Source organism: Equus asinus, chromosome 24 (assembly GCF_041296235.1).
Source record: "Equus asinus isolate D_3611 breed Donkey chromosome 24, EquAss-T2T_v2, whole genome shotgun sequence".
Classification (NCBI taxonomy): domain Eukaryota; kingdom Metazoa; phylum Chordata; class Mammalia; order Perissodactyla; family Equidae; genus Equus; species Equus asinus.
The window spans coordinates 17,487,301-17,631,479 of record NC_091813.1 but is presented as its reverse complement, the minus strand read 5'-3'; the positions used below and the strand labels follow the sequence as shown (position 1 = coordinate 17,631,479).

Sequence of the window (144,179 nt, the reverse complement as noted above, 5' to 3'; positions counted from 1 at the left end):
CTTTGGCTTTATTCTTTATAAAATGTATTATTATACAATTCTAGAAACAGTTTTCCTATTTTTGATTATTCTACTTTAAATTCAATTCATGTTAATTTATTAAGAGATGATTAGAAATTTCCTTGTACAATTAGATGAAAGGAAATATTTCATTTTAATTGTGCATTAGTGAAGTCAAGATAACATTTTAGACTTGAATTGTGATCCCCAAATTAACAATCAACCAAATAATTACAAGTCTACATTTTATTCATTCCCAAATTATTTCAGCCTAACAAGCTTTGGCTTAGGGGCTTAGCTTCAATTTTTTCTCGTTTCTGTACCAGTAATTTTCAAATGAAAAAGCATACTATATAGCAACATAAATTTATCTTAATATGCTCATAATATTCTTGGACATTTTAGAAACTTAATTGGAATAATAAAAGGAAACCTTAACTATGTAGCAATGAGATGAAATATAGTTGCACGTAATAGAAAGTCTTATGCTCAACAAGTGAAAAGGAAGTTAATAAGTCTCATTCATATTCTCTCTAACAACTATTCTACAATGTCAGTTAATTACCATAGACGTGGGTGGGTGTTCTGCCAAATTTCCCAGTGTACTTTGGCAGTGCCCATCCCATTCATTTCTTAGGTCTATTTGGAAAAGGAGTGCAAATTTTAGAATCTTCATTGAAATTTGACTCTTTGTTTTGATCTTTTTTTCACAGAGAAGATGTAAGAGTCCTGAGGGACTGTTAGATAACAAAGAGGTACAAGTAAATGGATTCTGATTGACTGGATAATACCATTTGTTCCAAACAGAAAAAAAAAGTGGATAAAATAGGAAAAATTAAAATACTGACATTTGTTCTTGCAAAATAGAAATGACATACATATTTAGTTTTCTTCAAGATGATGAAATGGTAACTGGAGCTGGAATAATTGATGTGATATGATGGGCTTCAGTTAGAAATGGGTACCTCTTTTACATTAATTAATTGGTTTTGAATGTAGAGGAATTGTGGGCCCTTATAAAAAAAAGTGAAACAAGACTTTGAAGTAGACATTTCTAAAGAGGTCCTTTTGATTTTCGTTTTTGTATTTTAGTGTTGACATATATATTAACAAAGGGATGTTGATGGAAAGGATAAATACATCTAATCCTTAGCAAATAATCATTTATACATTTTCAACATTTCCGGAAGAAGGAGGATTTACATTTTTTCTTCTTAATCTACTCCAATGCTTTGCACACTTCACAAACAGTCTATGGAACAACAGGCCAGGGCACATAACAAGCACTCGGTTCATCAAACAAGTTCTTATCAAGCCTCAATTGATCTAAACACACATTCCTTTATGAAGATGATTATGGCCAAAATATGCCAAATCTGTCAGAAAAATATCATACGTAATATTATCATGTAGCAAATAAATTCCTAAAAGAGGAAAATAAACAGTAGAGTGGGTGCTCAAGTGATGGCGATGTTGCTTTTACTCATATGTTCTCCTTTATTCCCTGTTAGGATGTTTATGTGCTGTTGTGTAGTGCATGCATGTCATCTGTTCTTGTTGTCAGGGCCCGGCAGCTGAAGTGACTAGAGGGTGCTACATTCTTGATTTCTGAAGAGATCAGTTGTCTATACACAGAGAAGCATTCTGTTCTGTGGGTACTTCCTATACTCTTAAATCATATAAACTCTCCTGAAAATACGTGCCGTATGTTACGTGAGAGATTAGAGGAAAGAGTATGAAGCCAGTGGAAATCTAGTATAATCACATTGCTTTAGCAGTTAAGGCCATGGTCTTTAATCAAACACACTGGACTGAAATTTGGTCTCTGCTATTTACTAGCTCCATGAACTTGGGCAAGTGAATAACATACTTTAAGCCTTGCTATCCTCATTTGTGAATCTTAGAGATGACAAAAACACTTATCTATTATGCATGTTTATGAAATAATGCATGCAAAACTCTTATCACAATGTGCAGCTTATTGTAAGCGTTCAATCTTCATGAGCTATTATTATTATGTGCCTCACTAACTTAGTACAATAGCAATTTTAATGTTTTATTAATGACCTCCAGATATTCTGCAAAATAAAATGGAAACACTTAAAGCACATTGTTCTTTATTATGAATTGAAGTGAACATAAGTGATAATATGTTCTCAAGACCATACAATGTTATCCATGGCTAATTTTGGAATAGTGTTTAAAGTGATCCAAAGTTCCAAAGTTCTGACATGACCCAAAATTCTTTTCACCAACAAGGATACTTAAATAGACTTGTTTTATTAAAGATATATTAATTAATGCAGTGTATACAGTTTGTTTTATGTGTTTTTAAGTGAAGTAAAATATCTCTCATTATAAGCCTGGTCTCCAATATCGGCAACAACTAGCACTATAGGAGAAAATATTAATGCATGGAGGAAAGTATTGTGACAATTCTGAAAATCTTTTAGAGAGGATACAATTTTAAGGGGTGATTCCGGGATGAAAAATATCCCTTGTCACTTATTCAAATAAGTGCTAAAAGGCAACCTGCACATACACACAAGCAAAGTGAGTTAACAATTTGAGAAATTTTAGCTGATGTCAATCAACAGAACCTAGGCAACAGAAATCCATCAGAGGCAGACTCCACGACTCCTTCCTCAGAAAAGGGGTAGGGTTGTTGTCTGTTTTCCAGGTAATTATTTTATTTTTCAAAATCACATTCCTTTTTCAGACGTATTTTTAGATTTTGTTTTGTCTTTTAAATTTTTCCCCTGGACATTCTAAGGATTTTCTTGCAAGGAGTACCAAGACTATGTTCTATACCAAGATGTACCTTATAAATTTAGCAATGCCTTACAAAATGTTTACTCTGTTCAAATGAGCAAATTCATTCCCATATGTGGTATTTTCCGTTATTTTTGGTCACCCTCTCATAGATACTGCAATACAGACATACTTAACTAAGAGATACAGACTTTGTAAATAAGAATTTTTGCAGAAACTTTATTTAGCTTATCATCTTTGCATTTGGCTCAGCTATATTTTCTGGTACTACTTGCTCTTCCTCTATGACATCCTTCTGGTATTATTTGCCATTCATATCAGGAGATTGTAAAATAAAATAATGGTTTATGTAAGATTTTCTTTAGTATTTAATGTGTTGCAAATACTGTGGCAGCCAACTGGGACCTAAAGCACAGCATGAATAAGACAGACTCATCCATTAGGGATCAATGATTTCATGGCACACTGGGGGAGACAGAGGGATAAAAAACTGAACAGAATTAGCATCATGAGGAATAGACTAAGATGATGGCAGATAGCTCCATGAGGACGCAGAAGTCTGTATTTACCTGTGATTAGTATTCCAGTCCCTAAACCCAGGAGGTAGTCTGGACTTGTAACAAGTTGTAGCCTCTGAGATGTCCATCAGAAGGCAACAGGCAGAATTCTAGGAGGGGGGAAATCGGTGTTCATAAGGTTTTGCCTTATTTCTGTTCCTAAATCTCTCAAGTTCTTTCCTTCCTTAGGTCTCCAGCTGTTACTATTGCCTCTACTAGAAATCATCTTTCATAAGGATTTCATCATGGCCAATTTTTCTTGCCATTCAGGTCTCACCTCAAATGTCACCTTTCCGATAGGCCTTCCCCAATCTCTTTTCAGTCACCCCCTTTATTTTCTTTACAGTGTTTCTCACTCAATCTTGATAATTTATTTGTTTTTGTATAGATCATCTTTTTGTCCACCCTCACTTGCTCCTCTCACTGTGATTCAAATGTTATGAGGATAAGGATCTTGCCTTATTCCCTGCCCTTATTTTTCCTGAGGGACAGTATTGAATGACTAGTAGTTGCTCAGTAACTGTGTGTCCAGTGGATGATGCACTAATGGCAAGAAGTGAATAAAAGCATTGGGTATCAAATTAGAAAAGTCTTTCATTCTTCACTGACTGAAAAGAGTGATGAGAAAGTGATTATAAAAAGAGAGACTTTCACTGAGGCTGACTAATGACGAACTGGAAGTACAGAATTTTTCCAAGTCTTCCTTTTGGGACTGTTAGAGTGTGGCGAGGGTCTGAACCTACAGGTAAGTGTTAAATGAATCTTAAAGGAACAGGAGCAGAAGAATGAAAAAAATTCACTATATTGTTTTACCCATCCCTTATAGAAAAGTAAAAATCTTTTGGCAAAAGCCTCACCAACATCTGAGTTAGTTGAAAATTATCTTCCCAAAAGTAGTGCACTCATAGTTGACCTATTAGAAGTAACTGTTTGTTTCAATTAACTGGCTCATTCCCTTTGATTTTGTACCTCACTAGCACAATGATAGTATTCTGTCACAAACATCATGTTTACTAGAACTAAAATCTGGAGAATAAGAGACAGGAACATAATCTCTTTATGGCCCTTCACACAGGTTAGTTTAAGGTCCTGGGTCCTCGCAGTGCCACCTGCTTTAAGACTGGTTTATTCTGGGGATAATGTCTGCTAGTGTGCTGCCAAAGAGGTATTAATAGCATTGATAGTACTGTTAATAGATTAACAGTAATCTAGTACTATAGATTAATAGTAGTCACACCACTGTAGGGTTTATTACAGTATTTCAAGATTTAATGCAAAAGGCTTTAGCTAAAAATCAAGTTTACATATAATTTAAAAAATTAAACTTCAATAAGCTAAGAATACAAACAAAATTTCTCATTCTGCTAAAAGGTAGAACCAAAAACTACACTAAGCTCCATATGTGGTGGTCAGAATAAAAATATTTTCACCAAAGGCAATAAGAATGAAACAAGGGTGCCTGTTGTTACTGCTACTGGTCAATGTTTCACTGGAAATTAACCACACAAAGAGAAATAAAAAAAAACTCTTGTAATTATTTGAAGCCACTATAATTGTCTACTTATAAAATTGAAGCAAATCAATTAAAAATTTAAACTTATAAGAGAATCTAGGAAGGTAGACAAATAAAGATCAACGTGTAAAATAAGTAGAACTTCTCTGCTTGAACATATGCCAGAATTTATACAAAAATAAAAAACATTTCATTTAGTACTGCAAGAAAACCAATAAAACACGTAGGAATAATCCTAAGAAGTGTTCCTTCACAAAGAAAACTATAAAAAGTGTCTGAGGGACACATACAAATCAATCAATTAATCCTCAATGAAGAGGCTTCATATTAAATGTCAATTTTATAAATTCAATGTCATTTCTATCAGGATCCAAGGAGGACATTTACAAAATTTGACTAATTTTAAAATCAATTTGGAAGTAAAAATTCCAAAATACTTTCAATATTTAGAGAAAAAAAACAGGAACAAGATATGGTGATCTGTATTACTGTATATTTAAACATACTTAAAAGCTATAGTAATTTTAAAAAATTGTATTGACACGTGAAGACAACTAGAGAAATATTACTTTAAATAATGTTTAGAAAGAGATATTTATATCTATAAAATTTATTTCCTTCTATAGGTAGCATTTTAAATTATGCTTATAAGATGGGTCATGGGAAATAAATGATTTAATAAATGATATTGTGAAATAGGTCATCATCTGGGGGAAAAAAAAATAAGTTAAATCACTACCTTGCTTCTCCCAAAAACATAATTCCAGATTATGGGTCAATGAATGATTTTAAAAAATAGTACTAGTATTACTTAACCAAGTAATGCTAGGCTAACCAGTATTAGCCTAGCTTAGCCTACCTTCCAGCCATAATCTGCCCTTTAGGCATTATTGTTGGAAGGTTGAGTTTCTTATCCACTTTCATTCAACAGTATCTATTTATTCAACAAATAGTACTTAAGTGCCAAGCAATTGTTTACTAGAAGTATCACAAATAGGCAAAATTCTTCTGTCTTGAGATCTACTCATTTTTCAAACTTCATCTAAAGCATCAAAGTTCTAATGCCACAAATCAGACATTGCTTTTCCTCCCTACTCTTGGCTTTCGTAAAACTTGGTATATTGCTCTATTATAGTAATTATTATATTAAATGTATTTGAAAATTATAGCTCTTTTCCCACTTTTAAGACATGAATTCTGCTTTTCTGAGCTTGATTTGTTTATCTTATTCATTCCCTGTACCTAGTACTGTGCTTCAGCGCTGCACTGTACAGTTTCTGACTTATACTTGATTTTGTCTTTGCTGGGATGAAGGCATAATAATCAACACCTTTTTCTTACTTGAGCTATTTTAAGACATTCCATAGGGCAAAGAGCATGGCCTTTTGATGTTCAATTTATATTGTATTTCTCAGTAGGAAAACAATTATGTTGTGCTTCAAATTTTCAATAACTATTAATAGTGTTGAATTTAAGATATTTCTTATAGCCCACAAATGGAAGAAGAGTGTGAGACTAGAATGTACCACAGGCGGTGGTGGAGGCTACAGGGCTAAGTGCAATAAGACTATTGTAAAGAACTGGCTAAGAAAGTGGAATTAGCGCCGCGTGACTCTAGCTGCAAAGAAAAGTCAAAAAGAAACTGAAGTGGGAATGGAATGGAGGGGGAAGGGACAACAAAATTGAATTCACGTATGCCTGATAAAATCGATGAGAGCTTCAGATTCATTATCTGATTTCATGACCTGAAGAGATAGGAAAGGCTAACAATGGTTGCAATAATGATGAAATAGCTGTTTAAAATATAAATCATCCTGAAATTTTCTGTGTTAACATGCTGGGTGTAAAATTACTACTTGATATTTGTGCTTTATAATGTTCTCTGTTAATTAAAAACCAATGTAAATCTACCGTAAGTGTATAATTCTAATACTTCAGATATTTCTAGGATAATGGGAAACATGGTGTGTGTTAGAAGGTGATATATTGCTTGAACAGAATTTGATGAAACAAATTAGCTCAGGCAATATTTATTACAACCCTTATATGGATGTACTTTTTTTAGAGAAAATTATTTTTATGTTACGTGTGTATTATTGTTTTAGTATAAATAATGCTGAACTAATACCATTTTCTGACACCAAAATTCTCTGAAATTGTTCTGTGTCTCTAAAAGCTCCTTCTCTGCAGACAGAAGAGACTATAGACATTCTACCAAAACCCACAAAACTATGGTGTTACTTTAGTTTCTGTTGGGCCTCTTTCCATTCTGTCTCACACAGTTCTGAATCCCCCCATATTAACATCATGCCTTTGGTTCTGCACAATTATTTCTCCTGGATTTCTGCTTGCAGCAGCAGCATCTTAGGATCGTGCTTTTGTTGACCTTATTTGTCTCTGTGTTGACCCAAGTAGCTCCATCTTGCTTCACACCCAGCTCAATCCCTCAGAATTCAAGCTCATTACTAGTATCTCAAGACTTTTGGGGAAGTGATTTTAGAAAAAGTGGTGATATGTGGCTTCTATAAGTATATTGTGTATTCACCATCTTTTAGATTAAAGGAATGTAGAGAATTATGGTCAACAGTGTAGGTTTTGGACCTAGACTGTCTATGTTCTCCCACTAACTAGCTATGGCAACTAAGCCTCCATCTTCCAAAGTTTCCTAATCTGTAAAGTGAACATAATAATAGTGCCCATCTGAAAATAATATGCACTCAATAAATATTATGTATTACTATGTGATGTGATGATGGCAATGTTAATGTCCTTGTCTACAAATTCCACTTTCTCTGTCAATTTTACATCAGTAACTATTGTTTGATATTTCTCTTGGATATGGGTAAAATTTTTCTACTTCTTCACTTATCCTAATAATTTTTTGTTGAATGTCAAGCTATAGTGAAATTTACATTGTTGTGTTCTGGATTTTGTTGTATTCCCTTAAATATTGCTAAGTATTTCTCTGGAGTGAAGTGAAATTATTTGTAACAATTTGATCCTTAGTATTTCTTTGGCTAGGTTCAGAGTACCCTTTAAACTAGGGCTGATTGAGACCCACTATTAAGACCGTACCCAACGTCCCATGTATTTTCAGGTCTTTATACTCTGATTTGTGGGAACACAAGTTATTCCTGATCCTGCATGGGCTCCAGGAGTTTTTTGACCTGTTGCTGTTTTGTAGTTTTTCGCTGGACTTGGGGAGTTTCTTCTCATTCATGTACAGATCAACTCTCAACCAAAAACTCCAGGGGACTCTTAAGATCTTCAGAGCTGTCTCTCTCTCTCTGGCAACTCCATCCTCTCTTGTTTTCTGTCCTGCAACTCTACTTACCTTTGTTCACCCAGATCTCTGATTTTGAATTCTTAACTTAGAGTGACTGTCAGACATTCTCTGGGTCCACTTCTATTTGTGATGTGCTGGAAATTTTCTCTAGCAGTAAGCTATTGCAATCATAAGGATTGGAGTTTGTATTTCTCTTCTCTAAGCATAACAGTTCTGTGCTTTCTGTGATCCAGTGTCTGAAAACATTATGTCATATATTTTATCCAGTTTACTGGTTACGGTAGAGTAAGAGGATAAATTCAGTCCTTGTTACTCTGGCATGGCTGAAAGCAAAATTTTCCTTCTGTTTTATTAACCATATGTCATAAGAACCCCAAATTTTGGGTATTCCTAACTGTGCTAAACTATAGTTATTTTTGTGCACAAAATAGAAAGTTGTGTTTTAAGAATGCTTACTCAGAAATTGAGAACTCAACGTAAGCTCATTAAACATTTTAAATTTCTTTTAATCTTATTTAACCTCATCTACTTTATGACCTTAGTGGTGGCAGTCTAATTAAATTTAATCCTTACCAGCATTCTTTTAGCCTGGCCTCTTATTCTATGAGAACCTTATACTACAGAAGGCTTTATATCTGAAAAACAAAAAATAAAACATCAACAATTCTTGACCAGCTGAGTTATTCTCCCTGAAATTCTTTTATATTCTGCTCTCTGTAAAACTTCCCAAAGCTATTCCAATCTAAATTCAGTTATTTTACTTCATACTTTTATTAAGGGTGAATTCCATGATTATTTGACATTTCTCTGCTATGTAAGCATGTCCTATACTGACTTGACAGATGTTCCCTCTAGAAAATTCTAATATAATATTTTATGTTGATGGCTCATGATTGAAAATAATCAAGAAATACCTTGTGTGGGACACACTACAACTTCTAAACACTTTGTTGTAAAAACCGCCTTTTTACCAATGACTCATTTTATTCGACTGGCTAAACTGATGGCTCTTACACAATCATGTTGCTCTGCTGCCTTTTTAAAATTTAATTATTTTTTAAGACTTTATTTTTTTAGAGAAGTTCTACTTTTACAAGAAAAATGAGAGGGAGGTACAGAGATTTCCTATATACCCCCAGCCCCAATCATGCATAGTTTCTCACATTATCAACATCATACACCAGAATGGTACATTTTTTTAACAAAGATGAACCTATATTGACACATCACGTCACTCAAAGTCCATAGTTCACCTTAGAATTCGCTTTTGGTGATATATATTTTATGGTTTGAACATGTGTATAATGATATAGATCCATCATTATAATATCATACAGCGTATTTTCACTGCCCTAAAAATCCTCTTTTCTCCACTTAGTCACCTGCCCCTCCCCCATCCTTGATAACCACTGATGTTTTTATTATCTCCGTAGTTTTGCCTTTTTCAGAATGTCATATAGTTAGAATCATACAGTATATAGCTTTTCCAGTCTAGCTTCTTTCATTTAGCAATATACATTTAAGAATCCTGTATGTCTTTTTCATTACTTGATAGCTCTTTTCTTTTTATTGCTGAATAATAGTTCGTTATCTACATGTACCACAGTTTATTTGTCCATTCACCTACTGAGGACATCTTGGTTGTTTCCAAGTTCTAGAAATTATGAATAAAGCTGCTATAACCTTGTACAGCTTTTGTTTGGATATAAGTTTTTAACTCCTTTGGTAAATCAAATATGGAGCATGATTGCTGGATTGTATGGTAAGAGAATGTTTAGTTTTGTAAGAAAGCACTAAACTGTCTTCCAAAGTGGCTGCACTATTTTTCATTCCCATCAGCAATGGATGAGACTTCCTATTGCTTCACATCCTTGCCAGCATCTGGGTTGTCAGTGTTCTGGAATTTGGCCATGCTAATAGATATGTGGTGGTATCTCATTGTGTTTAAATTTGCGTTTCTCTGATGACGTATACTGTGGAGCATCTTTTCATACGCTTATTTGTCATCTGTATATCTTTTTTATGAGGTGTCCATCAAGCTCTTCAGCCCACTTTTTAATCTTACTGTTTTTTGGTTGTTGAGTTTTAAGAATTCTTTGTATATTTTGGATAACAGTCCTGTATCAGATGTGCCTTTTGCAAATATTTTCTCCGAGTCAGCAGCTTGTCTTCTAATCCTATTGACATTGTCTTTCACAGAGCAGAAGTTTTTAACTTTAATGAAGCCTAGCTTATCAATTATTTCTTTTATAGATCATGCCTTTGGTGTTGTATCTAAAAAGGCATCACTGTATCCAAGGTCATCTAGATTTTTCTCCTGTGCTGTCTTCTAGGAGTTTTATAGTTTTGCATTTTACATTTAGGTCTGTCATTAATTTTGGGTTAATTTCTTGTGAAGAATCTAAGGTCTGTGTCTAGTTTCTTCTTTGTGTGTGTGTGTGGATGTCCAGTTGTCTTAGCACCATTTGTTAAAAATAACCTGTCCTGTCACCATTGAATTGCCTTTGTTCCTCTGTCAAAGATCAGTTGACTATATTTGTGTAGGCCTATTTCTGGACTCTCTGTTCTGCTCCATTCATCTGTTTGTCTACTTTTTGGCCAATACCATACTGCCTTGATTATTGTAGCTTTATAGTGAGTCCTGAAGTTGACTAGTGTCCATCTTTCAACTTTATTCTCCTTCAATATTGTGTTGGCTCTCTTGTGTAATTTGCCTTTCCATATAAACTTTAGAGTCCGTTTATTGATATCTATAAAATAATGTGCTATAATTTTGATTGAGATTGCATTGAATCTATAGAGCAAGTTATGCAGAACTGATATCTTGACATTATTGAGTTTTTCCACCTGTGAACATGGGACATCTCTGTCCATTTATTTAGTTCTTCTTTGATTTCATTTATCAGCATTTTGTAGTTTTCCTCATATAGAACTTGTAAGTATTTTGTTAGATTTATACCTAAGTATTTTAATTTTTGGATTGTTCATGTAAATTGCATTGTAGTTTAAATTCTAATTTCACTTGTTCATTGTTGGTATATAGGAAAGCAATTGGCTTTTGTATATTAACCTTGTATCTTGCAATCTTGCTATAATCACTGATTAGTTCCAGGAGTGTTTTCTTTTGAATTTTCTACGTTGACAATCATAGCCTCTGTTAACAAAGACAGTTTTATGTCTTCTCTCTCAATTTTATTTCCTTTTCTTGCCTTTTTTCATTATCAAGAATTTCCAATAGTATTAATTTGTGTCCTTTCTCTCTTTTGTTTTTTGAGGAAGATTAGCCCTGAGGTAACATCTGCCACCTATCCTTCTCTCGTTTGCTGAGGAAGACTGGCTCTGAGCCAATATCTGCACCCATCCTCCACCACTTTATATGTGGGACACCTGCCACAGCATGGCTTGACGAGTGGTGCATAGGTCCACACCCGGGATCCGAACTGGCAAACCCTGGGCCACTGAAGCGGAATGTGCCTACTTAACTGCTGCACCACCAGGCCGGCCCCTCCTTTCTCTTTTCTTCTTAGTTAGCCTGGCTACAGACTTATTGATTTTATTGATCTTGTCAAAGAACCAGCTTTAGGTTTCATGAATTTTCTCTATTGATTTCCTGTTTTCAATTTCATTGATTTCTGCTCTAATTCTTACTATTTCTTTTCTTCTGCTTACTGTGGATTTAATTTTCTCTTCTTTTTTTAGTTTCCTGAGGTGGAAATTTAGATTATTGATTTTAGGTGTTTTTTCTTTTCTAATATATGCATTCAATGCTATAAAGTTTTCCCTAATCACTGCATCCAACAAATTTTGATAAGTTGGGTTTTATTTTCATTTAGTTCAAAATATTTAGGGGCTGGCCTGGTGGCGCAGCGGTTAAGTTCACACATTCCACTTCAGTGGCCCGGGTTTGCCGGTTTGGATCCTGGGTGTGGACACACTGTGGCAGGCATACCACATATAAAGTAGAGGAAGATGGGCACAGATGTTAGCTCAGGGCCAATCTTCCTTAGCAAAAAGAGGAGGATTGGTGGCAGATGTTAGCTCAGGGCTAATCTTCCTCTAAAATTTAAAAAAACTGAGAAAAAATATTTAATAACTGTAGAGATTTCTTCTGTGACTCGTGCGTTATTTAGAAACCTGTTGTTTAATCTCCACATGTTTTGAGATTTTCCATTTAACTTTCTGTTATTGATTTGTAGTTTAATTTCACTGTGGTCTGAGAGCAGACGTTGTATGATTTCTATTGTTTTAAACTTGTTCGGGTGTACTTTATGACCTGGAATGTAGTCTATCATGGTAAATGTTCCACACGAGCTTGAAAGAACATGTATATTCTGCTGTTGTTGGATGAAGTAGTCTACAGATGTCACTTATATCCAGTTGATTGATTGCGTTGTTGAGTTCAACTACATTCTTACTGATTTTTTGCCTGCTGGATCTGTCCATTTCTGCTAGAAGGGTTAGTCTCCAAATATGATAGTGGATTTATCTATTTCTCCTTACATTTCCAATGGTTTTTGACCTATGTTGTTTGACATTGTGTTTTTAGGCATGTCCACATTAAGAATTGTTATGCCTTCTTGGAGAATTGACCCTTTTATCATTGTATAATGGTCTTCTTTCTCCCTCATAATTTTCCCTACTTTGAAGTCTACTCTGTCTGAAATTAATATAGCTAGCTACTCCTGATTTCTTTTGATTAGTGTTAGCATAGTAGGTTTTTTTCCATCCCCTTTCTATTAACCTATATGTCTTTATATTCAAAGTGAGTCTCTTGTAGACAACATATAGTTGGATCTTGTTCCTTGATCCACTCTGACAATATCTACTTTTTAATTGGTGCATTTAGACTATTGACATTCTAAATCATTATTGACATAGTTTGATTAATATCTACCATATTTGCTAGTATTTTCTATTTGTAAACCTTGTTATTTGTTCCTATTTTTGTCTTCCACTCTTTTGCCTTTGTAGTTTTAATTGAGCATTGTATGTAATTCCTTCTTCTCTTCTTTCTTAGCTTATCATTTATACTTCTTATTTTACCTTTGATAAGTGTTTTCTCTACAGTTTGTAATATACATTTATAAATAATCCAAGTCTACTTTCGAATATAACACTATATCACTTCATGGGTAGATACCTTTTAATAACCTTACAAAATAATCTTTAATCCTTCTTTCAGTCCCGTGTATCATTGCTGTAATTCATTTCACTTATATATAAGCATACATAAGCATATGTATCTGATACAAGTGACAGGAGGAAGAAAAAAATATATGCACATGTATGCTTATACATATGTATATATGTATGTATATAGTATATACATAAGCATACATAATTGAATACAGCATTGCTATTATTATTTTAAACAAACTGTTATCTACTAGATTAATTAAGAATAAGAAAAAAAGTCTTTATTTTACCTTCACTTATTCATTCTTTGGTGTTCTTCCTGTCTTTATGTAGATCCAAGCTTCTGACTTATATTATTTTCCTTCTTTCTAAGAACTTCTTTAACATTTCTTGAAAGGCAGTTCTACTGGCAATAAAGCTTCTATAGCCTTATAATTAAGTCTCAGTCTTTCAGTGAGCCTCATTTGTTTTCTCCTCCCTTGGGTGGGACAAGATGTCCAGAGTGAGCAGGAGTTGAGTATTTCCCTTCTTCCACATGGAAGGTTAGAACTGGCTGCAGTTGGCTAGTTCCCTTCCCCCAGGTCATTCTGGGTCTGATAATATCCCAGCAGGTTAGGCTCTGATAATTAGCTTTCCCTGAGGTTAGTCCTTAAGAACAGAGTCCTCTGGTATATTTCAAAATGGTTCCCGAATCCTGAAGGGATTTTTCCCTGATTTTTACTGTGGGATTTGATCGAGCACCTGGTGGTAAATCTCACAATATCGTGGGGCCCCCTATCACTGGGTTCCCTTGGAGGTTTTCACTCTCAGAGTTGTCCTCACTGAGCCTCAATCAGTTTGTCAATAACAGGTGAGGTTTTCTTATCCCGGCACTGGGTTCTGGGGCAGTTTCTGCTTTGAGTGTCTGCTCCAGTAAGCCTTTACTCTCTGTGTTCATCTGCCTGACTCTCCCATACTAGGGCCAGAAGTTTTCCCTGTGTCCTCCTCCTCTCTCATGTGGATCCAAAAAGACTTGTTGATTTTTCAGTCCTCACTATGATACATTTTAAGAGTACTATTCACAGTCATCATAGATATATCTCTGTGTTTGTTTACTATTTTGACATAGTATAGGTATAAAGGGATTTTTAGAGAACTTGGGCACATCATCATATTTCTTTTTTTAAAAAGGGAAATATATGACTTTTTAACATGCAAAGAAAATCTTGATTATTAAGATTGAAATCTATTTTAAAAGTATACTTTAAAATAAAAGAAATATTCTTGTTAACTACCCTGCAAAAAAAGTGTTAGCTATTGTTTTTACATTTATAGGAATTATAAAGACAGATACTTGATTTTATTTTCAGAATCCAAAAGAATATATATATATATATTTTTTATTAATGTTATGATAGATTACAACCTTGTGAGATTTCAGTTGTACATTTTTGTTAGTCATGTTGTGGGTACACCACTTCCCCCTTTGTGCCCTCCCTCCACCCCCCCTTTTCCCTGGTAACCACCGATCAGATCTCCTTATCAATATACTAACTTCCACCTATGAGTGGAGTCATATAGAGTTCGTCTTTCTCTGACTGGCTTATTTCGCTTAACATAATACCCTCGAGGTCCATCCACGTTGCTGTGAATGGGCCAATTTTGTCTTTTTTTATGGCTGAGTAGTATTCCATTGTGTATATATGCCACATCTTCTTTATCCAATCATCAGTTTCTGGGCATGTAGGTTGGTTCCACGTCTTGGCTATTGTAAATAATGCTGCAATGAACATAGGGGTGCAACAGACTCTTGAGATTTCTCATTTCAGGTTCTTAGGATAGATACCCAGTAATGGGATGGCTGGGTCATAGGGTATTTCTATTTTTAACTTTTTGAGAAATCTCCATACTGTTTTCCATAGTGGCTGTACCAGTTTGCATTCCCACCAACAGTGTATGAGGGTTCCTTTTCCTCCACAACCTCTCCAACATTTGTCGCTCTTGGTTTTGGATGTTTTTGCCAATCTAACGGGTGTAAGGTGATATCTTAGTGTAGTTTTGATTTGCATTTCCCTGATGATTAGCGATGATGAACATCTTTTCATGTGTCTATTGGCCATATTCATATCTTCTTTTGAGAAATGTCTGTTCACGTCCTCTGCCCATTTTTTGATCGGGTTGTTTGTTTTTTTGTTGTTAAGCAGTGTGAGTTCTTTGTATATTATGGAGATTAACCCTTTGTCGGATAAGTGGCTTGTAAATATTTTTTCCCAATTAGTGAGCTGTTTTTTTGTTTCAATCCTGTTTTCCCTTGCCTTGAAGAAACTCTTTAGTCTGATGAAGTCCCATTTGTTTATTCTTTCTATTGTTTCCCTCAACTGAGGAGTTATAGTGTCTGAAAAGATTCTTTTGAAACTGATGTCAAAGAGTGTACTGCCTATATTCTCTTCCAAAAGACTTATTGTCTCAGGCCTAATCTTTAGGTATTTGATCTATTTTGAGTTTATTTTAGTGTGTGGTGAAAAAGAATGGTCAATTTTCAATCTTTTGCATGTGGCTGTCCAGTTTTCCTGGCACCATTTGTTGAAGAGACTTTCTTTTCTCCATTGTAGGCCCTCAGCTCCTTTGTCGAAGATTAGCTGTCCACAGATGTGTGGTTTTATCTCTGGGCTTTCAATTCTGTTCCATTGATCTGTGGACCTGTTTTTGTACCAGTACCATGCTGTTTTGATCACTGTAGCTTTGTAGTATGTTTTGAAATCGGGGATTGTGATTCTGCCGGCTTTGTTTTTCTTGCTCAGGATTGCTTTAGCAATTCGCAGTCTTTTGTTGCCCCATATGAATTTTAGGATTGTTTGTTCAATTTCTGTGAAGAATGTTCTTGGGATTCTGATTGGGATAGCATTGAATCTGTAGATTGCTTTGGGTAGTATGGACATTTTAACTATGTTTATTCTTCCAATCCATGTGCATGGAATGTCTTTCCATTTCTTTATGTCATCGTCAATTTCTTTCAAGAAAGTCTTGTAGTTTTCATTGTATAGATCCTTCACTTCCTTGGTTAAGTTTATCCCAAGGTATTTTATTCTTTTCCTTGCGATTGTGAATGGGATTGAGTTCTTGAGTTCTTTTTCTGTTAGTTCATTGTTAGGGTATAGAAATGCTACTGATTTATGCACGTTAATTTTATACCCTGCTACTTTGCTGTAGTTGTTGATTATTTCTAATAGCTTTTCTATGGATTCTTTGGGGTTTTCTATATATAAGATCATGTCATCTGCAAACAGCGAGTGTTTTACTTCTTCGTTACCTATTTGGATTCCTTTTATTTCTTTTTCCTGCTGAATTTCTCTGGCTAGCACCTCCAGTACTATGTTGAATAGGAGTGGTGAAAGTGGGCACCCTTGTCTTGTTCCTGTCCTCAGAGGGATGGCTTTCAGTTTTTGTCCATTGAGTATGATGTTGGCTGTGGGTCTGTCATGTATGGCCTTTATTATGTTGAGGTACTTTCCTTCTATACCCATTTTATTGAGGGTTTTTATCATAAATGGGTGTTGGATCTTGTCGAATGCTTTCTCTGCATCTATTGAGATGATCATGTGGTTTTTGTTTTTCATTTTGTTGATGTAGTGTATCACGTTGATTGACTTGCGGATGTTGAACCATCCCTGTGTCCCTGGTACAAATCCCACTTGATCATGGTGTATAATCTTTTTGATGTATTGCTGTATTCGGTTTGCCAAAATTTTGTTGAGGATTTTTGCATCTATGTTCATCAGTGATATCGGCCTATAGTTCTCCTTCTTTGTGTTGTCCTTGTCAGGTTTGGGGATCAGAGTGATGTTGGCTTCATAGAATGTGTTAGGGAGTACTCCATCTTTCTCAATTTTCTGGAACAGTTTGAGAAGAATAGGTATTAAGTCTTCTTTGAATGTTTGGTAGAATTCTCCAGAGAAGCCGTCCGGTCCTGGACTCTTATTTTTGGGGATGTTTTTGGTTACCGTTTCTATTTCCTTACTTGTGATTTGCCTATTCAGATTCTCCATTTCTTCCTGATTCAGCTTGGGGAGATTGTAGGAGTCTAGGAATTTGTTCATTTCTTCCAGGTTGTTCAATTTGTTGGCATATAGTTTTTCATAGTATTCTCTTATGATCTCTCGTATTTCATTGGTCTCTGTTGTGATTTCTCCTCTCTCATTCCTAATTTTATTTATTTGCGATTTCTCTCTTCTTTTCTTGGTGAGTCTGGCTAAAGGTTTGTCAATTTTGTTAATTCTTTTGAAGAACCAACTCTTTGTTTCATTGATCCTTTCTATTGTCTTTTTTGTTTCAATATCGTTTATTTCTGCTCTTATTTTTATTATTTCCCTCCTTCTACTGACTCTGGGCTTTGTTTGTTCTTCTTTTTCTAGTTCTGTTAGGTGTCGTTTGAGGTTGCTTATGTGAGCTTTTTCTTGTTTAGTGAGGTGAGCCTGTATTGCGATGAATTTCCCTCTTAGGAATGCTTTTGCTGCATCCCAAATGATTTGGTATGTCATGTTCTCATTTTCATTTGTCTCCAGATAATATTTGATTTCTTCTTTAATTTCTTCAATGATCCATTGTTTGTTCAGAAGCGTGTTGTTTAGTCTCCACATTTTTGCACCTTTCTCTGCTTTTTTCTTGTAGTTGATTTCTAGTTTCATAGCATTATGATCAGAAAAGATGCTTGATATTATTTCAACTCTCTTGTATTTATTGATGTTTGCTTTGTTTCCCAAAATATGGTCAATCCTTGAGAATGTTCCATGTGCACTTGAGAAGAATGTGTAACCTGCTGTTTTTGGATGAAGTGTTCTATATATATCTATTAAGTCCATCTGGTCTAATTTTTCATTTAATTCTATTATTTCCTTGTTGATTTTCTGTCTGGATGTTCTGTCCATTGGTGTTAATGGTGTGTTGAGGTCCCCTACTATTATTGTATTGTTGTTGATGTCTTCTTTTAGTTCTATTAAGAGTTGCTTTGCAAATTTTGGTGCTCCTGTGTTGGGTGCGTATATATTTATAAGTGTTATGTCTTCTTGGTGGAGAGTCCCTTTTATCATTATATACTGTCCCTCTTTGTCTTTCTTTATCTGTTTTGCTTTGAAATCTACCTTGTCTGATATTAGTATAGCGACACCTGCTTTCTTTTGTTCATTATTAGGTTGGAGTATTGTTCTCCATCCCTTCACTCTGAGTCTGTGTTTGTCTTTGGGGCTGAGGTGTGTTTCCTGGAGGCAGCATATTGTTGGGTCTTGTTCTTTGATCCATCCTGCCACTCTGTGTCTTTTGATTGGGGAGTTCAATCCATTTACATTTAGAGTGATTATTGAGATGTGGGGGCCTACCGCTACCATTTTGTGTCTTGTTTTCCAGTTTTCTTCAATTTCCTTTGTTTCTCGTCCCATGGTTTAATCTGTTCTGATGAAGAGCTGCTACTCTCTGTTGTTGTCCTTCTACTTATCTCCTCTGCTCTTGGTTTTGTAGCCCTTTTCCTTTTTTGGATTTTTCAGGAATGAGGGTTTTCCTGAAGATTTCCTGAAGAGGAGGTTTTGTGGCAATGAACTCCCTTAATTTTTGTTTATCTGGGAAAGTTTTTATTTCTCCATCGTATTTGAAGGATATTTTCGCTGGGTAGAGAATTCTCGGCTGTAGATTTTTGTCCTTCAGATTTTTGAATATATCATTCCACTCTCTTCTAGCCTGTAAAGTTTCTGCTGAGAAATCTGCTGATAGCCTGATGGGGGTTCCTCTGTAGGTTAGTTTCTTTTGCCTGGCTGTCCTTAGTATTTTCTCCTTGTTGTTGACTTTTGCTACCTTCACTACTATATGCCGTGGAGTTGGTCTTCTTGCATTGATAAAGTTTGGAGATCTATTGGCTTCTGTCACCTGAAGATCCATCTCTCTCACCAGATTTGGGAAGTTCTCAGCCATTATTTCTTTGAATAGGCTTTCTGCCCCTTTCTCCTTCTCTTCTCCCTCTGGTATACCTATAATCCTTATGTTGCATCTCCTAATTGTGTCTGATAATTCTCAGAGAGTTTCTTCATTCCTTTTTAGTCTTACTTCTCTCTCCTCCTCTGCCTACAGCAATTCTATATTGCCATCTTCCAAATTGCTAATTCTTTCCTCCATATTATCGGCCCTACTGTTCAGTGCATCTAGATTTTTCTTAATCTCCTCTATTGTGTTCTTCATTTCCAATAATTCTGTTTGGTTCTTCTTTATCATATCAAACTCTTTTGTGACATTGCTCCTGAACTCGTTGAGTCGTCGGTCAGAATTCTCTCTTAACTCATTGAGTATTTTAATGATGGCTGTTTTGAAGTCATCATCATTTAGGTTATATATCTCATTTTCTTTGGGATTGTTTTCTGTGTATTTGTTATTTTCCTTCTGTTCTGGAGATTTAATGTATTTTTTCATATTGCTTGATGTTGTTGATTTGTGCCTCCGCATAGAGATAGAGTTTAGTTGCTCCTTTCACTTGTTTCTGCTGCTGCGGTGGGGGAGCAGCTGTTTATACTGCACCAACAAGGAACCCTATCCACAGTTGCTAACTGGGCCTGGGCCCCTCCTCGTAGTCACAGTGGTCCTTTGGATTCCCTCCTCTGCTGTGGGGGCCGTCACAGGGGGGCTTCAGGCTGCTGGTGCCTACTGTTGCAGCACACCTAGACATGCTCCCTCCTTGGCATCCGCAACGGTGTTATGGGCTTTTCCAGCGGCCAGGGGTAGGATCACTTATATTTGTCGCTCCGTCACTGTCGGCACCCACAAAATCTCACTTGTCCACTATGGGTCACAGGAGAGCTATTGGCATCTTCTACAGTCTGTGGTGAGTTCACCTAGCTATACTACTTTTGTCCCGGGGTCTTCCAGCCTTGTGGCTGCCGGATGGGTGCTTTCTACTAGTGCTGTGCAGAGGCTTTCCCTGAGGCTGCTGTGAGCCTGTAGGGTTTCCCCCTAGGCTATGGAGCTGGGTCACTGGAACTCCACCCAGCCCCAGTCCTGTTCCCCAGGAACTCGGGGAGCCCTTTGCCCTGTCTTGGGGGATAGCCGGAGATCCTGATTTCTGTGGTAGCTGGTCAGCTGCTGCCCTGCCTGATATTCTCCTCTCCGGGACCCTCCCGGTGTTGTGGATGCTGAGCGTGGCCCCTCCGCTAATAGCAGACAGAGAGTTTTGTCTGCTGCCAGGGCAGAACTCTGGAGCTTCCCCTCCAGGCTGCGGAGCCGGCCTCTGGAGCTTCACCCAGCCCCAGTCCTCTCTGAGATCTCCGGCAATCCCTAGCCCCACGGGGTGGGCAATGGCAGCTGGGGGTCACCCCGGCCTCTGGGGTTCTCTCCGGGACTTTCCCGGAGTTGTGAATGCTGGACATCACCCCTCTGCTAATGGCAGACAGAGAGTTTTGTCTGCGGCCCAGGCAGAACTCTGGAGCTTCAGCCAGCCCCAGTCCTCTCCAAGATCTCCGGCAATCCCTAGCCCCACGGGGCGGGCAATGGCAGCTGGGGGTCACCCCGGCCTCTGGGGTTCTCTCCGGGACTTTCCTGGAGTTGTGAATGCTGGGAATCACCCCTCCGCTAATGGCAGACAGAGAGTTTTGTCTGCTGCCCGGGCGGAACTCTGGAGCTTCCCCTCCGGGGTGCAGAGCCGGCCTCTGGAGCTTCACCCAGCCTCAGTCTGCTCCGAGATCTCTGGCAAACCTTAGCCCCACGGGGTGGGCAACGGCAGCTGGAGGTTACCTCGCCCTCTGGGATTCTCTCCGGGACTTTCCCGGAGTTATGGATGCTGGGAGTAGCCCCTCTGCTAATGGCAGACAGAGAGTTTTGTCTGCGGCCCAGGCAGAACTCTGGAGCTTCACCCAGCCCCAGTCCTCTCCGAGATCTCGGGCAATCCCTAGCCCCACCGTGCAGGCAGTGGCAGCCGGGGGACCTCCGTACCCTCAGCGATTCTCTCTGGGACCCTCCAGGCGCCGTGAACACTAGGCGGGATCTCCCCGCCAATGGCGGGGAGAGACTCTCCCCGCGGGCTCAGGTGTGTAACTCTAGAGTTTCCCTCTGCGTTTAGGAGTAATTGCGGGGGGTTTAGGTAGGGTTCTGGTCACCTGTTTCCACTGTCGCTCCTCTGTTGTGTGCTTGCTCCTGCCCTAGATGTGTGTTGATCTTCTGGGGGCGTCCGTTGGAAGAAAGCCGCTTGCGGGTACTAGGCTGTTTGGTCAGGGTTGGAGAGTTTTCACCTATTTCCACATCTTCCCGGAGGAAAGTCCGTCCGCCTTCCGATGTATAGTCGCATGGGTCTCTCAGACGTCCTGAGATGCTGTCTGGATATCCTTTGTTAAGCGATAAGTGTCCAAATAATTGTAGACTCGAAGGGGGAGAGACAAAGAGGACTACTCATGGCGCCATCTTGGATCAGCCTGAAAAGAATATATATTTTAAAAGAAAGAAAAAGAAAAATCCTGCCCCTACAGATGAGAAAACATATTGGCCATTTCAGTATTCTCTCAGCAATAGTGCTAGGTGATGAAAATGCCATGGCAGCCTCTTGGTGGTTCTTAAAGCTATTTGCAAGAGTTTCATTCTCATGCTACATGACAGAATCCATAATAGCAGTAACAGGCTGGATCAAGCTTCACAAAAATATTAGTGGGGTGATTTTCTGAAAGATTTAATGAGTGACTGAATCTTGCCACATCTATAATTTACATCCACTGTGGCTTTGCTGTACAGGTAGAACAAGCCTTGTAACTTCTGCTCCGAGGACCATTTGAATATCTATAGATGGATGTCTTGTGCAATTCACAATCTGTTGTGCAAATCATGAAGCTTGGAATATGTTTTAGAATAATTTTTTAAATTTCTTGTTGGAGCAAAGTTTTCTCTTACTAAAAGGCTGATGGTCTCACTGTTATACTAGAAAAAAAAAGTAAAAGCTTATACTCTATCATTCAAGAAACATTTATCAAGCAACATCCATGTGTTTGACATTGGGCTAAAGAATACGGATACCATAATTAGCAAGACAAACCCATTTCCTGCTCTAACAGAATATATTGCCTCATGTGTAATAACTATTAACCGTGAAAGGCATCCACAGTGGAATGGGGGAAGGGTGAAAGGGATAAAGGAGGACATGTGTACAGTGAGCGAGGGAAACTAGACTTTCAGTGGTGAACACGATGTAGTCTATACAGAAGTCGAAATATAATGATGTACACTTGAAATTTATATAATGTTATAAACCAGTGTGACCTCAATAAAAAAAAAGGCAATGTTAAAATGCTGTGTAAAAAATATAATGGGATGTAGGATTTGCTTAAAAAGCTAAGTACACTATTCAAAGTAATAATTCTATATTTTCCTGACAATATTCAGAAATGATTGTTCTTAGTCAAATGTAAGATTCAAAAAAAACATTGAACGTTCTACTGAAGAATAAACACACTGTTTCTTAACTGGGGATGTGCTTCAGAATCACCTGGGGATATTTTGGAAACATCTATGACTAGTCTCACTCCTAGAGATTCTTCTTCCGTAAACATCCCCAATTGTTAGTTTCCCAAGTGATTCTGATGCTCACTGCTGGCTGAGAACTGTTATGGTACTAAAAATCCTTGCTACTCCAGGCATCTAGCCTATATGCCTCACGAATAGCAATAATTTGATGCAAAATAAGACAAAGATAGACATGTAGTGATTAACTACATTAATCAGTAAGAAGAGAATAAGCAACACCCCATGCCCTATGTGAGAGATGCTTTTTGACTGGTCAGTGGTGCTTCTCAGTGTGAAACTAGAAGTGGTTGTTGATGCCTGAGATAAGTGGGCCGGTAGAACAAAGAGAAGGATATCTCCACTTTTTCCATGGATTTGGATAATTTGAGACAGGACTAAAGGATTTTCTTGGGCATTATGTGATTTCCGAAAGGTTAAGAGAAAGGCAGTAGGTGAGATTGACTGGTGTATTTGAATTGTTTCATTTTGTTTATGAAGATCCTAGGAAAGAAAAGAAAAAGTAGAGCGACTGCTAAGAATCAGTGACCCCATGAAAATTGCTAGGAAAAACCCTATCCCCAGGTAAGTTTTGCTAACCATCAAACCAGGAGAAGTAATAAGCTCTTATCAAGTGATTCCATCCAAATGAAAACCTTCTTGGGGTTTGTGCTTAATTCTTTTAAGTTAAGGAGAAGGAACAAAATATATTGACTGAACAATGCAATTTTATTAACTATACAGTTATTTATGCCTTTGTAAATTATGTTACAATAAAATGTTCCTGCAAAGTTACATATACTTTTGAATGTTATATTTAGTGACGTTGTTGCTTGGTAAAATAAAAAGCGTTTCCAAAGAGATTTGTCCCTGTGAATGTGCCAGTTTGATTTCTGTTGTCATTAGGAATGCAGATGGTGTGGGGTCTGAGAGCCCAAATCTTTGTTATTTCTGTTTTGACTAGAAATAATAAATGAAATTTAATTAGCATGCAAGAAAATATGTTTCATTCTGTAATACAAATGCATTATGTTTACTAGCTTAATTATATTATTACCAAGGAAACCATAAAGCTTTGTGTAGAAAAGCTATTCAGAGTGAACCAGTGAGTGAAACAAAGTAGAGAAAAGAGGATTTGGATTTAGACTGGAAGATTGTTTGGGTTCAATATGTGTATTTCTGAAAAATAATAACTTTTTCATTTAATTAGGTAAGTATAAACAGAAATGGTTGTAAACAATTGATCTCAATGTATTTATCTTATATCTTGTAGATCTGTCCACTCTTTATTGGTTCTTCTGTCTCTGTGCACTTTGTGGCACCTTTAGAGGAAAAAAAAACTTGAGTTGTCAGAGAACTCCTCTCTCTAACTCCTAGAAATTCTTACAAAAGAGGAACTCTTGCCCTTGCTGCTTTTCTATATTAAACTTCAATTAGCATGTTTCTTTTCATGTCAACTTGTGAAGGAGGAGGTGAATGAAAGTCCATCCTTGGAAGAATAGACAAAATGAGAATACAAGACTACCATTTAGGTTTAGGTCTGGAGAGTTGGTAAGAAAGTTGATAAAGAGAAGAAAATTCAAAACAATCAGTGGACAGTTTGGTGAAAGTTCAGAGAGGTTCTCTACAAAGAGGAAAAGAAAGAAAGAAAGACAAGCATTCCACATCTACAAACCACCACTTTCTCCACATATTGCCATTGGGATCCAGTTCAGTTTTTGGTCTAGCTCTGTGTGTTCCTCAGATAAAACTCAGGTCATTGATCCACAAATTGTGAGTCTGTCAGAGCTTTCTTCAGTATACGATGAGCTCTGTGGGAAATATACAACCTATTTCTATGAAGAAGCGTTTTATTCTTTTTGTCAAAGAACCATACATGATAATCAATTCTTCAGGTTAGTTTTGTAGAAAGAAATAAAATTTCCAGGAAGTTCTTTTTGAGTTTAAAATTCTAGGTCAAAGTTCTGTTTAAAAATTTCCATAGAAGCCCAAACACGTTTTTTAACTATTGAGAGGAGGGAAGGGTTGATTAGAAAATGAACCTTTTGATTACTCTAGTATTTTCTACTGATAATTCTATTTATATGTTTTATAGATAACCAATGGAATTTGGCAAGATTAGAACTTGTCATGGGGACTGTGAGGTCAAAACTACTTTCATAATAATAGTAAGATGTTATTTGTTTTTTTCACCATGTTGACATTTTACTGATGGTGCAGAAGCAATGGTGAGCAAAACTGCAGATGTCTAAGCCCAGAATCAAAGCAGTTGCATGAAACCACCAGTAGTCCATGTTTTTCTTTACTATCAAGCACCGGTATTTAAAAAATTAAAAATACATGAATAGTTTCACTCAAGAGTGTCCTTAATGGAACAGCAAAATTTATTAATTTAATTAAATCTCTTACCTTAAATATACCACTCTTTAATATTCTGTGTGACAAAATAGAAACTTGAGTAAAACACTTTTTTTTTAAATGGACCATTGACTTTTTTTTTCAGGTTGGCACCTGAACTATCTGTTGCCAATCTTATTTCTTTTTTTTCTTCTTCTCAAACTCCCCAGTACATAGTTGTATATCCTAGTTGTGAGTGCCTCTGGTTGTGCTATGTGGGATGCCGCCTCAGCATGGCCTGATGAGTGGTGCCATGTCTGCGCCCAGGATCCGAACTGGTGAAACCCTGGACTGCCAAAACCGAGCTCACGAACTTTACCACTGGGCCCTGCTGGCCCCCAAGTAAAACACTTCTGTTAGATACCAAAGTGGGATGGTAGTCTCAAAAAAAAAGCATTTGTCCAATTGTTTGACCTGTGTGCTGAAATAGCAGCTTTTTTTTTTCTTAATGTGATATCACTTTACTTAAAAAAATGACTTAGACAAACACACTTATACAGACTTGGGTATTAAACAAACATTTTATTGAATATAAACATGCGAGCCCATCATTTCCAGAAAAAAACTGACCTTTTGTTGGCAATGATAAAATTTGAGCTTTCAGGCATGAATTAGAATTTTGGAAAACTTCTATCAACTATCAAGAGCTTAACAGTTTCCCAATAAAGAATTTTCTGATATCTGTGGTAGTAACAACTAATGCGATTTTTGAAATTGTATAATGAAGCATGTCAACATTTGGGCAATCTGTTTAACTTAGTGAACCAATGCCTGACATTACAAAATCATGCATGGGTGAAATATCCATTTAAAGTGCAAGATGGACGAATGGATTTTATTGTAATAGAATATGTAATAGAGTATGAAAAGTTTATTTATATGGTTTCAGATTCTACACTGAAACTAATATTTAAGGAAAGTTATTTATCAAATTTTGGTGTAACATCACAGAAGAATATTCAAAGTTATTTGAAAAGCTTCTTAAAAACTCCTTCTTTTTGCAGCTACATATTTTTGTTGGGCTGCATTTTCTTATACATTTCAACCAACACAAGATATTGCAATAGATTGAATAAAGCAGATTTGAGAATCCAGCTATTTTCAATTAAGCCAGAAATTAAACAAATTTGCAAATATTTAAAACATCAGTTTTAAAAAATATTTTTGAAAATACATTTTTTTAACAAGACTATGGTATTTATGTTAATATACAAAGGCGTTTTGATATTTTGAAAATAATTCATAAATGAATATTTTTTAAATTTCTGATTTAATTTCTATTAAGTATCAATAGATATAACCCACATACACAAAAACTCTTTGCAGTCCTCAATAATTTTTAACAGTATTAAGAGCTTTTGAGACCTAAGTGTTTGAGAACCGTTGGGTTAGATTCCTCTGGTTCCTTATATCACTCTTGGGTCATCTCTCTTTACTTCTTATTGTATTATACTCTTTTGGGGAGAAAATTTCAAACCTACACAAAGATAGACATAATTGTATATTAAATTTTCGTATACTCCTACCTTGCTTCAACAATTGTGAACATTTTGTCTATCTTGTTCCACTTATTTCTTATTCTCATTAATATTTTATTTTGCTTAAGTGTTTTAAAAGCAAATCTTCAGATATCATAGCATTACTAGGAAATACTTCAATATGTACAAATAGCTGATAAAATATATACATACACACAAGTACATCCATTATATACATACACCCGTATGTAACCACTATGCCAATATCATACCCAGAAAAATTAATAATATTCCATTAATATTACCCAACATCTAGTCTATATTAAAATATCCCCAGTTGGTTCAGAAATATATGATTATAGATTATAGCGATTTTGTCAAATTTATTGTAGTTAAGGTCTTCTCATTGTTATGGGTTATGTCTCCTTTTTAACTCTAACTATGCTGCCTCCGCACCCCCACTGTTTTCATGCTATTGCTTTGTTGGAGAAATCAGTTTTCTTGTCCAATAGAATGTTTCAACTTCCACATGTGGCTAATTACTTCATTTGATGTTATTAATTTTTCCTCTAGTCCTCATAACCTGTTAGGTAGATATGGAGGTGTGATTAGATTCAGACACATTATTTTGCAAGAATACTTCCTAGATGGATGCTTTCAACTTCCCTTTGAAGTACCTCTCAAAGTACAAAGTGTGTTGTTCCATTTTTAATGAATGTTAAAGTTAATCAATGGGTACAGGTGGGGTCACCCTGATTTCTCCAGTTCTTCATTAACATTTCACTTAATGGCTTTAGAATCCACTTAAAAACTGTTTCTTAGATACATTATTTCACTTGTGGTGACTTTCTAATTCTTTCATACTTCCTGTATTTTTTAAAGCTAAATAAATTCTATAAAGAACAATTTTTCTTCATTTACTATTGGATACTTTGAAATGCAGTTCATTTGGGAATTACAGAATAAATGTTTGTCATTTTCCTGTACTTTTCAATTTTAAAGTGATGAGTTGATGTCCTAATAGCCAGCATTGTTGACCAATGAGGTTTTTCTCATCATTATAAATACAAAAACTTTATACGGAATGTGTGTTAATCAACTGTGGTGAATATTCTTTCTGATGACCAAATTGCTCCCAGCTCGCCTAGTGTGAGCCCCTCTAGGTTGTCTCCCAAGTTGTGAGTCATGACTCCACCAGCCATTTGAAAACGTCCTTTCTTCCTGGTAAAGTAAGATGTCTCAGGCTCGTCTTGTATGTTTCTTGCCCCAAATACAGAATAGGGACTTCTGCTGGGACAGCTGTTTTTTTCCATAGGAAACAGTATTAGAAACTATAATTTAAGTGAAATCCCACTTTATTTTTAATTTCTCATATTTATCTAAGCAAATTAAAATTAGTAATTAAAGATCTCCTAAGAAAATCCCACCATAAATTTTCCAGCCAAAATAAATACTGTTCACATATTTTGGTCCCTGGTGGGATTTGGAGAAAGGCATTTGGTTGTCTAATGTCCATTTTTCCATCATGAAATGTGATAACTAAGAATTGATCATAAGTTTGATTTATATAATGCTTTTCAGTCGCCTAACTTGAAGTAATTTTATTCTCTTACCATCACAAAAAAAACCCCAGAAATGATAAAGTATATTAAAAAATTGGTACCTAGATTTTATTGCAATATTAGTGATATGACCAGACTAACAGCTTCTTTTCCTTACAGATTCTTTCAGATTTAAATCTGTGAGGGCCTCAACAGTTCTATATAGGACAATTTGGAATTTTCTAAGTATCCAGGAGAACAAAGATGAATAATACAGGCCCTTGAAATTTCCAGATCTTGAACTCATATATTTAGTTTAGATTTTCCATCTGATCAAAGTACTTGGATAATGTATAAACTCCATTTCACTTTTGCTAAGGTATGGAAGATGAACACAGTTCAGTGCTTTACCATTTTGATACTTTTTTAAACTGACAATTTTAACCTTTCTTTCAAATTAAATATTACCCAGAACCCCAATATTGGCAAAGATATAAAAATGAAACGTGCCCCGCTGCTCTGTTTGAGGCAGAGATGGATGGGGGAGAAGGCTGAGAGTAAAGCCCTGAATGTAGTTTGAAAGCAATTGATTTATATCAGTGATTTTCAAAGTGTGCTGCCCAGACCCACAGCATCTGCAACACCTGGGAGCTTAGAAACTCAAATGCTCCAGGCTTATCCTGCACCCACTGAGTCAGAAACCCAGAGAGTGGAGGCACGCAGTTGATATTTTAACAAATCCCAATGCATGCTGAAGTTTGAGAACCACCGACATATAACACTTCACGTTTTTCAAAGTGCACTCCCCTATATCCTCTCCTGGTATCTTTCTAACACCCCTGGGGGCAGTTGCTAAGCCTGCTTTATAGTTGAGAAACCTGAGAGTCAGAGCAAAATTACAACCAACATTCTGGTCTTCTCATCTTTGTGCTGGGACACATTTTACCATATGTTGTGGCCACATGATAAGTTTCTCCTGTCATGCAAATTCTACATTGCAAATGCTGGGTTAAAGTGATGCTTGGCAATTATGTAGTGAGAGCAAGAAATGCCTTATTTGGGAAAGTTCCTTAATCTGAATGCAGAAGTGACATTTATCTTGTGGGGCTGCAGGACCATCATATGACATCAAAATCTGGGCTCTCTAGCTAGCGACGGCAGCATGCTGGGCACATGCATGAACATAACTACTCCCAGACTCCTTCTTTTTTTTTTCTAAGTAATCACCTATCAGGGAATTGGTCACAGTGTAAGATGCCTCTATTTTAAGTGACTTTCACTCTTGAGGTATCCTAGACTATAAGAAACACTTCAATTGCTCCTTGTAAGACTTGCAAGAGACTGAGTTTAAAGATAAGAGCATGGTTCTTCCTCCCAAGAGACAAAGTGTTGATTATTTGTTCAGGTCTCCTGAGCAGCTGGAGCAGCAGTGGCCAAAGCAGCTGGCCACAGTGTGAAAGGCATCACGTGCGGTGAGAGGGAGATTTGGTACCAAAGGAAATGAAAAAAATATTAGAACTGCCATTATCTGTACTTACAACAGCAATAGAAGTACTGCATGGCAGATAACAGCATTCAAAGTTCTTTTTTTTTTAATTTATCTTGCATGACATCTTCTGAACAAAACCAACGTGTAGACTACTGAGACTTGTTCTAATAACAAAATTGTTGCCTGAAATGAAATTCTTGACATACCAATCATTCTCTGTAGCCAAATCACTTTTTCATATAAAACATATTCGGAGAACACTTTAATGAATGTTTTGCACTTAGTCATCCATTTTATTTTCTTTGCTAAGAAATCCTTCAGTATCCACAAAAGAACGCAGCTCTCCTGGAAGGTGCATTTCCCAGTATGTTATTGCAAAAGCTCTTTCTAGGGAGTTAAGGAGAAAGAAACTGGCAACGATTGGGAACAAACATGACGTTTTCTCTGCAATTAAAAGCAGCCAATGAGAAATTTTGTGATTGCTGTTTTTGACACTGCAGCTGATGTTTCGAGTTAGAGTGTTCTAGGGGCACAACCTAATATCCGAGAAAGGCGAAATACCAACTTCGCTATTAATTGATGGAGATAGACCATGGCGGGTTAGGGCCACGGTCCTTGAGTTTGAGGTGACTGCTGGGAGGCACATTTTGAGGGAGAAGGTAGTGACTCTGGGCTTAGTCCACAGACATCAGTGTTGAAGGTGGGCTGCAATTTCCTTGAGTAAGGCACTCTCCTCACCTCATCCTGAACCTCATTAACCAACTAACAGAGGAACCTTTCATCCCATAATTAGAAGTAAAGTGTCACACGAGCTATCCTTGAGTCGAGTACACTGTCTTTACTTGTTGATTGCTAAGAGGAAGATCAACAGTGGCTTCTTTTCTGAGAGCAGGTTTGGAAACTGGGTGGAGGATGAGACTCCAAGGGCAGGAGCATCTGGGAAGTAGCCCATACCCACGAAAACATGGGCTCGGTGGGCACCGCAGAGCTCCGCATGCCCGGCATGATGCCTGAAGCAGCACTCTGTTGTCTGAACCAAGACACATGTGGAGGATACAGCCTGTGAAGAAGTGTCACTGAGAAAGGAAAAGGGAGGTCAAGGTGTCCCAAACAATCACTAATAGCGTCACAAGAGTTTGGATTTGGAACTGCTCTTTCATGTAGTGGTTGCTAGACAGCTGTTCCCCCTGGATTCTTAAAAGTAACTAGAAATATTGATAGAAAAGTTGTTGGATGCACTGAAGCAGTGCTTCTCAAATCATCTGTGGTAAAGGGTCAGCTTTGTTTGGTTTGGTTTGGTTTTGCATCCCATTGTGGGCCAATACTTTCATAAAATGTAATAAAAATGAATTAATAGAATAGGTAAAATGGAAAAAGATGATACACAAAATTCAAGGCCATTTTATTATTAGTTTCTGCAGCCTGAAATTACTCTATAAGCTTGCTGTAAGAGGGTCTGTAAGCATCCTCTCCATTTCTATGCTTCCCTGTTGCAGCCAGGTAACAACAGGTTCCCGGAGGGCACCAGTTGCAGACCACACGTTGAGCTGCTCTGCGCTGATGCATGCCTGAGGACCCTTTTATTTGAAGGAGGGAGTGGAACTCTCTGGGGATCGGCTATTCCAGCAGAGAACGGCAGAGCCAGGAGCGATTTGATGCATCGCAGCTCTGAGTGCCAACCCTGTTTTCTGAAATTCAGGTAGGAAGAATTAAAGAAGCAATCACCTTTCAACACAGCTACTTGTCATAAAATAATGTCCAATGAACTTCAGACAAAACTTGATTAGAAACAAAGGCAACTACCTTGCTCTTCTCTCTCTTCCTGTGCTCCGCCAAGGGCTGTGGCTGTGGATCAACTGAGGAGGAGTGCAGGTGAACCAAGACGTGTTTACCAGATACTTTACGTCCCTTCCCTTAGAACGCAGGTGCTACAAGTTCAAATGCATTGACTTTAATCAAACTTGCCAGGGGTTTTATAATGATAGATTTTTCAACCCATTTAAAACAGGTTTTTTTTGGTGAGCTGTATTGCTTTTATTTATTTGTATTTTGATCACTGTTTTAACTCACAATTATTTCCTTACCATGATGGTATGGATATAACTTATTGCTGATTTTAGATCTAGTTCCTGGAAGTGAAAACTTTGTTCATCAAATGCATTTTAGTATTTAAATTTTTTCTTACATAATTTTGTTATACTCAAGAATTTTGAAATATTGTACTTTTGTTTTATTTCAGGCCTACATACTTTGTAATTCCTTTCTGACTTCCACCTTAGGCTATGAATTATTTAAAACTGAATTTTTACCTTCCAAATATTAAATTTTAGCCAGATTTTGTTTTGAGTTCGAATTTCACTGAATTGTGGTCAGTCAACATAGACTTTATGATGTTGATTTTTAAAAAAATATTGTTGAGATTTCCTTGTGGTCTAAGAAATATATAGTATATATTTTATATCATACTGGTTTCTTTTTATTAATATGATATGTCTCTCTGAGTACCTAACTTTTTCTTTGAATTTTATTTTCCTAATGCAATTAACTTCTGTTAATATACAATTTTGGTTAGCAGTATAATTAATTTCACTCTTTATTTTCATCATCGCTATATTATGCTACTTTAGTTGCACTATTTATAATCTAAAAGTTACATTTTTAAAGTCTAATCTGAGAATCTTCTGGAAATTAATATGATATGATACTTTATACACACACACATATATATATATATATCAGCAGGGTCACGCAGAAATAATCTTGCTTTCTCTGAAATGGTAATAAAAGGGAAAGGAAAAAGAATAGGGAAAAGAGAGAAGAGAATTCTAGAGCATATAAATAGCCCAAAATAAACCTGGGTTCGGAGAGGAAAATGGAATTCTGTGACAGCTGACTGGATCGCTAGGCATATTGGTAGAAAGTAAATACATGCAATATCCACTCAGTTGGGGAATTGTGTGTTCAATTTTCCTATTAGACATTGTCTGTAATCACAGATCTCCACATATCGAAGGTAAACATTCTTTAAAATCGTAATCAGACGACTGAATATGCTATGCTGAAGATACTTTAAAGGGACAGCTGTAAGAAACAAAGGGAAATGTTTGATGTCCCTAAAGCAGATTTAGGGACAAGAAATTCCCGGTCTCTAAAGTGATGGCAGAGGAGGAAGAATACTCGGCCAGGATGATGGAGGAGGCTTTTCAGTAAGTATGGCTCTGGATCTCCTTAATCAGAGAGAGCATGCTCACCGCATTCAGGTGAGTCAGAATCCTCCGGGAACCCGGACACGTTAAGGAAAGTGTCTGAAAGCGCCTCACTGCATATCCTCCACTTCACTTTCCAAATGCTGGTTAGGAAGCAGAAACAATGTCTGAGTAACTTTCTGTTCCAAAGCAGCAGTCTGAAAGAATTGTCTACTTTTCCAGGAAAATGAGATATCTCTCCCATTTTCCCTTCATTTCTTAGGATCAGGAAGAAGAGAAAGATAGATATTAGGGTCAACCATCTAGTACATTTTGACCTTTTGTGGTGGTTTTGTTTGGTTGTTTTTAGAGAGAAAAGAGTATGTATGAAGTAACATGAAGAATCAAGAAAGTATATCTGCATTGGAGGGAGAAATTTCAGTTATGGTGCCAGAGTCTGTAATTTACCATGTCCAATTTCTCCTTGCTCTGACTTTTGTCATTTGTTCTTCTTCATTATGATTTCCCCACAGACTGTGAGATAGGATTAGTCTGAAATTCCAGATTCTTGTTTGTTTTTAAAATCTCTTAGAGTCCTTTGTGTGCTGTCATTTACACTTCAGGGATGTTGGTAAATTAGAGACCCAGATGCTAAATATCTTCATAGAATGAAGTGTTTCCAAAGATTCATATTCTTTCATACCTTGAGCCTGATACTTTAGCTACCCAGGAGGGGTTATTTGATTATATGAGGATAGGTTAAAGTGTTGTAAATATCATAATTTCCTGTTTGCAAAAACAATAGTCAACTTTGTCCAAGTTGATATTGAAAAGGAAAAAAATGAGATTTGTTTGTATTTGTTTCCTACTATGAAATCCATCTTATTTTTTAATTTTAAATGTTTTATTTTTTAATTTTTTATTGCAGTAACATTCGTTTATTACATATAAATTTCAGGTGTACATCCTTACATTTCCATTCCTGTGTAGATGACATCATGTTCACCACCCCAAGAATAATTACAATCTGTCACCACAAACATGTGCCTAATGCCCCCCTTTCCCTCACCCCCCCCCCCCACCTTCACCTCTGGTAACCAACAATCTAATCTCTGTTCCTGTGTTTGTCGTTTTTTTAATCTTCCAGTTATGAGTGAGATCATATGGTATTTTACTTTCTCCCTCTGGCTTATTTCACTTAGCATAATACCCTCAAGGTCCATCCATGTTGTCACAAATGGCCAGATGTCATCGTTTCTTATGGCTAAGTGGCATTCCATTGTGTATATATACCACATCTTCTTTATCCATAGGTGATATCCATCTTCTTTATCCCTGATGGGCACCTATGTTGCTTCCAAGTCTTGGCTATTGTGAATAAGGCTGCAATGAACATAAGGGTGCAGGAATCTTTGTGCATTAGTGTTTTCAAGTTCTTTGGATAAATACCCAGCAGTGGAATAGCTGGATCATATGGTAGATCTAGTCTTAATTTTCTGAGGATACTCCATACTGTTTTCCAAAGTGGCTGCACCAATTTTCACTCCCACCAGCAGTGTATGAGGATCCCCTTCTCTCCACATCCTCTCCAACACTTATTGTTTCCTGTCTTATTAATTATAGCCATGCTGACCGGAGTGAGGTGATCCTCATTGTAGTTTTGATTTGCATTTCCCTGATAGCTAATGATGTTGAACATCTTTCATGTGCCTGTTGGCCATCTGTATATCTTCTTTGGAGAAATCTCTGTTCAGATCTTTTGCCCATTTTTTAATTGGGTTGTTGGGTTTTTGGTGTTGAGCTGTATGCGTTCTTTGCATATTTTGGATATTAACCCTTTATCTGATATATGGTTTGCACATATCTTCTCACAATTGTTAGGTTGTCTTTTTGTTTTGTTGATGGTTTTCTCTTCTGTGCAGAAGATTTTAGTTTGATGTAGTCCCATTTGTTTATTTTTTCTATCGTTTCCTTTGCCTGGTCAGACATGGTATTTGAAAAAATTCTGCTAAGACCGATGTCAAAGAGCATACAGCTTACGTTTTCTTCTAGAAGTTTTTTGGTTTCAGGTCTTACATTCAAGTCTTTAATCCATTTTGAGTTGATTTTTGTGTATGGTGTAAGATGATGGTCCACTTTCATTCTTTTGCATGTGGCTGTCCCGTGTTTCCGATGCCATTTTGAAGAGACTCTCCTTTCTCCATTGTTTGCTCTTGACTCCCTTGTCAAAAATTAGCTGTCCAGATATGTGTGGCTTTATTTCTGGGCTCTCAATTCTCTTCCATTGATGTGTGCCCGTTTTTGTGACAGTACCATACTATTTTGGTTACTATAGTTTTGTAGTATATTTTGAAATGAGGGAGTGTAATACCTCCAGTTTTTTCTTTTTCCTCAGGTTTCTTTTGGCTATTCAGGGTCTTTTGTTGCTCCATATACATTTTAGGATTTTTTGTTCTATTTCTGTGAAAAATGTTGTTGGAACATTGATAGGGATTACATTGAATCTATAGATTGCTTTAGGAAGTATGGACATTTTATCTACGTTAATTCTTCCAATCCATGAGCGTGGAATATCTTTCATTTCTTTGTGTCTTCTTCAATTTCTTTCAACAATGTTTTTTAGTTTTTGGTATACAGCTCTTTCACTTCTTTGGTTAAGTTTATTCCTAGGTATTTTATTACGCTATGTTAAAAAATTGGTTTTCTTCTGAGACAATTGTATAAAATACACAGATTGGGAACTTTTCTTCAATCTTTAATTGAATTGAGTGACAAGACCAGTAGATCACACACAAAAAAAATAGAAATGATATATTTCAACTTTCAAAGGATTCCAGTTTAGTTCCATATAAAAATTAAGAAAATTGTTTAGATCACATTTACATTTAGTGCATTTAACAAGTTAAATATTGCACAATGAGAGCTATAGAAATTCAGTGTTCTCTTGGGAGAGAGGAGACATAAAAAAAGTTTTAAAAGAGATGGGTCAGGAGTCTAAAATAGGTTAAGATATTTTGTTAATCACATAAGTGTTTTCAAACATTTTATTATCATACCCTTTGTCAAATAAAATCTCCTGCAAAATGTAATTAATGAGAAGTTATAAATGGGATTTTACTTGTATTCATTTATTTTCTAAGTTCAATTTCAAGAGAATTACTTCTTTTACATAAACTGTGGTATCAGTAAGAATGATTTAATAAGCCCCAACATTTTAAATTTATGATTATGGATGATAGTTTCAGAATTTTATTAGTCTCATATATATAGTTACATTTACATTTTTCTTGGTTGAATAACATTAGGAAAGTGCTGATTTACCAAGATGGGGTTGTTTTTGCAAATGGAAAAAATTAAACAATGATGTCTTGCAATCTCAGGGTATTCTTCACACAAAGTGACCCAGGGTCAAATTTTTCTTTCAAAATTGAGTCACACATTGACAAGTGAGCAAAGGCAATATAATGGGGCTAAGATAGCCTTTTCAACAAATGGTGCTGAAAAAATTGGATATCCATACCCAAAAAACAAATCTAGACACAGACTTTATGTCCTTCACAAAAATTAACTCAAAATGGTTTATAGATCTAAATGTAAAACACGAACCCATAAAACTCCTAAAAGATAACATCGGAGAAAACCTGGATAACATTGGGTATGGCAACGCCTTTTTATATACAACACCAAAGGCATGATCTATGAAAGAAAGAATAGATAAATTGGATTTCATTAAAATTAAAAACTTCTGGGGGGCTAGGCCCGTGGCTGAGTGATTAAGTCCCCGTGCTCTACTTTGTTGGCTCAGGGTTTTGCTGGTTAGGATCTTGGGTGCGGACATGGCACTGCTCATTAGGCCATGCTGAGGTGGCATCCCACATGCCACAACCAGAAGGACCCACACCTAAAACATACAACTATGTACTGGGGGGATTTGGGGAGAAAAAACAGGAACCCCCACCAGAAGATTGGCAACAGTTGTTAGCTCAGGTGTGAATCTTTAAAAAAGAAATTTAAAAACTTCTGTTCTGAGCCAGCCCTATGGCCTCTTAGTTAAATTTTGGCACATTCTGCTTCAGCGGCCTGGGTTTGTTTCCTGATTGTGGAACCACACCGCTTGTCTGTCAGTAGTCATGCTATGGCATTGGCTCACAAAGAAGAAGTAGATGGATATACAACCAGGGTACACAACTGTGTACTGGGGCTTTGGGGAGGAAAATAAGAAAAACAAAAGAGAGAAGAAGATTGGCAACAGATGTTAGCTCAAGGCAAATCTTTCCCAGAAAAAATAAATAAATAAACAACAACAACAACAACAAAACACTTCTGTTCCACAAAAACCCATCTGAATAGAATTAGAAGATAAGCACACGATTGGGAAAAAATATTTGCAAAAGACACATCTGATAAAGGACTGTAATTCAAAATATATAAAGAACTCTTAAAACTCAACAAGGAAACAAATAATACATTTAAAAGAGGAGCCAAAAACTTTAACAGACACCTCACAAAGAAGATAGACAGATGGCAAAATAAGCATGTAAAAAGATGCTCCACATCATGTGTCATCAGGGAAGTGCAAGTATAAACATAATAAGATTCCACTACACATCTATTAGAATGGCCAAAATCCAAAACACTGACAACACCAAATACTGACGATGGTGTGGGGCAACAAGAACACTCATTCATTGCTGATGGGAATGCAAAATGGTATAGCCATTGTGGAAGACAGTTTGGTAGTTTCTTACAAAACTAATCATACTCTTACCATATGATCCAGCAGTAATCACATTCCTTGGTATTTATCCAAAGAAGTTGAAAACTTATGTCCACGCAAAACCTGCACGAGGATGTTTGTAGGAGCTGTATTCATAATTGCCAAAACTTGGAAACAACCAAGATGTCCTCAGTAGGTGAATGGATAAATAAACTGTGGTACATCCAGATAATAGAATATTATTCAGCACCAGTAAGAAATGAGCTACCAAGCCATGGAAACACATGGAGGAAACTTAAATGCATATTACTAAGTGAAAGGAGCCAATCTAAGAAGTCTACGTGCTATATGATTTCAACTATACGACATTCAGCAGAAGGCAAAACTATGGAGACAGTAAAAAGATGAGTGGTTTCCAGGAATTGGAGGAAGACAAGGATGAGTAGGCAGAGAATGGGATTTTTAGGGTAGTGAAAATACCTTGTATGATACTGTATTGATGGATACATGACATTATACATTTATCTAAAACAATAGAATGCACAACACCAAGAGTGAATCCTAATGTAAACTATGGCCTTTGGGTGATTATGATGGTCAACATAGGTTCACCAATTGTAATATACATACCACTTTGGCAGGAGATGTTGATAATGGAGGAGGCTATGCAAGTGAGGGGCAGGGGACATATAGGAACTCTCTGTACTTTCCTCTCCATTTTGCTGGAAGCTTAACTGCTCTAAAAAACCAAAATCTTAATTAAAATAATTGAATTACACACATAAATTTCTTTAGTCTGTCAGCTGAGATGACTAGAAGCAATGACACCCAAAAAGTAATGAGCATACCTAGTATTTAAGGGAGAGATCTTGGTTTCCAATACCATTCTATAAGAAAAGAAGTCAGAATTCTTTAAACAGCGGCTTATTCTAGGACAGAGGCAAGAAAATACAAGATGAAGCTCGAGCATCTTGCAGTGCCAGAAAGTACAGAGTGCTAAGAAAATAAAACCCCACACTGATGGGTGTATCAGAGGTATACCGGAGCCAACGGAAACAGCTCCCAATGGTCAAAGCTGAAACAATTTGAGCAAGAAGATAAATACAGTATTGAATCATAATCAAAAGTATAAAATAAATATAAAATGATTCCATACTTATATACATAAATGTTTGAATAAATAAATAAATAAGTGGGAGAGAATAGACAAAACTCCTATGCAGAAGAATTCTAAATAACTTATGCTGATACTCTGCCTTCAAGGAAGGGGAGCGTAAATCCCCACTTCTTAAATGATTGTCTTTCAGAGTACAGGATGGAAAGAGGAAACGTGTATAGAAAGGGAAAAAAAGAGGAACTTATACTGGAGGAATCTGACTGTTACTACCTCAGCCTGGTGAACCAAACCAACGTCAACAATAATAATTCACGTTGGCACAATATGGCGTGAGGCAATCAGAACGATGCTTGATCTCTGATATTCCTCTCAAAGCCCACCAGCTCAATCCAGCCACGAGAACAACATCAAACAAACTCCAACAGGGGACCATCCTACAAAATGCCCAACCAGCTCTCCTCAAAACTGTCAAGGTCATCAAAATCAAGAAAAGTCTGTAGAATATATAATAAAAGAGAAAGCCTCATTTATGATATCAAAAATACAATAAAATACTTGGAAATAAATTTAAAATAAAATATCTGAACATACGTGAAAACTACAAAATGTTCTGGAATTTCACAAAAATAAAATTGAACAAAAGTAGCTCTTTAGAACATTTTGACAGCATCAAGATGTAAATTCTCCCAAAGTGAATTTATAAACTCAATGTGATACTGATAAAAAAAATCATGAAGTTTTCTCTGGAGCTGGTCAAGTTCATAGAGAAAAATAAACACATAAAAATAGCGAGGACACTACTGAAAAGGAAGAGCTATGGGGAGGACCAAGTTTTTACAATATATTAACATACTATACAGCTTCTATTATTAGAATATGTGTTACTATCACATGAATAAACAAATAAATGGTGGAATAGGAAAGAAAGTCCAGATACAGCCCCAAGTGCATATGATAAAGAAGCATCTCAGATCCCTGGGGCAAAGGTGGGCTTTTAAGCAAATGGTGTTGGGATCATTGAATAAATATTTTGAAAAATAAAATTTGATTGTCTCTTCAAATCATAGGGAGAAGAAAGTGCAAATGAATCGGAGTTCTGATCTTAAAATATAAAACTGTCCTAGTACTAAAAGAAAACGTAAATGAATTCCTTTGTGAGTGTGGGGAACGGATTCCTAACTATATATCAAAATTCATATTCAATAAAGAGAGATCATTACTTTAGATTGTTTTAATATTTAAATATTCATATAAAATATATAAATATACAAATATTCACATAAATATTTATAATAAATAGACATTAAAATTTTGCATGGGAAAAATGCACTCCTGTAGTGTAGGCGACAGACTTTGAGCTTTATTTATTGTAATGTAGGTGCCTGGCATTAAGCTTTTGATTGTGGAGGCATCCACTTCAAAGATGTCTGTCTCCAGCAAACGCATTGCAAGCCACACAGCCAGATAAAGAGCCAGGCCACCTGGCCCGTGAAATTCCCTTTTTATACCTTTGGTTCGACTGAAATAACTGGCCGTTTGACCACTTGCTTTCCCCTTCCAACGCTTTAATTTCCACTCATGTTTTAATTTCCCCAATAAAGAGTGAACGCATGAAACCCTAGGCACCCCACCTTTGAACCCAATAAAGATAGAACGCCAGGCTCCTGCTCTCTCTCTCTCTCTCCCCCTGCTGATCCCATGACCTCACTGTGTACCCTCCAGAACCTGTGAGCAATAAACCTTCTCTTTCCAAAGTTCCCTGACGGTTGTCGCTGAGGTGTGTCTGCAGTGGAAGAACCACAAGGGTCCATCCTGCTGGACATTGGCTCTGAAAGGGGAAATGTCTGTGGGGGCTCTCACAAGTAGTACAGGCCCCCGTGAGCACCCCAAGGCATTCCTAGCTGATAACGTCGCTATGAATAGGCTGAGACTGACCCAAAATAATGTGAAGGGCAAATCAGAAGGCAATGACAAACAAGAAGACTATATTTGCAACATCTATCACCGATAGAGAGTTAATATACTCAATATATAAAGAAATTTGAATAAATGTGAAAAAGAAACAAAAACTTGATAGAAAAATGGGCGAATATCTTGAACAGACCTATAATCACATACATACATGCACACACATATACACTCACACAGAATCTTTAAATATTTAAGTATATGAACATATGTTCATTTTCACTTAAGAGAACTGGAAACTTGAACGAAATTCAAAATCTTGACAAAATATTCTGTTGGCAATGTTGGTGAAGCTGTTGGGAAACAGCCATTCTCATACATTGCTGGTAAGAATGCAAAATGGTAAAACAACTGTAAAGAGGACTTTGGCAATGAATGTAGTTACTCCCTTTTTTGTTTTTGTTTTTTGGTGGTTTTTTGTTTTTTTTTTTTTTTTGCTAAGGAAGATTCTGTTGCAAATCTTCCTTTTTTTTTTTTATGAGGAAGATTTGCCCTGAGCTAACATTGATGCCAATCTTCCTCCACTTTATATGTGGGACGCTGTCACAGTAGGGCTTGATGAGCACTGTGTAGGTCTGCACCAGGGATCCAAACCCGCAACCCCCAGCCACCAAGCCAGCCCCAATCTTCCTCTTTTTTTTTTTTTTGTGGAAGATTAGCCCTGAGGTAACATCTGCTGCCAATCCTCCTCTTGTTTGCCGAGGAAGACTGACCCTGAGCTAATATCAGTGCCCAATTTCCTATATGTGGGACGCCTGCCACAGCATGGCTTGACAAGCGGTGTGTAGGTCCACACCTGGGATCCGAACTGGCAAACCCTGGGCCACCAAAGCAGGACATGCAAACTTAACTGCTGCACCACTGGGCTGGCCCCTCCAATCTTCCTCTTTTTGCTTGAGGAAGATTCACCTTGAGCTAACATCTGTGCCAATCTTCTTCTATTTTGTATTTAGGTCATTGCCACAGAATGGTCACCAAGAAGTGGTGTGGGTCCACCCCTAGGCATAGAACTTAACCACTGGGCTGTGGAGCTACTCCCTGGATTTACCCTTTGACTCAGCTATCTCTTTTCTGAAAATTAACTTAAAGATACACCTCCAACAATACAAAAATAGCTCTGCTCATGCTTATTCATTAAAGCTTTTTCTGTAATTGCAAAATATTACAAACCACATAAATGTCCAAATATAGGAGAATGGTTGAATAAACTATGCTACATACACCCAAGGAGGACTGTTCATTTGTGGAAAAAAATGAGTAACACATGTATAAACTGATTGGAATAATTTGAAAAATATAATATATTTTATAATGTGTAATATATTTTAAGAAGCAGGGGCTGGTGCGGTGGCGCAGTGCTTAAGTTCGCATATTCTGCTTCGGTGGCCCAGGGTTTGCCAGTTTGGATCCCGGGTATGGACACACGCACTGCTTATCAAGCCATGCTGTGACAGGCATCCCACATATAAAGGAGAGGAAGATGGGCATGGATGTTAGCTCAAGGCCAGTCTTCCTTGGCAAAAAAGAGGAGGATTGGTGGCAAATGTTACCTCAGGGCTAATCTTCCTCAAAAAAAAAAAAAGATGTAAATAAAGTACACAAGTATATAGTATTTTTTTCATTTGCGTAAGAAAGTACGAGAATTATGAAAACCTACATGAATCTGCTTATTTTTGTAAAAGAAAACAGAGGATGGATAACTAGAACGCTGCGCAATTTGTTACCTATGCTGTCAGATTGGGGGGAAGAGATGAGAAGGATAGGAGAGTGAGCAACACTTTTCTGAGTATACTTTTTTTACTTTTTGATTAGTTTTGGAAGCACATTCGTATTCTAAGCATTCAAAATTAAATTAACAAAGTAGAAAGAATTCTAAAATAGAATGCAAACAGGAGCAAGTAAACCCAAGTTTACTGTAAATGAATAACGTAACTACACTGAATGAGTGGAGGGGAGACCTAATTCAAGGAATTATTGAACACAACATTTTGGCTAAATAAACTCAGGTTTGAGGAAAAAAACAAAACCCCTGTAAATATATCTTAGCTCTGTCCACTGAAAGACCTAGAAATGATGATGCCCTAATAGCAATGAGTATACCTAGCACCCAATTCTTGTTTTATAAATACCATTTTTCTCTGTAAGGAACCAGATATCCTTTGAGAAATGGCTAATTCCAGGCCTGGAGCAAAGAAGTTCCAAGATGAGCCTAGAATTTCTTATTGTGTCAAAAAATAAGTAGATTTGTTTTGTTTTAGTAAAATAGATATCTTTGAGTCCACAACACAAACTAGATAGCTATCTAACTAGCTAGATTAGATAAATGTCTCTTCTTGCTGATTGCTGATTGATAAATATAGAAGAGTTGGAAAATATTATTTTGCAATTACAATTCTAAATATTTCAAAGATCACGAATGAGTATTAAATCTAGGGGGCAAAGTTTGATGAAGATCAGAATATCTGCATAATCTCAAAGGGTCTACCTACACATTGCTTATTAGTTGCAAAACAGAAATAATAGCTATTTAGTGGGAAAAGTAGAGGGCACTCTGTTTGGGTGATCAAAATTAACATCCTCAATAAAGGACAGACAGACAGTCTGTGCCTCCAAATGGGATGTCCTCTAAAGGTCACAATACAATCTATATAGTGTTCCAGCAGCTGGGAATGCGTAACTTAAATCTTAATCATGAGGAGACATCAGAACTAAATTGAAAAACATTCCATAAAATAATTGGCCAGTATCCTTGAAACCATCAATGTTATGAAATACAAAGAAATACTAAGGAATTCTTCCAGATTATAGGAGATTAAAGAAACATAACTAAATGCAACACATGATCCTAAACTAGATCTTGAACTGTAGGGAAAAGTATATCATATTATGATAAATAGTAAAATTGGAAAATGGACTGTGAAGTGGATAAAAGCATTTTATCAAGTTAACTTTTCTAAATTTATAAGTCCTGTGGTTATGAAAAGTATGGTACTTTTGTTTTTAGGTTCATTTACTCTCCTCTTTATATTATCGTTTTCATATGTATTCATCTATACATATAGAAAACCACATCAAAAATGGTCTAATTTTTCCTCTCATCCGTCATACATATTTTTAAAGAATATAAAAGAAAAAAATGTCCTTTATATTTACTATTTTTAAACTATATTTGTTGTACTTCCTTCATTCCTGAAGGTCAAAGTTTACCTCTGGTATTATTATCCTTCAGCTTGAAGAACTTCCTGTGACATGTTTTAGAGCAGGTCTGCTGACACAAATTCTTAGCTTTACTTCATCTGAGAACGTCTTTACTTTACCTCCATTGATGGAAATATTTTGATGGATAAAGAATTCTTGTTGCCAGTTTCTGTTCCTTCAGGATTTTAAAGATGTTCCACATCTTCTGGCCTTTCTTTTGTGCTAAGAAAATTGTGGTTATGTCAGTCTCATCCCATTTTCCTTTACAGGTAATGGATTAAGATTTTTTTCTTTAGATTTGGTTTTCAGTGGTTTAATTATGACGTGTCTGGGCATGGTATTCTTTGATTTTTGTCTTATTTTGGCTTAATAATCCTCTCAAATCTCTAAATTAATAGCTTTCACTGAATTTGGGAAGTATTCAGATATTACTTGTTTTTTTTTTTCTGCACCAATCTCTTTCTTCTCTCCTTCTGGTATTCCACTAATATGAATGATAAGACTTTTGTTCTTGAACTTGTCCCACAAGTCCCAAGCCTTTGATTATTTTTTTTTGTAACATATTATTTATTTAGTCCTTGAATTGGATAATTTCTATTGATCTATCTTGGAAATCAATGACTTTTTCCTCTGTCATCATCAGTCTACTATTGAGCCCATTTGATGACAACTTTAACACAATAAATCTTCATTTTTGTAAGAGAATATGTTCCTGGAGCAATACTTCCTGCTATTGCTTTTGCACCATCAATTCAAAAGTCAATGTTTTGTTACAAATTAATATTATGGGATGCTAACAATTGATAGAAACACTTTAGGACACCTTTGTTATGCATGTGTCAAGTGTTTTTGAAATTGTTTTATTTTCATTGTATTCATGCATAAAATATCTCTATCAAAAGAAGCAAAATAGAGATGAACATAATGACAGTGGTCTCTTCCAGCTGAACTGTGATATCCGCTGAATTATAAGAATGTCACAAGATTTTATTTAAATAAATTCATCAGTTGTTCTAGGTGTTGATTTTTGGATCAGACAATGGTGAGAGCTGCAGTTTTTGTAGCATCTTCTCATAAAAACACTTATTTCAATGTCAGTGGCATAGGACTTGGAAGAGTTTTTTCTTCTTAGAGGTCTATCTTCTCCCTGTCCTCAAAATAAACAAAAAAACCCAAGTAAACTGTAATATCATAGGGTCCATACAGGTTATTTTTTAGCAACATTTCACTCTGAAAAATATTGAGTAATTTCTTTTCTTATAAAATTTAGAAATCTATGTATTATCTTATTATGTTCAAATATATTTAGGTGGGAGTATTTGGTGATACATGCTTAAATTTAGTCCTTCTAATTGACAGCTGTTATACATTTGGTTGATGGTAGTATATGTGAATTAGTCCAATATGGCTCCTGACTTCATGGAATGCAAGTCTAAAGGAGGAAACGTACAACGACAATTGGCAAACAGATAAACAACATGATTTCAAATGGTGACAAATAAGGTGTTACGATAAGACATAAATGAATGAGACCAGAGAATAAGAATGTTTCAGGGAGAGGAAACATCCAAGGCTGAAAGAAAGAAAACTCTTTAGTATGCTTAAGCAACCAAAGAAGGTCAATGAGGTTGGAGGTTGGTGAATGAGGGGGATACGGGGAAGATCTGGATGTAGAAGAGCGGCCTGGGAAGATCATGTGGCACTCTGAAAGCCATGATAAAGGATTGGGATTTTATTCTAAATACTAAAGAAGCACATTATTTTAGCTTCACTGAAGAGGAGATGTTAGCTTGCACAAAGATGGAGGCTATGGAGATGGAAAGAGGTGGATGAACTGGGACATATTTTTGAGATAAAATCTTGAAGAAATGCTAATATATTAGATGTTAGGTTTTGAGAGAATAAGAAGCATTATTCCTCGTTTCTGGCTTGAGTAGTTGGTTGGATAATTATGCAATTTATTGGAATGATGAAGAATGGGGGAGAAATATTTGGAAACAAATTTAATCAGGAATTTGATTTTGCTCATTTTAATTATCTCAGAGGAAGTGGGAGCAGGTGACATTTAGGTCACAGATATACAGGTTAACCTTGGAAAAGAGAAGGAAATTTAGCCTTTTGTTTTTCTCATAGAGGTGGCTAAGGCAGTGACTCAGAGTTTAAAGAGAGAGAGGTACATATTGGATAACAATTGTGAAAATTTTATTTTACTAAATAATCAAGAGAATGAAATAAAAGGTCAATAGAGAAATTTTGAGGTCCCAATTGAAGTCAGATATCACGAGTTTGCAATCAATATCCTAGCACATGCTTAAAATGTATAGTGTTAGAGGTGTTTTTTGAAATGTCATATTAGCCATTTATTCCTTGTCATTTTATTTAGAGTTGTAGACAACATCGTTCTTGAGTAATTGAGACATTGGTGCTTTATGCACACACATGAGGGAAAGTGGGCAGCCACAAGTGTGTCACTGACAGCCAGGAGCCCCACAGCTGCTTGTGGGCCCAGATCAGGCCCTGCCTTCTATCACTGGCTGGCACTAGTGCCCACCTGCAGCCAATCCTTCCAGCTGTGCACCTCCACACTCCCGGACTGATGCTGTCACCAGACTCCACTGAAGTATGTAAACTCAGGAGGATAGTGTGTAGCCATAAGAAAACAGGCCAACAACCATGGCCTCTGCAACTGTCAGTGAGTCCATAGTTGGCCCAACCTTGCTACCTACCCTGGCCCCCATCACTGTGTGAATGTGCCTGTAACTAGCCCCTGCCTCTACAGAGGAACCTGCAGCTGGTTCCTACTAGACCCAGGGCCATAGGAAAATTCAGTATGCCCCTACCTGCAGGGGAAAGGCCTCCCTTACCAAAATCAGTCCGCAAAGTCTGGAAGAGGTGACTGTTCCTTCAAATGCACAGAAAACTACACAAGACTATAGAGATCACAAAGAGTCAGGGAAATATGTCTCCACCAAAGGAATACAAGAAACCTCAAGTAACTGGCCCAAAGAAATGAAGATCCAGTAATTGCTTGACAAAGAATTAAAAATAATTGTTCTACAGATGCTCGGAGAGCTACAAGAGAGCACAAATAAATAATATAACAGTAGGAGGCAAACAATATGGGAAGAAAATAGGAAGTTCACAAAGAGATAGAAAACAAAAAAAGAACCACAGAAATTTTGGAGCTGAAGAACACAATGACTGAACTGCAGAATTCAAGAGAGCTCCAACAACAGACCTGAACAAAGGAGAAGCAAGAGCAAAGTAGAATAAAACAGAAGAAAGAATCAGTGAATTAGAAAATAGATAAATTGAAATTTTCCAATCAAAGGAGCAAAAAAACATTAAAAGGAATGAGGAAAGTGTGTGGGAATTATGGGATACTGACAGAAGAAATAATGTATCCAACATTATGTGGTCTCAGAAGGGGAAAAGAAGGAGAAACAGGTAGAAAGTCTATCTAAAAAAATAATGGCTGAGAACTTTCTTAACCTGTGGGGAGATTCAGACATTCAAGTTCATTGACGCTAACAGGTCACCTCAAAATTTCAATCCAAAACAATCTTTTCCAAAACACAATAATAAAACCATCTAAAGCTGAAGACAAAGAGAAAATTTTCAAAGCAGCAAGAGAAAAAAAAATTCTCATACATGGGAACCCCCATAAGGCTATCAGCAGATTTCTCAGCAGAGACCTTGCAGACCAGTAGAGAATAGGATGATCTTTGCAGAGTGTTAAAATAAAGAAACTGACAATCAAGAATACTTAACACAGCAAAGTTGTCCTTTAGGATTGAAGACTAAATAAAAACTTTCCCTAATAAACAAAAGCTGAGGAAATTCATCACCACTAAACCTGTCTTATAAGAAAATGCTGAAAGGAGTTCTTTAAGCTGAAATAAAAGGATGCTAATTAGTAACAGGAAAAGATCTGAAAATATACAACACACTGGTAAAGGTAAGCATATATCAGATTCAGAATACCTTAACACTGTAATATGATGATGTGTTAACTGCTTAACTCTAGCGTAAAGGTTAAAGGACACAAGTATTGAAAATAGCTATAGTTTCAACAAATTGTTAATGACTACAAAATGAAGGATGTAAATGGGGACATCAAACACATAAAAGGAGAGAGTAAAAGGATAGAGTTTTTGTATGCAATCTAAATTAAACTGTTATGAGCATAAAATAGACTGTTAAATATATAACATGTTCTATGTAAGTCTCAGGGGAACCACAAAGCAAAAATCTACAATAGATACACAAAAGATAAAGAGAAGGGAATCAAAACGTACCATATGGAAAATCATCAATTTACAAAGGAAGGCAGCAGCAGAGAAAGAAAAGTAAAATGGAATAACAAAATAGCCAGAAAACAATTCATAAATGGCAATAGTAAATCTTTACCTATCAATAACTACTTTAAATGTTAATGGAGTCAATTCTCCAATCAAAAGGCATAGAGCAGAAGTATAGATAAAAAACAAGTCCCAAGTATATGCTGCTACAAGAGACTCATTTCAGTTTTAAGGACATACAAGCTCAAAGTTAAGGGACAGCAAAAAATATCCCAGGCAAGTGGAAACTAAAACAAAGTAATAGTAGATATACTTATATCAGACAAAGTAGACTTTATGCCAAAAATGGTCAACAAGAGACAATCATAGTCATTATATAAGGATAATTGGGTCAATTTATCAAGAAGATATAACAGTCACAAATATATATGCACCTAACACTGGAGTAACTAAATATATTAAGCAAATGCTAACAGATATGAAGGGAGAAATAGACAGCAGCACAATAATAGCGGGGGACTTCAATACCCCACTTTCAACAATGGATAGGTAATCCAGACAGAAAATCAGCAAGGAAATATTGGACTTGAGGCATACTTTAGGGCAAATTTAACTATTAGATATAAATAGAATATTCCATTCAACAGTAGAATACACATTCTTCTCAAGTGCACAAAGAACCTTCTCCAGGATAAATCATATTACAGGTCACAAAACAAGTCTTGGCAAATGTAAGAAGACTGAAATCATACCAAGTATCTTTTCTGACCACAATGGTATAAAACTAGAAATCAAGGACAGGAAAAAGACTGGAAAATCCACAAATATGTGAAGATTAAACAATATGCTCCTGAACAACCAATGGGTCAAAGAAGATAAAAGGGAAATGAAGAAATATCTTGAAATAAACAAAAAAGGAAGCACAACATATAAAATCCTATGGGATGCTGAAAAAGCAATTTTAAGAGGGGAGCTTGTAGTGATAAACACCAACATTAAGAAAAATAAACATCTCAAATAAACAACCTGACTTTACACCTCAAGGAACTAGGAAAAGAAGAACAAAGTAAGCCCAAAGTTAGCAAAAGGAAGGAAATAATAAAGATCATAGCAGAAATAAGTGAAATACAGAGTAGAAAGACAATAGAAAAGATCAATGAAACTGAGTTGGTTTTTTGAAAATATAAACAAAACTGACAAAACTTTAGCTAGACTACCTCAGAAAAAAATGTAGAACTCAAACTCAGAAATGAAAGAGGAGACATTACAACTAACGTCACAGAAACATAAAGGATCGTAAGAGACTGCTATGAACAATTACATGCCAACAAACTGGATACCATGGAAGAAATGGATAAATTCCTAGAAAAGTACAACCTACCAAGACAGAATCAAGAAACAGAAAATCTGAACAGACCAATAATGGTAAAGGACTTTGAATCAGTAATAAAAAAAAAAAAAAAAAACCAACACAGGAAAGTCTAGGACTAGATGATTTCACTGGTGAATTCTATCAAATATTTAAAGAATTAATGCCAATTCTTCTCAAACTCTTTTAAAAAATTGAAGAGGAAGGCACACTTCCAAACTTATTTTATGAGATCAACCTTATTCTTTTACCAAAGTCAGATAAGGACATTATAAGAAAAGAAAATTACAGACCAATACCCTTGATAATTATAGATGCAAAAGTTCTCAACAAAATATTAGCAAACCTAATTCAACAGTACATTAAAAGGATCCTTCACTGGGGCTGGCCAGGTGGTATAGAAGTTAAGTTCGCATGTTCCACTTCGGTGGCATGGGGTTCACTGCTTGGGACCCTGGCCATGGACCTACACATCGCTTATCAAGCCGTGCTGTGGCAGGCGTCCCACATATAAAACAGAGGAAGATGGGCATAGATGCTAGCTCAGGGCTAATCTTCCTTAAAAAAAAAGAGATCATTCATCATAACCAAAAGGGATTTATTCCTAGGATGCAAGGATGGTTCACCATATGCAAATCAATAACTGTGATACACCACGTTCAGAAAGCGAAAAATAAAAATCATATGATCATCTCAATAGATGCATAAAAAGCATTTGACAAAATAGAACATCCTTTTATGAAATAAGCTCTCAACAAATTGAGTGTGGAAGGAACATACCTTATCACTATAAAGGCCATATATCACAAACTTACAGACAACATCATACTCAACAGTGAAATGTTGAAAACTTTCCTCTCAGATCAGGAGCAAGACAAGGGTGCCAGTTCTCACCACTCTTTTTTTTTTCCCCCTGAAGCTTTTTATTATAGAAAATTTAAACAAAATTAGAGACAATACAATGAGCTCTCAGGTACCTGTGAGTCGCCTGCAATAATTTCATCATGTGAAAGCAAATTTGAAGTCATGATTTCACCACTTCAGTACATCTAATTAACAGAGAAGGAATTTTTCATGACCACAGTTCTGTTATTATGCCTGAAAAAATAATCAAAATTCTTTAATATCATATATTATCTATTCTGTGTTTAAATTTCTTCCATTATCTCAGATGTGCTTTTTACAGTTTTTTCAAATCTGGATCCAAATAGGGTCCTCCACACATTGCATTTTGATAGATGTGTTAGCCTCTTAATCTATAAAACTTTTCCTTCCCCTATTTTTTTCATGCCATTTATTTATTGAGGAGAACAAATCATTTGTCCAGTAGAACCCCTTCCATTCTGGTTTCATATTCAAAGTTTTTTGCTATATTGATTGATTGATTTTTAATTTTATTGCAGTAACATTGGATTACAACATTATATAGCTTTCAGATGTACATTGTAAAATATATTGAATTCTGTGTAGATTACATCATGTTCACCACCCAAAAACTAATTATAGTCCACCACCTCACATGTAAGCCTAATCACACCTTTTGCCCTCCCCCACCCCCTTCCACTATGGTAACCACCAATTCAATCTCCTTTGCTATGTGTTTGTTTGTTGTTGTTTTTATCTTCTACTTATGGGTGAGATCATATGGTATTTGACTTTCTCCTTCTGACTTATTTCACTTTGCATAATATCCTCAAGGTCCATCCATGTTGTCACAAATGGCAGGATTTCATCATTTCTTATAGCTGAGTAGTATTCCGTTGTGTATAAATACCACATCTTCTTTATCCATTCGCACCTTGATGGACACCTAGGTTGCTTCCAAGTCTTGCCTATTGTGAATAATGCTACAATGAACATAGGGGTGCAAGTGTCTATATACCTTTGTGTTTTCAAGTTCTTTGGATAAATACCCAGCAGTGGGATAGCTGGATCATATGGTAGATCTAATTTTAATTTTCTGAGGATACTCCATACTGCTTCCCATAGTGGCTCCACCAGTTTGCACTCCCACCAGCAGCGTACTAGGGTTCCCTTCTCTCCACATCCTCTCCAATACTTGTTGTTTCCTGTCTTGTTAATTACAGACATTCTGACTGGAGTGAGGTGATATCTCGTTGTAGTTTTGATTTGCATTTCCCTGATAGCTAAAGATGTTGAGCATCTTTTCATATGCCTGTTGGCCATCTGTATATCTTCTTTGGAGAAATCTCTGTTCAGATCTTTTGCCCATTTTTTAATTGGGTTGTTGGTTTTCTTTGTTGTCGACAGGTATGAGTTCTTTGTATATTTTGGATATTAACCCCTTATCTGATATACGGTTTGCAAATATCTTCTCCCAATTGTTAGGTTGTCTTGTCGTTTTGTTGATGGTTTCCTTTGCTGTGCAGAAGCTTTTTAGTTTGATGTAGTCCCATTTGTTCATTTTTTCTTTTGTTTCCCTTGCCCAGTCAGACATGCTACTTGAAAATATGCTGCTCAGACCGATGTCAAAGAGCATACTACCTATGTTTTCTTCTAGAAGTTTCATGCTTTCAGGTCTTACATTCAAGTCATTAAACCATTTTTAGTTGATTTTTGTGCATGGTGTGAGGTAACCATCTACTTTCATTCTTTTGCATGTGGCTGTCCAGTTTTCCAAACACCATTTATTGAAGAGACTCTCCTTTCTCCATTGTATGCTCTTGGCTCCCTTGTCGAATGTTAGCTGTCCATAAATGTGTGGGTTTATTTATGGGCTCTAGATTCTGTTCCATTGAACTGTGTGTCTGTTTTTGTGCCAGTACCATGCTGTTTTTGTTACTATGGCTTTGTAGTATATTGTGAAATCAGGGAGTGTGATACCTCCAGCTTTGTTCTTTTTTCTCAGGAATCCTTTGGCCATTCGGGGTCTTTTGTTGTTCTATATAAATTTTAGGATTCTTTGTTCTATTTCTGTGAAAAATATTATCGGGACTTTGATAGGGATTGCCTAGAATCTGTAGATTGCTTTAGGAAGTATGGACATTTTAATGATGTTAATTCTTCCAATCCAAGTGCACGGAACGTCTTTCCATTTTTTTGTGTCTTCTTCGATTTCTTTCAGCAATGTTTTATAGTTTTCGGTGTACTGATCTTTCATCTCTGTGCTTAAGTTTATTCCTAGGTATTTTATTCTTTTGGTTGCAATTGTAAATGGGATTGTATTCTTAATTTCTCTTTCTGCTACTTCGTTGCTATTGTGTAGAAACACAACCACGACTTGACTGTATTCATTTATTGTTTCTAAAAGTTTTTTAGTGGATTCTTTAGGGTTTTCTAGATATAAAATCATGTCGTCTGCAAAGAGTGAGAGTTTCACTTCTTCTTTTCCAATCTGGATCCTTTTATTTCTTTTTCTTGCCTGATTGCTCTGGCTAGGACTTCCAATACTATGTTAAATAAGAGTGGTGACAGTGGGCATCCTTGTCTGGTTCCTGTTCTTAGAGAGATAACTTTCAGTTTTTCTTCATTGAGAATATTTGCTGTGGGGTTGTCATATACGGCCTTTATTATGTTATTTTCCTTCTATACTCATTTTATTTAGAGTTTTTATCATAAATGGATGCTGTATCTTGTCAAATGCTTTTTCTGCATCTATTGAGATGATCATGTGATTTTTATTCATTTTGTTAATGTGTTGTATCACGTTGATAGATTTGCAGATGTTGGACCATCCTTGCATCCCTGGAATGAAACCCACTTGATCATGATGTATGATCTTTTTAAGGTATTATTGTAATCAATTTGCTAATATTTTTTTCAGGATTTTTGCATCGATATTCATCAGTGATATTGGCCTGTAATTTTCTTTTTTTTGTGTTGCCCTTGTCTGGTGTTGGTATTAGGATAATGTTGGCTTCATAGAATGAGTTAGGAAGCCTCCCCTCCTCTTCAATTTTTTGGAAGAGTTTGAGAAGGATAGGCATTAAGTCTTCTTTGAATGTTTGATAGAGTTCACCAGGGAAGCCATCTGGTCCTGGACTTTTATTTTTTGGGAGGGTTTTGATTGCTGTTTCTATCTCCTTATTGGTGATTGGTCTATTCAAAGTCTCTACTTCTTGGTCCAGTTTTGGAAGACTGTATGTTTCTAAGAGTTTATCCATTTCTTCTAGATTATCCAATTTGTTGGCGTATAGCTTTTCATATTATTCTCTTATAATCTTTTGTATTTCTGAGGTGTCCGTTGTAATCCCTCCTCTTTCTTTTATGATTTTATTTATTTGAGCCTTCTTTCTTTTTTTTTTTTTTTGGTGACTCTAGCTAAGGGTTTTTCAATTTTGTTTATCTTTTCAAAGAACCAGCTCTTGATCTCATTAATTTTTTCTATTGTTTTTTTTAGTCTCTATTTCATTTCCTTCTGCTCTGATTTTTACTGTTTCCTTCCTTCTGCTGATTTGGGGCTTTGTTTGTTCTTCTTTTTCCATTACCCTTACTTGCTCTGTTAGATTGATTATTTGGGATTTTTCTGTGTTGAGGTATGCCTGAATGGCTGTAAACTTCCCTCTTAGAACTACTTTTCCTGTATCCCATAGATTTTGTCATGTCGTATCTTCATTTTCATTTGTCTCCAGGAATTTTTTGATCTCTCCTTTGATTTCTTCATTGACCCAATAGTTGTTCGGTAGCATTTTGTTTAATCTCCACATATTTATGGCTTTTCTGGTTTTCTTCCTGTAGTTGATTTCTAGTTTCATATCTTTGTGGTCAGAAAAGATGCATGGTGTTATTTCGATCTTCTTAAATTTATTGAAACTTGTTTTGTGGCCTAATATGTGATCAATCCTGGAGAATGTTCCATGTGTATTTGAAAAGAATGTGTATTCAGTGGTTTGTGGATGGAATGTTCTATATATATCCACTAAGTCCATCTTGTCAAATGTGTTGTTTAAAGCCAATGTTTCCTAATTGATCTTCTGTTTGGATGATCTATCCATTGATGTAAGTGGAGTGTTAAAGTCCCCTACTATTATTGTCTTACTGTCTAGTTCTTCTTTGATGTCTGTTAATAATTGCTTTATATATTTAGGTGCTCCTATGTTGGGTGCATAGATATTTAGCAGTGTTGTGTCTTCTTGTTGGGTTATTGCCTTTCTCATTATGTAGTGCCCTTCTTTGTCTCCTGTTACAGTTTTTGTTTTAAAGTCTAATTTGTCTGATATAAGTATGGCTACCCCTGCTTTCTTTTCTTTGCCCTTTGCATAGAATATCTTTTTCCATATTTTCAGTTTCAGTTTGTGAGCGTCTTTAGTTCTGAAGTGTGTCTTTTGTATGCAGCATATATATGGGTCTCGTTTTTTTTATCCACTTAGCCACCCTATGCCTTTTGATTGGAGCATTTAGTCCATTGACATTTAAAGTAGCTATTAATATATATGTATTTGTTGCCATTGTGTTACTTTTTTTTCTGGGTGTTTTAGTATTTCTTCTCTGTTCCTTTCTTTTTCTCTTGCTCTCTTCCCCTGTGTTTTGATGGCTTTCTTTAGTAATATGCTTGATTTATTTTTGTCATACTTATTTGCTTATTATATGTTTCTTCTTTGTGGTTACTATGAGGACATATATAATATTCTATGTCTATAACAGTCTATATCAAGTTGATAGCCTCGTTAGCTTAACCTCTTTCTAAAAGCTCTACTTTTTCTCACCCCTCCTCCCACACTTTATGTTTCTGAAATCATATATTATCTCTTGTTTTGTGTGTGTCTCTCCATTACCCTCTTATCATTGAAATAGGTAATTTTAGTACTTTTGTCTTTTAACCTTCATTTATCTTCACAGGTAGTTGATCTGCTACCTTTATTATATTTTTACCTTTACCAGTGATTTTATTGCCTGATTTTTTTGAGGAGTTTTCTTCTTTTGATAATTTTTTATCCCTATTTGTGGTCATTGCTTTGCCATTTAAATAAGTCCCTTCAGCATTTCTTGTACAACTGGTTTCTTGGTGATAAACTCCTTTAATTTTTGCTTATCTGGGAAGTTCTTCATCTCTCCTTCCATTCTGAATGACAACCTTGATGGATAGAGAATTCTTTGCTGTAGGTTTTTTCCTTTTAGCACTTTAAATACGTCATGCCATTCTTTTCTCACCTGTAGAGTTTCGGCTGAGAAGTCCACTGATAGCTTTATGGGTTTTCCTTTGTATGTCACTTGTTGCTTTTCTCTTGCTGCTTTTAGGATTCACTCTTTATCTTTAATTTGGGGCATTTTAATTATAATGTGTCTTGGGGTGGGCCTTTTTGGGCCTCTCTTGTTAGGACCCCTCTGTGCTTTCTGTACTTGAATGTCTGTTTCCTTCCTTAGATTAGGAAAATTTTCATCTATTATTTCTTCAAATAAATTTTCTGCCCCATTCTGTCTCTCTTCTCCTTCTGGGACACCTATAATACGAATTTTAGTGTGCTTGATATTGTCCCAGAGTTCCCTTAGACTGTTCCCATTCTGTCTAATTCTTTTTTCTGTTCTGCTTGGGTGGTTTCCTCTAGTCTTTCATCTAGCTCACTGATCCATTCTTCTGTATCCTCTACTCTGCTATTGAGTCCCTCTAATGAATTTTTCATTTTCAGTATTGTATTCTTCATTTCTGATTGATTCTTTTTTATATTTTCCAGTTCTTTGTTGATGAGTTCACTGTGTTCATCCAGTCTTATCCTAATATCTGTGAGCATCCTCATGAGAGAATATATAAATGTATCAAGTAAACAAGTTGTCCACCTTAAACTTATACAATGTTATAAGTTGATTACATCCCAATAAAGCTGGAAAATAAATTTTAAAAAAGGAAAAATTGAACTTTACTAAAATTAAAAAAAAAGACATTGATGCTTCAGTGTAAAGGGCATCTTTATCTTATGTCCCGATTGAATACTCTAAGGTAAAGCTTCAGTAGAAGAAAGCAGTAGCTTATGAACATCATGATGTTCAAGAACGGAATTGGAAATTGATATCTTCTTGACATTCTGGAACACTTTTCACTGCTGAGGAATCCAATGACTGAGACTCTTCTCTCCATTAAACAATATCACGACCTTTCACTTATTGTGGTAAAATAGGAATAAATTTAGGGAGGCCCAAAACTCTTGCACTGTTCTATAGTTTGTTTTAGGCATTAGCATGACATTTTAACAGTGTTAGATGATATTATACTCAGGGCTGTGAAAAAAATCTCATCCTCTCCATGAAATTTCTGAGAGGATTGAAACGTCAGGGAACAACGCAGATTGGAATTCAGATCTCTCCATTGCTAGTTCTCTTAGCAGTTACACTTTAGTGCAGAGCTCTGGTGAAGGTTGCCTTAAAGCTGTCTGTCCCTTTCTGTCCCTATAAAGTGTAGGGAAAACTCATGCCTTTTATTCTTTTTCTTTGATTTCAGACTCAAATATTTGTTTTACTAAACAAAAAATCCTATCAATTCTTTCTATAGAGTGCCCCATAGAGAGAGATGAATCCAAGTAGCTTCTGTTCTATTAAAAGTCCAGGACCATCTTCCGTAGGGTTATACCCCAAGAGAAATGCCCTGAGCTTCCTATATAACCCAGGTCTAGACATAATATATTGTAGCTTTTCTATTCACTTTTTTTCCCCCTCCCCAAAGCCCGGATACGCAGTTGTATATCCTAGGTGTCAGCTATGCCAATTCTTCTATGTGAGACACCACTTCAGCATGGCTTGATGAGTGGTGTGTAGGTCCATGCCCAGGATCCAAACTGGTGAACCCTGGGCTACCAAAGTGGAACACACAAACCAAACCAGAGGGCCATGGGGCTGGCTCCTCTATTCACTTGTATCATGTCTTATTTTCCCGGTAACTTTCCCCTCTCACATGGCCAGGCTGTTCTTATTTCTTACCTGAAATTACTATGAGACTCAGCTAATAATGCCTGAAATATTCTTTGGTGAGATCTTGATCTCTTCTCAACACCATCTATTGTTTCATACAAGCTCCTAACTGGTCAGGCAGGAGAACATCAAGAAGGATTTTTCAATTTTCCTTATTATTTTCTCCCTATGGGTCTTCTTCATAGCACACTTCTCCCTTCCTTGGATCCAGGCTTTTGGTGTGGGAGATCATGACATATGGCTCTCTGAGACCTTGTCTCATCAACTGCTGAATCTCTTTGGGGCCTAAATATACTTGTAGTCCTAGAGCCATCACTAAAAGCAATAGCATGTGAACATGTCTCTTATTTATTTTTTCTTTCTTGTCCATCTAGTCTTTGTTTTAGAATGTGCTCACTTGATACAAATCAATTTGAGTTCTATATGTAGCTTAAGAACAGCATATTCAGTTAATGCAATCTCTACAATTTTTAGAGGGAAAAATATATTTTTATTTTTATGTACATTGAAACATTAATTGGAATGATATTGGTAATGCTTGTAAGCACCCTGATTCTTAGGGATCCCTGGGAAATCTGTTAGCATGACCTCACCTTGGGAATCAATTCCTTGGTGATGAGATCAAGTTCTTACAAGCATCACTATTGCTATCCCCAATGAGTGTAAGAGGAGAACCTCCGTGAAGAAGCTACACTTCATAGTCACAACATAGTGTTCAGGAATACCTACTTAGTGATAGCTAAATTTTAAAGTTTTCAGGGTATTTCAAGTATGTTGTTAAAGAACCTCATGAGAAGATATTTTTTAAAGTATCTTTACTGATCATTAACAAACCATAATGAAACCAGATTTCATCTTATATTCGTGTCTGTGGCTGAATGCTGCAAATCCTCCTATGTCTCAGGAAATTCTTTGCTGGGTGTCCTGCCTGACACAAATCATGGGCTTTACCATGGTATGGGCAATCAAGATTACCTGAGTAGGGTAATAGGAATTGCTGCACAATTTTGGTAATTTTATCCCAAGTGGTTATAGGCCACATCCCCTTAAAATATCCAAGGCATTGGAGTCCTTTGTAGAGTATAACTCTCTACACTTGAAATGTTGATGAGAATGTTATCATCTTCCGGTACTGGGCTGAGGAGTCACTTACATAAAGAAATATGACAATAGTCTGCAGCAAAAATTGCCTATTTTTTCTGATACTTTTGACAAGGCTTTGGCTTATATATCAATCAATATTTACATTAAAAGCTGTCTTTAAAATTTCTGTAACTTGAAATAATTTGTTTTCTCAGGTAAGGATGTTTAAATTCGTTTCTTTCAGAGCCCAAGTAAGGCAAGCTTGGGGACTGGTCTTCGAGAGAAGGCTACATTGAAAACAAATGAAGAAAATTTGGGATGATTGTGTAACCACTGAGAGTTATGTTCGGGTCATGTTGACCATGGCTGTGTGCTTAAAACACAAAATTATAACAGACATTATCCTTCCTTGGTCCTCTTGATCTTGAGACTCTTCTGGTCTATACTCTTTCCATAGAATCAACACTGGTTGTCATTCAAATGCTGCATCAATTGGGTAGACTGGCTACTTGTTTAAGGCTATAGGGTTGCATATAAAAGTTTGATGTGGAGAAAAGATTTAGAGTCCTCAGGGAAGCTGCAAGTGATGAAAGAGGGAATAAATTTGCATCATTTCAGTAAGTAGTTGTGAAATTTAGTGGAGCTGATTTTTAATGATCTTAAATAGACTTAGAAACAAGTCTTCTATTTTTTTTCTTTTTTGGGCTAGATACCTGGTAGTAATATGCTTAGATAAGATTTCCAAAAGGGATCGTTTTTCACATAACTAGGGCTATTCAAATATGCCTTGTAGTGCTGTTTAATATGTTAGAGCCTCAGATCCCTCTACTACAGAGCAGTGACCGGATCGTAGACGAATTTAGAGGTTCAGATAAGGAGAAACCATAAGATCACCATATAAAGCTGTATTTTTATTATACCTCAATAAACTTGATTTTAAAAAAAGGCCAAGTCACGTATTATTAAACAAAAAAATAAATAAATTTTTGGAGCTGGCCTGGTGGCTCAGTAGTTGCATTCTTGCACTCCACTTTGGCAGCCTGGGGTTCACCAGTTCAGATCCCAGGCGTGGACCTACACACCGCTGTCAAGCTATGCTGTGGCAGGTGTCCCACATATAAAATAGAGGAAGATGGGCACAGGTGTTAACTCAGGGCCAGTCTTCCTCAACAAAAAGAGGAGGATTGGCAGATGTTCACTCAGGGATAATCTTCCTCAAAATAATAATAATGATAATAAAATAAGAATAAACAAATAAATTTTTAAAACTTAAAAAAAGTTGTGTTTTTGATAAAAGTTGATAGAATGTCCCATACTAATTCTACTGTAATAAGCGAATGAACCATTTTCCTCTTGTCATATGCATCAGACACCAAAATGTGCCAATGAGATGACTCTGGACAAACACAGTTGATATATTCTCTCCAGCCATCAAGAGGAAATGCAATGTGATAGTTCATGATAACTCTGGAACCAAACCACTTAGCTTTGAATCTTGGCTCTGGCACATATCAGCTGAGAGAGTTGGACACTTTATTTCATCAGTTTGGTCATTGGTTTTCTCATTTTAAATTGGAGACAATACTAATACCTACCTTACAGGGTTGTTGATGGAATTAATACATACAAATATTAATAATCAATATGTTATTTGCACACAGAGATGTGTCTGAGGGAGAGCAAGCACAAAGGAATCCTTCACTATCATTATCCTGAAGAGAAGAGGAGCCAGAATGGGCTCGTAGGCTTTGATCAGTGCTTCCTCAGGGTACGAGGTGCGACGGCATAACTCACATTGCTTTTGTAACTGTTCCCACCCACCTTCCTTCCTGTCCTTAACAATTTCATGCTTTGATTCAGGTCCCATTTGGTTCCTGGTTTGTATCTCCGTTTGCTTTTACTTTGTTGTCTCCGTCCACTGTCACTGGTGCCAGAATGCGCCCCCTCTTTTGAGTCCTCCTCAAGGACTTTCCTTGGATTCATTCACTTCCCCTCAGTTTTATTCACTGTGCAATGTGTTCACTTCAGATGCCTGGGACACCTGGCTCTCAGTTGATCCAAGAGGCAGAGCATTAATGAGCAATGCGAGGGCAAGAATTTTCCAATTTTAGACCACACCCCTGGCCCTGTCACAGCTGGAACTCCTTATTTCCTTTCTTAATAAGAGAACAGCACTCCAGTAAAGGGGCTTGTTGGTTTAATGAACTTGTGCTGAAGAAGTACCTTTGGCTCAAATAATGCATACACTCCACTAGTGGGATCTGGTTTTGTAGCCCTCACTGGATTGATTAAACAGGTGTACTCCTGATGTGCAGGTGATAGTGGCAAAGCAGGTCGGCTCCACATCCAGATGGCCTGGATTTTCATGTTGGCTCCTTCACAGCCTTGCTGAGTGATCTTGGGCAGGTTAACTAAGCAATCTTAATTAATCTTAAGCCTTAAATTTCTTCACCTATAAAATGGAGGATGATCATATTTCCTCTTAAATTTATTCTGAGGATGAAATGAATTAGTGCATGTGAAATAGAACAGAGCCTGGCATATGGGTTACTTACTGTTACTATCAGAGATAATTTATATTATTAGTAGTGTTAACTTGTTAACTACCCTGTCCTTTTCAAGATTAGTGTGGAAGGGATCCTAGCAACCCATAGGGTTTATGGGCAGGGAATACGCTACCATTCCAGGTGCTGAAGAAAATGGTGGGATGATGGCAACAGTGCCAGCGAAATATGGACAGAGAATGATGGGCCTCCTGATAAGGCCCCAGCAGAACACACCCCTCTGCTGTGTCCACTTCTCTGAGTACGTGTTTTGGCTTTGCTACAGATGAGCCCCGGTCCCAGAGTTAGGCTGTAGAAGCTATCAAGTACCCCTAATGCACGGCATAGGGGCAAGTGCTGACTGTCTTCCAGTAGAAGTCAAAGCATGAATTTAGTGAGCAGATTTCAAACCTGCCCCAACCTTCTTTTTAGCCCCTGAAAGAGTTTGACATTCTCCACTGTGGGAGGGGGCTTGACACCAAATATAGAGTGGGCTGTCTTGCTGTCACTGCCTAACCTGGTACTGTGCCTACTCCATAGCCCTTCTGCCAGTGGGGAATGAGCACTTTCACTCCACTACATATTTTGAAGCCATTAAAATGTTTGTGAAGGGGCCCGCCAAGTGGCACAGCAGTTAAGTGTGCACGTTCCACTTCTCAGTGGCCCAGGGTTAGCCAGTTTTAATCCCGGGTGCGGACATGGCACCGCTCGGCAAAAGCCATGCTGTGGTAGGTGTCCCAAGTATAAAGTAGAGGAAGATGGGCACGGATGTTGCTCAGGGCCAGTCTTCCTCAGCGAAAAGAGGATTGGCAGCAGTTAGGGCTAATCTTCCTCCAAAATAAAATAAAATAAAATAAAATAAAATAAAATAAAATAAAATATGTTCGTGAAGAGTATATAATAATGTGTTTAATATTAATTAATAATGTGACTTTATGTTATAAAGTCAAGAAAGAAAACATGAAAAATTTTATAATATTATTTCTTTTTTCCCATCTCATTTTAAAAGTTGCCCCACTTCTAAGTGCCTATTGGCATCACAATACAAATAAGTGCATTTTAAGACATATATCATCTTTTAATAAAGCATTTGTTTACAATTGTATTTTGAATTAAAAATGAGTTCTTTAAATTCTTACTCATTTTTCTACCTGAACCCGTAATACAATGCTAGCACATAGCAGTTATAAAAGCTCACCGAGTGAGTGAATGAATGAACAAAAATCTTTGCAACTAAGGTTTATTTAACAATTAAGGTACACTTTCATTTTTTGAATATTTCGAACATCATTCTTAGAGGAATGGACGTAACTTTAGTCGCTTCTAACCCTAAGTCTCAGCAGTCGGTTTGTTTTTATAAGTCCACATGAATTAGACTAAATAACATCTGGCTTCCTTTGGAGAAGGGATGTCACTGCTCAGAATCATGGCCTCTTTTTCATTACATCGCCAATCTACACGCATTAAGCTTCTTAAGCCTAAGTTGGAAATTGATGTTTCCTCTCCTTCCTCATTTCTGTTGTCTTTCTATCACACTCTTGGTAGGGTTGCATTACCTCAGACACTGTTATCAGATGAGCTTTCCCCAGAGCTTCGTGGAAAAAGGCTATTGCTTTCCTCTTCTAGGATCAAGTGTCTCTTTATATGCAGCCTTGAGAACCACTGCCTGTTTGGGTACTGTATTACATTGTGTGTGAAATTCTAATTTAGCCTCAGTTTTCAGCCATTTGTCCCCTTTGGTGATATTGATTTCTAGAGAAATTCTGCTCATTGATTTCTGACTGTTTTCCTGAGGTCTATTCTTGTTTGTTCTCTTCAGCATTTATGGAGCACTTCAGAACTTAACATTCACATTCTTGTATACGCCCTTTAGGATAAGTCTCGCAACATTGTTGAAGTAATTCTTTGTGTTTTATAAATAGATATGAACATTGACAGCAAACAAGATTAGGAAAATGTATCCAGGAAGCTGTGGTGAGGATGGTGATTACAAAAAACTCTTGTTTTCTCGGGTACCCTTGGACAAGTCAATCAATATTCTCAGTTTACAAATTGTAAAGGAGAAAGTTTTAAAAAAAGCCAACTTTTCTTTCCCTTATCCACCACTATGTTACAGAATTGTTGTAAGGATCAACTGTGATAATGGATATAAAGATTTCATAAAGGCTTCACAAGGGTGAGTTTAACTTGGGATAAAGAAGCAGTCATCACGTTTGATATAATCGAACTCAAATCTTGATAAGAAGTGTTAACAGTGAAGGATCGCTAATGCTGACTGCAGGTTGAAATTTGTTTTCCAGTGTTTTTCAACCATGCTTGCATGAGAATCACCTGTATGTTCAGTAAAAAATGCATGAGATTCACAAATTTAAATAAAGTTCCTCTTAGATGTGTATCACCTCCTAGAAATTAACATTATCTGTGAGGATTTAAAAGTACCAAATTACACAGACCTGGTTTGAATCTCAGCACCACTATTTACCATCTTTGTGCTTTTGGAAGTTAGTTACCTACAATTTCCCCAACTATAACGTGGGGTAATGTGCAGTAATCTGTTTGAGGAGTAAATGAGAATGAAGGCCAAGCACTGAAAGCAGTTTTTCTCATATTTAGTCTCAGTCAATAGGGGTTATTGCTAATTTTCCTTTTGGATACATTTGACTATAAGTATTGATCTTATATTTAGAAATCCATCAATTGAAAAAATGGCCTCTAGTTCTTTTCTTGTTCTTATTCTAGTTCTTTTTCTATTTTGCAGGCTTGTATGTTAGATGCTGGGGGTACAAAGAAGGGTGAGGCTGAATCCATGCATTCACTAGCTAGGATGAGGACTTGTTCATTGATGCACCCTACTGAGTAATGCCATATCCAGTATATAGTCAATACACAATAATTTCTTAATTAAATGAGGTAATGTCTTCTAGTGCTTTTGGCTGAGGAGTAGAGATGATTATGTAAATAGTTTTGCAAAGTGCACTGTAATAAGTGGTATAATTTAGGAATCTACTGACTCAATTTAATTTCATTTCATCATGCTATTGTATTGTTTACTTGAATTTCATTTTCTTTATTTCCTCTAAATGGCTTCATTGCTATTGGCTCTTAAGCTCTTCCAACAACTACAGTGCCTCCCAATTTTGTATCATGTAAAAATTTCATTAACTTGGCGTTTATTCCCTCTGTCTGATGTTGAATAACAACTGCTTTATTCAACAGTTACTAACTCCCACCCTCCCTCTGCAGCCTCCTCCTAGCCTGTTTAACACTGCATTTATCATTTGCTTTGATCTCTGGCCTTTGAGCAAGTTTGAATCGTCACAACTAGGATTTATCAAAGGCAATTTTATAAGCTTATTTTCCAGTAACACAGTTAGGAAGAAACATATGAAACCTATATCAGTGCACATGGACACTTGCGTGTGTGAGAGAGAAAGAGAAACACAGTCAAGTAAATCTGAATCAAATTGAATGACACATGTTTAATAATAATCATGTAATAAAATGATCTCAGGGGAAATTATTTTTTAAAGCAGAATGTATGTTAGATCATGAATGAGGTCCTTCAGTCCCAGATAAAATAATATTAGCTAATATTTTTGAGTACTTATAGAGTGTCAGGTACTGTTCTGATTGCTTTTATGAATTAAATCAACATTTTAGGAGATAATTCTGGAAAATTCTTCCATTTACTGATGAAGAATCTAAGGTACAGATCAGTTAAGTAACCTGATCAAAGTCATAGAGCCAGTGAACACATGGCAGAGTTGGGATTCCATCCCCACATACTGGTGCCAGGGCTCATTTTCTTCTCGACTAGAATTTTAGCTGTTATAACTTCTCCTGCCCAGAGTCCATTCCTCCTCGTGTTTCTGGGAACAGCCTTTTGATTTAGCTTTGGGCACCATCACAGACCCACTAAAGAAAAACTCAGTATAACTATCAAGTTTCTAGACCTCTCTTTACAAAAAGAGATGTACCTGACCTGAGAGCTATACAACTCTTTCTCCCCTGATTTTTATCTTGATTGGAGAGCCATAAAGACTGAAAATAATTGGAGTTCATTCACCCTGAGGGTGGTTCCCTAAGAGACTCTATTAGTCCCAGCTTTTAAAGTCTGGAGAGTCTCTGATTTTTGGCCCTCCAAAGTCTGGTTCTTCATCATTTCCTTCAACACTCTGAGGTTATGGAATAAGAAATAAGGCCATGGATGATGATGCTACAGGCTATGCACTGCGCAACTATAGCGAGTACCAGGCTCAAGCAAAGACAGCCTTGTCCCTTACATCCTATCCACACACTCCTTTTTGTCTAAATTAGACATGATCAGTATCTATTACTTGTGATTAAGGAATCCTAATCCATCTTCCAGGGTACAATGGCTATTATAGACTGAATTATGCTCCCCCCAAATCCATAGTCCCAAGCCCTAACCCCTAATGTGACTGAATTAACCCCTAATGTGGCCTTTAGGGAGGTAACCTCGCTTAAGGTTAAATGAGGTCATAAAGAAGGGACCCTAATCTGATAGGTCTAGTGTCTTTATAAGAAGAGAAAGAGACATCAGAGAGTGCTCTCTCTCTCTGCATGCACACGTGGATAGGCCATATGAGGACAAAGTAAGAAGGTGACTGTCTACAAGCCATAAGGAGATACTTCACCAGAGATCAACCCTGCCGGCACCTTGATCTCTAACTTCCAGCCTCCAGAACTGTAAAAAATAAATTCCTGTTGTTTAAGCCCCCCAGTCTGCGGTGTTTTTTTATAGCAGCCCAAGCAGACTAATACAACAGCCTTGAGGTCTTCCAGGTTTGGGATGATGAGCTGTGTCTCCTGTGCTGGCTCTCCAGGGGCTAATATCTACCATGGAAGGTTATTTTGCTTATTCCTCCCAGAGTGTGTCACTGTGTGCTAAGCAATCAGGAGTCAGTGGTGAACAAAGTAGACCCAATTCCTGCCCTCATAGAGGTGAATTAAAGTATGGAATGTTGGGGCCAGCCCAGTGGTGTAGTGGTTAAGTTTACAGACTCCACTTCAGTGGCCCAGGGTTCATGGGTTTGGGATCCCAAGTGCCAACTCATACACTGCTCGTCAAGCCATACTGTGGCAGCATCCTACACACAAAAAAATAGAGAAAGATTGGCACAGATGTTAGCTCAGGGACAATCTTCCTCTCAAAAAAATGAATAAATAAAAGAAATAAGGTATGTAACGTTATTCTCACACACAGCTCCTTTACTTCCTTAAGATTTCTGCTAAAATGTTAACTTAGCTGAGGTCTTCCTTGACCACCTACCCAAAGAAGCAATCTCCTGACTATGAGCTTTACCCATCCTGCCTTGGTATTTTCCTTCGATAACATTGACTGCCAGTTGATGTATTATATGTTCATCTCTTGATGTGCTCATCTTCTGTTTCCACTCGAACGCAATCTCTGTGAGTCCATGGGCATGTTTTTCTTCACTGCTGCACCTGTTTCAGTTAGACACTGTTGCGCATCTTAAGACAATATATTTCTATTAACTTGAATTAGGGAGTGAATAAATGAGGTACATAGCAAAGTGAAACCCAGTTAATATCAGTTCAAAATTTCTTTAACTTCTCTCTGTTCTTTCTCACTGTGTGAATTGCTTCTCTCTTCCATGATGTTTCTTTTCAGCACCATTTGTCTCCTCCCTTTTCACTCTCTACTTGCCTCTCTTTCTTTTTTTTATCTTCAAACGTGATTCCTCTGCTCACTGCCATTCCTATCTCCCTCCTCTTTTTGCTACCATCTCAATAACTGATCATAAGATAATGTATAAAGCATGTTTCAAATTACTTGATTAAGTGGATATTCATTCTTGTTAATTAAAAAGCTGATGAAGTCATTTAGTTAAAATTATATCTGTAAGGCAAGTTATATTTGATCTCCATCCTAATGGATTAGTGAACCATAAATTAAAAATAATGTTCCCTTGGTCCTATAACAACCTTAGTGCTTCACACTGGAGGCTGTGATAGTCCCACTAATATAATTTTTTTTTAAGTTAGACTTAGTTGTCAATATCAAAAATTGTTTAAGGTCATACTTGGGAAACTCTCAGAGCCTGGATTTCTGGCTCTTCCTGAGGAATCACATCCTGAATAGGCCCCATTGCTGACTGAGTGCCAGCTGTCCCGTGTGATCTACAGCCCTCCCCTCCTCTTCACCCGACTCTCCTGATTGATTCCCTGCATCTGACCACATTCGTCCATTTGCATCTCATGGTTGGCCCCTGGAGGTGTGTGACATCATAACCCTGAACTATGCAAAGACATATTTTTATAGGATATACAATGACTACTTAAAAAAAGCTACTGCACTGTGTTAAACCTTCCTAGATTATTTTAAGAGGGATTTTAAATTGGAATCCATGTGGCACAGTATTATAATTAATTCCCTGTCAAATTTGTGGTTTTACTTATCACCCACCACCTTTCCTGTCCTCTAAATGGCTACAGCAAGGGTAAAAATCCCTCACTAAGACATCAGTGCTTCTTCAGGATCTGAGTCTAGAGTTATCCCTCCTCAAAAAGGGCTTTCATCCAACATCTCAATCTTACGGCTAATTCTGCTCTTCCTTTCCGTCCCAAGTTCCAAGAGCTAGGATCTCGCATTGTTTCTGGTGCCAGAACCACAGCTTGCAGCACCGTTTAAGTAACAAGCCTTTCTCTTCCTGGCCTTCTGCCTCTGCAATAGTTCCAAGATTGATGTCCCACCTGCTCTCACCAATTCTTGTAGGAACTAATTTCTTGCCTCTTAACCAATATACATGCATTTTATATTCTCTTTCTTGATGGAAATTTAGGAATACTTAGTCCTCTATGTTCCTTAACAAGTTGAGAAATAGACACTTAGTGCCAGATGAAAGCAAAGTGCATCAGTCCTATTTCTTGTAAAGTTGAATTGGAGACTGTGACTATGGTCTCATTGAGAAGGAAGCTTCTTTCTCTCCCAAAAGCTAGATCTTGAGACATTTGTCCAGAAAGTAAGCATATAGAGGTTACCTTTATACGTGAAAGAGCCACATAGCTTCATAAAAAACATAATGTCTTAAAGGATGGATAGTTCCAGAAAGAAAGGAGGGTAGACAAACAGATAGATCTCCAAGTAGACCTTTAGAGGGTCCAGTTTGCTACCTGTGTCAGAGAGATAAAAGCCTTCCTTAGTGATTGGAATAGCAGAAGAGAGATAAGCACAGGCCCACTTTCATTATTTATTTTTTTAATGGAGTGATACCACTCAGGGTTAATGTGACTGTATATATCAGGCTTTCCCCATGTTCAAGTGGCATGTTATTCCTCTTTGTAGACAGATGAGCTAAGGAACAGGTGTTAGAGAATGTCCAATACTACTCTCGCTTGGGTAACAGAGATCAATTAAAACCAGTAACATAAGGATAGGATGGTTTTTCCTCTGACATCAATAAAAAGTATGTGTATATTCTGTGTTCATTTTACAGGTGAGAAAACTACGACTTAGGGATTTTCAGTAAATTTCAAGAGAGTGTATGCCTAATAAGCAGAAATACAGAACTTGGATTTGGCCTCTACTCCTTGTTGACTGACAACTCTGAATAGAAACACCTGCCTGCCTAGCATTCCATCTTTACTACTGAGGATGGAACCAAGCTTCCTACCTTATCCTACCCTGGAGGTCTAGTCTGTAGGTTCTTCCTTATCTCCCAGTTTGTTCACAATGACAACTGAGTCCCAGTTCTGGCTATTTCAATGGACTAATGTGCATTGGAACAACATGGGGCATTAGAGAGAAAAATGAGAGGAATAACACTAATGTTTTTGTTTAATTTCTAGAATCCAGAGTGAGAATAATATTCATTGCTCAAATTAATTAAATGTTTGTTTCGGGGAGTGGCCTCATGCAGAGAGACTGGGCTGTACTTTCATAACAAGAGAAGCAGATGCACTGGTACAGAGAAATAAATTCTTTTGTTCATTCAGAGCAAAGACATATTTGTAAATGATAAAAGATTTGATTTATTTCACTACTTGAGAAAATACTCCACAGAAAGCAGCCACTTGTAATCTGTAAGCAAAACTGCCCTGTGGCTTTTGGATAGATTAATGATGGATTTACACTCTAAGTAATAACGTACTGAGGTTAAGTTTAGAAGATACATTTTAAAGCTAGATGTAAATCCTCTGAGTGATTTTGGTCCATTTTGTTTACAGCTGTTATCCCTGCAATTAGAATATTGGATAATGCATTTTAGATACTTAAATATTTGTTGAATGAATGAGTAAAATTTTGGAAGACTATTAGGACATAGGGCCTTGGGGCATAAGTAATTCACTAGAGTATGCAGTATTGTGATTGGATATTACTGTTCAGAATTTATTTCATTTTTGTTGTACTACACTCAGACCTGAGCACATCTCTGGATTAGCTGAAGGTGGCCATTACCCTCCAACGAATTTGAGCCCCTTGGAGACATCCTCTTTCCATTCACTTTAGATACCCATTTCCCTTATTTTCCTTCCTTTAGTTTTCCCTTTACAGTTCCAGAATCTAAAAGGTGCTTTGAAGAAAGCCTCTCTAATTAATGTCATGTTGCATACACATCCTGATTTTTTACGTTTTTGTTAGGGATAAATATATAAATTCAAAATAAAAGAAAAAAAAGAAAGCAATACCCCTGATTGAATTTCAGGTAAGTGACAGTAAGTATGGAATGTACTGGTGGAGCCACCAGATACTTGCTGGCCTCTCTGCCACTGCCCTGCAAGCAGACGCTTACTCAATCTGCATATTGCATTAGTCTTGGGACTGAGTTTGTGATCACTCAGACACACTTATTAATGTTATGTTTAAATATTTGGGGCTATTTAGGGCGTCTTTCTGGACAAGAAGTGCTACTCAACTCAAAATTATAATGTTCTGGTCTTAAAGGAATATTTATTAATTACAGGTTTATTAAGGTTCAAGGGAGAACCTTGAGAAAGAAGAGAGTCATCAAGATGTCATTTTTTAATAATAAATCCATCTAAGAAGATGGAAAGATTCATCACACTGAGGTAGCAGAGGGGATCATACAAAGACTCAAGCCACAGAGCAGAAGGAACAGAAATTGATTATGTATCTAATTTAACGAAGTGTCCATGAATCTAACTCCTGCAGAGATTTATAAACGCTAGTGCATAACCTGGGAAAATATGAGTCATTGCTTTAAATGTAGTCAGCCTGGTATTCACTCACTGAAGGAGGGAAATTAAAAGTTTATGAAGAGACACACGTGCTCTCGGCGCCTGCGCCGTAGCAGCCTGGAGTAAGTGCCCTTAGGCCGCCTCTCGCACCTTTACTCCTGCTGTCCGTGCGAGCCCGTTTGTGGTCTGTGTCCCGTGCACACGCCTGGCAAGCGACGGCGCCATGAGTCTGACTTCCAGCGTAAAAGTTGAATGGATCGCAGCAGTTACCTTTGCTGCGGGCACAGCTGTGATTGGTTATCTAGCTTACAAAAGATTTTATGGTAAAGATCATTGCAACAAATCAATGGTCAACCCTCACATCCAGAAAGACAACCCCAAGGTAGTACATGCTTTTGACATGGAGGATTTGGGAGATAAAGCTGTGTACTGCCATCGTTGGAGGTCCAAAAAGTTCCCATTCTGTGATGGATCTCACACAAAACACAATGAAGAGACTGGAGACAACGTGGGACCTCTGATCATTAAGAAAAAAGACACTCAAATGGACAGTTCTGATGCTGCAAACCAACTTGTGATGTTACCTGATTGTTTAATTAGAATGACTACCACTTCTGTCTAATTCACCTCCCTTGAATTCTTGATATGGTGTGTTGCAAACTGCAGCTTTCATATTCATGGCATCTGCCTTACTTGTTGAACCATCGTGGTGCACATTTGTTTAAACAAAAAGAAAGGAAAAAGTAAAAACCAAAAAAAAAAAAGTTTATGAAGAAATAATGGAAATGACGCTATGCTCTTTATGGTCGCTGACTTACTCTGCTGTCAGACTCTGTGCCATTTCTAAATTGCCAAAATAGAGAGTTTGGAAACATGTGACTATTCTCCCTGACAAATTTCATTTTCTATGTAAGACTTCAATTCCTTTAAGTCAATAGTCAATGAATCTACTCCTTTCTTACCTTCTATGATACAAATTATAGCATCAGACATAGAGGAGTTGCTCAATAAATATGAACTTGTAGAAAGAATCAACAACCTTTTCCCATCCCTCCATTTTTTCTCTATTTAATTTTACATTTGAATATCAACTCTGCTAGAACTAGTAAAACAAAAATTAAAAGTCCTCTTAGGATTCCGTTTAAAATTTTTCACTAATGTCCCATATTCAGTTCTTCTGATTATACCAAGATTATATCTGAAGATTCCTGCATCAAAGGCATGGAACAGAACTGACACTTTTTTATTATTGAAGGTCTATTTGGAGGAAGGAAAGAGAGAAAATGGTCTGTTCAGGGCTGATGTTCTGCTGCGCAGTTAGTGGACGTTTCTGAGTCCCATGCTTTGGGCCGAGGGACTGAAGGGAGAGCTCTGTAATGACCTTCCCGATGGGCCCCGTCTCCAAGTTAGATATAACTCTGGTGCGGCCTCAGAAACGTCTTCCTGATGTCTTATAGGTCTCAGTCCACCTCAGATGGAGGCCTTAAGAGGGTGCCCTCTCAGGGGCTGGGCGGGTCCGGAGGAAGCAGCTAGCCACCTCCACCCTCCAGCTCCTCCAGAAAGAACTCCTCGCATTAGCTCTGGGGCTTGCTCACACGACATTTTATGGTGACCAGTTCCTAGACTTATCTCAAACAGGTGGACATTAACAAGACTCGATAAGGGAATGAGGAAAGAAAAAGTGACAAGTGACAAGAAATTAGGGGAATTCGGAAGTTTCCCACTCATTTCAGAACTATTAAGGGGCAGGAGGCAGTGGGGTTTACTGGGAAAGGGTGCAAGGTCTGGAGTAAGACCACTTAGGTTAGCTTAAGGCCACTTATTAGCCTCAGCATCTTTGGGCAAGTTAGTTAAGCCTCATCTCCCCTAGAAGAACCCTTACTTCAAAAAGTAGGCATTGTGACCTTTAAGTGAGATAATACATGCGAAGTCCAGCATGTAGTAAGTGCTTGTATTAGTGTTCTCATTGTTTTGCTTTTTATGAAGACCAGCCTAACCAATGACTGCTCAGTAAATTCTCACCCACCCAGACATAATTCTTGCAATTTCTAATAAACATATCTTTTAATTACCAAAAAAGTTGAAGTTTTCTGATCTCCCACATAGCCCAAAATATGATTTTCGTTGTGTTCATGGAAAATATACCTGGCACAAGATGCATCTACAATCTCGTGGGTGCTTCTCATTGTTACATAAAACCTGAACAAAGGGGAAGTGTGAACAATGCTACAGATCCTGTGCCTGTTCTTCCCCCTCAGAGACTTTCAGAGTCTTCAAAACAGTATTTGGTAAGCCAGAGCACAGCCTGCAGTTTCTCATTTTCCTGGAGGAATGACAAAGTTCTATGCGTTTAATTGTTCCTTAAGACATTACCTTTTCTGGTGGGAGGGTGAAAACAAAGATAGTGTGTGAGCCGTGCTGCCCCCTCATTCAGCAGCACAGCACTGGGAGAAAGCAAGTGGCCTGGAATGCTTCGCAGGCTCTGCACCACTGACGCTCCTGAAGGACAGGGTATGTCTAGAGGCCTATCTGTTAACAAGATCTGAGAGAACGTCACTTTCCTCTGGTTGTATTTAAAGTTACAAAGCGTGGAAAGAATATTGGCTTTCCAAAATGCAGCAGAGAACATTCTGTTTCTTACTTGTCCTAAAGTTTGATTTGGTTGTGTTGCAAAAAGAAAAAAGAAAGAAGCAAATCTATTTGGGGGATGGAATGTTTGCTTTCCATGTTTTTAAACTCACTGAGAGTTCTGTAGTTATCCTTACACAGTCTCGTGCTCTGTGTGTCTCCTGCTGTCTTCTGACTGTCATCTCGCCAATTCTCCCAGCCTTCAGAGAATAAATTTGCAAAACGTTGTTTATTTTTTCACCTCCCTGTTTTTTCTCATGCTGCTCACCCTATCTGTAATTCCCTCTCCATTTTTCTCCATCTATCCATTCTTCAAAGATCTAAGTCCTTCCCAAATATACCCTAAACATCTTAATCCCGACTGAGCTCTTCCTCTGTAAACTGACATCTCTCATTTCACACCTACTGTGTACTACCTTAAGGGCAGGTCTGAGATTGTTTTGCAATGCTATTGAATTTTCCATACAGAGCGATTTTGTTTTCCAATCCAGATGGTGCCACCCTGCCTTAGACAAGCAAATTTCTAAGCATTTCTTGCCTTTGAAACAGATGATTATTAGTTGATTTAGTCTGAGACTAGTTTTAATAAACTGCATTTTTACTGTTTACTTGGCAATAGGTCCAGAGCGATTGGAAACACACTCTGATTTGTTGCTTGATTAGCTTCCACAGTGTTCAAGTAAAAGCTGACGTCCCCTGGAACCATGGCATCTATGGGGAGGCTGCCAAATCACTTTTTGCTTCATCTTTGGTCCTGCATTGATTTATAGGCTCAAAGCACAGATTTGTATCTTCTTCCAATAAAGATGTTATATTTACCCTAAAATTTATAAAGGGATATTAGCAAATCAGAAGGAATCATGAATGTCGAGTTAATTACCTATTGGGCTTTTATAGTAAAAATAAAATTGAGACTGTAAGTTTTCAACTAATGTAACTAGTCATTGGTCTGAAAAAGAGTGGTCTGTGTTAGTGTGTCTCAAAATAGTTCTTGCTAACAGTATTTTCTTTGGATATATAGGTAAGTCATATATAGGAACTGGCAGTGCCCCCGAGGAGACTCCTTCTCACCTCAACACCAGGAGTGAACACTGTATAGTCCAAGCAACCCCTCTCTCTATGTTCACCTCCCTCCCCAAAGAAAACCCTCACAGCCTAACCATCCCTAACCTCCTGGAGCCAGTAGGTCTAATCTCATGCCCTTAATTCCTGTTTATGTCAGTATTCAGAATACGATGGACTCCCAGACCATCTCTTCTCTCCTAGGGATTCTCCTGCCAATGCAGTTTGATGGACAGTGAGGCCACAGTTCAGTCACTCTCCCTGCCCCTTCTCTCCTTTATTTTTCTCCATAGCATTTATCACTAGATGAAATACTATATTGTTACTAATTATCTGTCTCCCTTGACTTAAATATTAGCTTTATGAGGGCAGGTGTTTGTGTGTGTGTGTGTGTGTGTTTCCATATCTCCAGTGTTTAGAATGTGCCAGCACATAGTAGACATTGAATAGATATTTGTTGAATGAATGGATGCACGCGTGCATGAAAATTTCCCTGGAGAATTCGTCTACCAGTGAGGTCAGGGCTCTGCAGGAGCCAGCCTTGCTGGGTGATTCCTGAAGCCCTTCTCCTCAGCTTCAGCTGCTTGTTTGCAGCTGCTACCACTCGGCTATTTCTTAAAATGTCTGTGAATGTTTCAAAAGCCAGCCCAATATTTACACTCTTTAGCCAAGTCTCACTTCAAGGGCTCCATGGTAAGAAATAATCCAAGAGAAGGACAAACCTTAATGCCAATCAATGCTGACTGCATTCTTTTTGAAAATAACAAGCCATACATTCATTCATTCATCTGTTTATCCAACCATTCCACTATTCAACAAATTTTCATCCATCACATGTTATGGGCTGGAAAATGTGTTAGGTTCTGGGACAACAATGGTGAGCAAGGCCAGGACAGTCCTCATCCTCATGGAGAGTTTACAGTCTAGTGGAAATTATCTAAATTTCCAGCACTGATACAATGACTCTGTAGATTGGAGAAGATTACTTGTAGCATATTTTGTATTCTTGTGACAAAAGAATTATGTATTTTCATATTACTTACTATCCCTGTCCCTCTCTCTAGCTCTACCTCATCTCTAACCCAGAACATTTTCTCATTGTATTTCTATGCCTGAAATGCCTTATATTTACCCCTTACCTACTGAGTAATGTTCTTTTTCTCCTTTTCCACGATAAACTACTATCTGTATATCCCTATCATAAATTTACCACATTGTCTAGTAATTATTTGCTTGTTAGTCTTCTCCCATTCAGTACAATCTACTTAAAGTAAAATATATGTCTTATTAATTATTGAATCTCTAACACTGAAGACACCCTCTTGACACATGGGACAATGTACGTATGTTAACCAATGCAAGACTAAGTGAATAAATGATGAATAATAGCTCCTTTCTCAAAAATGAGCTGTCTATAGGTGTGTGGTTTTATTTCTGGGCTCTCAATTCTGTTCCATTGATCTGTGTGTCTGTTTTTCTGCCACTACCATGCTGTTTTGATTATTACAAGTTTATAGTATACTTTGAAATCAGGGAGTGTGATGTCTCCAGCTTTGTTCTTTTTTCTCCGCATTGCTTTGGTTATTCAGGGTCTTTTATTGTCCCATATAAATTTTAGGATACTTTGTTCTATTTCTGTGAAAAGTGTTTTTGGGAGTTTGGTAGGGATTGCATTGAATCTGTAGATTGCTTTACGTAGTATGTATATCTTAACTATGTTAATTCTTCCAGTCCATGAACATGGAATATTTTTCAATTTCTTTGTGTCTTCTTTGATTTCTTTCAACAATGTTTTATAGTTTTCAGTGTCCAGACTTTCACCTCCTTGGTTAAGTTTATTCCTAGGTATTTTATTCTTTTTGTTGCAATTGTAAATGGGATTGTATTCTTGATTTCTCTGTCTGCTATTTCATTGTTAGTGTATAGAAACACAAATGACTTTTGTGTGTTGATTTTGTACCCTGCAACTTTACTGTGTTTATGATTTCTAATAGTTTTTTTGTGGATTGTTTAGGGTTTTCTATATATAAAATCATTTCATCTTCAAATAGTGACAGTTTTACATCTTCCTTTCCAATTTGGATCCGTTTTATTTCATTTTCTTGCCTAATTGCTCTGGCTAGGACTTTCAATACTATGTTGAACAAGAGTGGTGAAAGTGGGCATCTTTGTGTTGTTCCTTTTCTTAGAGGGATAGCTTTCAGTTTTTCACTGTTGATTATCTGGAGAAAGGAAAGTATCTTCAATAAATGGTGTCGGGAAAACTGAAGAACCACATGCAAAAGAATGAAAGTAGACCACTATCTTACACCATATACAAAAGTTAACTTTAAATGGACTAAAGACTTGAATGTAAGACCTGAAACCATAAAACACCTAGAATAAAACATAAGCAGTACACTCTATATCATAGGTTTTAACAGTATCTTTTTTAATATATCTCCTTGTCCAAGTGAAACAAACAAACAAAATAAACAAATGGGGCTACGTCACACTACAAAGCTTCTGCATGGCAAAATAAACCATCAATAAAATGAAAAGACAGCCTACCAATTGGAAGAAGATATTTGCAAATCGTATATCCAATAAGGGGTTAATATTCAAAAATATATAAAGAACTCACACAACTCAACAACAACAAAACAAAAAACTCAATTAACAAGTGGGCAGAGGATCTGAAGAGACATTTTTCCAAAGAAGGTATACAGATGGCCAAAAAGAAAATGAAAAGATGTTCAACATTAATTTTTAGGGAAATGCAAATCAAAACTGCAATGAGATATCATCTCACACACGTCAGAATGGCCATTACTAAAAAGACAGGAAGCAAGTGTTGGAGGGGATGTGGAGAAAAGGGAACCCTCATACACTGCTAGTGGGAATGCAAACCAGTGCAACCACTATGGAAAACAGTATGGATATTTCTCAAAAAATTAAAAACAAAACTACCATATGATCCATCTATTCCACTTCTGGGTATTTATCCAAAAAACACAAAATCACTCATTCAAAAAGATATATGTGCCACTATGTTTATTGCAGCATTATTCACAATAGTCAAGACTTGGAGACAACCTAAGTGCCCAGTGATGGATGAATGGATAAAGAAGATGTTTATATTTCCAATTGTTGCATAAGCATTATTCTTTTCTTTTTGTTTAAATCAGGATACAAATAAGTTATATACATTGAAATTCATTAATATAATCCTTAATTTCCCTCTATATTATAGGTCTCTTCTTCTGTAACTTTTTCCCTTGCAATCTATTGTTAAAGACACCTCATCCTTTGTTCTGTAGAGTTTTGCAAAGTCTAGATTTTGCTGACTGCATTCCTATGGTTTCATAAGGCATGCCCTTCTGTCCTTTGTATTTCTTGCAAATTGGTGGTTGGATCTAAGGAAGTAACAGGATTTAGGTTCAACATTAGTAGCAAAACTTTTTCATCATTGGTGGTTTGATCTTCCATAATGAAACCAATAATGTCTTATTGTCTCCCTTTTCGTGATGTCAGCAACTCTTGATGCTCAGTTTCTACATTAATTCATTTATTAATGGTTGTAAAAAAGTGACATTCTAAAACTAGCTTTTTCCATTTATTACCTGAAATATTTCTATAAAAAGAAATTTTCCTCCATTTGCTCTTTGTTTACCAAGTGGTCCAACGAGTAGAGGAAAGTCAGGATAAATGCTAAATTCATTTCCTTTACTTACCATTTTTTAAACAATAAGTTAGTTCACTAACATCCATCAACAATAAACTTTTCTTTCCCTTGTTTTGGTATCATAATGAACTAATAAGTTTAAACATATTTTCAATACATTGCGATTATTATTATTATTCAAAGTGTCCCAACTTGGGCCAGTGTGGAACTCTTCAAACTGCCTTTGAGCCTTTTCCACAGGGCCCCAGTAGACTGTAATGGATTCCTTGTTGTTTGGTAGAAGCAAGTGCTTCTAGCATATTTTATGTCTCAGTGCTGGAATTAGCTCTTATTCCAAAGAATCCTTGTTCCTTTTAGTGGGATTGATGTTCGGAAAACCTCCTCCACACACTAGGGGTGCTCGTTGCTACTAGCTCATTACAATTTCCAGGCCTCTTCAGTAGACAGAAGAAGGAAATTGAATGTTTGTTTTTTAAAGATAAAACACTAAAGAATAAATATTGATAACTTCAATTAAAATGTACATTATAGAGTTTTTACTTAATTTCTTCTATTTTACATCTGTTTCTCCTTTCTCCCACGAGAGTCTTGACAACCACTCTGGAATGATAGAATTTGAATATCACAAACTCATTTACTTTATCTCATACTACATACACTGCTTTGTCAGAATAACAATGCCAGTGCTACCAGCAATAACATAATTGAAACAAGTAATTTTTTTATACTTCTCTTTTGTCTTCAGGGTATGTCCCTCTAGAGATGACTTACCAAATTACTCTGTTGTAAAGTCATTTGGAAAAGATGTTTTCTGGGTGATTATGTTACTAACCAGAGAAATATTTGGGTTGATTTGTTTCATTTTATATTTTTGGGAATGTGTTTTCAAATTTAATTTTGTTTTATATGTATCCATAAATGTTTTTAGAGTCAATTATAAAAAAATAATAAATAATCAATGAAGCATAGCTACTACCCATGTCCCTTCTAATTTATTCCCTGAATTCTTCTATAGATAACTGTTAAAACATATGTTATGGCTTATCCTTTAACTTTTTTAATATAGCATATATCTCTATATATACATATATGCATTTTTGTCCTTTCTTAAACAGATATTGTATAGGTAGTCTCTCCTCTTTCTCTCGGTTTTCTGTTTGTTTGCTTTCTCTAGTCGTTCTTCCTTTTTCTAAAGAAGGATTATATTTTTGTTTCAATGGCTACCTTTAGGGTAATACCCTTATAACACTCTTAACTACCCCTTTTCAGTTATTATCTATTGATTAACATTGATGATCAATATTAAAAACTAACTAGGAGCCTTATTTTTCCCCTTGTACCTACTATCATTTTATATGTGATTCTTTGGTTTGGGGCTTTCTTCTTCTGGCTGCTGTCTGTTCTTATTGAGGGATTCAAGGAGGTTAAAGAGCTATGCAGCTTTCTCTCTGTCTTCCCACTTAGTACAATAATGTGTAACTTATTTTGCTATCTTCAGTGAAGGACATTGTTGGAAATTTACTGTACGAATAAAGAAATCAAATTTATGATTTGATTTTCTCCCTTGTAGCATTTCCAATTCAAAGGGAACCAATTTATAAAAATGTTATAATCAGAATAAAAAGGGAAATAACTTGTGATTCGTTTTTGAGGAAGATTGTAGATTCCTCTTTTTGAGGAAGATTAACCCTGAGCTAACATCTGTGCCTATCTTCCGCTATTTTATATGTGGGATGCCTCCCACAGCATGGCTTGATAAGCGGTGCATAGGTCCACACCCAGGATCCAAACTGGAGAACCCTGGGCCACCAAAGCAAAGTATGTGAACTTAACCGGTTGGCGACCTGGCCGCCCCAGCTTGTAGATTCTTGATGGTCACATAGTAAATGTTCATCAGATTGAGTGTTTAACATTACAAATTTCCAGGTAATTACGTTCTCTTAAATGTTAAAGTGCTCTAATAGTTTCATACCTTTGATATTTGTCAAATGTAGCCCAGGTTATTTTGCCTTTGTTCCTTCATTTTTAAAAAAGTTAATCCCATAATTAACAAAAACTAATTATAAAGCACTTTATAACTCATGAGAGCTGGAGACATACTGAATAATAACTGTGAACTCTGTACACCTTTTATAATTTGTAAAATTTTATGTTAGATAAAACAATTACCCTAAAAACTGATGGATGGCTGCACTGTGATGAGCTCAGTAAGGGTGTGTTAGGTTGAGGGGTCTCTGAAGGGGAAAGTATAAGAGGGATATAAGCTGATTGCAGTGGGGACAGAGCCTGTGTATTTTCCAATCAAGTCCCGTCAGTAATCAAGCACATCTTTTGCTTTGGGTGACCCTTCTCCAGCTTCTCCTCTCAGCATTTGTACGGTAGAAGAGACACACACACAAGTTCTCCCCCTGCTTCTGTTGAATTCTGGCATTGTGTTTGTGCTCTGGCCTGAGTCGCAATCATTTTGATGCGGGGTCGGTGAGCCGAGGAGTCGAAAGAAAGATTTCTTAGACTCTCAAGATCTGGCAGTAGTGCTCTTTTATTTAGAGAATAGTGTGGAATAGCATGGGGACAGGACCCATGGGCAGTCAGAGCTTCTGCTGCTGCCACTTCTGCTGCCCCCGCTGGCATGGGGACAGAGCCCATGGGCAGGCAGAGCCGCTGCTGCTGCCCCCGCTGGCATGGGGACAGGACCCATGGGCAGGCAGAGCTGGTGCGTGGGGACAGGACCCACGGGCAGTCAGAGCTCCTGCTGCTGCCCCAGTTGAGGGTTAGAGCTAAATTTAAGGCATAGGTATGTGAGTTATCTCTTTACAAGACAAAGAATATGTAAAAAAGTTAAAATGGTAGATAAGAATCAAACCGGATTGAGTAAATGGCAGAAGTCACCGCTTGAATTTTATCCTCGGCTAAAGACAAAGGAGGATTTGTGGGGGGGAGGGTCAGTTACATGAGGTTGCCAGACAGTAACCAACTTAAGTTCTTGCCTCTGGCATTGACCAAGAGCTTCTAGAGATAAGACCATCCCCCCTTCTTCCTGGCACAGAGAGGGAGGCATCTTCACAGATAGAGGTTTCCCTTAGAAATGTAAATGTTTCCCAACAAAGGGGCAAACAAATTCCACTCCTTGGAGCCTGAATCTCATCTGTAGTTTTAAAACTAACCAGCCTAAAAATCCTCATCATAAGCCATTTTAAAATTAAGCACCCTAAAAATCCTCACCAATTTGATTCCAGGAATGTGATTCCCTTATTAGGAAAACTAAAAAGAGGAAATCAGACTTCTGATGGCAAATACACAAAATGAATCCTGTGATACTCTTTTAAAATAAGAGAGAATTCTCTTGACTGTTTAGTACTAACACAAATAGCAGGTAACAGAGAGTCAAAGATACCTGTAAAGGCAAAGAATATAAATTTTTCCTTGTGGAGTTTACCATGCATGCTGTTGGAAGAGTGTCTTGTGCTATATACATGAGGCACCAATTAGGAGAATGTGTATGCAATAAAAGTTTGCCTCTCCCTCTGTCTTTGTCTTATAAGGTTGAGCAGGAGATGAAGAAATACCATCTTGGATGACATTTTCTGTCACACTTCATTGTTTGCACTCACAATTTTGTCCCTACACCCTTCCCAAAATGCTACCAAAGAAACTTTTTGGCTGTTGCAGCTCAAATGGCAGATTACTTGCACCTTGAATGTGAGTCCTGTGATGCTTCATTTCTGAATGGAAATTTGCGTTGCGAGTGTCCTCGTCTGCCACCAAGAAGGAGCCAGCCTCTCCATGACTCCTGCACTCCTGGGCCACACCAGAAGGGGAGGGGTTAGAGCCTTTGGGTCTTATCTGAGCCTTAGCAGTAAGCCTGGGCTTCTTGCCTCCCTCCTGCTGAACTGGTTAACAGCAGGAATTTCCCAGACAATGCACTCTGTGCTTTTTGGTGATAATTTCTCTCTCATAAAGGCTGACATAATGACAGTGCCACCTACTCACAGTGCAGTGATAATGAAGGTGATGTTTCCAGAGAACGACATACTCTGCAGCTAGCAAGTTCAGCAGAGGCAGAGAATAGCGGCACTATCTCAAAGCCGGCTGATGCATGCTGATAAAACCACCCAAATACCATTGACTTGCTCCTGGGCATACACTTGGGAGACTTGAGTGGTTATTTCTCACCTCCTCTCACACCGCAGCCATTGTCTGCCCTCCCCTCCTCCTGACTTGATTTCACCTGACAACCACAGCTTATTGCTTCAGCCACATTGGCCTTCTTTTGTTGACTTCATTGCACCAAGCTCCCTTCCTACATCAGTCTTCTCAGACTTTCCTCTTCGCTTGGAATTCTCTGCCCCAGATTTGCCACTAGATTTTCCCATGAACACCTTCTCTGGTCGGTCAATTCTTACAGAGGCTTTCTCTCTGGATCTAACATAGCCCTATTCACTCCCTAGCACACCATCTTATAGTACTTCTTCAAATCATCTTAAATGATACTGCTTATTTATTGGTTTAATTATTTTGTGAGCTGAGCCCTCCTCTGCCCAACACAAACATAATATGTGCTTCATTAAAGGAAAGTCTGTCTAACTTGTGCACTGCTGTGTCTGCAGTGCCTAGACTAGTATGCACTCAGTAAATATTTGTTGAATAAATGATCACTCCATATTTTCTGCCTTTTGGTGCAGATGGAGCTCTGAAAAGATAGTTTAAAATCAATAGCATATGATTTTTCTTGACTATAACTCTTACAGCAAGTATCAAATGGCTATGCAAAATATGAATGCACTCCTGTGAAAGTCAAAATTCTGATAAAGGCCCAAAGACACATTAATGATCCCTGGAGGAATCCATATGGATGATGTGGTTCACATTAAATGACTCGTATCAATTGGCCAAATGGTATTGATGACATAGTCTCCACCCCTCCATTGTGAGCTAGAAAAGAGTATAAATGTTTTCGTGGTGTTAGTAAATTTGTGTTCTTATATTGGGTGATTTTGAATTGTTGATTTTACTTTTTGGTATATAACTTACGTGTATATATGTTTATGTCCTTCGGTATATTTCAAAGTAAAGGAGATCAGAGTAACACAGTGATGGTTTGTTAAATATAGATTAAAAAGACTCATTACCTGCCTTAAATGGCTTTCAGTTTAATACAGCAGTAGAGCCCTGAGGAGGAGGAAACCTTGGGACAATCCTCTCCTGGCTTCCTCAGATTTAATTCCCTCTATTCTATGACTTCCTAGAGTTAATCATACACTGTTGGATAAAATGGTAGGAGCATCTAGAGTCCCCTCCTCAATCTGTAAAGGGTTTTATTATGTTGATGTAAATGTTGGTCTAAATTTTGAAATAGCATAATTGAGTTATTGGCTGGAGTAATTTGGACAAGTGAACCGAATAACCAACTAGTTACACCAAAATGACTGGCAGAGATCTCAGTTGCACTCAGCCTTATAAAAAATTGTACATCTTCAGGTTCTTCTTCTTTGTGGCTCTATATAACTATGTAACAGTCCCAATTTTGCAGCCATGACAACTACTGTCACTCTTGGTAACCACAGTCAGAAAGGGTGACTGGAATTAGCTGATTTAGCATCGTATTGGAACCAAAGGCTGATGGGCTGAGCTCTGATATTCCCTCCTCTCCATCTGTATGTACTATCACCTGAAAATGTGGGAGAAGCCCTCCAGCCAAGACCCACTGTCTTCTTCTGGCCCATGTGTTTTGGGGAAATGGCAATAAAGTCAGGGTATTTTTCTTAAAAATGTGAGTACTTATTTTGTCCTTTGTCATTAGAAACAGATGAAAGTTCAGAAGAAGATTAGACACAAATATGCAACCAGATCTATGACCTGGTCATAACTGATAGACATAATTGTACCCTAAATTTTCTTGCTTACCATCTAAAATGTCTGTTTGGATAACCCAATTCCACAATTTATTGAGAATAAGACTGCCATAGAACTTTAAAGGACTATATAATAGTCTGACTCATAATTTTGGAAAGTGTGAAATTTACCTTTTAAATATTAATTTTTCCCATCCCAGATGTTTAGTGAATTCAATTAGGGCAAACTCTTTGTCAAGAATTGTGACCTGGCAATTAACACAGTATCTAAACTTCAAACACTTTTCAGGCCAAGAAATTTTCCAGAGTGTTGTTCCAAATCATGATGTCATAATTCCAGTGAGGCTATCTACTTAATAATGTTATTTTATCAATGTTGTTTAAGATGGAAAAAGTATTCAAAACTTCTACCACAAGGCAATAAATAGAACTTCTTATTGCTACTTCAGATTTAAAACTGGGTTGAGTTACTAGTTCCAAGTTGAGGAGATCTCTTAAAGCCACATAAAAATTAGTGATTATTGTTAGAACTGTATAGTTTAGTGAAATAACTTGTAGAAAATATAAAGATTTGCATTCCCATAAATGAAAAATAAAATAGAAGATCTCTGAGAATTTCCAGCTTTGAATCTATGTCTATATACAATCTTTTCACGTGAAAAATTAAGACTTTTGCATTTGCTCTGAATTTAGTCATTGAGAAATGTAATAAAACATTATTAGTCTAGGTAGAGGCATCCATTTGCCTTTAGGACTTAGGATCAAATAAGTTTCCATGTCAATAATTGTGCCTGAACTGTTGGACCGTGATTATCTATACCTTGCTACAGCACATTGATCCCATTGGTTAATGTGAGGAAAATCTATGATTTTCCTGATTGATTCTATTCCAGCAGCAGAGAGGGGATGGAAAGGAGAGAGCCTGAGGCACAGATTGATTGGGTCTATGAATAGGGAAGGTGAATTTAACCAGAGAAGTAAAACCATCAGTGGGAGAAATCCTTGGAGTGGGCATAACCTAGGCAGACAAAATGATTGATGATACAGGATGACACAAATACTGTTTGTTAATTTCAAGATTTAGTCTTGTGTTTTCTCTGAGAATAATTTCTCACCCTCTTCTCAGATCACTATGATCTGGTATGAAGTCTTTGAAGATATCAAGTGAACAAAGAGATTAAATATCATTGGTCTTATATTATGAGTTATTAAGAGTGTCTATTTTATTTTGCATTGTTCTCCAGATGAGGAGGCAGATTTGTTTTTACTTGATACAAGTTGAATCTCTAATGCCTAGTATAGTGCCAGGCATCTGTAGGCACTGAGTAGATATTTGCTAAATAAATTCATAAATGACTGCCATCCTTAGGGTATGGTTTTGGGGTCCTAGTGAAAAGTACATTTAACTTGAAACTCTGCAAGATTCCTAGGAATGTTGTTTTGGGGTGTGGGGATGTCAATTTAGCCCAGGGTGGGTTAAGGGAAACAGGTCCATCTGTCTTAAATGAGGTAATCTCTTTCAGGATACCTAAGAAGATCTCCGAAAAAATGTTATAATTTTACAATCAGAAAAATATAAAACTGCTGCTACTTTGGAAATAAAAAATACTTTGAAAAAATAAAAAAAACGTTTAAGGGAAATCTGTAATTAAGAATGAGTGGTTTAAAATCGACAGTCTATTCACTGAGTTTGTAGCTTTTGGTATGGATGCCTTTATCATAAGCCAGTGTGTGCATGACATACCATAGTCGTAGAGTGACAAAGGAAACTTTCAAACTGAGATAAGCCAAAAAGACAGGTTGACTCTGTGTAGTTCTAGTCCCCAACATAAATTAAACTTTGATACTTTCCTGAAAGTTACTGACTGACTTCCAAAACAAATAATCTTATCCCTGCCTTTCATAGTGCTGATGTCTAAATATAAGAAAACCTTTGCAAATATAATATACATTTGAAGAAAATTGCTAATTTTCTGTCATAAATTGAGTAACTGTAAGGGAATCTTTGTTATCTTATAAGGTTCTTTGTTTCTAAATTTTCTTTTTCTTTTCCTTCTTCTTTTTTTGTTAATTGGAGATCAACTTTTAAAGCCTGGACTCCCTGGAAAAACTTCTTTCCAAGTTTTTGCTTTTCTAAACAACTGTATCTCTCCAATACTTCCTTCACAAGTAAAAAGTAATGATAATAAATAAAATAATTCAAATATACTAAAATGTTTTCTGAGAATGTTGTACTGTAGGACAACATCTATGTCTAACATGTCTTAGAAAAGACAGATGGTTCATCCTAACGCAGGACTTTAGTGAAGCTTGGTTGTAGTATTTCCTTATAAAAGTGATAAATTAATAGTCAGTAGAATAAAAGCAAGATAGCATTTATAATAGTATGAAAAGCCTTATTAAAGGGCATAAAATCAGGATAACTGGACAGATACAGCATTATCGTTGCTGGGCTCATTCAGTAGTACAGAGATGTCCACTCTTACGTGAAACTATAAAGCAATCTCAAGCAAAATCCTGAATAGATAATTTAGAAACCTGACCAAGACATTCTAAAATTTGTATGGAAAGATAATGAACAACAAATAGATAAGTCACTTAAAAAAACCCAAAGAGTGAGGAATTATCCAACTAGACAAAACAAAATCTACTTAAAAATGTATGGCAATAACACAGAATAAATTAGTGTAGGAACAGAAAAATAGGAAAGTGCAGCAGAATAGTGATCTCAGAAAGACAACTAAAAAAATATTGGAAATGATCAAGGGTAAAACTAGTGCTACAACAAATGAGCGAAGACTGGGAAAGCTGGCTTCCATGTGAAGACAGCTAAAGTGAAGGCCTTACCTTGTACTATGTGGAAGAACTTTAAATGGAAAGAGTAAAAGTATAAAGCCAACGGAAGAAAATTTATGAGAATATCTTCATAAATTAAGAGTGAGGAGAGATTTCTTTTTAAAGATCTAAAAATCAAAAATCATAAGTTGAAAAACTGATTTGTTGAAATTAAATAAAAGCTTCATGTCAAAAAAGGACTGCATAGACAAAATTAATAGATAGATGATTGTCTAGGAAAAGATATTCATATTTTTTTAAAACCAAAAGGGGATTTATATATTTATTTTACAGTGGAGTCGTGGAGTCCTTCAAAAACCAAGGAAAAATAAGGAAGGATACCTAATGAAAAATGGTCTAAAAGTAAGAAGATTTTAGTAGGCAATTCACAGATGGGGAAACTTATAGATAAGAAGTATATGACGATGCTAAAACTCAGTAGTAAATTTGAGGAATTCAAATTGAAATGAGATAACATGCACATCCATCAGAATAATAAAAATTAGAACATAAGCAATAACAATTATTGACAATAACTTTTTTAGGAAAGAGAATTATCATGCTCAGCTTGTGAAAATGTGAATTGGTATAAATCACGTTGTTTTTGGAAATTGATTCTTTGGAATACTGTCCAGTAATATTTAACAGAATTAAGAATGCATATAATCTGTCCCCATGTGTAGCACCCCAGCACCACAATTAGTTAAATCCATTAATTCACGTACAGGTTTTAAGAAACATAAAGATATTTTCTCTGATTGTATTCAGGGAGGTAGAGAGCTGGAGGCAAACTAGATGTTCTTCACTTGAGGAAAGGACAAGTAAAAAGTGGCCTTTGCATACAATAGTAAGCTCTGCAACACACCAACACGCTAAAGGTGCACGCAATAGCATGAGTAGATTTCTAGTAATAAGTGAAAAAAGAAACAACGAGATTTATAGAATAATACCATTCAAAATAAACAGTGCTACTTATTATATAAAGATATATGTATATTTAAGGAAATAAGCTACTAGATATGTTCTTATGAAATACAGAGGGGAGTAAGGATTAGTAATGAGAGTGGGAAAATAATATAAAGTAAAACAATATAGGAAAAGTTGCATGGACTGGTGATGAGAACATGCTGTGAAATGAGAGTATAATCATCACAACCCTCTGTATCTGGATGCCACACCCTCCCCCATCACAGATTCTCTGTCAACTCTACTTCCTGAAGGTGAAAATGAAAGTAGCACTCTCTCTCTCTTTCTCTCTCCTCTCTCTCATCATGAAGAAAAATGAATTTTGACCAATCTTCTACAAACACTGTGTATTCTCTCATTGTCTAGTCCCAAGAAATAACTAAGTAACGGGGCTTCCTAGCACAAGCCTGGGCTCTTGTAGTTCACCTGAACTGATGTGAGGGGGCCCATTGAAAGAATGAATTTCTGGAGTTCAGCTAAGAGTGGCTTTAATTCTCTCCCTGAATGCAACAATTTTATTGCTCATTTCCATTTCTGTGATAAAGGATGAACAAGCCATTATACTGACCTCTCTCAGCCAACATCAGTATTATCATTTTCATACGACCTCAGGATGACAAAGTCTGTATGGTTTTGTTTTCATTGACCACAGGCCAGGCTCTTTTTGGCAGAAAACTCATGATTCTTACTACTTTACATTAAAAATAGAAGCCCTGCATAACTCTGCTAACCATCCAAGATCCATGTGGGCTTTTTGAACTTGTACTTGCCACAGTACTCAATTACATATTCATCTATCTTTCATTAATGTGGAATTAAATGTAAGGCCATTTTTACATAGGAACTGTCTTGAAAGAATTAACTATTTCTAATCTCCATTCATGTCATCAATTGTTTCTAATTGACCTATTTTGAGAACCAGATATGAGTATCCAATTAACCTTAATAGGAGATAGCTGTCCTTAATTAGAAGTGCCAGGCTCTGCTCTGAATTCCAGTAAAGAAAAAGAAAACTCTCCTCACTTGTCTTCTATGTCTCAATGCAAATGCATGCCTATACTTTTTTCTGTTAACAAAAAAGAAAAAAACGGGGATTTGAAAATAAGAGATAACCAAAGAGATCCCAGGAAATTTAGTGCAATATAAGTCCTGGTTTCTTTCTCGTGACCTTATAAGTTAGAGGAATGGTTATTTGATTAAGCTTGATCTTCTAGACAAGTAATGATTTGGATCCAAGCTCCGTGACCAGCTAGATGTATTTCCTTGAAAAAGAAATGGGCAACTTTCTGAGTCTGAGTTTCCTTAATCATAAACTAAACACAATTTTTTTCAGGTTTGTTTGAAAGATTAAATGAGATAATGCATAAAATATCTACCATATATAACAAACAATAAGTGTATACACTGTAATAAACAGTATGACATTTAAAATTATTTTTCCTCTTATTTTCTTTAGTGTCTCAATGTGTATATTAGTTTGTCACTTTTGTTTGTTTGTTTGTTTTGTTTTTATTGGGGAAGATTCGTCCTGAGCTAACAGCTGTGCCAATCCTCCTCTATTTTGTATGCAGGTCGCCACACAGTATGGCCACCGACGAATGGCGTAAGTCCAGGCCCAGTAACTGAACCTGGGCTGCTGAAGTGGAGCACGCTGAACTTAACCACTAGGCTACAGGGCCGGCCCAGTTTGCCACTTTTAAGAGTTTATGGCATATGCAAAAGGGTAAAGGAAATAAGAAGTGTTAATGGCAATTTTTGAAAGATGACACCTTAATAACAGAATATTTGCAAATTTTGCTCTTTTTGGCAAGTCATTATTTAAAGAAACAGTAATAGCATCCAATCTGCATAAATGGGATCCTAAAAGACTCCTTTCAATTTCCTTCATCTTTAGTTGCTGATTTGTACCACTTGTTTAAGATCGCACTATAATGACAATATCTCAGAACTTACCTCAACCAGCTTGTAAATAGTTTCCTTTATCCTAGTGATTTTTTTTAAGAGCATGAAATTATTGCCACTGAACTTTGATTCTTTTTAAAATAACCGTTATCTGAAAATAAGGTATTTGTTATTGAAGTAGAAAAATATTTGTATCATGCAAGAACCATTTGTAAATATTAAGTAAAATGAAACATACTATAGAAGGTAAGTAACAAAGCCAACATTTGCACACTTACAAATAAATATACATTGGGAAATGATTTTCAATAAAAATGTGCATGTGAATATTTACAATTTGCAGAAATCTGCTATTGCATTATATATAAATTAATTGCCATAATAATGATTCATCTGAAATGAATAACATTAGGAAAACTGTTTTGCTTGCTGGATATCAAGGGGATGTTTTCATTTAATGAGCTTCCTGGTAGGGGGCAAGACTTCTTAATAGTTTTTGGCTGATGATGTGACCATTTACATCTTCCATATCAAAGTACATTGAAAAAGGTACATTTTCCCTTATCACTTTCACTTAATCCCCTGTACAAGAGATTTATTTCATTGTATTCTATTCCATTAGAGATCTAGGAATCCGTCATTAAAATATAGGCACCCCTGGGACTAACCAGTAATTATCCATTAACATCAAAGCATGGGTCATGGCTTTATTTGCATTCCTCTAACTGGGCCCTGCAGGCCATGTAGAGAAACAATTGTCCATGGATCTCTTACATTTTTACATGTCTTGAAAGTGAAGGCACTGATTGCTGTTTGTTCTGGATAATCTTTTCAAGGATGTTTCTATAGTAAACAGCCTTGGAAGATAGAGACAGTGTCTCCTTCCAAAGCAGAGATGTTGCTTTCTGTCCATTATAATAAAGATTGTGAGTTCCATCAGAGCAAAGGTAAGATTGGTTTCATTGCAGCCCAGTGTAAAATATTGGAATTTATTAAGCTTGGGGTTTCTCACAAGAAGCCCACTGTGTCCACAGCATCCACCTAGGCTGCTACATATCAACTCCACGTGACTTGAGGGTGAAAAGGAACTGATGTGACCATTAAGCTCATGCTGCTTGCTGTGCTGCGAATGACAAAGTCTTTTGTCTCTGATCTGTAGTCTCACATTTTGTATCAGCATCCATGAAACTGAGGCTCACTCATTAGCTTGCAAGTATGGTAATATCACAGACCCCTCACAGACCCTTCACAGTCTTGACAGGCCATAAAGGAGATACACTGTGATGGGAAAGCGAAGCAAGGGATAGATTTAGAATATGGGGTGGTCTAATGAGAAGAGACTCACATGGGTTTCCCTGGATGCAGGAAAGATAAAGTGAGGGATACTGCAAACTCACAGACAAGTATAGGAAGGAGAAAGGGTTTGAATAAGGGATGGAGGGAGGGTACATGAGACAATGCCATTTTATTCCTCTAACAATCTAATGTCTTTTAATTCCTTAGCATGAGGACTTGGGGGAGCTTGTTACGTTCAGGCTCATTGACCCTAGAGTATGAAAAGGTGAAAGTTCTACTGCCAGTTTGTGCCCCTGGAAAAGCAGGACATAAATTATACTAGAATGGGCAGACGCTTTTTAAATGAAGATAATGTTGAAACAAAACAATGCCATCAAAAAAATAATGAAGTTGGATTCTAAGCTGAAGTTCCAAGTGAGTAAGCATTAAGAAAAATGCTTTGGCATTCTACGCACCCCCATCCCTTTTTCACTTCAGGCAGCTAGAGCGGTTCCTCTAAAATTCAAGTCAGATTCTACCATTCTACTGCTCAAAATTCCTCCAATGGATTCCCATATCTGTCAGCACTACACTCAAGTTTTCACGCAGTGACTTACGAGTTCCTCCATGACCTGGCCCTCTGCTATCTCTCTGACTCTTCTCCAATCACTCTCCTCCTCACTTTCTCCTTTCCAGCCATGCTGGCCACCTTGCTGTTCATCAAACATGCCAAGATTTCTCTCATCTTGGGGCCTTTGCACTTGATCTTCGCCCAGTCCTGGCCTCTTCTTCCCTAGCAATCCTCCTGACTTGCTTACTCAAGTCTTCCCGGTTTCTTGTTAAGTTGTACCTTTTGAGAAAGGCTTTCCCTAACCACCATACGTGAAGTAGCACTCCTTCTCCCAGCTGTCGCTCTCTGTACTCTTTATGCTCTTTTATTCTTTTCATCACGCTTACCACAAGACGTGATATATGTACACATCTACATATAATATATAAATACACTCACGTATATTCGCTTCCTCTGACATGTATATGAGAGTCTAAAAGTGTGCTTTGTACATGCATTTGATCAAGTTATGTTTGTCAGAAAGTAGTTCATCATTACGTCCTCCTTTACAGTTTGATGAAAAGGAGTTTCTCTCTCAACAAGGGATCTGATATTTGATAGATAGAGGGACCACAAAGTTTACTGTTCCAATGAGGCGCTTTTGAGAATAAAGGACACAGTTAATAGTCCCATTAGGATAGAGGTAAACTTGGATTGTCCCTGGCAAATCAAGGTGCCTGGTCATCCTATTGATAAGTGATGCAGGGTGGGAAGTTCAGGGAAGAAGCTCCTCCCTATGCCAGGATTACGCCCCTCCACCAATGTTTTTCCTTCTGCAGAGAGGAAAACCACGCTTCAAGATTCACTTCACACCTCCCTTCCTCCATGAAACCTTGCTGGGTACCATGATGCCCTCAAACTCTGGCAGAAACAGTCATTGTTGTTTCTTCCTAGACTTTTTGTACATTCCTGTATTCACCTGTGACCCGTCATGACCCAGCACAGTGCCTAATTCCCGTTAGACACTCAAATTTCCATTGGCCAAATGAATTCACGACTTGAGGCAGGTTGGCTCCTGTAGTTTTTAGAAAAGCAGTGTTCATATTCACTGGCAGTGGACCTTGGGTTGGATACCACAACCATCAGCTCAATAGAGAGTTGTAGTCAGTGGTCTCCTGATGCATGCCCTGTCCTGACATTATTATGCGACACAAAGGTTCTGACCTTTACATCTGAGCTAGTGACACGCTATACAACACAATTCCAAGGGAGAGCTGAACCATTTTGTTTTGTTTTTTCTTTTCATGGTTGCTTTTTTTTCAACTTCACATTTTGTCTGAAGTCAAGAAGCCAACCATTCATCTTTATAACAGCCAACTGAGCTGCCTGTTTTACTCTCCTCTAGAGCTTGGCCATTAACCAGTACTTGACGCCCTCTGGTCAGGCCTCTAGGAACTCTTTAACACCAGTACTTCTTCAATTTTCTCTGCTGAGGGAGTCTTCACCGTTCATTAACTAGTATAAATCTTAGTGTAATCTTTTCTGCAAGTTTTTCTGAAAACTGTAACATTTCAACTTGTACATGTTGGAAATTCATCACATAGTTTTTTGGTTCTTGTTTTATTTTGTTGTGTTTTGTTTATTTTTTCTTAATCAGGACCTCATTAATTGTACAGAAGTCATCTATCTTTTGCTGGTAAAAGGAAAATTCTTTGCAAAAGAAATCAGTCCACAACAGCTTGCTATTTTATTTGATTTGACTTTTTGGCTTACAAGAAGTGGTAGGTCAATTTTCTTCCAAGAATGTTAAAGGAACCTTGAGAATAGAAACAATACTCTTATTGTCTAACTCTATGTTGTATAGATATTTCTGTTTTATTTTTTTAATATGACTTTAGGTCATTTACAATTACATATGTGGCTCACATCATATTCCTATTTGGCAGCACTGAATTAGAGCATTTAAAATAATAAACAATTAACAAAAATATAAACAATGAATATTTAATTCCTTCCATTTGGTGATTACTATACCCACTGACGTTCACCTCTTTTGTGTCATAGAAAGAGAATGTACTTTGGTTTCATTCCTATTTTCCTGAGTTCTAATGCCGCTTTTTTGGCAGGTGGCTTAACCACACGAGTTCTTATTTTCTCATTTGTAAAAGCTGGGAGCAATAATACCTATCAACTAAGTGGATTTTGGAAGTGTTTAATTCATATTAAGTGCTACAAGTATTTTATTTGTCTTACTTTCTCTTATTATAGAAAGCTTTATTATTTCACTGCTCAATGATGTTTCATATGTTTAAATATTTGGTTAGAAATTTTGGCCAAAAATAAATTGCTCTAATATTTTTAGAAGAAGAGATTAGTGATTACCTTCCTCATTTGGTGAAAAACAAAGAATCTGAGGAGAAAAAGGTAAAGAAGTGGAATAAATCTACCTGTATACTGTATGCAAATTTCCTTCAAGTAATGACTTTCAGATAATTTTGTGAAGTTGATTTATTATGCTTTACAAACCCTTCCAGAAACACTACATATACTGGATATTCATGCACCCTGGATTCTTGCAAAGATGTATAATTAAGAGTATTCTGTCTAACATACTTACTAAACATTTTGCAGTTTATATACAAGCAATGACTATTCCTGGGAAGCCCTTGTGTTTAAAAGCTCTTTCACCTCAGCTGCAGCCAGAGACGCTCAATCCAAACTGGCCTGGCTTGAAAGCCTGTGGGGTGTACTTGTCTTTAAATTCAGGGCATGCAGGTTATTTCTTCTGGAAATTTCTTCAAGGCCTTGAAGCATATTAGAGCTAGCTAGCCTGGCCATATAACACACACAAAGCCTCAGAGGCAAACAGGCAACTCTAAAATGTGTCTTAGCCTAGGTATATTTCTGATCTCTAACTGTTACCACACAAAATTGGGGTTCTCTGCCCAGTGTATATAAACAAGTCAATTAATTATGGCCTCGGCCTTTGAGGGAGAAAGCAGCTTTTATTCTGTGAGATCAATCTGCAGGGAGACAGGTGGCATGTGCCCTCAGATCTATCTCCCCAATTCAGGATTTGGGGCAAAATTTAAGAGGTTAGGGAGAGCAGGCTGGAACATGGAAAGGCTGGTGGGACAGGCTTTGATAGGTGGACTTCGTGCATTTATGGTAAGGTTTTAAACATTTATAGTGGGGGGGGCGAATTTTAACACCAGAATTTTAACATTTTTTTCCTGAATGAGGACTCCTCACTTCTGATAAGAGTCTAACTTTCAAGTTCTGATCATGTCCTGTCCCGGGGATTCCGTGTGAAGGAGGATCTTTGGTTCTGAGGTCGTTTCAGGTCATAATTTCTTCTTTTGAGCATTCCCTGGCTACGTGACTTTGTAGTTTTTCTGAAAGACAATTCTTAGTCACTCTTGATAAGGGATGGGGTCAGTTGAACTGGTCCTGGACTGTGGGTTAGCTATAGGCCTTGATAAACTCTTAAACTGAAGATCTGATATGGCTGAAAACATCCAGGATTTAACCAGGAGGAAAGGAAAATCAATATTCATTTTTATCTTATTTCTTTTTTTTTTATATTTCAACTCCGGTCTTCTTGAGCAGTCTCTATTGCCAGCTTATTTCTCTCTTCTGTTTATCCTCTGATAAGCTTTCTTTGTCATTTGTACTCCAGACTAAATCTCTATGCCAGTCCTCAATTTGCTCATTGCTCATGTCCTTTTTATAAGTTCTTTTTTGAAACTGTGTTCAAAGTCCATTTTTGAACCATATAAGTACAGTCATGTTTCATATAATAACAAATCATTTATTATCAACCCTGTATGACTTAGGCTGGTGGTTCTCACACTTCAGCATGCATAGGAATCATTTGAAGGTTAAAACTCAGAGTTTCTGATTTATCAGAGCTAGCATGAGACATGAGAGTTTGCATTTCTAACAAGTTCCAAGGTAATGCTGATGCTCCCTGTCCAGGGATCACACTTTGAGAACCACTGACGAAGTGATGCTCTTTGGGGCCATCATCATGACAACTAGTTTGAAGTGTTAGAACTGCCATCTCTGATTTCTCCTTAGGTTTCTGGTTTATTGCATTGCAATCAAGATGCCAAACTTTGGGTTAGTAAGGCTTAACTAGTCTGGGATAGTGTTAGGTCAGTGTCCCATTTGCACTAGAAACCCTGGCAGTGAGAACAAGTAGATTAGTTGGGAAAATTTTTTTAACGCTTTGAGGTGACAATGCTTGACCATTGCAAGGGATTATTCTTCTATCTTTATTTCCATGTGTCTAATGTGTGCTTGCTGATGAATTTGAGAGTCCTTAGATACTGCTTTAGAACGGCAAGAATTTGTCATATTTGGACCAAAATAAGCCAAAACTGAACCAAAAAAAGATCCAGAGAGCCTATTTTTTACCTATCTTTGTATTTAACCTAAAGGAAAGAAGGAAGAGAGTGCAGGAGAAATACTAGACTGTGTTATTTTTCACAAATTCCACTTTTCAGCAACATCACCTCTCCCTAGAAAAAAATCTTGTGGGCTCAACCACTATAGCCCTCATGATCTTAGTTTTCATTCTCTTCTCTCTCTCTCCTTTTCTCCTTCTCTCTGCTATTTGTGCATTTCTATGGTGACTAAGCTTTCAGTAATATAGTATTTTATTGTAATTTCAGCAGAAAATATGGAAGACGCTTTTCAATTAGGCCTTCCAACTCTTAAACTATAATGTGCCACAAAGGACGTCAGTGCCCATAAAACACAAACTAACCCATAAAAATTAAGCTACTTGATAAGTTTATAACACATTTGGAAAATCATGGAGGAATGTATTTTTCTCCTGTGCTCTGGAAGTGTGTGTTTGGGAATTTTCTTCTTTGCTTTTATTATATTTTAATTTTTAAATATAGTTTAGTTTGGAATAGATTCCGCCAGCTGATGGCTCAATCAGTTTAACTGACTGGGGCAATAGAGTAGAATGAACTCTAGCTCCTTATTTTTTTAAAAAAGAATTGTTTTCCAGTAATATTGGGAACTCAATGTGCTACTACAAAAAGGATGTGCTAACTGAGGCCTACGTCAGTTACTGTTTAGCTCCCTTGTGGATTGTTTTAGGTGTATCCAAGTCACATTGCCTTTCTGAGTGGATAAATACAGGGCTTATCTACAAGCTTCCAGTTTAGAAAGTCAAAATCATCTCAACCAATGATTTAAGAGGTTGGCTCCACCTTGCTGGTCTTCTTAGTTTCATCCCTCTCCCAACTGCCTAATTCCCCTAAGTTCTCAAATTGTCCTTCCATTTTTAAGTGACTCATGTTCAGGGTTTAAAAAGAATGACAACACAACCACCATCATTTTTCCCAAACTGTGATGTACTCAGATGGCTCGTGGCAGAGAGAAAAAGAGGGAGACAGTGAAAGGAAATTGGATGCATTAAGAATCTTATCATTAGTCAAATCTTTTTTTACCTGTTCTTATCACTCTATGAGGTCTTTGTGTGCTAGTTTTTTTGAAGACAAAGAATAACAAAGAATGAGCCCAGCATATTACTGTTAAAGAAAAATGAGTTCTAATAAGCTGAAATATGCCAAAATTTTAATTTTTTGTCTATTTCATAAATTTGGCAAGGCCATGGCTAAAAATTAAAGATAGGAAATTGTACAATTGCCTAGATTACCAATTTTTAAAATTTTTATAATTAAGTCTGTCATAAGGGAGTTTAGCTTCAAATTCTTTGTTAATCCAGAACTAGCATCATCCCACTATTGTGTGATCAGGTATGGGGTCTATATAACAGGTCCCATAGTTATTATCTTCCGCCTGAGGCCTGGCATAAATGCTATAGATCTCTCTTCTCATAGTTTTTTACAATTTATAAACTGATAAAGTGATGATGCATGTATAAGTTAAGCATAACACAACAAAATTGCTTCAAAGACATAAACAAAATACCTGTTTTTTAAATAAAGAAAGACAAAGAATCTAACTTTTTAGGCCCATCAAAAGGATACGAGGCATTCCCTATCCTAATCCCATATACACACTCACACAGGGTATGGAAATTTCCATAAAATCACTCAAACTTAATTTTACGATCTTTTTTCATATAAATAAATCAATAAATATGCTAACAAACTACTTGCCGTACAACATGTTCTCAGCCATGTTGAGACTAAACGTCATGTATCAAAACTGAAAATAGAAAGTGTTCAAAGAAAAATCACAGAATAATGATTTTATACCTTTGTTTAAGAAATAGAAAGTGAAAAGGAAATTAGCTTTTCTACAATTTCCTTCCAAATTTTAACTACTCTTTTTAAAAAGAAATACTAAAAATACATACACTCATAGCAATAAATTGCTTTGGGGAAGAAATGTACACAACAACAATATTGTTGCTCCTGAATTCTTCAGTAAGAATTGAGCAGATATCAATAAAGCAAAATTGAGACATTAGGAGAATTGTTATACATTTTCAGTTTGAGTTAACACATAGTAGGCACATAATGAATGTCTGCTAAACTGAACTGATGTCCAGCCGTAGTTTATTACCACTACAAATATTGGAGTCCAGGGCAAAGGCAGTGAGAGGTAATTGAAAGAGGATGATGATATTCCACCCAGATATAAATATATCATATAATCCCACCCAGGAAATTGTCCCCTTCTCCTCAAGTCTCCTAATCGTCATCCATCCATCACAGTAAATGATGCCTTCTCGTGATGATCAGATTCTTTGAAGTCTATCTTGAGCAAATGGCAGGGCTAAGGCCATAATGATGCTGAGTCCTTATTGCATTAATTCTTTGCTTGTTATAGGCCCGCACACTAGCCTTTCGGAAGCTCAATCTAATGATTAAAACAATTCCTCCCTTGTCCATCTTGAGCAATCACACTTCAATTGATACTTAAGAAGCGATTCTCACTGTGGTTTGCTCTGGGTGAGCATCTGGATCCTCAGGCTACTGCCATGGCCCAGTTTCACTTTCTGTGTGGTCACGCATAGGAAGTACCATCCAGCTGGTGCATGGGTAGGCCCTGAAAATGATTTGGTCCAGAAATCCAGTAGATGGCTCAAAATTATCACAAATTAACTTGACGTGTTCTTGCATTCTTATGTTAATGCAACTAAGCTAGATTTAATAATTTCAAATGGAGCCACTTAATTCACAATTGCATTTTTCTTTTTTATTCCTTTTTCTCCCCAAAGCTCCCCGGTACATAGTTGTATATTTTCAGTTGTGGGTCCTTCTAGTTGCAGCACATGTGATGCTGCCTCAGCATGGCCTGATGAGCAGGGCCATCTCCGCACCCAGGATTCGAACCTGCGAAACCGTGGCCGCCAAAGTGGAGTGCGCGACCTTAACCACTTGGCCACGGGGCCAGCCCCGTCACAATTTCATTTTTTGTTAACACTAAACTGCGGAGTAATGTTAATGCCTCAACAATAAGCTTGTTTTCTTAAAACAAGAGAGAGCTTTTCTTATGTTTTAAATTCACAAAAGGTGTGGAATTTGAAAACATATTTCACCTAAATTAAAGATTTTAGAGCTTTTCCATCCTCTGATTATGAAAGATTATGAAAGAAAAAAACTGGCTTAAGTTAACACATCAGGCTTATCACTTGACAATAGTCCTCAAGTGGATGGCTATTATATTCTTATCCAGCAAAACATTCTTGATGTGGCTCCCTAAGAAACCGGATACTTCCTAACAAAACACACACTGTTTGATTATCTGTTTAATTAAATTTCAGTAGTCTCTTATTATTTATTTATTGTCAGTTTCCTGTATTGGCGATGATTATTTCTGTATTCTTGGACACCAAGATCAAAGGGCCAATGGAGGTGGGATCGAAGCTGCTGAAATATGGAAAAACCACTTTTCAATGTGCCATTCTACCACGGCAGCATATATATATACATATATTCTGTGGAAAGCTCCATTTAGAAGCCAATTCATAAAATAAAATGTTTGTGAAGTATTGCATAATATATTTGGCTCCCATCTTAAAACTTCACAGTTGGTATTCACTTTGAATAGCCAAGCCTTCATGAAACGAATGTACTGACCATACCATGTTATTGTTATTTCATTGGAGCCGTTATATAATGAACAGGCTTTTGTCCTGACAAGTGGTTCATGCTGGGGCAGGAAAAATGTGAGCTTTGAAGTTGCATGAGGTTGGGCTTCCTCCTCTTTGGGAACTTGGGGGATGTGGATAGAGACTCAGAGGCATTTCTCTGTGATGGGTTGTTGTGAGGTCATTGGAGGGAAAAGCTTTGCCTGTCCAGGAGAAGGCAGGTGTGGACTGCACACCTCACCAAGCCTCTACTTTCCAAAGGTTTGCAGCAATGAAAAACACCAGAACTCCAATAAACAGCCAATTCCTTGAGCAGCCCCATCAGAGATAGCAATATGAGACTCAGCCTCAGGGGGGCTCAGAAGGAAGCAGGAGTGGGACATCAGGAGTCTTCATTAATAGAGGCACTATAGCAGAGAGAGCAGCAGTAACAGCACTGTGAGGGCAAGGCATGAAGGCAGAGAAGAAGGGCCGAAGGGATCACCCACAGCACATATGATGCTGTGACAAAGGAATTTCCTAGACATTACTGGTGGGGACAGGGGAGAGGGAGGGTGGAGAGGAGTGGTAAATTCTTTTAAAAAAGCCAATTTCAATTAAGACAATAAACATGTGAGCTATAATTTAAAGACTAGGAAACAATTTAAGGATTCTGTTCATGACACTCTGTTGCATGAAAGCTTGTGAAACTCCATCTCAGATGCCTTAAGAGAGGAGTTCTCCTGTAATTTCCTATTAACGGATTTTTAGCAAGCTTTAACTTTATTCTTTCTATGTTTAGTGAATGTGACCCCACTCTCGAGGGCCAGAGTAAGCTATGTGAATATAGCAAGGTGGCTAAAAAATAGTGTTTAATTCAATCAATATTCAGTTTTTTTATTTGTTCAAAAATTTACTTGCTTTGTGTCAGAATAAAAATTAATTTTCTATTACTAATAGTTGTACATCCCTTTCCTTATGTTCAAGATGGTGGAAATGTCTATTATAAGTGAATTTCTGTTTACATAAGAGGCAATAATTGAAGGACGAATACCATGTGTATTTTAGTCTAGGAACCCTTTTGTATTTTGTCCCGAGAATTCTACTTTATTTAGTGCAATTAAATAAAATTAATCAAATTAAGTAAATCCTCTGCGTATGTTTCTTTGCCATTGTGATAATGTAAGAACTGTTCTTACATGGAAGCTTCACTCCAGTCAATTAGTTTGTCTTTGTTACCTCTTTGTGTTAGATTCTTTCTAAGTGCATTCAAAGTCAAGCTTTGACAAAAAGCCTTAGAGTAGATAATCATTCTATGTTCTCTAAACAGAATTCTGCTCTGGAGCCCCTTCCTTTTAATAGGATCTTAAAAATCTGAAACTCATAAATAATTTGGGTTGTTTCCTCTTCACCCTCTAACCTTCCCATATCTCAACTCTCTGATCTTTTCCCTCCCACCCCTCAGAAAAATAGAAATAGCTTATTATTATTTACTCTGGTTGTGAAGCATGGGAGTCAGTTCAATATATAATTTGGTCTATTTTCTAACTTCATAAAAAATAGCTCCAGATCAACCTTATTAAATCACTTACATTATCATTTTTGGCAGCTGTTTTCCAAAATTAAACTAGTCTAGAATTTGTTGTTAGTGCCGTGGTGTCGATTCCGACTCCCGGCAACCCTGTGTACAGCAAGGTGAAACCCTACCCAATCTTTTTGGCCATCCTCTCATCTTCCGGCGCTATGTCAGACAGTGCTCCGCTGCTATTCGAGGGGTTATTCTAGAACACCGGATATAATATAGGAACGCATTTCATGACAGGTGGTTTTCAGGAATACTCACAGTGAAACTCTATTTCTTAAGCCTGGTTATTTTATGGGTAATATTTAACATTTTATTGAACTGCCATTATAGACAATACATATTTTTTATAAAAATATTCCAAAATCAAATCAATACTTCCATACACTATGTCTGTAGAAATTTGGGGGCTTAATCCCTCATGCTTTATATCCTGAGGCAGAGGAACAGCAGTGTTCAATGGGAAGCACTAGGCCTATCTGCAGGAATGGGCCAGCCTTGTTTACGAAGATGGTTGTCTGTTCTTTTGAGTGAGACTGTCATATAAGCAACCAAAATTTTAAGAGAATATCAAACTTAGTATTCCCAATTTTGGTTTTTAAAGTATAATTGCTTTCCTTTAAGAGTTAATCAAGAATAATGTGTTACTAGAGAACATAAACCCAAGCTGTCTAGTTAACTGAAGTAGGTTTTGTACGTAAACAAAAACAAACTAAATTATATATAATCCCACCTGGACAACAAAAGGTGATTCAGAGATTTTTGTTTTACTGTGACTTTCACTATTATCATTTAAAACATCCCATCCTATTTCTAGTGATATTTCAACTTTAGAGATGAAGAAGTTACCAGAAAATGAGGTCTTATTCAATTAATTAAGAAATATTATAGTCTAACTTATTTTTTTTTTTATTAATGTTATGATGGATTACAAGCTTGTGAAATTTCAGTTGTACATTTTTGTTAGTCATGTTGTGGGTACACCACTTCCCCCTCTGTACCCTCCCCCCACCCCCCCTTTTCCCTGGTAACCACCGATCAGATCTCCTTCTCAATATACTAATTTCCACCTATGAGTGGAGTCATATAGAGTTCGTCTTTCTCTGTATAGTCTAACTTATTATATTAACCTTAAAAAAATGTGGGAGCAAAAGAAGAAATGCAGAATGTAAGAAAACAAAACATGTTTCTGAGAGGCTATTTGATCCTTTTGCTATGTTATTGTTCATGAGAAAGAGCATTCTCCCTCAAAAATGTGAGTATTTACCCTCCAAAGATGATATATCACCAGAGCAGGAGAGAAAGCTTTGAATTATCTTTGCCAAGTACACTGCTAGAATGTCTGTTTCCTGGTGTTCTGAGATTACATGCATCAGGCAATCTTCAGATTTTAATTTGACCACCCATGTAGTTTTCCCAGAGAGAGAGAATTTGCTAACCATTAAATGCAGATGTTTAGTCTACTTGGAAGAGTTTTTTTGTATTATAAATAAATAAATTGTAATTTCACTTTTAGACATCAGTCCCTTGAGCTTGCTTAGCTTGAATCTGTCCCAGAGAGACTGATTAATTCTCAGTCTTTGATAAAACAGAATTTCTGGTTGTTCATAACTGAGAATGAGATCTTGGAAATAATGATCTAACTGAGGTGTTCCTCTGGAAGGGGCTTTCCAGATATTAAAAGACTGAATTATACTTGTTGTGGGAAGGGTGACAAATAATGCAGATAGTAAAAAAACAATTGAGATATAAAATCAATGTATCTCTACGTGGCATTTTATAGACCACAACACTTTAATATAGTTGATGGGAAAATGTATAAATATATGACGATCTCTATAATGCTAGAAAGAAAAAGTTACAGATAAATAAAATGGCCAAATCTTCTAACAATCCAATACTCTTCAACCTTTCTTGCAGGTGGGCAGGCAAGGCCATGCACAGTGTACCTACACAGGCTGATACCACTGTGTGATAACCAGTGCTTCACAGGCAGAAGTTTCATCAAGGAAGGACCAACTTGGACCTAACCAGATACGAGTTCTAGGCCTGCCAAAGGAAAAGAGAGAAGGGAAAAGCCAAAGGAGAGCTTCTGAGGAATGAGGTTGAGAATGACAATAGATGAGAAAGGTTAGAATTTGAACAAGTTTCCAGCACCATAAGGCTGAATGAACGATATTACTATAATCCACAGTGGATTGTGAAGGACTCGTGAGCCTCATGTTGTGGATTTTCTCAGCAGTCAATAGAAACTGTGACCTTTTAATCTGTGCAAACTGTGTCCAGTCACCAGCCACTTGGGGAATCAAGTATGTGATGATTACTTTTATGTGTCAACTTGACTGGGCCACGGAGTGCCCAGACATTTGGTGAAACATTATTCTAGTTGTTTCTATGAGAGGGTTTAGAGATGAGATTAACGCTCAAATTGGTAGACTGAATAAAGCAGATTGCTCTCCCTAATATAGGTGAGCTTCATTCAATCAGTTGAAGACATGAATTGATCAAAAAGTCTGAATAAATGGAAACTCCTTCGACTTGATTGCTGGAGCTGAGGCATTGGTCTTTCCCAGCCTTCCGACTTGTAGTGGAACTACATATTGGCTCTCTTGGGTCTCCAGCTTGTCAACTGCAAATCTTGGGACTTCTCAGCCTCCATAATCATGTGAGCCAATTTCTTAAAATAAATCGCTTTCTCTCTCTCTCCGTGTGTGTGTGTGTGTGTATGTGTGTGTGTGTGTGTGTATAGTTGGTGCTGTTTCTCTGGTAAACATTGATAAATACAATTTTGGTACCAAGAAGTGGGATGCTGCTGTAACAAATACCTACACATGTGGAAGTGGCTTTGGAAGTGGGTAATAGGTAGAGACTGGAAGAGTTTTGAGGTACATGCTAGAAATATGGACATTCTGGTGAGGTCTCAGATGAAAATGAACATGTTATTGGAAACTGGAAGAAAAGTGATCTTTGATGTAAAATGGCAAAAGTTTGGCTGAACTGTGTTCTAGTGTCTTGTGGGAGGTAGAACTTGTGCACGATGAAACGATATTTAATCAAGGAGATGTCTAAGCAAAGTGTTGAAGGAATAACTTGTATCCTCCTGACTGCTTATAGTAAAATGCAAGGAGAGAGATGGATTGAAAAAGAAATTTTAAGCAGAAAGAAACTAGGACTTGAAGATTTGGAAATTTCTCAGCCTGTTCATACTGTAAATAATGAGAAAGCATATTCTGAAAAGATCATCAAGACTGGACTATCACTTGACAAAGAGTTTATAGGATATATGAACAGAAACACTGCTTGTTTAAGCTGAAAGGGGCATAGACTGGACAAAATGAAGGAAGGCTGAGAGATTTGGATTTGACAGTACAGGATGATAGAACTATTCACCTGTAAATATGTACTATTTCTCAAGTAGAGGGAAAAATAATCTTGAAGATGAATTAGAGACCATGATGACCACTGCTGTGGTTTCAACACACTGAATGACCTCCACCAAATCCTTAGAGGAGGAGTGGCTCTACAGAGCAGTGAGATCAAGCCTGCCAGGCAGAGACTTGGGGGTAAGTCTGCCATCCCACTGGGCCTGGAAGCCAGGACATTGAGCCAAAGAGGACTATTCTTGAACAGAAAGATTTAGTGGAATTTGCCTTGCTAGATTTTAAACTTGCTTGGGACCTGTCACCCCTTCTTCCTTCTGATTTCTCTCTTTGCAAAGGGAACGTCTGTCCTATGTTGGTCCCACCGTTGCTTTTTGGAATCACATAATTTATCTGGTTTTACAAGTTCATAGCTGGAGAGGACTTTTGCCTCAGGATAAATTGTACCTTGAGTCTCACTCGTATCTGATTTAGATGATATTTAGAGGAGACTTTGAACTTTAAACTTTAGAGTTGATGTTGGGAAAGTTAAAACTCTTGGGGCTGTTGAGATAGGATGAATGTATTTTGTGCATTAAAAAGACATGAATGTGGGGGAGTCAGGAGTGGAGTTCTATGAACTGAATTGTGTTCCCTCAAAATTCATATGTTGAAGTCCTAACTCCCAACTTGGGATTGGTGCCCTTATAAGAAGAGACTCCAGAGAACTTTCTCTCTCTCTCTCTACTGTGTGAGGACACAGTGAGAAGGTAAGTGTCTAAGCCAGGAAGAGGGTCTTCACCAGACTCAATCATGCTGGCACCTGATTTTGGACTTCCAGCCTCTAGAACTGTGACAAAATAAATTTCTGTTGTTAAGCTACCTAGTCTATCATGTTTTGTTATGGCAGCCTGAGCTAGGACGAGGTGACATTGTCTAATAGAGAACTGGACAGACAATACTGAAACTCAGAAGAGAGGACTGCATGAAAGGAAGAGGATTGAGTGAAGTAATGACAGAAGAATAAGAATTATAATAATGTTAGTGCTCATCTAGCTAGAAAATAGAGATGGGAGATTTCCAGGCAGGGGAATTGGTTCAAGGGAAAGCTTGAAGCCAGGAAAAAGCTTTCGATCTATTTGAAAAATAGTAAGTGAAATAGCTAGCTGGAGAAGAGGGTTTTTGAAGGAAGAGATAAAGGCTCAAAGTTAGTTTTGAGCCACAGGGTAATGACTCATATATGAAGAGGATGCATGCATTTCTGAGGCACTATGCATTATCTGGTTTGCGGCTGTAGAGATAAATTTACACTGATCCTTCCATAAGCTTTTCCATACTAGTTCTTGAAGGTAATATGGTTAGACCGTTAAAGCCCTTCCAAATCCCAGGACACTCTGATTCAACTGCACATTTTTAACATGCCTGACTTAGATGAAAGGTAGAGTCTGTTACTGCATATAAAAAGGTATTAGCTAACAGAAAGAGCTGTCAAAGCTGTGACCTTGACTTTATCAACAACACTATTTAGTCCAGTGGTCATCAAAGTGGGTCCACAAACTCCTCAAGAGAACACAATATGATCTATGAGACCAGCATCAGAAAAATATTGGAACTACTATTTATGTTCATTTTAATCTCATATTTTGGTGAATATTTTGTAATATGTATGTAATTATAAATATGTGTTGATGAGGGTGTGTTTAAAACATTTACTAATAGGGCTATGCAACATAAAAGTCTAAAGATAGTGCTTTTAGCAACTATATTATTCTGAAGGTGAAAGACGTGAATGATTTGGTAGGGGTCTTGGGCGGCATTCCTTAAGAGCTAAAGCTCAGCTGAAGGGATTTAAGCATGGGGCTAATAAGGTCAGATTGTTTTTCAGAGAGCTTATTCTGAAGACTCACTGAAGACAGGGCTGAGGTGAACAGCGAAAAGCAGGGTGAGCAGTTAGCAAACTCTTCCTCTCCCAGTAGTAGGTAATGAGGGTTTAATCTAGAGGGAGTGGTAACAAAGGCAGAGAGAAAGGAACTGAATCAAGAAATAACAGCTGAAGTAAGCAGGATGTGTTCATTGATTCAATAAGTCTGAGAGAAAAGGAATAAAAGATGACTCCAGGGTCTCTAGCTTCGATGACCACAGTTTTCTGCATTAGAGAACACAGTTAGGCAAGGTTTAGAGTTCATACATGATCTGTGCAGTTATAACCATGTCGAATTTGAAATGCTCAGGCTTTTGATGGGTGACAATACAGGAGAAGAACAGGGATGTGAGGCTCAGAGAAGAGGTCTGGATGGATGTAGAGATTTGAGAGTCAGAACAGGTACAAGGAGTGGGGGTATGGAAGTATAAAGGGTGAGGGAACAAAGTAAAAATGCAGAAACAAGCATGCTGGGAAGTCTTAGGAACATTCACATGCCAGGGAAGCAAATGCAAGGCCTCCTTATGTATCTGATCTAATCTTTGTGGTTTGACTTTTTCTAAGTGAATGGATGAAGTAGAAAATGGTGATTCACAGGTGATGATATTTTTCAAATCTCTGAAAGCAACTGCTATTCAAGACAGCATCATGAGGTGTGGAAGAAAGCTTTCATTGTGAAAAATTAGTGGACTGGTAATTTGGTTCCTATGTTACAAAGAATAATGACTTCAGAATTGAATGTTGGAATTAAACTAAATACATGCGAACTTATGTATTTTGTAAAATATTGGCCAAAATTTGTTAAGATAAATGAAAAATAACTCAATCAAATTAATTTCATTGTATCATATTCTGAGAAAAACGTTATGTATTGAAAAAGTAACAGATGTGCTATTTCATCCCAGCTAATTAAAAATATAGCATTCTTTCACTTTTTGGAGCCTTTGAATATTCTTTTCCTTCATCCTGAATGTTCTCCCTCCACATTTCATCCTAGTGAACTCCTACTCAAACCTCCACACTCAATTAATAGTTTATATTCTCGGAAACCTTTATGTTGGCTCCCTCATATATTGTCTCATGTATCTAGGCTTCTGTGGAACTTTCTATTTTATCTATCACCTAATTTATTATATTTTACTAAAGTTATTGTTTTCTTCCATTGTAGATTGCATTTATTTGTTTACTTTTAATAGAGTATTATTTATTTTACTTTCTTTTTGACTGTTGGATACAGAGGGTTCAGCTAATAACGCTCTTTAGCTCATGGTACAGAATCATCATTTCCCTAGTCCCATTCTCCTCCCCTCATCCATAGGTAACACTCTTAGGAACCTTTGACATATTTTTTTTTCTTTATAATGTCATTGTAAAAAAATATATAATATAAAACACACGTTTAAAATGTTTCTTCCTTTTTTCTCTAAGCACTGTATTTTTTAAAAGTATATATACACCTCCATGTTGTATTGCACATATCAAATCCGTTGCTTTTAAGAGCTGCATAGGATTCATGACTTTCCTGCTCTACATTTTACCCATGACCTCTATTACCTCCAGCTTGGAGTTTATACAAAGACTCCTGCAATATATGTTCTTAAATAAATCCTCTTATGGATATGACTGAAACATTTTTTTATCAGTTGGATTACTGGGCCCTAGAACATATGTAACTTAATGTGAGTAACTATTAGAATATTCTCAAGAGTAACAACAGGAATGAGGGAGATCCTATATCATCACATCTCTACAAATAAATGACAAAACCTAGCATTCTAATTTTTGCAAATACATGAGTGTAAATAGATAACTCATTATCTTAGTTTTATATTTATAATCATTAATGAATTTGAGCATCTCTTCATATACTAGTTGGACATTTGGACTACCTCTCATGTAAATTTATATTCTATGTTGATGTATTATGGAATTTTGTTTCTCTTTCTGATTGATTTGCAGGAATTTAAAACTTCAAGTATATTTTAGATATTGTTTCTTTGTCAGTTTTATACACTATGGTTGTTTATTCGCAGGATGCCCCAGTCTATTAACTCTGCTCATAGTGTCCTTCACTGAAGAAGTTATTAACTTTATATGATTAAATCATTAAATATTTGCCATTATATATCCATGTAAATGAAAGAATATATTCACTATGTAGGGGAGGAGAATTTGCCACCCCAATGTATGTCTCTTTGGCATAAGGATTATTTTAGGCTAGTTATTTCTTAAGAAACAGCAGCAGACATGGGAGGAACTCTAAAATCCAAGTCAAAGTTACCCTTTGTAAGACACATTTACACGTGTAAGGGAAATCCCCATTTCCAAGGGTGTCTCCTTAGCTCTATCAAGAAGAGGGGAATGGCTTTACCTCTAGAAATTCTTACCAAGGTAGAAGGTATTAAATCTGCATAACAATCTTACCCTTATTTACTGTGCCTTTCCTGGTTCCCTCCCTTAACTGACTCTCCACACCCCCAACATCCTCTTTTGTCTTTAGCTGAAAATGGTATGTAAGGTGAAGTCTTCAGTTATTTTGGCAAGTTACTCAGTTTTCTTGAGTCTCTGCCAAGTACATGTGTTATTAAACTTTCGCTTGATTTTCTACTGTTCATCTTTCTCATGTAGGTTTAATTCCTAGACCAGCCAGAAGAACCTAGAAGGGTAGGAAGAAAATATTCCTCCCTGACAACTACATTTCTCCAAAAGAACCCAGCTGGATTGATGGTTAGGACTTCCTGTAATAATCTTGTGACATTTGAAATGTTCCTATAAAAAAGCACAGACTTTATCTCCATTAATTTGGAAGCTCTTTCATATTATTAAATAGAATTTTAGATTACTTTCCATATTTTTGTTATAGTCTTTTGTCAACACATAATAACCAATAACCATTCTATAGAGATAAGAGAGATAAGGTGAGCTTTACTTGAGCCCAAGTAAGGATTATAACCCAGGAAGGCAGTTTTCACAAAAGAAAAAAGCCTTCAGGAGAAGCATGGTTTTTAGTACAGTCTTATAACTCTTTAGAACAAAAAACATACATTAAACATGCCCAGGATACATATTCATCATTTCAAAGAGGTATTCAGTTGCAAATTATCAGGTCCACATGACACTGATGTTGGGAAAGGGACTAATACAGAGTTACCATAGGACATTATCAATAGGACGTAGGAGGGGAAGTGGGCATTCTTATCTTAAGAGATTGCATTTTTTACTTTAGTGGTTGAAGCATATGTACAATGTATATTTGATGGGCCAAAGTCAGGCCTTCTAGTTCAAGCCAAAGCAGTTTTGAACCATACACCTATCTGTGAAAACCTCTTGTCACTTTGTTAATTCTTAAGTACTTTATTATTATTATTATTTTACTGCTGCTAAAAATTGTATCTTGATCTTGGATATACTTTTTAGTTTATTATTGCCCATGTACAGAAACAATATTTATTTTTATATGTTGATACTGTTCCAGGAAATATGCCAAACTTAATTCTGATATGTGGTTAATGATGTTGACTTTCCAAGGTAAATTATTTTTATCACCTTTAAATAATAATAATTTATATCTTCATTTTCTAAATTTATACTTTTTTCTTAAATTAAGGCCTTTTTGTCTTTTTAAGGTATACTTGTTTTGGTGAGGAAGATTGACCTTGAGCCAACATCTGTTGTCAATCTTCCTCTTTTTTTTTTTCTCCCCAAAGCCCCAATACATGGTTGTAGATCCTAGTTGTAAGTCATTCTACTTCTTCTATGTGGGATGCGACCACAAAGTGGCTTGATGAGCCATGTGTAGGTCTGCGCCCAAGATCCAAACTGGCGAACCCCAGGCCATTGAAGCAGATTGCACAAACTTAACCACTTGGCCATGGGGCCGGCCCCCAAAGCTTATACATCTTATTCATCTTTTCCTATAATATTTTTCCAAGACTTCAGTACTCTGTTAAGCAAAAACAGTTATAACAGTCATCCTTATGTTGGGGAGAAAACATTTCTCTTCTGCCCCTCTAAATTCTTCTGGCTGATCTAAGAATTAAATTTATGTGAGGCGGATTCACTGAAGAAAAACAAACAAAAGTTTAATAATGTGTACATGAGAGAAATCCAGGAAAACTGACTAACTCTCCAAAATGGTGGAAGCCCTCACTTTAAATACCGTCTTTAGCTAAAGACAAAAGAAGATGTTGGGAGTGGTGAGTTAGTTATGGGAGGTTACCAGGAAAAGCACAGTAAATAAGGGTGAGTTTGTTATGAAGATTTAAGTCATTACTTTCTGCACCGGGAAGAGTTTCTAGGGGTAAGATCATGCCCTTCTTGGTACAGCTAGGGAGGCACTCTTACAAATGGAGATTTCTCTTATACAGGTAACTATCTCTTGCAAAAGGGTAACTTCTAATAAGTTTTTAGAGCTTTTCCTATGTCTGCTGTTTCTAAATAAAAATTAGCCTAAAATAATCTTATGCCAAAGAGGTATATTTTGGCATGACAAATTCTGCTCCCCTACCCTTGTCTTGTTCTTTATATTAACAAGGGACTGTACCTAAATGCCCTTTTTAAGTAAAATGTTTGCCTTTGGTTTTTGATTAGAAATTGACCAGATTAAGGAAATTTCCTATAATTTGATTTTTTCCCTCTTATACCATATGTTGATTTATATCAGAAGATTTTCTGCATCTCTTCAAGTAAACAAGAGTTTGCTCCTTTTATCCATGTCCAATTACACTGGCATATTTTCTGATATTCAATCATCCTTGCATTCTTGGGATAAACATACTTGATTATGATGTATTATCATATTACAATCTGATCGTTTCAAATAGCCAGCACTTCTTAAAAATATGTGCCTCTATAATCATACATAAAAAGGGACTATAATTTTCCCTTATATTTACACTGCTTCTGTCCAGGATTGGAATAAAAGTTTCAGTAGCCTCATAAAATGGCAATATTTTAGTGTATTTCTCTCTCCCTCTCTCTCAATTGGCACATGGATAGATGAAAAGTATCCTTCTTCATAATGGTATTAACCAGTATATCTGTATATATATATACAATATTTTTATTACTTGTTTTCCTTAATAGTACATTTCTAATATTATCTCATATCATTACATGTTAAAAATATCACATAATATTCCATGAAGTAAATAATACTCCATAAAAGAATTTACCTGTGAAGTTTTTTGAAAGTCTGCCTTCTAAATAAAGCTCTAATGATAATTATGTGCTTTGACAAAGCAAATCCCCACACAGGACAGGGAGTTCCCTGTGCTCCAGGGGTCATGGACTTTGTATCCTTAGCACACAAACAGTGTAAGCTACATAGGAAGGGCTTGATGCATATGTTAGATGAATGATTGAATGGGCGAGGGAATGGTCATTCTCCCCTACAAGTGTCTGTTGATTTAGCTAATGAGATTTATGTTTACTAACACACTACAGACTAGGCATTGGATTGGACCACTGAATTGACCTAAAAAGCACAGAAATATAGAAACCCTGTAAGACAAATTCTAATAATTCCTCTGTTTAGCTCCACTTCTAAAACAGTTGATGTATCAACATCTGTCTGACTAAAGACTGATGAGTTCCTGAAGAATAGTGTATGTAATACGAATAATATTTTGCTTGCCAGAAGAAAGTTTATTTTAAAGAGATGATAGTCATAATTTCTTCTGAGTTAGTATGTGTTGGGCTCTTTTCTGAAATTACCTTATCGAATCCTGATCACGGTCTATGAAGTGGATACTGTTATCCCCATATTTGAGACAGCAAATCGAGGTTAAGTAACTTGCCCAAAACCAGAGAGCTAGTACATTATGGAGACTAAATTCTAATTTAGATCTGTCTGACACCAAAGCTAGGTCTCTTGACTGCTACACCTATGATGTCAAATAAATTTCACCATGCAAATCAGTCTGAATGACTGGCACCAGTTGCATGGATTGGTGAATTTAGTAGAGTTTTGAAGAAGCATTTAGGGTTTGATAGGCAGAGAGCATAGAGATTAAGTTGCAGTAGCTGCCACCAAGGATTAGGGAGGGATTAATGGCACCATTTGGTTACTTATTTAATGCCCCCCTACGTCTACTATGTCTGAACATAGATTGTGTTTATTAAACTGGTGAATCCTCTACTAACCAAAATATTCTTTCTGCTTGTATTCCTGGATTATCTTTATCATGGACTTCTGCCTCCTGCCCCACTAGAACCCCTCCCACAGCACCTCTGACATCAGTCTAACTGTTGGCTTTCTTGTCTTATTCCTGGGATTCTAGAGAGGAAGACAGCATTCTGCCTCATCCTACTCTCAGTTGTGAGAGTATTCCATCTTCTTTCTATCTTCTTCACCTCAACCATCTTAACACGGGGTTTAGGAAGAAAGAAGAAACAGTCAATTCCTGCAACAAAGAATTCACATACTGTCATTCTTTGGAAAGTAAATGGTCATATTCTGAGAACTGCTTCTTCTCTAAATAAAATGTAAGTTCATCAAAGTTTTAAATTTTATTATGTGAAAATGAAGGAAATGGGTATATATCCCACTGGAGTCTTTCATTGACATGCTACATCATTTCTTCTCTGTTTTTTTAATAAACTTGTTCTGTTACTTGGATGATATTGAAAATTATCTTGTGGGAAATTTTCATGCTTTTTTCTCCTTGTGAACACTACTCATAAGGGGTCTTTTATTTTGGCTCAGAGTAGTTGTCATTTCTCAAGGCGGGCGTTTCTATTTCGTAACGTGGCACTCACGAAAGGGGCTCTGCTACTTACAGTCGCCAGTGGAGGTGCTTCATTAGATAATGGTAGTGGTAATTTAATACATTTTGCTAGCTGCAGGGGAGCAATCACCCACCAGGGCTCTGAATTTGATTTGTTAGTGAATCAAGAGCTGGCTTCCTAAGGGAGGATAGGTTTTTAGCTGAGCTTTTGCTGGATATTTATAGAAAGTTAAAGATTAGAGACAAATGAATTTTTATGTCTGCAAAGCCTTTTTAGAATTGTACTGCCATGTTCTTCTCATGGATGAATTCACAAAAAGATGTGAAGAAAATGTTTCAGGAGCAAGTAGCAGAGACCTGTGTGGATGCTTACATCTTATCATTACAGTGGGAATAGTCGAGTCCTTTTGTGAAATTTGGTGTCAAAGAAAGGGAAAGGTGTAAGAACTAGATATAGGCAAGTCTTCAACTGTGAAAAACTTTTAATTTAGCTTGTGAATCCACCAGTTTATTTTTTTCAGCTTTATTAAGATGTAACTGACATATACCATTGTGTAAGTTTAAGGTGTACAACATCATTATTTGGTGAATCCACTGTTAACGGACTGGAATTCTTCCTACCACATAGGTGAATCTCTCTGCTTCCCTTTTTCCTGTCTTCCTGCCTTGTGCCCATGTCCTTCTCTGACCTCGACAGAGAAGAAATAAAGAAATTCACAACCTCCATTCCGAGTAAGCCCAAGTCTTCCGATCCGATGAAAACAGTGTGGAAATGCAATAGGCGTATATTTGAAGTAGACTTTGTAAGATGTAGATTCTATTATGAATAAGGAAATATTCTTTTCCTTTTGTATTTTATGCTTTACTTTTTAAAATTCAATCCAGAAGTTTTAAATACTTTGATTATAGAGATTATATGTGTCCCTGCATACACACCAAAGTTGCATACTTAAGCTTTGTATTTTTTACATTTTTAAATTTAGTTTAATGAGCTTTTTAAAATTGCCTGGAATTTAGTCAGTCCTGGACAGTTTTCAACATCACAGTGCTTTCATAAAGGAGACAGAAAATAAGAATAGTATTCTACTGAAGTATAGAAAAGGCACAACCATGGTCTCCACCTTCCAGACACTTTCTGTCCCTATAGACATAGATGAGCAAGGGTTTCCTTTTACTGTATGGATTCTGATCAGTAGCTCCATTAGCAAATTGTATGAACGAGGCCACACAACATCTAAAAAGAACATTTAAATTATAGTAAACATTAGAACATGTCTGAAGAATGAGGAGGCTGTGAACCAACTGGGGTTGCAGTTTGTATTTTTGAGCCTCATAGGAAGGAAGCTATGTTGATAAGCAACACCTGTATTAAGAATTTCACTCTATAGTTTAGAAAACATACTTTTAAGTCACGTATTGGTTTATTGTGACCAACTTTATTTCATTAAACCGTACGTAGAAGTTTTTGAGGAGGAAAGGAGAAAATACATAGAAATAAGAAAAATGTGAATAAAAGAGAAAAGTACTGAAAATAGTAGATAGCAATCTATAAGAAATGACTTTGCGTAGTTGAGAGATAATCAATACAAAGATTCAAATTGATAAAATTTTTCTGTAAACATGTAAATGTTATGTACTATGCTTGGATACATATTTCTTTTTAAACATTTTCTTTTAATTATAAAAATTTTACTCTCCCTCTGTAAAACTTTTGGAAAACTCAGCAGCAGGAGGAAAAAGAAAAAAAGCATCCATTTTCTCACCACCATTCAAAACCCCTGATACATTTTGGCATATTTACTTCCAGGCTCTTTTCTATATATGTGCACATAATTGAGATAATTTTGTTTATATATATTTTATTTTTTTACATTTGGTTTTATATCTTCAAGGTTTTTCCTTAGTATTGCATCATTCCTGTGACTAACAATTATTCTCCCATGGATTTCCATCTTACTTGCCTTGGGCTAAGTGATCTTGGCTCACCTTGAGCCCTGATCTCCTTCCACTCTCCCCTCACTCCTTCCACTCTGGCCATGCAAGTCTCCTTTCCCTCCCCTAAATGTGCCAACCAGGGGGGTCTTTGTCTTTGTTATCCCTCTGCCCACAGCTCCTTTCCCTTTAGCGTTTGTATGGCTTCTCCCCTCTCTTCATTTGCTTCTGAATGAAGTGAAAGGATATCCCTGATCCCCTACTCTATTTGGTTTTCTTCATACTACTTGCCATATATATTTATTTTCTTATTGTCTATTTCCTTCTCATCTTAGACACACACACACACACTACACAAAATTCTAGGAGAGCAGAGTCTTTGTCTTGTTCACTGCTCGATAAATGAGCCTAGAACAGTGCCTAGTGTATAGTAGACAATACATAAATGTTGAACAAATGGTTAAATTCATTGGCTGCATAGTATTTCATTTCATAGATAGACCTTACTTTGCCTAACTCTATAGTTAGAGAATGGTGTATGATAATAAATAAGGAAATAATTATATGTTTATAAATAAGTCCTTTATCAGGTTTCTGTCCATAGGATTAATTCTTAGGAACAAAATTCTTGGGTTTACTATATGAAAAATTTGAAGCATTCCTTTTAAACAGTTTAAATAATCATCAGTAACTTCTTTAGCAAATTTTATAAGCAATTTGTACACATTTTCAAATTGCCATTTGGATATTATCTACTAATTTATACTTTTACTGCTCTGCATATAAATGGCTATTTTACTATCATCGAGCCAGGAAGGATATATATTTTTCTAAAGATATAGTAGTTTGAAAATTTGTGTTTTTGTTGTTGTTTTTACTGAGTAAGATTTGCTCTGAGCTGACATCTGTTGCCAATCTTCCTCTTTTTTTGCTTGAGGAAGATTCACCTTGAGCTAACATCTGTGCCAGTCTTCCTCTATTTTGTATGTGGGTCGTTGCCACAGCTTAGCTGCCGACAAGTGTGTAATTCTGCATGGGGGAACCAGATCCAGGCCACTAAAGTGGAGCGCACTGAACTTAACCACTAGGCCACAGGGCTTGCCCCCAAAATTTGTCATTTTTGAATGACAGAGAAGCAAAATGTATTTTCATGTGTGTTAGTGATTTATTTTCCTCTTACATCAAATGTTTATTTTCTGAATTTATTTTGCTGTATCTATTAAATTGAAGACATAGTTTTAATTATGGCTTTATTTATAAAACATATATATAATTGAAACATGTATGTATATTTTCCATAGGTAAAATACATGGATATAAACATATAAAATATTCACCTATATTAGCAATAAAATTTAATGCATGTCTGAGATTCATGTTTTTTCTTCCTGATATTTGATGTTATCCTTATGAACTATAAAATTAGAATATATGCTAATTGCCTTTGTTTCCTGGGGCTTCCATAGCAAAGCACCACAAAACGAGCAGCTTGAAACAACAGAAATTTATCGTCACACAGTTCTGGAGGCTAGAAGTCCACAATGAAGTTGTCAGCAGGGCCACACACCCTCTGAAACCCACAGAGGAGAATCCTTCTGTAACCATGGGCCATTAGAGCAAGTTCGAACAGACCACATCTCTTATCAACAGATTGATCAAGAATTGTCTTTCAGAAAATGTGCAAAGTCACATAGCCAGAGCATGTACAGAAGAAGAAATCTCAGCCTGAAATGACTGTGGAACCAAACATTCTCCACCCCACAGAACCAAAGCACTGGGACATGACTGGAACTTGAAAGTCGACTCTCATTGGAACCGGGTGTTGGTCATCCGGTAGATCCAGAGTTAAACTCCCTTCCCTGCCCCACCGTAAATGTTTAGAACCTCACCATAAACGCTTAAAGGCCACCCATCAAAACCTGGCCCGCCAGGGTTTCCATGTGAGAGCTTGTTCTCCCCAACCTCTTAAATCTTGCCCCAAATCCAGAATTGGGGAGACAGATCTGACAGTATATCTCTCCTGTCTCCTTGCGGATCAATCTCACCAATGATGCTATTTTCTTTTCCACAAAGCTGAAACTATTGATAGGGCACATGGAACTTTACTACAGGAGTCCACATCATGTGGAATTGCTTTATTCTAAGCTGATGCATTGATGGTGAAATCCTGCTCTTTAATCAGAATATTGGAGTTCTTATGATGAATTTCTGCTAAGAAGCTTAAAAATACAATTTTTATTTAAATTTCAGCTCAGTATCGTTCTTAAAATACAGAAAGTCAGTATTTTGTCGTAAGTCTTGGAAAAAGTGCATTTTATTGTGTATAAATTATATCTCAATAAAGCTGATCTTCAAAAAAATATACAGAAAGCCAGCATTGTTTAAACTTTTTTCATATTAATTGATTAATGAATTTAATTGTGGGCACTATGCCAGGCACTGGGGACACAAGTGAGCCATCAACAGTAGCAACAAAAAAGACATTTTCATTCTCTTCTCCAGGAATATTTACTTTATTGGGGGAGAATGGTGGCACATATCACCCAAATATTGATATCATGAAAGAGAAGTTTATAATCGTTATAAATAATCTGATGGAAAAAAGCGGTTCATGGGGGCGTGTAGCAGTAGATGCGCAGCAAGTTGTGGTCTGGGAAGGCTTTTCAGAAAATTCTTGAAACGAGATTGGAAGTATTAGCAAGAATGAAAACTTGAAGGGGAGCAGGAAGAACATCTTAAAGACAGAGAGATCCTTATGTACAACCCCAGTGATCTCAGTGAGCCGAAACGTCTGAGAAACTGAAAGATGACCAGAGAGGCCAGGACTGTAGAAAGAGGGCAGGAGGATAAAGCGAGACGCAGCTGACAGACCAGACAACACCATTTCTATGGATTATGTGAAGAAGTTTGATTTTTATCCGAAGAACATTGGGGAGCTTCTGAAGGATTTAGCACAGTTGGATGGATTAGATTATCGTGGACCATAGTGAAGGCAGGTGAAATGAAGAGAAGTGGATGAATTAACAAGTATTTGGGAAATAAAAGTCTACAGCAAAATAAGAAATTAAACCTTCTTCAAATGCCTCTCAAATCAAGAGAAGGGAACAATGCAGGTCTCATGTAAAGCTAGGCTCCAACAGTACCTGTTTGCTTCTCAAATTAGAGGCTAGACAATAGCTCTGGGGAAAAAAATGTGTTGCTGAAAACTGGGGTTTTCCTATAATTTAGGCATTGGTAGGCAATCAAACCCAATAAACCTTGGACCAATAAACTTTTCCTTTTAAAAATAATTGTATATGTCGCACTTTTTAATTAACTCAGACTTCCTTTAATTTCAATTTGTCCGTTAGCTCTGTCTATTAAGACTATTTTAGTTGTATTTAGCCTAAATCAACTGAGGTAGCGTAAGCAAAAACCACAGCCCTGGCAGAGGAAGGACTAATTGTTGAGAAACCAGATTGCATGCTCTCCCTCTATCTCCATCTCTCCCTCATGCCTTCCCTGTGTCTATGTGTCTATCTTTTCAGTTAGACTTCCCCACCTACTTGGTGAAATATGACTGCCATCGAGTTTATATGCTTCAGATGTCTTTCTCTCTCTCTATCAGATAGCTCTCTGTCTCTCTCTCTCATTTGAATTCTCTTTTTCATTGGCCTAATTCTAAATTCTGTGGAAGGAACTCTAGAACAAACCAGTTTCAGTCAAATGTCCAACCCTTGTCCAGTTAGCCACAGCCAGGATGGTCAGTTATAAATCAAAATGCCTGCTGGGGACGCCCCTTGTCCGGGAAAAAAGAAGTTGTTTGGGGTTAAGGAAGTGAATTGAGATGGGAGGACTTCCAAAAAGTTTTCTTATATTATATATTTACAGATTTTTTCCCCTGATTCTGCTTAAGTGCTTAACTTAAAAATGGCCTGGATAATAACATATTTTAATGAAATCTTCATAAATTAGAACTACTAATACATATCAAGACTCCTCAAAAATACATTGGAAATGTTTTATAGAATCCTAATATAACTATTTTATATTAAATTTATAAAAGTAAAACATACTATGACCAGTTATTTTGAATACACAGCACACTTTAGTATAAAAGCAGAAGCAATTTTTTGCTTTTCCATTAAGTCTGCTTAACAATTCCTTTCTGCCCCAGGATAAAATCTCATGGAAGTCCCATTGCTTTCCCAGTCATTCTTGATAAAAGTCGTCTGGTCACTTTGACACATTAAGGAATACAGTTCAGTCTGATAACTGAAATCTGTAATGTTCAACTTAAGACTTCGCTCATCTCGGAGCTGGGGCTTACCTCAGGTACAGTAGATGACCACTTTCCTTTCCCTCGCTCCACCTCCTTCCAGACTCACCAGCCCTTGTTTCTGACCTCTCAAGGAGAAGCTTTAGCTGAAAGGGCACAGATTCATGTAGCTGTTGGGTTGTGACGGGGCTGTGGAATGCTTAGGAACTGGCAGATCTGAAAGCTAACTTTTCTTTCATGAGACGTGTGAGTGTTACTTATGGTTGACTGTTTACGACTCCTTGCTCATCCAAGTGGCCATCTTGGGGCCACCCCAGGCCAGCTCTGTTTGGCAGGTGTCACAGTTAGACCCCAGAAACTCACATTGTCCAAAGTCAGTGAAAGTGCCGTTCACTGCCCTTGTAGCCCTGTCTCTGCAGCCTGGAGTGATGTGGCCGCAACCTCTCACTTCAGACTTTCAAGATATGGGTCAGAGCTAGTGCTTTTGTCCTCTGCCTGGAGGGGAATCTATGTTTATCATGCTCTTTTTTATTATTATTTTTTTCCTTTTTCTCCCCAAAGCCCCCCGGTACATAGTTGTATATTCTTCGCTGTGGGTCCTTCTAGTTGTGGCATGTGGGATGACACTTCAGCGTGGTTTGATGAGCAGTGCCATGTCCGCACCCAGGATTCAAACCAACGAAACACTGGGCCACCTGCAGCAAAGCGCACGAACTTAACCACTTGGCCACAGGGCCAGCCTCTATTATGCTCTTTTAACAGTCACCTTGCAGTCTGTATCATTGGGCTTAATGTGAAGCCCACCTTCCATTCTCTGCAGAGCACACCAAAACTTTTGCCCAAATTCTTTTTTTTACTTTGGAGTACGGTCTGTGGAGCCACAGTGTGTCCTGGGGGCTGGTAGAAATTGTAGAATCTCAGGTCCCACCTCAGCCCTTCTGCAGTTTAACGAGATCCCCAGGTGATTCGCATGTAACTGAAAGTTTCAGAAGCACTATTTTGTGTTACCTCAGCTGTTTTTAGATCCTCAATATGAAAGATGGGTGAATATTGGCTGAAATACATTTTGGTAGTGTCTTAGCAGATCCTGCGTAGGTAGTCCAGAACTTGGAAAGGGTTTGTGGCCTTTGGGACCTCAGCTAACACTGAAGCAGAATAAGAGACCCACTTTGATATGCATTATTCTAATAATCCTCATAAAAATGCAAAACTTGGGAAAATAGGTAGCTAGGAAACTTTTACAATCATACCACTCAAAGATAGTTATTGCTAATGTTTCCACTTTTGTGTATGTATCAAATTACATATTTGATATTATACTCTAAAAACTAGCAACGTAATAAGAATTTGTGTTATTGCAAGTTTCCTAAAGAAAAAATGAAATCATTTGTTTTTGTTATATATATTATACATGAACATATGGTCTTATAAAAATCAAAATACCAAGGAATACTGGTTAAAAAACTGTAATTCCCTTTCATTCCTCTACTTAACCACTCCCCACCCCTTTCTCCTCTCATTAGCCAAATTTACTTTATTATTTGGTGAGTAATCTTTAAGACATTTTTTCTATATTTGTGTATAGAAAGATATCTTAATATGAACTGGTCTATAATACAGATCTGTTCTGCAACTTGAGTTTTTTAAACCTGACATTCCTTGGTGATCCTTGAGTGTTAACACATTTAGATCTAAATCATCATTTTGATTGCTACATAGTATTCCAAATTTCTCAGCTAGTAGATTCACTTTATAAGGGAGATAATATTTTAAAGCTTTTGAATCAGATTACTAAATGATTTTCAAAAGCATTCTCAGAAACTTACGTAAGTTGTATCATAATTATGAGTTACTTTCACTCCTTATTCAACAATTTCATTAACCCCAGATATTTTCTTGATATTTATGTCCAAATAATATACTATGGAGTTATTCTTTAAAGCCCTACTCTGAACATTTCTATGTACCTAGATACATTATTATTATTTTTAACAATTATAGGATGTTCTATTTAGGATGATGGTAAATATATGTTAGTGTGAATGAAAAATTCTGTAGTATTTTTCTATGTTAACATTACCCATAGAATCACTATTTTCTAGTTTAAAATTGAAAAAGTATTTGCAGCTCTTAAAGGTTTTCACATCTCCTGTTTTCTAATTTTCAAACATTTTTAGGCTTAATACTCATACTTCAAGCTCCCAAATTTATATCTCCAGCCTGAATTTGTACATCTAACTCTCCACTTGTATATCCAACTGCCTCCTTAACATCTTAACTTGGAGGTCTAGTAGGTATCTCACACTTAATGTCTCCGACAGCAAACTCCTGATCTTTCCCCTTCACCAAACCTGCCTCTCCCACAGTCCTCCCCACCTCAGTTAAGGGACACTCTATGCACAATAGAAAAATTTTAAAGTTACCCTTGAATTTTCTCTTGTCTCACAACACACAGTGAATCATCCAGAAAATCCTTTAAAAGTCTACCCAAGAGTTTCATTCCTGTGTACCGCCCCCACCCCCAACCCCGCCCCATCATCATTGAGATAGCCTCCTTACTGGTCTTCCATCTTCTATTCTGGCCCCTAGTTTGGTCACAGAACAGCCAGAATGATTAATTCAAAACTTAAGTCAGTTTATATCTTTCTTCTCTTCAAGACTTCTAATGTGTCTCCCTCTCACTCATACAAGAGGCCAAAGTTCCTAGAGTAATCGGCAAGATTATAGTTTGATTTTGGACTTCCAAAACCTTTATGAGCTCTTCCTCTGCTACTTACCTCACTCCCGTTGCCTCACCCACGCTGGCCTCACTGCTGATTCTAGAAAATTAGAAATTAAACCACAGGACGGTGCTCCTGCCTTCTGCTCTGCATTCTTCTCACTCCCTCTGCCTGCAGCGCCCTTCCTGTTCTTACATATACAGCCACATCTCTCACCTCCTTCATGTCTTTATTTAAATAATTTCACCTTGGTGAGGTCATTTCCAAATACCCAATTTAAAGCTGACCTCTCAAATTATCTATGCCTCCTATTTTGCTTTACTTTTCTCCTTAATATTCCTGACTTTTAAACTCACTTATTTTTCCCATTATCTTTTTTTATCCGCTACAATATGTTTCCTGACACCAATGATTTTGGTTGGTTTTGTTTACTTATCTCCACTATCCAAAACAGAGCTTAGAGCATAAGAGAAGTATAGTAAATAATTAATGAATGCATAAATGGGTCAATGAATAAATATATTCTTCTCCACTAAATGAATCCTAAACACATATGTCCATGTATATATGGGTATTCTAATGCTATTTAATATTAAGTCATCATTAGGCATGTAAAGGCAAATTAAAACAAGACAATTTTTGTCTGTATCATAAAAAAAAGAAGAAAGAAAAAGAATATTAAAACCCATGTTGATAAGATGCGGGGAAATCAGTGCTCTCTTTCGCTGCTTGTAGAAGAATTTAAAGCAAAAGCTTTAAAAATGTGCTTCCCTATTAACCCAACCATTGTACTTCAAGAAAAAAGTATTCTGAGAACATAAACATGATATTTGCAAATCTTTATCTTTAATGGTATTAGGCCCCAAATGCTTTCTAATTGCAATACATTTGAAGCAACTGTTTACCCAAAAAGGATTAGTGATATTTATTCCATGTTTAAGATGGAGTGTGATGCAATTATTAAAAATAATGATCTGAAAGATTAAGTAATAACATGGAAAACATCCTGTATATTGTTTAATGAACCAAAGCAAGTTATAAATCAGTTTATACAGTCTGCTTAGAATACCATAGACCAATAATCTCTATCACTTGATGGTTCTATTTAGTTCTTCTGAATTTAACCTTACAGTACTTAAAAAAATCTCTCTCTCACAAGTAGACACAATGGTCAGGAAAGCACGTGATGATAGCAGAATGACAGTGCCCCTGCTGCCAGTGAATTTTAGCAGCCTGACAAAATATATTACTTATGCTCTGATTTGTTTCCAATTTTAATTAAAATGATTGTTTACTAATAACCTGATTTCTAGGGTAATTTATTTTGAGCATTGAACCCCTGGCCTTTTGCTAATTTGAATTAATAACATTTTTATAAGAATTAGTGAGAAATGATAATGTCAGTCTTTCTGGGTTATTGAACACAGTTGAATGATCCTTATTTTTTTTTAATTTAATTTAATTTAATTTTTTAATTTATTTTTAATTGCAGTAACATTGGATTATAACATTATATAGCTTTCAGATGTACATCGTAATGTATTTCGAATTCTGTGTAGATTACATCATGTTCACTACCCGAAAACTAATTATAGTCCATCCCCTCACATGTGAGCCTAATCATCCCTTTTGCCCTCCTTATTTAAATCTCTCCATGTCTTGTCTCCCAAGACATTTCATGGTCTTCCTTTCTCCCTTCCTGACCTTTCTTTCCTCTGACTTTTTTCCTTTTTATTTCTCCCTTATCATAAGTATTCCCCAAAATTCCATCCTTGAATCTTTCCGTTCTTTCTCTTCTCCAACAGCAATAGCAATTCATTCATTTACTCACTCATTCATACATACATTCTTTCAACATATATTTATTTATTACTTAAATGTTCTAGGCACTGTGCTGGATGCTGGAATATAATCTTGAATAAGTCACATTTACTTACTGCTATGGACAGAATTGTGTCTCCCAACAATTCATATATTGAAAACCTAACCTCCAATGCCATGGTATTTGGAGATGGGGTCTTTGGGAGGTAATTAAGTTTAGATGAGGTCATGAGGGAGGGGCCTTCATGATGGAATTAGTGCCCTTATAAGAAGAGACACCAGAGAGCTTGCTTCCTCTCTTTCTTTCTACCCTCACTCACCACTGAAAGGCCAAGTGAAGATACAGCAGAAGGTGGCTGGTTTTGACCCAAGGAGAGAGGTCTTAATAAACACCAACCCTGTTGTTACCTTGGTCTTAAACTTCTAGTTTCCAGAACCATGAGAGATAAATTCCTGTTGTTTAAGTCACCTAGTCTATAGTATTTTGTTACGGCAGCCCAAGCTGACTGAGACAGATTCAGGTACTGAGAAATGGGGTGCTGCTGTAACAAATATCTAAACATGTGGAAATGGCTTTGGAACTGGGTAATGGATACAGACTTGAAGAGTTCCAAGGTACAAGCTAGAAATACGGACATTCTGGTGAGGTCTCAGACAAAAATGAGGAACATGTTATTGGAAACTGAAGGAAAGCCTATCCTTGTTATAAAGTGGAAAAGAATTTGGCTGAACTATGTTCTAGTGTTTTGTGGAAGAAAAAACTTGTGAGTGATGAAATTGGGTATTTGGCCAAGTAGATTTCTAAGCCGTATTGAAGGAACAGCTTTGTTCCTCCTGACTACTGATAGTAAAATTCTGGAAGAGACAGATGGATTTAAGAAGGAATTGTTAAGCAAAAACAAAGCAGAATTTAAAGATATGGAAAATACTCAGCCTGGCCATATGGTAAAAAATGAGAAAGCATGGTCAACAGAGAGTGCCAAGAGTGTGGGGGACCAACCACTCAATTAGGTATAAACCGTGGACCTTGCCAGCTATTTCAACAAAATCCGGAGATAAAGATGGGATTATACTAGCAGAAACACTGCCAGCTAGACTAAACGAGACAGAGAAAATGGGATGTAATGAAGACTATTCACATGTGCTATCCTCCAAGAAAGGAGAAGTATCCTAAAGGCGATTCAGAGATTATCAGGGCTGCTACTCCCACCACAGGCTCAGAGTGCACAGGGGTGAGAATGGGGTGTGGGGCAGAGAAATAAGCCTCTACCTGGGTTTCAAAGGGCAGGACCTCCACCCAGCAGAGCAGCAGAGGCAGAGCCCTTGCAGAGAGAAGTGTGGGTGTTGCTCCCATGAGCCATATCTGATTTAGATGATATTTAGATTTAAACATTAAACTTTAGAATTGATGCTGCAATGAGTTAAGACTTTCGAGGCTGTTGGGATGGAATAAATGAGTATATTTTGTATGTGAATAAGAGATAAATTTGGGGGGACCAGGGTCAGAATGCTATGGACTGAATTGTGTCCCCTCAAAATTCATGAATTCCTTAAGTTACTTAAATCAACCAAGGAATTTAAAGTCTAATAATGATGATGATGATAAAAATAATGACAGTCAACATTATTGAGTGTTTAGAATGACTGAGACTAAGTGATTTACATGTACCATATTAACTTCTCACAAAACTTAATGAAGTGCTCACTAAGTCCATTCTGATTTTAAAGAGAAAGGGAAAAAAAGCATAGAATGACAATAGGCACATCATTACAAAACTAATTAAAGGATTTAAATTGACGTAGATAGTCTAAAGAAGAATTACAATGACAGAATATAACAGGAATCCTTGAGCAGAAAATTAACAGGTCTGAAGAGAAAGTGACTCTTAACCTAAGATGTGAGGCATGAGTAAGCGTTAGGGAGGCAAAGTAGTAGGAGAACAGAAGAGGGAGAAGAATCTATAAAAATGCCCTGAGATGGGACGGAGCACACTGTATTCCAGGAAGTGAGAAAAGGTGTGTGTGGGGAGACACTGATTGGGGGGTGACAAGACGCACAACCAGACTGGAGAATCAACTGGTGGAGGGCAAGATAGAGGCAAAGAGACACTTAGGGGTCAAATTAGGTCATCCCAGAGAGGAGTCAATGGTGCTCCATGGTGTCGGTGGAGATAAAACAAGTTGACTGACTTGAGGTATATCTGGAAGTTGAATCTGCAAAGTCAGCTAAGGAAGTGTTTGTGAGATGTGAGGGAGAGTAAAGAATTAAAATTGACTCTCAACTTTCTGCCTTGAGCAATTACTTAGATGGTTGGATCATTTGGTGAGAATAAAAAAACAAAGAATAAATAAATTTAATAGCTCCTTCTAACATTTCTAGAATACGTGGTGTTTGGCTAGGATACATGGTGTTTAATAGATTCCACATCCATTCCCTTATTCATTCAGTGGTTTATTCCATGTGATGTACCATGCAGTCTTTTAGTATTTAGAACACAAAGCTGTAGGGATGGACCTCAATAGGCACAAAGCTTGGACCTGTGCTGCTGGAATTCAGACCTCTGATGAGGAAACCACTGCTTTATTTTGGTGTTTTAACCTCTAAAGAGGTGCAATGAAGATGTTGATGCAAGCGAAGGAAGAAGGTGGAATCTGGGACCAATTTCTACTGAAATAAACTGATGCTTCTAGGGTGAAGAGCTGTTTCCAGGGAGGGGGGACTGCTGACAGAAACATCAGACAACCCAGAAAGGTGTATGTCCTTTTCCCATCCTCCTACCTTCCAGTGACGCCCCCCTCCCCCAGTATCCATTATTATTTAATTATTTATCTTTTGAAGGTGGCTTGAGCAAAAAGGCTTTTGTTATTGCACAAACTAGCATACCATGAGGCAGGCAGTATTCGGTGAATTGGAGACCAGAAAAATTCATCAAAGGCATCATGTGAGACCAGCTGTGTCCCTGAAAAAGCTAGTCCTTCCCTGCAAGCCACCAGCAGAACTCAGAGTCCTCTGGACTAAAACATGGTCAGGTCCATGCCCTAACTAGTCAGAGAGGGAAGCAGGACCCTCACACAGCTCAGGGTCCTCACAATTTCCTGAAGCAAATGGGAGAACACAGAGGCTGACTCCCCGAGCACATTCAGGTGATGAGTGAGGCACACCCAGCAGATGTGCCAGGTAGTAGATGTGGATGTGGCGGGCCGCAGAATCTGGCAATGACAAAAACCTAAAGAGAGCACTAGGCAGCATAATTCAGCTACTTAAAATTTCCCACATACCTGGATCTCATGATGTTCGGATGTACGAGGATGAGCTCAGTTATTTACAGAAATTATCAGAGACCCAGCTGTCAAATGGGGAGTGAAGTTTGTGGAGTTTCAGCTACAGGATCACAGAGGAGTTAGAAGCTTGAGTGAGAGCTGAGAGAGAATAGCTTAATAACCTTCATACTTTCCTGAGGGTCTTGCATTTATATTTCCAGTACAGACCCTTAACTCCAGATTTTTTATCTAACTGCTTACTCAGGATGCATGCTTGGAGGTCTCATAGAACTCAGGTGCAAAATATGTTCAAAACTGAACCCCTTATTTTCCCAGATAACTTGATTCTCCCACATTCTTCCCCATCTCAAGAAAAGGTTTCTCTATTCTTATTTCTCAAGACAAAAACTCTAAATCCATTCTTGACTTCTCTTTTACTCCCCATGTATAATCTATCAGAAAATCATGTTAAGTTTGCTTGAAAACACATCCAGAATGTAACCTCATCTCACCAGCTCCAAGTCATCATTATATTTTACTTGGATAACTGAAATAACCTCTTAATTAGTCTCCCATGCTTCTGACCTTGCTCTCATTTCCTAAGAACCAAGTAATTTTTTTAAAACGTAACTCGGACTACTTTAGTCCTCTGCTCAGAATCTTTCAGAGACTTCTCATCTCCCTCTAAGTAAAAGCAAAAACACTCTCACAGACCTGTGAGACCACAGACAAGCTTTCCTGCTCCCTCATTCTCTGATATCATACCCTACCTCATCTCTCCTCTTCAGGCTTGCTTTTCCTCTAGCAGGACAGGTACTCTGCTTCATCAAGGCTTGTGCAATTGCTGTTATCTCTGTCTCAAGTGCTCTTCTCTAAGTCTTCCTAGAACAATGTCTGGATACTTAGTCACTCAATAAACACCTACTGGCTGAATTAAGGAGTCAGAAAAGACTTCCCCAAGAAAGTAACATTCTATTCAAGATCAGAAAAATAATCAGCAATATAGATAAAATTGGGGTGGGGATTGACTAGGAAAGAGATTCTGGCAGAGGGAACAGCAAGTGCAAAGGTCACAAGGCAGGAGTGAACATGTCCTCCATATGCTTGAGTCAGGCTAAGGAGGAGGAGAGCATAAAATAGAACTGGAAAGAAAAACAGATGCAAGACTATATGAGGGGATAAAATTAATACATATAAAGGCATGCTATACTTTTCTGAGTATTATTTTTATTTATTACCTTATCATTCCCCCAGACAGCCGAGAATTAAACATTAGAAGCATCTTGTAGTCCTCTTTTTTCACTTACTTGGTCGTCTGGTGCTGTAGATCAGACGGTATCTCTTGCCAGTTAGCCTTTTCTTTTTATTTCTACTGCTGCTTCTTTAACTTAGGTCTGCATTTTCTTTTCCTGAACTGTTTTAATAACACGGATACTGCACTGCCTCTGAGTTTCCTTCTTTATCTGAAGCACACACAACAGCCCCTGGTAGATGCTTTATTTTTCCAAAACAAATCTTCAATTCTGTCCACTCTAGCTCACCAAACTTTAGCAACCCCCTGTTCTTTCCTACACTAAGTCAAGATTCCTGATCTTGGCATTGGAATTCCATCAGCAAACATTCTCAACCTACATACATAACATTGCTTCTCTACCAAGCCGCATGACCCAGCAAAACCAGACTGACAGAATTTCCCAATTATAATACATATTTCACCCATCCAACCATCCACTGAACCAAATTAACTGATCATATCTATGCCCTTGGTTGTATTATTCAGAATATCTAATGCCCTGTTCCGTGTGTCCATCTGTTGAATTGCGTGTTGACCAAGTTCTTCTTCAAGTAATTTTCTCGTTATTTGGAAGGCCAGCTTTGGTCACACTACATGAAAGTAACACTTTTAGCATTTGAATCTCTGTAGCATTTTGTTTACCTTCTCTGACTATTTTATATTGGTTTTTAAGGTAGCTGTTTATTTTATTGATTACACAATTTAATGAGCATAAAATTATATTGCAAATAAAATGTGAAAGCAAAGGTAAAACTTCATTTTTGCCATTATTATTATCATCATTAATCTTCTTGTTTTAGCCCTCGCTACAATTCTGACAGTTTATTGAAACATGGGTTATAACTTACTCACCATCCCAGTCCCTGAGGTAACTACACAATAGCATGGATATGTACAGCAGACTAATAAATATGTTTTGAATTAAATTGATACTGACCACATATCTTAGATTCAAATATTGAAATATATATGTATTTTTAAAAATGAAATATATTCACATAACAGAATTACTTATTTCACAGTCTTACTTAGTCTTCAGAAATATGTTCTATGTGTTCTCATTATAACACCTTTATGAGAACAGGTGAAGCTCTTTCCAACAGGTTAGCTCTCCTCACTTGCCTAGAAAACATACAGTCAAAAGACTTCTATGAAGAAAAACTAGGCAGTAGTTCAAAACTGGTGGTTACTACCTTGAAATAAGATTATAACTACCTGGGGAGCTTTTGAAAATCTCGGCGCCCAGGACACATCCCAAATTAATTAAATCTGAATCTCTGGGTATGGTACTCAAACATCAGTGTTATTTAAATCATATTCATCAACATATAAAAGGGATGATGTGCCATGACCAAGTGGGACTTATTTCAGGTATGCATGGCTGGTTTAATATTAGAAAATCAATAAATGTAATCTACCATTTTAATAGTCTAAAGAAGAAAAAATACATAAGCTTATCAATTGATGCAAAATAAATCATTGACAAAATCTAACACCCATTCAAGATAAAAACACTCCGTCAACTAGGAATAGAAGGTAACATCTCCAAATTGAAAAAGCACCTACAAAAAAATCCTGCAGTGAAATAACAGTTAATGGTGGAATTGGAATGCTTCCTCCCAAAGAAAAAAAACAAGAGAAGGATATTTTCTCTCATCACTTCAAAATAGTATTGGAAGTCTTAGCCTATGCAGTAAGGCCAAACTGAAAATATAAAGCATACAGATTGGAAAGTAATAAATAAAATCTGTCCCAGTTCCCGATGACATAATTTCTATGCAGTAAATCCCAAGTAATCAATAGCAAAATTAGAACTAAGTCAATTCAATAAGATAGCGTGATACAAGATCAACACACAAAAGTCAATCATAATTCAATATAATAGCAATGAACAAATAAAAATAAAAAACTTAAATGCAATACCGTTTAAAATCACTCCAAAAAGTAAAATAGTTAGGTATAGACTCTAAAAAATGCATAATATCCATAAACACATAAATTTTTACAAAAATTATAAAAACTGAGGAAAGAAATTAAAGTAGATATAAATAAATGGAAAGTCATACCATGTTTATGGATTAGAAGACTCAACATAGTAAAGATGTTAATTATCCCTAAATTGATCTATAGGCTTAGTGCAATATCTATCAAAATTCCAGCAGCTACCTTTTTTTGAGATGTAGACAAGCTGACTCTAAAATTCACATGATACAACAAGAAGGACCTACAACTAGAATATACAACTATGTACTGGGGGTCTTTGGGGAGAAGAAGAAGAAGAAGAAGAAAGAAGATTGGCAACAGATGTTAGCTCAGGTACCAATCTTTAAAAACATAAAAATTAAAAAAAATTTAATTCATATGAGAAAACAAAGGAAGCAGAATAGTTAAAATAATTTTGAACAGGAGGAATAAAGTTGAATAAATCACACTACCCAACTTTAAGACGATATCGCCATAGTAATCAAGACAGTGTGGCAGTTGAGGAGGGACAGACACATTGTTCCATGAAACAGAATAGGGAACTCAGAAATAGACCCACACAAATATGCTGAACTGATTTGTGACGAAGATACAAAAACAATGGAGAAAGTGTAGTCTGTTCAATAAATTATTTTGAAACAATTGAACTTCCACAGGCAAAAATATGAATCTGACCTAAATTTCGCTCCACATAAAAAAAGTTAACTCAAAATGGGTAAAATCTATGTTTAAAACATAGAACTATAAATAAGTTAGAACATGGGACAAAATCTTTGTGACTCAGAGTTAGGTGAAGAGTTCTTAGACATGACACCAAAAGCATGATCCAAAAAGAAAAACATGGAAAAATTAGACTTCATCAAAATTAAAAACATTTTTTTCTGTGAAACACTCTGTTAAGAGGACAAAATGTTAGCCACAAACTGGAAGATAATATGTGCAAAACACAAAAGAAGTCAAAAGGCTTCTATCCAGCATATGTAAAGAAAATATCTTTCACCCAAAAGGATATGCAGATGTCAAATCAGTACATGAAAAGGTGTTCAACATCTTAAGCCAAATTGAAGCACAAATTAGAACCACAATGAGATACTCCAGACACCAATCAAACAGCTAAAATAAAAATACTGACAATGCCAAGTGCTGACAGCAATGCAGAACAACTAGATCACTCAGATCTTGTTGATAGGAATAGAAAATGGCATAGCCAGTCTGCAGAACAGCTTGGTAGTTTCCAAGAAGTTATATGTGCACTTGCCATATGACCCAGCAATCAATTCTGTGTGTACATTTATCCCAGAGACATGAAAATATGTAGCCATCCAAACCTCTGTACACAGATGTTCGTAGCAGTATTATTTGTAATAGACATATACTATTGATACACATACACCAACTAGGATGGATCTAAAGGGTATTATGCTGAGTGAAAGAGAAAGCCAATCCCCAAAAATCACATACTGTATGATTCCATTTATATAACACTTTCAAAATGACCAAATTATATTGATGGAGAGAAGGTAGCCAGGCTTTAGGGTTGGAGTAGAGTCTGACTATAAAGGAGAAGCAAGAGGAAGTTTCTTTCTGGCAATGGAACAGATTTGTGTAATGGTTGTGGTGATGGTTAAATCTACACAAGTGATAAAATTTCATCCCACTACATACTAAAAAACAACAACCAAAAATGAGTGCATGTAAAAATTGGTGAAATATGAATGAAGTTTGTAGTTTACATTTGTACCAATGTCAATTTCCTGATTCTGAAAATGCACTTTAGCTATAGAAGATGTTATGGGGGAAAGATGGCAAAAACTACATGAACTACTATTTTCCGACGACTTGCAAGTCATAAGTTATCCCCAAATAAGTGGAAAACAGAAATGGAGCTCCCACTATGACCGACGTTCGTCTCCTGTGCTAGAGATACAGGGCTATGTCTGCCTTCAAGGAGCTCACAACAAAGCAGTGTTAGGCCTTTAAATGAAATAGGAAACTCAGGAGGAGGAGCAACCTTGAGAGTGGAATTCTAGAGAGGCCTGTAGAAATCCAAGTGTGAGCACAGGAGATAGTTGGATGGAATTGAGGTTCAGAAGAGAGGACGAATATATCCATTTGGGAGTCGTCAGCAGAAGGTGAGATTATCAAGAGAGTATGTATTATGAAAGAGGACATGGAAAGGTTCCCTCATGCTCACTGCTCCTGTCCTCAGTGGCAGAGCTGCACCAGCTTGGAATAGCATCTTCTTTCCTTCCATAAACACGTTGGTGCTGTGGCAGAGGTCACAGACTCAAATGCTAGGAAATAACATAACCATGGTATTCGAGCCCAGTGGAAAGAAGATATAAAACCAGAAGGGCCGCTGGAGAATGGGAGGAAGCAGACCTTATTTAAAGTCATCAAATTCAAATTTTGTGCAAACACTTTTGTGTTAGCCAAACAAAACAAGATTGCAGCCAGATTCTGCCAAGAGCTGCTCATTTTCAGCTTCTATCAGGCATGTGAGTTGATGAGTTTACTAATTTCTGATTAAACGATGACACATCCATGGTTTAATATGTTACCCTTCTAGGATATTTGCATTTTGGAAAAGTGTTTCATGAGATGCAATAGTTTTAGCCCAAGGGAATTTCACACAAAGCAACACATATTGTAGGGAAGTTCTTTAAGCAATGCTCTCTACATTACACTACAAAGAGAGAATCATGTGAAAAGCTGACCCTTGTTTAAAACATAGATCCCTGTAACACAAAGTGAAAGTGACTTTTGGAAATTCTCTGTTTCTTTGATCAAAATCAGTTATTTTTTTAGCCCCCTTTTGCTGACTGACTGGTTAGAAATGCTGTGAACGTACAGGCACACTTTCTTCCTTGTACATATTAGTTTTTAAAATAAAGATTTTCATTTATCAATTCAGATAGCAAATTAATCAACTAACAAGGGTTTTGACACATGTAAGATGGATCAATCAGTTTTACAATTATGATTGGAATCAGACACTTGACATATTATGCTAATATTAGTGATTCAGGTGATTAAGTAACTAGGAATAAATCATTTCTGCAAAGATTCACTTCAACACTGATAACAAAACAGGGACTAGGAATATGCCAATTTATTTAAGGAAATCAGATTGTAGCAAATATTTAATAAGCATCATAGTAATGTGTACTATATTAAGAAATCTGGATGCCACATAAGATGAAACCTGAACACAGCATGGCTCATCAAGAACTCCTCACCCTGGTTTACAAACTCCTACATGATTGGGCCATGTCTGCAGGGCCATGCATACCTGCTTGATCTCATCTGCTATGTGGCTTTGTTTTTCTATTATTTTGATATAACTAAACCTCTAGCTTTAGAGCATTTACATTAGCTGTTCCCTTTGCCTGGGATGCTCATTCACCAGATATTTGAACTTCTGAGTCCTTGTTATTCAGATTATTGTTGAGACATTACTCACTCAGAGAGACCCTTCCAGAACAACTAATCTAAAATAGTTACCTAATGACTCTCTATGCTATAACTTTACTTTAATTATCTGCATGCTCTGGTCACTAGCTAATATTTTTTTATTTGTTCATTTGTGGTGCCTCTTGCATCTCCACCCATCTCCAAACTTTATGAGAGCTGACAAATAGTATAAGTTCTCTGTAGTAGGCTAAATGGTGTCCCCCAGAAAGCTACATTCACCTCCTAATCTCCAGAATCTGTGACTATGACCTGATGTAGCAAAAGATGTGATAAAATTAAAGGTCTTGAGAGGAGGGTCTTACCCTAGATTATCTGGGTGGGCCCTAAATCCAATCACATGGATCCTTATAAGAGAGAGGCAGAGGGAGTTTTGAAACACACAGAGGAGGTGATGTGCGATGGAGACAAAGATTGAAGAGATGAAACCATATATCAAGGAATGCCAAGCCATGCCAGCAGCCACCAGAATCTAAAAGAGGCAAGGAAGCATTCTTTCCCAGAGCCTCCAGAGCCAGCGTCATCTTGCTGAAAACTTGATTTCAGACTTCTGGCCTCTAGAGTTCTGAGAGAATAAATTTCTGTCGTCTTACACCAACTGGTGTGTAGTAATTTGTTATAACAGCAATAGGAGACTAACATACCTTCCTTAAAAAAATGCTCGAAATAAATTAATCAAGAGATAGACTTGTTAAGAAAGAGTTAAAAGGCTACAGAAAGAAAGGTCAAGGAATGAATGGAAACAAAAACAAAACCTTTAGAAAGCAACGTGAAAAGCAATGAAAGTTAAATTTAAAACATGACTGAAAACACAGAGACCTAGGAGACAGATACAGGCAACTTGCACAAAAAGAAATTGTGAAGTGAAAAAACTTAAATGACCGTAGAGTATGCTCCATACAGAAGATGGCAAAAATAGACAAAAAGCACATTTTTTGGAGTCCCTGAATAAGAGAAAAGAAAGATAACATTCAAAGATATGCCATACAAAATTTCCCTGAGTAAACAATATAAATGTATTTATCAAAGGACATACCAATTCCCCCGAAAGTAACATAATATGACGACATATCAAGCTATAAGTTTTTAATTTCAAGTATAAAAATAACGTCATATGATTATAAAGGAAGCAAAAATAAGTATCATCTAATATCAGAGGTAGGAGGAAGTTAGCGTATGTAGTTTCAGACTTCCTCTGAACCACACACAAGTTCAGAAAATCCCATGTACAACCCACTGATTAATTTCACTGATTAAGTGAAAGTGGAGCCCAAGAAGGGTACACAGTCAAGCTACTCCTCTAGAAGAGAAGCAAAGGATAGACATTTTTAGAAATTCAGGAAGTAAAAGATTACAGCATCCAGGGGCCTTTATTGGACTTTGATATTGGAGGATAGAGTCCAACTAACCAAGAGATTAATAATAATAATGCAAACCATTAGGAATGAAAAACAATAAAAGTTCTAGGGGAAAATAATGGAAAAAGTCTCTTGTAGTAGGAAAGGCCTTTTTTAACCATGGCTCAAAATTCTGAATCCATTAAAAAAGATTGATTCCAATAGCATTAAAATGAATTTCTGATTAGCCAATCAAAAGGTAACTTACTGTCTGTGAAAATTATCTGCAATTTATCATAGACAAGGCCAAACATTTTGAATAAGCAAAGAGCTTCCAATTATTGATAATGATTAAATCAATAACATAAACAAAAGGGCAAATTATATGAAGAGGTAGTGTGTAAAAAGGCAAAGCAACTAGTCCATACACATTCATAAATATGCTCAACCTTGTTCACAACAGAAATGGACAGTAAAATTGCACTGATATCCAATGTTCTCTCTTGTTGGTAAACAAAAATCCAAAACTTTGACTTCACTCCCTGTTTGTGAGATTTAAGATATCAGGAAGTTTTCTACATTGCTGTTGGGAGTGTAAATTTGTGTACACACTATGAAAGATGATTTGGCAGTAGCTATCAAAAACAAAAGCACACACGCTTTGCACACTAATTTCACCTTTGGGAAATTATTCTACAGATGTACTTCCAGAAGAAGGAAATTAAATAGGTACGTTTCAGTATTGTTTGTAAAAGCAAAATATTGTAAACTTCCTAAGTGTCCATTAATAGAGAACTGGTTAAAAGAATTAAGATCCATCGATACAATAGGAAACTATGCAGTTATAGAAAACTGTGACTCCACATTTATTGATCTGTTGTGAAATGATAAACATATATATTCTAACATATACTGTGAAATTACAAGCATAAGATAAAAGTGAATATAATGCACTACCTTTTGTGTAAAAAGGAGAAAATAAAAATATGCTTTCATATTCGCTGGTGTATCTAAATAAAGCTCTAACAGAATGAGGAAGAAACTAGGAAAGGTGGTCAGTTTAGGGGTTGGTGAGAAATGTGTGGATAAGGGTGAATGACAGAAGGGAGAGTTTTCACCATATTTCTCCTTATATTCTCTGTTTTGCAAACCATTTAAATATAAGGCCTACAGCAGAATAAAGAAAAAAATACGCTTCCAATTCAGGCGAAATCGAAGAACAGAAGTGTCCCTGGGAAGGAGGAGCACTGCTTCTTGCTTTTGTTTTTTAAAGAGATAGATTTATTTGTTTGTATGTTTATTTTTTGAAGAAAATGAAGTTTAAGGAATGGTAGGGGAAAGAGTCTGGATAAGATCTTAAATTTAATTTTAAGAGTAAATTCGTTCCTTTTCTTAATGAGCTTTGTATTTTAAAATAGTTGTAAATTTACAGAAATACTGTAAAACAAGTACGGAATTCCCATACCCCATACCCAGCTATGTTATTAATCTCTCATGTTAATATGGCACATCTGTCACGATTCATGAACCAGTATCGATCCATTGCTATTAACTGAAGTCCACACTTTATTCGTATTTCCTTGGTTTCAGCTAACGTCTTTTCTGTTCCAGGATCCTAGATCATCTCCTGCGTTACACTCAGTCATCAGGTCTGTTTAGCCTCCTCTTGGCTGTCATAGTTTCTCAGACTTTCTTTGTTTTCATCACCCTTACGGGTACTGGTCAGGTACTTTGAAGGCTTTCCTTTATTTGGGGTTTTTATGAGTTTTTTCTTATGATTAGATTGAAGTTATGGATTTTGGGAAAGAAGACCAGAAAAGTAAAGTGGCATTCTCATCACATCATACGAAGGAAAATACTATCAATGTGACTTACCATCATTGATGTTAACCTTGTTCATTTGGGTGAGATATACATATATCCATAAATATTTCTATGTGTATCCGTTTGTACCTATCTGCAGTTAAATGTGAGTTCATAGTGACATCTCCAAATCAAATCCATTACCACACGGGTCACTTGAGCCCTCCCTTCCCCTTTGCTGTTGTGTTCTACCCCAACAGTGAGAAACCTGTCTCCTACTACATGCCAGCCATTCACTTAATTGTTCAGTTCCAGTATCGATGTATAGTGGTTTCAGAATTATTAACCCATAACACCATGAGAAATAACTTTATCAACTAAAGGACACTGCCATGTACAGTTCCTTTGCTTTTAGTCTTACAGGCATGACTTCTTTCCAAAGTTTATGTTTGTTGTTGTTAGTGCCATAGAGTCGATTCCCAGCAGGCTTGTTTACAACAGAGTGGAGCCCTGACCAGTCTTCTTGTGCCATTCTCTCACCTTCTGGTGCTAAATCAGACAATTCTCCACCGACTTCTATTCACAGGGTTTTCATGGCCATTTTTTTCAGAAGAGGGTGTCCAGGTCCTTCTTCCTAGTCTGTCTACTCTGGAAGCTCTGCTGAATCCTGTCCACCATGAGTGACCCTTCTGGTGTTTGAAATACTGGTAGCAGAGCTTTCACCATCACCGCAACATGCAGCTGCCACAGTGTGACAGCCGACATATAGGTGCTGTGGTTTCCTGACTGGGAAATGAACCCAGGCTATAGTGGTGAGATGCCAAATATTAACCACTAGACCACCAGGACTGGCCAAAGTTTACTAGGTCAGCACCTTTTACATCCATCTATTTCAGTGAGGTTGTTTCATACATTTATAATACAGTTAGAGTCTTTGTCAGAGTCTGCATTTTCATCTTGGGATCCCTCAGCTTCTTTAATCATGTTTGTTTTGTTTTGTTTTTTTGTGAGGAAGATTAGCCCTGAACTAACATCTTTTGTCCATCTTCCTCTTTTTGCTTGCAAAAGACTGTCACTGAGCCAACATCTGGGCCAACCCTCCTTCACTTTGAATGTGAGACGCTGTCACAGCTTGACAAGCAGTGTGTAGGTTCACACTTGGGATCCAAACCCAAGAACCCTGAGCCACTGAAGCAGAGTGTGTGAACTTAACCACTATGCCACTGGGCCAACCTCCTTTAATCATTTTTTTTTATATTTTCGTACACGAAGATCACTCTTTATGTTATAAAGTTCTGTAAGTTTTGACAAATGCATTGTGTCATCTTAGCAACCTTTCAAGTAACATACAGAATAGTTTCACACCTTAAAAAATACCCTGTGCTTTACTAGTTCAAACTCCTCACCCCCAAATACTTGGCAACCACTGATCTCTATCATTTCACCTTTTCCAGAATGTCATATGGTTAGAATCACTGTATGTGACCTTTTCAGACTGGCTTCTTTCACTTAGCAATATGTATTTAAGATTCATCCATGAGATTGCATGTCTTGATAGCTCATTCCTTTTTATGGCTGAATAGTACTCGTTGTATGGATGTGCCACAGTTTGTTTATCCAATCACCTATTGATGGATATTTTGGTTCCATTTTTGCTTCTAGGTTTTGTTGATTATGAATAAAGTTGATATGAATATTTGCATGCAGGTTTTTGCGTGGACATTTGTTTTCAAATATGTTGGGTAAACACCTAGGAACACAATTCTTGGGTCATATGGTAAATTCATGTTTAGATTTATAAGTGCCAAACTGTCTTCCGAAGTGGTTGTACCATTTTGCATTCCTACCAGCATTGAATGAGAGTTCCTATTGCTCTACACTCAAGCCAGCAATTAGTATTGTCAACTTTGAAGATTAACCATTCTGTTACTTGTGTAGTATAGTCTGCATTTCCCTAATGACAAATGATGTTGAACATCTTTTCATTTGCTTATTTGTAATCTATATATGGTTTCTGGTGAGCTGTCCACATATTTTGCCCTTCTTTGGACTGTGTTGTTTGTTTTCTAATGGTTTAGTTTTAAGAATACATCATATTTTTGGATACAAGTTTTTAATGTGCTTTTCAAATATTTTCTATGTCTTCTTCAGATATTTCCTACTGTTTTTTGGCTTTTCTCTTAATTCTTTTAACAGTGTCTATTGCAGAGTAGATGTTTTAAATTTTAATAAAGAGCAATTTATCAATTTTTTCTTTCATGCATAACCTTTTGGTATTATACCTAAAAAATCATCACCAAATCCAATGTTATGTAAATTTTCTTTTAGTTTTTCTTTATGAAGTTTTATATTTTTTCATTTTACATTTAGGTCTATGATTCATTTTAAGTTATAATTTTTGTGAAAGGTGTAATGTCTATGCCTAGCTCTATTTATTTGTTATATAAGGACATCCAATTGTTACAGTACTATTTGTTGAAAAGATGTTTTCTCTTCTCAATTATCTTGGCAACATTGTCAAAGATCACATTACTATATTTGTGAGTTTATTGCTGGACTCTCTATTCTGTTTCATTGATCTGAGTGTGTTTTTTCACAATATCATGCTGTCACAATATCATTGTAGCTTTTTAGTAAGTCTTAAAATTGAGTAGTAGGATTCCTCCAGTTTTGTTCTTCTTCATTATTGTGTGGTTATTCTAGGTCTTTTGCCCTTCCATATAAATTTTATGATCAGTTTATCAATATCAATAAAGGAGTTACTGAGATTTTGATTGGGATCACATTGAATCTATACAACAAATTGCGAAGAATTGATATCTTAATAATATCGAAATTTTCAATCTTTAAACATCAAATATCTCTCCATTTATTTACATCTCTCCTAATTTTCTTTTATTAGTGTTTTATCTTTGTCTTTATAATATTTTTATTTTGTCTGTATCTCTAATAAGAATAGATTTGAGTTTCCTGGAAACAGACCTAAAAAAAGACGCCTATGGAAAGTTTCTTGGAGAGTGTGCTTGGGAGGTAAATGTGTATGGAAGTAAATAAGGCAGAATTGGAGACAGATGTTGAACCATAACTGCAACAGAGATCTCATCCAATCTTCAAGGTGCTCTGAGCTAAGATGGTCCTTTGAAGCAATCCAAACTTGAAGTGGATGCTCTTAAAGGATGTTAACATACTGTACAAAAGTGTTCACATTTTGCGTGTGCTCTCATATTTCCAACTACATTCCTCTCCCCAAAACTTCAATTCTCTAGTCTTTTTCTTTTCAAGTCCCAGGCCATCCAGCCAGGTCATTCACCCAGCCTATGCATCTATACAGACCCTACATATGTGTGTATATATATATATACAGTAATAGAAACTCTCGTTCAGTCCTAGTGGGAATGAAAAATGATACAGACACTTTGGAAGTCAGTTTGGCAGTTTTTTACAAAACTAAACATATTCTCACCATATTATCCAGTAATCATGCTCCTTAGCATTTACCCAAATGAGTTGAAACCTATGTCCACCAAAACTCTGAAAATTGTATTTATAACAGTTTTATTCATAATTGCCAGAACCTGGAAGCAAGCAAAATATCTTTCAGTAGGTGAATAGATAAATAAACTGTGGTACCTCCAGACAATGGAATAGTATTCAGTATTCAAAAGAAATGAGCTGTCAAGCCCTGAAAAGACATGGAGGAAATGTAAATGCATATTACCAAGTGAAAGAAACCAATTTGAAAAGGCTACAGACTGTCTGATTCCAACTATATGATATTCTGTAAAAGGCAAAACTTTGGAGACAGCAAAAAGATCAGTGGTTGCCAAGGGTTAGGGCAGAAGGAGGGATGAATAGGTGGATCACAGAGGATTTTTAGGGCAGTGAAACTACTTTTATGATGATATAATTATGGATACATGTCATTACACATTTGCCCAAATCCATAGAATGTACAACACTAAGAGTGAATTGCATCGTAAACTATAGACTCTTGGTGATAGACTTTGGGTGATGTGTCAGTGTAGTGTCATCAATTGTAACGTATGTACCAGTCTGTTGAGGGATATTGATAATGAAAGAGACTATGCATGAGTGGGACAGGAGGTACATGGGAAATCTCCATACTTTTCGCTCAATTTTTCTGTGAACCTAAAATTTCTCTAAATAAAGTCTCTTTTAAGAAAAGAACATGCTGCGTCCAAAACCCAGAGTCCTACCAAGTACTGTGTTTCTTATTTGTGGGACATGTAAGACATGATTATTTGTCCTATACCTTTGACTGGATGCCTCAGTATGACCTGGATTTCTGGATCCATAAAACTTCATTTACATGGCAGATCCTTGAATCTTTGTAAAGTTTAATTTCCCACCCTCTGGAGGCTGTGTATGTTACTAAGCCCTCCTTGCCACTTGCCACTTCCTGTTCATCTGTCTATCAACATGATATAAACACTATACTGGACCAAAGGGATGATCTGGGAAATGTCTAGGAGGTCAAGTTACCTAGGAAAGTTAACATAGCTCTGGGACAAAAACATAAGTGTATACTGTTGTCCATCTCTTGTGATTTTAACTGTTTCTCATGATCCTTCTGAATAGGTATGAAAAATAATCTGTTAGTCAGCTCAGCACCTTCGTTTTCCAGAGGCTAAATTAGTCTGCTCTAGTAAAGATACCACATTCGGCACAACATTTGTAATTTGAGCTACTACTTAATTGTTTGTATTAGGGTACTCTCATCCATAATAACCTATCCAAGTTTCTTAAGGGCTAGAAAGCTGAATTATATGGAGATATGATGGGAACTATCACACCTGTCATCTTTAAATATTTGAGGGTGATACTAAATGATCCATTCCTTCAAAAATGTGTTATTATTTTTTATTTACTATTATTTTCTGGTGAAGTGGGTAGATTCAGAGGCTTCCAATAGGCCTTCTGTCGTATAATAAATTACCACACAGACTAAGGAGTCAATATTAGGGTTCTGCCAACTACCAAGTGCATTCATTCCACTTATATTTGGAGATCAGGGTCATGGCCACTGGGTGGGTTCATAGACTCATTGGAACCACAGGTCTGAGGCAGACATGTTCCAGGACTTCACTTATAACACCCCCTGACAGGAGGGAGATGGTGGTACTTTGGGTCCCCAGGTATTACTGTCAGTTCGGACCCATATCCAATAATAGTGAAAAGAGGCGACTATTCTCTTTTCCTCTATAGTTACTCAATATACAGTTGTAAGGGTTTTGGGGAAAGAACTGGAGGAAAAACTGTAGGAATTACCACATAATATCCTTGCTGTGGTGTTACCTGGTCCTTCTTCATGGTGACTCAAGCTCCCATTCAATCAGTGGATTCTAGATCTGAGAACTGACTTAGGTCTGCAAACTGGGAAAGCAATAACAGCATTTTATTGGTGTGGCTGCATTCAGTCTTCTGATCATCTCCCTTGATATCTTTTGATTGTAGGAATTAAGCAATACTCTGGTTAGCTTCCCAAATAAGTTCCCTCTGGAAGTATTGTGTTATATTAGCCATCTCTATGTAATTCCGCAGGTCAGGCCCTCTTCAGCCTGCCACTTCAACCTTGCTGCTCACGTGATCAATGTGCCCATCTTGCTTTGACAGTAAAGTGCCACTACTTGACTTCTTTTATCTCAGGATACTCATACTTACTGCTATCGGGGAGACTGGTTCTGTCATGGCATCTCCTACAGTCAGGCCTGGCCTATAGAGGAGAGCCGTACCAAGCCTCTTAGTGACGCCAGTGCCGTTTTCACCAGTGCAATCCTTACTCCTTTAGTGAATGCACTGTGCTTCTGGTTCTGTCTTTGCATATAGTTTTCTGACAGTTTTTCTAATCTTACATAGTTCATCACTATAGCATTCCCAGTTCTTTAAGCCACTTCATTTATTTCTCCCCTATCTGTCACACAATTCTGGCATTTCTACTTCACTTTTGCAGGCTGTCACTGTTCAAACTTTTTAAGTGCCATCCCAGCGGTGTCTTAGCACTGTCTTCTAGGGTCCTTGCCAGCATGTTAAATCATGTATCATAGGAGAATGCTCAAGTCTCTGTTATCCAACTTTCTGTTCTGCATTCCTGTTCCTTCCCTTCATTCATACTCACTCGGCTCCTGTGATACCTATTAAACAGATCCTGCAGCTCCTTTGGCATATAGTCTCTTTGTCCCTTAGCTGTATCAGCACTCCTCCATGGGGCTGTGCTGGTATCTGATCCTTATTGTTGGTGTGTTTACCTGGAGGAAGATGAGGGTAGATCCTTGGGATGTGGGGGACACAGGTGAGAACATTGAAAAGCACCTACTCATTTGAATCTTCTGCATCATCTCCAAGCAAAGTCTTCTTGAGAAGAGAACCACTATCTCCTAACAAAGGGGTGTGTATTGCTTCCACCAGCTAAGAGAGGTCATGGGCAAATGGAACTTCAAGGTTTTTAACTACATCTAATCAATTATCTTGATTCCAAATCTAAGGGGAATATGCCTTCATCATTAGAACCCTGACCTTGGCTTAGGAGACCTGCTGGGGCTGAGAACGCATCCTCCTCTGAAGCTCCACTGTGATTAAGTTTGAACCTTGTTCTCTGCTTTGTCTGCCCTCCAGTGGCAGACAATTAAAGTCTCCTTAAATGCTGCTAAGTGTTGCTCTGGTATTCAAATTTTCTCTTGGATTGATAATTAATTGCCTGAACTTGTCATTATTGCTCTTCAATTAAAAAAAAAAGAGCTCTAAGTAAAGCTTGCCCAATTCATGGTTCTTATACTAACTATTTCCCTTTTGCGATTAAGTTTCAGGAATAAATACATAGCCAGTGTGTCCCCTTCCACAAGTACTGCACCCCAGTTCTCTAAGGGTGACAATTTAAAAAATTGTCAAATGGCAAAGACTGTTTTTCACTTACCACAAGCAGAGGATTCCTCATTACCAGAATGGCCTGGAAAACATCAACCCATAACACAGTTAAAATGGAACTCTAGAGCTAGGATGGCCCATCAGAGTGGCCCCAACTCTAGATAAGGGGACTGGACTTTTGTGTCCTTGCATCACACAATCGGTGGATGTGGTCTCTCCCCTGGGAGGAGGTATACTTTTAGAAAAGGCAGTTCTCTGTGGCCAAGGGCAACGTCAAGGGAAGGACTCAGCTGAGAGCTGTAAGCAGCAGACCTTCCTAATAGCTGGAAGATGTGTAATTTGCCAGAGCATCAGTTATCTATTGTAGCATGCACATAAAAATTTACACATATGTACGCCAATAATTGGTGAATTATTATATAGAAAATGTGCTCATATAGCCATCATACTTTTCAAGAAATATAACATTGTAGAACTAGAGAAACCTGCACAAGCCCCATGTAGTTATGAACTCCATTTTCACAATACTTATCATTACCCAACTTCTAACATCATGCTTTAGTTTTGCTTCTTTTTAAACTTTATATAAATTGAATCAAAATAGTGCTTTTTGTGTGTCTTTTTTTACTCAATATTATGATTGTGAAATCCATCTATGTAATTATGTCAATAGTTCATTAAGTGAGTATATTACTCTGTGATATTCGTTTGAATGAACGTGTAAAAATTTATTATTATTGATTGATATTTTAATTATTTCCAGTTTTTTACTGTTATCAATAGTGCTGCTATGAACACATTTACACATATATTTTGGTGAAAATATTTATGTCTGCAGTTCTGTTG

General features: G+C 37.0%; 1 long non-coding RNA gene and 1 pseudogene across 2 annotated transcripts; both read left to right on the top strand.

The window, feature by feature from the left end:
- Positions 1–31,172: 31,172 nt before the first annotated feature.
- On the top strand, positions 31,173–112,283 carry LOC139041812 (uncharacterized). Of its 2 annotated transcripts, none has more exons than XR_011497777.1 (3): positions 31,173–31,360; positions 102,484–103,228; positions 112,125–112,283. It is a non-coding gene; the product is annotated as an uncharacterized lncRNA (long non-coding RNA). The 2 variants fall into 2 exon arrangements; XR_011497776.1 differs by lacking the exon at positions 31,173–31,360 and adding an exon at positions 72,630–72,696.
- LOC106844432 (CDGSH iron-sulfur domain-containing protein 1 pseudogene) lies at positions 70,288–70,932 on the top strand (annotated as a pseudogene).
- Positions 112,284–144,179: the final 31,896 nt, after the last annotated feature.